We start from the raw sequence: 144179 nt of genomic DNA on the forward strand, positions 1-144179 counted from the left end.
GTTTCATGAGGGGGTCCCCAACTTATGTACGAAAAAAAAAATCGCCCACCGGCACACAACAGGGCTACACCACCACACAGAACAGGACAGGGTCTCGGTGGGAATTAAATCAAAATTATCTCCGCATAATAAATGATCCATTCAATGTTTGATTTGCGGAGAAGCTAGCCTATCATATATCAAGACGAGTTTTCATGTTTCAAAGATCCCATCAAATGTTTACCAGACTACTAGGCATATAAATAATTTCTAGCCTTCAGAACTTTCATAAATGTACCCAAGTACACATTGTCTAAACGTAACATAGCGCATGCGCATAATCTTAGTTGTGGAGTCTTTGAAATTCTGAAATATGAATATTTAAACGGTGTACGAGAGAGTAGCCAATCGCATGCAGCTGAAACTAGTCAACCGGATAATCGTATGCACCAAGAATTCTTGGTGTCAAACCACGTGACTTGTGCGTGTTTCCCCAGACGGAGTATCCAAAATCAAGTAGTATACGTATGAAACGCCATATGTGCCAAAATATTTATCTTTACTAATATTAAGACAAAACTCCGTCTGGAACCCAGACTATCTAAAGGTCAACATCGCCTTCTATCTATTTTCAAGACGTAAGGAGTGCAGGGTGTGACGTCATATGTGAGATGTGCTCCTTCAGATGTATTTACATAAATTGTTGCCAATACTTACTGTCCATCCTGCATCACTTCTCATGTCACAGTACACAGTAATTTGTGGTCCTCCATCACATAGCTGTATCACATATTGACCACTCACAGCAGAAGGATTATTTTGTAAAATGTTACTACACTCCCTCATAAAACACTCTAAAATTACAAAATTTGAAGATCACGTATTAGATATAACATTGAAATAAGCCTATACATTGAATGAAACGTCCATTTGGTTATAAGATTGATTTTATAGTAGGTAAATACAAGTGAAAGTACTTTAAGAATATTAAAGAGAACATTTCCTATAGGCAAATTCAACAGAAACAAAATGTCACTGCCAGCAGCCAATCAATAATAATAAAAGTGAACCTCCATATGAAAAATAAATTTATTTAATAATAAATTGTATACTTACTTGTTTTGGGAATCAGTGGCCAGGACATGAAGAAAAATGAAATATAAAATAATTAACATAATGACCGTATATAGATAGAATGCCGCTATTACAGTAATTTAATAACTACAGACTATAGTTTTGGAGAGAGAGAGAGAGAGAAGAGGAACAGCATTTGACAGTAGTTGAAATAGTGAACTTCCTATTGAGAGTGACCACACGATAATGTAGGTGCATCACATTGGCCAATTAGTGTAGATATGCTAGTTTAAAGTCACATCTAAAGACGTTATTTTTTATCATACGTCCACTACACAGTCATGCATCATGCCTGCGTAGAAATGTATTCTGATCACGAATGTATAAATTTATGACTTTTGAGCCCATTATTATTTATAATTTATTTAAACGTAATTGCTTTTTGTGCTGATAGTTTTTAATTTATTTACACGCAGATTACACCAATATAGTAGTCTCACCATGACAGTAAATCAAGAACTAAATAAAGTTTCTTCTTTCAAATAAATTTTTTCTTTTGGATGAACAAAATATTGGAATACTATACAGAGATCCAGATGAACGTTTTTACTACTTTTTGCTTAAAATCTAATAACGTATCACCCAATATACTTACAACAAATGATATCATGTGTAGTAGACTACACATAACAATATTCAAATTATGATTGACAATATTGCTATTTCACAGGTTTCTCATTAAAATTATAGATGAAACACTAACATGGGGGCATTCCAAAGTATATATATATTTTTAAAATTGTATAATTTTGCTATTGAAAAAAATGAAAAAATTAGTTTTTTTACATCAATTTAGTCTTTTATTTACAAATCAAAATATTATTCAACCTTTGAAACACTGTTGAAGTTTAGGTCAAGTGAAAATATTAAAATTCTTAAAATAATATAAAGTATTATTTATGAAATTAATTATTCAAAGAGTTATAAAGAGAAGCAATAATTTTTAAATGTTATCAAAGTAATTTATTTATTTAAAAAAAGTTATGTTTCGTATAAATAAATCTTCAAGCTATTAACACATTTAAGGCGAATCTTTAAAAATTGACATTGGCATTTGACGTCTGAATTTCCAAGTTGAAACTGAAATTTTCTTCTATCTTTTGTTTGTCTTAATAATTTTGCATCTGATTTATAAAGGTTCACAAAGAATGAAATCTACCAAGTGAAAAAAAAACTTGTTTAAATCTATTGCAATTTAATATCTTTAAGAACAGTTGAAAAGTAAGTTTTGAAAATACAGATTTTGGAATCATTATTTCAGTAAACACTAAAATGAGGAAAAAAACCCAACCAAAATTTCTCAGAAGTGACAATTATGAATTTTTAAATAAAAATTGAATATGAATATGAAATTAATAAAGGAACAATTTTAATAAAATATTTGAATATGAACAAACTCGCCATTTCTTGAAGTGCCCTTTTAAACTATACTAGGCTAGTCCTAGGAAAAATCCATACCAGCATTTATTTATCCTTTATGAATTTTAAATGGTAAAATAAATTGATACTTGACTCTCTTTTATATTGATAGAAATATTTTTCTATTTTATATATGGATTTAATTGATATTTGGATTTAAGTGATTCCTCTTAATATTTTAGTTCATTACTTTTACTAGATGGTACGCTCGCTTCGCTCGCGTACCATCTAGGTCGTGCCCACAGATGGTTCTCGAATACATAATAATTTCAGCGTTAAAGAACTGGCGATTTCAAATGTACGTACCGCAGGACAATAAACATGTCGTTTACAGGAACGAATAAATAGACACTATGATTTATGTACTCAACTAAAATTAGCACCCTGGGAATTACTTCCGAAAGAGAAACTTGTCACAAAATGAGACACATTGTTTAAGTCAAATTTAAACAAACTTAATTTGTGTTTTGTATGTAACATTAGGGTTGAGGGATAGGGAAGAGGATGGGTGCAAAGAAGAACAATTTTTAAATATATTCTTTATCCATTTAGTAACGAAATATTAATTGTTTTCATGTTGTACAAATAATATACCACTATACACAGTAAAACATTGCGATTTAATACTTTGTTGAAACTATCACCGTCGATTGAAATAGTATAGTACATGTATCGATACATCACTACGACGTGTATATGTTTATATAATTTAAAACAATTTGTGAAAACCACCTCTATTTGGGCAAAATCATAAATTCGATTTAATGGTCAATAAATATTAAATTATCTAACTCACCTTAATTAGTAGGCATAATGGTTTTCAATTGTTTCTTAGCAGCCAATTCATACTTAAGTTGGTTCCTACCCTACCCTCCAAAGTTGTTCTGCGTTTAGTTAGGGCATGTGATGTACCGTAGGCCCATCCTCTACTGGTTTTACAACGCTACTCATGCCAGTGAGGGAAGGGTGGTGATAGTGGTTATGTATATCCAACCTCTGCAGCACAGATTGATATGGAACGCCGTTTACGCAACATTTTGATGATATGAATTTTATGACGCGATATGTGAATGAAATGCATCGATATGAATTGAATGGCGCGAGATATGAATAAAATGTTTTGAATTGAATGCTTTGAATTGAATGTTTTGAATGAAATGTTTTGAATGAAATGTTTTGAATGAAATGTTTTGAATTGAATGTTTTGAATAAAATGTTTTGAATGAAATGTTTTGAACGAAATGTTTTGAATGAAATGTTTTGAATGAAATGTTTTGAATGAAATGTTTGAATTGAATTGAAAAGTCAAACTATTGGCGGCGTATGTCATTCCCGCTCGCGATTTTGTTTTAACCTCTTAGGCCTAGGCCTGGGTACCCTCATCTCCTTTCCACGCTGTCCTCAATATGGATCCTTTACAGAGAATCCTAACAGACCTGAAACATTGGAATACATATTTCCGAACCCAGGTCTGTTAGGATTCTCTGTAAAGGCAGCGTGGAAAGGAGATGAGGGTACCCACGCTTAGGCCTAAGAGGTTGAGAAAAAAATCGCGAGCGGGAATGACATACGCCATCAATAGTTTGACTTTTCAATTCAATTCAAACATTTCATTCAAAACATTTCATTTAAAACATTTCATTCAAAACATTTCATTCAAAACATTTCATTCAAAACATTGCATTCAAAACAATTTATTCAAAACATTTCATTCAAAACATTTCATTCAAAACATTCAATTCAAAGCATTCAATTCAAAACATTTCATTCATATATCGCACCATTCAATTCATATCGATGCATTTCATTCACATATCGCGTCATAAAATTCATATCATTGAAATGTTGCGTAAACGGCGTTCCATAGATTGAAATGGTTGGGTTGGTTGAAAAAAAAATGGATCGAATTTCTGTTATGAGTATACAGTACTTGCCTTTACGACGCCTGAGGGAATAGACACTTGTGGAACAGAGATTGGAATGTTCCATTCATCGCAAATCAATACATTTGTATAAACGTATATTAAATCTATCAAAATAGTATTTTTTTAAGAAAATCGGCCTGTCTTCAACATTATGATGCTGTACTCGAGCTGTTCAACCGGTTTTCAGCCATTAAAAACAATTATCGTAGGAGGAGATAGGAAAATGCGAAGCATCCTCGTATTATTGTCTGCGGGTATTTTTCAAGACGGACATCCATTAGACAGTGTATACCGCGATCGAAAAACACCCCTATTTGGGGCAAATCGTTGAACCTAAATTCGTTTTAATCGTCAATAACTAATTATCGAACTCAATTTAATTAGTAATCAGGGTTACATCTGGTGGTTAAAATCAGTACCGAAAGTACGAACCAACTTTATAAACCATCGAGTAAACATTCTAGAAATAACGCGCGATTTACCGAATGTTGCCCTTACGTAAATTTATATATAGATGTACTAAACACCTTCAGGAGCCAACAAAATTCAATAGGCGTTTCCCCAAAACCATGTTTTGTTGAATACTACGTACGTTGTTCATTCCATCAGTACACTAAATCAGAAAATTTAACTCACCCTTTCAATGTAACTAAACTCAGGCTTTTGAATTATGTTGTTTTCAATTGATGCTTCTTCCAGTATTTGCTTACTGATTTGACAAACATGATCTTTCTGGTTATAGTTGACCGACAAGCAGTATGATTTGTGGGAACATTCCAGCAAACAATTTACACGGCTTATATTCTTCAACTCATAACTCCAACCATCAAGAGCCTGCCCCTGGATAACTGTATAGAATGAATTGGTCGAAAGAACGACAATAGGCAGAAGATTAAGAACGACAACCAAAGTTGCAAACGTATGCATTGCGACGTTTTGGAAATACGTATTGACAAAATAAAATGTATGATGTGCCTTCAAATGCAACTTGTCGTACACCAATATTTGTGGTAATAAGGAACTACTGTACGTTTTCATCTTCTGATGTGCGTATTATAGATGTTCCATCCAAGTATAATACAATAGAACTTTGTCTGCACCAATCAAAAAGGTGTTAGTAATAATAAGGTATAATTACATAACAATGTATGAACAAACTTGATGCTTTTTTTCTAATAGCCTATCAAATTCCTGGTTATTTTTACATTGATGACCGAATAAATATTATTATTATTATGCATGGAGTTATAGTTTTTGAATTATTATTAAATAAATTAAAGAAATTATCATTAAATCATAACTTAAAGCAAAAGAGGACACATCCATCATACAGTTGACATAGAGTTCTGCGATGCTGACGTCACAACAGTAGGTGGCGCTGCGTGGTTGCTAGCCAACCAAAAAATGCGTTCAACCTGCCTGAGTGACTTCAAGGTCACCACATAAAATGTAAACATATAAAGGATTATTGTCCTTTACTGAATTTTCCTCTTTCAATCTTTATAATATTATATAGTATTATATGGTGATGCTATTAAATGACATAAAATGTAAACATATATAAAGGATTATTGTCAAGTTTACTGAATTTTCTTCTTTCAATCTTTATAATAGGATAGTATTATAATGGTGATGCTATTAAAATTCAAACATATTGTAATGTTTGTCTTCCACTTGTCTCTATTCTTAGATATTATTATTTAAAACACGCTCTCTGCACGTAGAATAATAGCATCTGCATAGTTTAGTATCTTGTTTGAAAATGAAGGTTAATGTAGTGAAATGATAAACATTATTACACTACAAATCAATATTTAGAGTAACCATGAGGTGACTTTGGTATTGACACAGAGGGACAGGTGTAAGCTCCTATTTTTCACGCTGCTGCTCTAGCCCGCTACGTCACACGAGATGACTCATTCATTAGATGAAATCAAGCAGCAGTAATAGTACTACACTTTGACATTTTTGTTAAAATGGAAACTCGACTATAATTTATAGGTACAGTACCTGCACCTGTTGAATCCAAAAAACGGCTGGGAAAAGAGTCTAATGACAAATCCCAAAGCATTTCTGGTATTTATGAGTCCCATGATATTACTATAATTCACTGTCAGATAATCATTGAATTATTATCAAAACAGTCCATTGAAGTTTTTGTTTGTAATAGGATACTTGAAGTATCTAGGCTTGATGAAGTGACCCCCAGACTTGACCTTAGCAATAACAATAAGCAAGCAGCGTTTTTTGTAAGAAATATTCTTGTTTACAACTGTAATTGGCTGAATCACGATTTAAAAGAATATGTGTGTTTTAATCATTGACAGTACCCAAATGACTACAATTTAATTGTTAAGTTTAAAGTATGGAACCTGCAAAGTAATATTTTCACCCGTATTTTCATTACAGTAAAGTGTTTGTACTGTTTTCTTAATTATCAGTACAATTAAATCAATTAGTGTATGTCCATGGCAAAAGTTGAAATGAACTATGGTGACCAATTAATACAGAAACAGGAAGTTCCTAAGTCCTGTGGGGCTATGTTTGTGTCCAGTTGTGACAGTTTTATCCTAAATTTCGTCAGTCTATCTTGAGATCTGATCGAGAAGCCTCAGAAAAAGGATATGTTTTACTTTACTTTTGTATTAGATTTGGTTAATTTTATGCTTAGGATTTAGATTTTTTTTTGGCTAAGCTCTTAGACTGAATTGAATTTATATTTTGTAGACTAAGTTTTATTTCTGTTTAACTATTATTTGCTTGTTAACAAATAATTGACGTCACCGTCATGCACAATAATGATTGATAGGCACACACCAGTTAAATTATATATTTACTGCCAAGAAAGGTGTAGTGTAGTGCAGGTTTATCAAGTATCAATTTATTTTGAGCCTTTGTATTTTTTAGTTAAGACTTTTTATGTTGTTATTCTTAGTTTAAGTATACTTTTGAGACTTCATTGCTCAAATGTATATATTTTTAATCTATACATTTAAAGGCACTCTTTAATTAACTTGCATAGTGTAAAGAAGCTGAATCTATAACTTTTTGTTATAATGACCTACAAAATGAGTTTGTCAGTCCTATCAAATATGTTGAAGTATTGCAAAATATTAACTTGATTTATTTTAGGCTGTATGTGGTATATACGAACATGAAATAAGACTTCGTATGAGGCCAGTGCCAAGAGAGCCACTGAGCTGGTAAGACATTAAGATATAATTATTAATTACAAGTTATATAAGTGTAATGTGGTCGTTTTCTAAAGAGAATTGGAAATCCTTTATTTTCACGAATAATTGTATTTTGATATTTAGGCCTATAGTTATGCATTGCTGCTCAAATTTAATTTAGTTTATTAAGTTTATTATATATCCTTAATTACATTTTTTTGCATGGAGTTTATTACCTTGTATTATATATTTTCAGTTTTTTCGTTTTGCTGTATTTCTTGTTATTCAAATAAAATCATATGAACCCAACAGTGCTTTGCCGTTTCTTTTTGTGACATCCGACCATGCCCTGTAATATCCCGTATTACTACAAAATGTATTGTAGATGGAGAAGCATTCTATATACTTAAGTTTAGAGTTTACAATTTTTTATTTTCTTTTTCTATTTATACGTTTATTAATATGGATGGTATTTCCGAAATAAAAAGAAATTGAATTGAATTGAATTGAATTAACATTAATTAATTTTCCATATGTTGTTTTCACATATCTACCACAGTATTATTTAATACACTGCACTCTCCTCACCTCTGCTGGCTTGATGACAACTTGAGCAAAAAAAACCAACCACCTGACATGTTTTAACTTCAGATGTTGACTTGTCCAATGGCATTGTCTAGTTAGGAATCAAAAATTAATATAGTACAATGTTGTATATATGATCTAGAAATGGATATACAGTATTATAGCATTATAAGATAAAGTTGTTCCTATTCATTCTTAAATCAATATTTGAGTGTCTACTGTATTTTGTTTTCATTAATTCTAAAAGCCAGCAAAACTTCTTTTATCTTGTTTAAAAATCTCAATTATTTCTGTTTTTACCTTTGAAATGTACTTACTTTAATTGTGTTAATTTGATTTTGATAATTTTAAGTTTAATTTTATATTTTCTTTTGTCCATTTATATACTGTATTTTGTTTATATTTATGTAGTTAAGAACTGAACCACTTTGGAAATCAGTACATTGTATTGAAAGTGTATTTCAGAATAAAGAAAGATTAAATAAATTAATTAAAATACAAAATTGAAGAGTCAAGGAATATAGTGTGCACTGGAACCTTTGAAGCATGCAGTCACAAATGAAAAAGAAAACAGAATCTTGTTAATATATTTAAATATACATACTGTTTACTGAGTACGGGCATACTGCTGCGTTGAGACACCGGTTCGAAGTTAAGCAACATTGGGCCCGGTTGCGTTCTGGATGGGAGACCGTCTAGAAATTGCTGCGGGTGCTGTATATACTGGAGAGTGATGGTGTAATGGTAATATCGGACTAGCATGTGATAGGCATAGGTTTGAGGTTATTTGTACCATACTAATTGCATCCTTAGGCAAGATGCTTTACTCTCATTGCCTCATCCTTCGGTAGGCGCTGCACTGCTGGCTGCCGTGGGTCCGTGGAGGGCCTAATCCGAATTTCCTCAGTTTCCAGTTAAGCTTGAGGACAAACCTTTACCTTTACCTTTTACTGTTTCTTCATTCTTGTTTTGTTTGTGTATTTAATATTTAAAATTATAGACGTTTATTGTGTTACTGTTTAATATTTTTTAATGTCCCCTAGTCGCTTATTTTCTATCATATTTTTGTACATTTATGCATTTCATTGTCGTCTGGGGAATTGTCTTCTTTTGTAAAGCTTCAAAAGCATCTTAGTAACAGTTCCGACTGGAGAACAACGACTTAGTTAAATATTCTTGCAGTCTTCTGTTGTTCAATTTTTGTAATATTTTGATTTGTGGTGAAAAGAATGTTTACGGTAATCTTAACAATGTCTGTTTTCTGGTGGTGTAATTAGAAAGAAGTAAATAATGATTGAAAATAAATTACATAAAATAAATAATTAAATATCCAAATAAATAACATTAAATGTTAACATCAAAAGGGTGGCTCAAGTTTATGCTTTGCAGGAGCGACGGGCATAAGGTAGAAACATGAGCAAGAATACTGTACTTACCACCCGTTAGATAATCATTTTTGAAATGGTGCATGTGAGGGCACATGCTGCTGACCACCTGCTGTCTTGACCTCTAAGTGACCTGATTGTGACGTAGGAAAATTGTTTGAGAATCAGTAAACACAGCATTCGGTATTTGCAAAGAAATTGGTCTAAAAACACATTTTTTAAGAAATAAAAGGTGCCCCAGCTCGAACAGCGCTATTATCGGACTTGCAGTTGAGGAGGAGATACCGGAACAAACTTTGGCTTAGTGCTATTATAATATGATGATCAACTAACAAAACATCTTAAACAGCCCTTTTGCTCGAGATTACATATCCAACCTTTCCAGAACTTGGAACCATCCCTCACCCTCAATTTCACTTAAAACCTAAAACCCACTAATAGTATATTTTTGAATATCTTTTTAAAAAAAGTGACCAATAATCAAATCTGATGTAATAATAAAACAATTAAAGCGTTAAATTTGACTGTTATAAGACAAAGTTTAATGTACCCTACCTAGTGAGTTTACTGGTAAAATTATTAAATAAAGAAGTTAAATTTAATTTTGTTCTTTTAGGCCTGAAGCTGTTCATTGTGGGTGTCTTCCATTGTGTCCTAACCAGCTGGTCAAATCTTATGAGTTCAGAGTTCTCAACTTGCTATAGGCCTAATTGATTTCAGTAGTTTGGATAAAAAAATTCTGTAGTAATTACACAATTTCAATAGTTGTCTACATGTTTCAGAGCATGTACAAAATGAGATTCAGAAAGACTATCACACTGTGATTGTGTTTTGATTGTGTCTTCCATTGTGTCCTAACCAGCTGGTCAAATCTTATGAGTTCAGAGTTCTCAACTTGCTATAGGCCTAATTGATTTCAGTAGTTTGGATACAAAAATTCTGTAGTAATTACACAATTTCAATAGTTGTCTACATGTTTCAGAGCATGTACAAAATGAGATTCAGAAAGAATATCACACTGTGATTGTGTTTTGACAAATTGTAATCTAGAAATGGAAATGGAAATCCAGAACAAGGGCTTTTCGTGGATCGATTGTGGGTCGATGATTTGTCCATCATAAATTTGTGTTTTATTAGGGGTTCTCATAATTGTAAGCCAAATCATAAATTAATATCTCCATTTCCATATATTAGATGGCAGCACTTAAATAAGTAATTCAATATTCAAATATTAAAGATGTACTGTATTGTCCCTTTGATTAATTCAAAAAAACTTTTGAAGTATCATAATAGTTATAAACTTTCACCCAAAATTTTACTAAATTTAACTAAAATACAGACGTTTTTTTGTTAAAAAAGTAACTTTGACTTCCAGTCAAAGTTTTCGATCAAAACATATCTCATAATGCAACACGCTTTTTTGGCTACTCTGTATGCATAATCATAAAACTTCCTCGCGATCTGTGCGAAACACATTCTCAACCGTGACGAGTTGTAAACAATCCTAATTAGCAGCATACTCGTGGTTTAAAATCTTTGTTTATTTTCTTGCTATAATTTTCCAGATGAAATGTAATCAAATTAATTTACCTGTTAATTACGTAAACTTGTTGTTTTTGGCTCAAATTTTTGACCTAAAGTGAATAACTTTAAGGTTTGAGACGTTTCTAGTATAAATTATATTTAGACATACATCACTTCCAACCCATAACACCTCAGTGACAGTTTTTAAAAAATATAGTTTAAAACATTTCCAGTAGAGTTTCAGCCATGTTGATAGGCCTATGACCCACCCCAAACTTAAAATTCAATTCAAATTGAGAGCCTACTACCATTAGCCCAAGCAAAAATCCCCACTATTCCCTTTACCGCAACTCCCCCCTACCCTCCTGACTTTGTGAATTTGTTTAATGTAGTTTAAAACCTTCACAGTACAATTGCAGTCATTTTGATACCCATATGTATGGTTACGTGCAGAAACAGAAATTTGTATAACGAAGAGAAAAACACAAAAAGTGGAAAAAAGGTTGGGAATTTTGACCCATAACTTGTATTCCAGATGGCGGATGATGCTCAAATACAGTTTACAGCCTTCCGGTACCATTACGGTCATTTAGATACCCCATATGTGTGCAGTAACAAAAATGTGTATAACTAACATACAAACATCAAAGTATCAAGCAGATTAATAAGTTAAATTCATACAAAAAGAATTGATCAAAGTTTTGTTTTTTTCTGAAAGTGATTTTTGACGCTAATACATTCAAAGTTGAATTTTGTAGTTGTTTATTTGCTCTTTAAAGTTTAATACTTTCACTTTACCTTGGAAAATACATTAGCATTCATCTTGTGTTTCTTTATGTCACTAATTTCCTTGATCAAAACCAATTGAATATATATATATAATATACATTCATTGTAAGTTTTTATTTAATTTTTAATCATTTCAAAACTAGATTCAATTTAAAAACTTCAGCAAATATCCATTGAAAATACTCCTAAATTAGATTAAAAATTACTAATTATTATTAATTAAAATATAGGAAATACTGATTTATGATTAGATATCAATTTGATTTTATTAATTAAAAACAATAATAATAATGTTACTATTGTATTAGCATAGTTTTAAATAATACAATTAATATTGTTTTTACAGAATGACTTATGATTATTTGGTATAATATTTAAAAATGATTAATAATAAAACATTAATTGTTACTAATATTATATAATTTAAAATACAAAATGAAAAATTCCGTTTAATAAATTTTAAACAAATAACAGTTGATATGGCAATATATTTGATTAATATGTTATAACATTTGGATTATTATAATAAAATAATTATTCAATGATAAAGCAAAATGATAATTTAAAAGAAACAAAGAAGAATCTAAATTATTAAATAATTACAGATTCTGATTTGTTATGGTGGTCTTATAACCATCATCACTGTTGTCTTAAAAGATCAAAATAGCGATCCCAGTTGATGCCATTGTAATGAGCTGTACCTGGTGTCAGACAAAGCCCATTCAGGTCTGAATCATGAACATTCTTTTATGGGGCTCTTTTAACCATCATCACTGTTGTCTTAAAAGATCAAAATAGCGATCCCAGTTGATGCCATTGAGCTGTACCTGGTGTAAGATAAAGCCCATTCAGGTCTGAATCATGAACATTCTCTTATGGGGCTCTTTTAACCATCATCACTGTTGTCTTAAACGATCAAAATAGCGATCCCAGTTGATGCCATAGAGCTGTACCTGGTGTAAGATAAAGCCCATTCAGGTCTGAATCATGAACATTCTTTTATGGGGCTCTTTTAACCATCATCACTGTCTTCTTGAGACTGTAGTACCTACTATGGAAATTCCACCAGCTGGTGCCTGTCAAACCCTCTGTACCTGGTGTAAGGTAAAGCCCATTCAGGTTTGAATGATGACAACTATTGTACCACCAAACACCTTTGTTATACTCAGCACAGTTAGTACCGATCCCGCTACCGCTTCTCTTATCATTGTCTCTATCAGACGTTGAAAATTGTTGACCATTGTGGCGTGATGTCAAAGGATCACCTAAACAAACAAAATCTTAAATCATCTTTAGTTTACTTCATACATCTTTAAATTAAAATTAATTTTTAAATATTTGTTTTTCTTTCTATTACAAATAAAATAAAAGATATTTGATATAAAAGGGAAAATAAAACACAAATTTATAAACTATTCTTATATATCATATATTCTTTATTTTATTTTTTTTTTGTCAGAGTTATTATACTTTAAAAGCAATGCATTTTAATATTGAAGAAAGCCAAAGTTATATGATAAGTAAAAAGTGCGATTAATAAAGTACTACTCCTCCCTTATTCGTTGTAGTATTGAGCTGGGATTTGGCATGAATATACAAATCCATAGAGCCGGATTTTGAATATCATTGGCTCCTTGTTTAGGGACCACTGACTATAAATCCTATTGAATTAGAACAGGTAATGAATGTGTTGAACGTTGCAACATTTAGTAAGGAATTTAATCGTTATTTTTATCCATATGTATTTTTTAAATAACAAAAAATATAATATAATGTACCACACAGTGATATATTTTCGACTAGTTAGCCGTTATTGAAGAGATAATAAATAGTGAGTTTTGACAAAAAGTTTTGCCGCGTTGATCGGTGGGCTAGGCCAGGCCGAGCTAATCGTAGTCGCTACTTTATTGTTGATTTTCTCAAAATGAAGATTTCCTAAGCTATAAATAGTGACTCGTATGTTTTCATTAATTTGTTTTTTTTTTTTTTTACTATTTATACAAATTTATATACTGTATTATTTTTATCAATTATTGCAAAATCTTACTTTTCAGCCTTTTGGCTGCCGTTGTATTATTGATTTCTTTTTTATGGATAAATATACATGAAGTGATTTAATAAACCAATTTTAATAAACAACGCCTCATTTTAAAGCTTATTAAACATAGTTTACAAATATAGCCTATAAATATCTTAAAATTTGTTTACACTACGCCGATTTTGTGATGCCATGCCTCAATTCTGTAGTTACTGGTAGTAATTATATTTTGTTCACTCTACGAACCTGTTTGTGCAATTATTTAGAATGCTTGTTTGGATATTAATCATACACATACTGTTGCATTGACTGCCTCATAAATGCCTACTACATTAATCATACACATACTGTTGCATTGACTGTCTCATAAATGCCTACTACATTAATCATACACATACTGTTGCATTGACTGCCTCATAAATGCCTACTACATTAATCATACACATACTGTTGCATTGACTGCCTCATAAATGCCTACTACATTAATCATACATATACTGTTGCATTGACTGCCTCATAAATGCCTACGACATTAATCATACACATACTGTTGCATTGACTGCCTCATAAATGCCTACTACATTAATCATACACATACTGTTGCATTGACTGCCTCATAAATGCCTACTACATTAATCTTACACATACTGTTGCATTGACTGCCTCATAAATGTCTACTACATTAATCATACACATACTGTTGCATTGACTGCCTCATAAATGCCTACTACATTAATCAAACACATACTGTTGCATTGACTGCCTCATAAATGCCTACTACATTAATCATACACATACTGTTGCATTGACTGCCTCATAAATGCCTACTACATTAATCATACACATACTGTTGCATTGACTGCCTCATAAATGCCTACTACATTAATCATACACATACTGTTGCATTGACTGCCTCATAAATGCCTACTACATTAATCATACACATACTGTTGCATTGACTGCCTCATAATTGCCTACTACATTAAAACAAACTAAAATCAGTAAATGTAGTAACTGCAGTAAATGCAGTTTAATAATTTTAACATGATCTATTGTTGTACTGTGTGTGCATTTGCACATTTAAATATAGTTAGATTCGTTTCAGGCCTGTAAGAAGGAATTGCGAAGTGGGAGGTCCATACCAAAAATGTACTTCATAGACAGTTTACAGAGTACTTTGCATTCAAGGTGATCACCTTTGGGCTTTACATTATATTTGAGACGCGACATCAATTGATAATCAAAAAGTATCAAATGATTATTATTTGTTGTTTAAACTTTTAAATATTGTGGTCTAATTATGACATAACTAGTGAAATTATGGGGCTATTTCACAAAGGCGTAGAATTATTTTTTCATGAGGTTCACGTCAATATCATTATTAGAATTGTTTTGTTCTACTTTTCAGATGTTTAGAAGCTTTTCTTTTAATGTTTGTCTAATTTCTTTAAGCTAAATTTAATGGAAAGACAACCTCAAATTATGCTAGAACGCTGCTGTGTCTTGTGACTTTAGCCCTGACTTTAGACCCTGACGCCACCGCTGCTTAGGTACAGTACATGTCTCATGTTCCTTCCCAGTAGTCAATTTCCTTATCATTTAGCTGTGTTTAATCAGTCGTAATTCTAACATTATTTTTATACTAACCTGCAGTTCCATTGCATCCACTGATTTTCAAAGTATAGTTAGAGTCCTCAGTACCAACACGAAAATGAGAATATTTTGCGATCTTCATTTCATCCAAGTGGTCAGTCATCTCTATTAGAAGCTCAAAACTGCCATCAAATGTTATACGGTGTATCTGTTCATTACCAAGCCAGAACTCTGAGTTCACATTTCCAAAACCATCTTTGTATTCTGCCCAACTACGGTAGAAATCGACCAATCCATCTTCTCTTCTTTGTAATATCTGGTAATGACCATAGATAGTACTTAATGAATAAGATAGTATTGTACTTCACTTAAGATGTGTAGAGGTATTAACGCCAGGTTAGTGATCTGGTCGGTCGTAAGTTCGAGTTCCACCACAGAATTACTTGTCGAAGTATTCTCAATGTACTTAAAGTACAAATTATGTCATACTGTAGTAGGGCAAAACATCTGACCAATTACTTAACACCCTGACGCAAAGCAACTCCACAGTAGTTACAAACAATTTAAGATATGATCATGATGCATGACAAATGTGTAATTATATACATGTGTTTGTGCACAATGCATGTTTCAAAGATTGCTTTGAAATGCAGGACCATCCTGCACAATGCGAGATGGTTGTTGACGTTGGCAAAAATGAATAAAGATATAAACAATAATAAAACCCATTTTACTGATGAAAATAAGAAAAAAGTATCTTATTGTAAGAACTTGACCAATAATAAAGAAGATGTATTTAGTATATTGTAATTTAGAATTTGATATACTTTTTTTTTCAGTTAGGTGTTAGCTCGTAGTGTTTAACTGCGAATAGTAAGCTGCAGCCTCTGTATTACATTTACTCACTCTAATATCTAAATTATTGTTTTTATACTTACAGTCCAACCGCCATCATCCTTCATGTCACAGTAGACAGTAACCTCTGGTCCTCCATTACTGGCTGTATCGCATATTGACCACTCATAGCAGAAGGATCATTTCGTAAAATGTCACCACAGTCCCTCATGAAACACTCTAACATTACAATTTTGTAAATGATAAAAAAAATCATAAAGTATGAAAACATTTGGTTAATAAAAGACCTGCTTTATTATACATTATCATTATTGTAATTATATCTATTAATCGAGTCAAATGCCTTTTTAAAGACAAGATATCTTCAATTAGTCTTATATTTTAGTGTATATTTCTTCCTTTAACAAAAACGCTTTGATCATAACTAATAATGGAATAACTTTTTTTAGTCTCGCTGCTAAGCATTTGGTTAGAATGTTATAGTCTATGTTTAAATGACTCCTAATAGGACGCCAATTATCTAGTGAGTGGCGGGGTAAATCTTTTCCCGCCACAGTAAAAAAAAAAAAAGTAAAAAGTATCATTGATGATGAAACACATCCTCTTCACAAACAATTTGCCCTCATGAATTCTGGCATAAGACTACATGCACTTAATACCAAAACAAAACGGTTTAGGTGCTCGTTTGTACCTAATGCTATACACTTATATAACTCCAGAGTACAAAGATAAAACGTAACCGCTTTTGTTTATTTTTATAGCTCACGCATGTATTTTTAATGCTTTTATATAAACTTTAAATCATCGTTAGTGCAATATAATAATAAATCATATAATATAATTAAATAATAATAATATTTATCTAATTTTAACAATTTTTAGCCTCTTAACTTTTTGTGTGTGTTTTGTAAATAGTATTTTATATTTATATTTTTGTATTTTGCCAGTTTTCAAATCACATTTCTGTTTTTTAAATGGACAATAAAGTATATATGACTATGACTATATGACTATGACTATGACTATGTGTATAGCGTTATGACACCTTTATTTTGAGATTTTGTTAATTCACTAAATTTGTATGATCATTAAATGCATTCACTACTAGTTGTCCTACGTTAACCCAGAATCTTTTATAAATTCAGGTGAGAGCCCATCATACCCAGAGCTTTTATTATTTTCAATCATTTTTAGTGCATTTAAACATTCCTCATAGATATACCTTCACATACATTTTTATCTAGTTTCGGTAAAGTAATGCCATCTAGAAATGATCCTAAATTTTCTGTAAGTGTGTCGTTTTCAGATCTATATAGTTCAGAAAAGAAACTGACCTGCATGTTTAAAATGTCAGAGTTTGAGTTTTTTTATACCTCTCATTTTTTCTAGATTCAACAAGTATTTTGATGACCTTTCACATTTTTCGCACCACTTTTCACGAGATCTTATATGAATGCCTCTAACTACGTGCTCGTAAAGCGTTTCATATTCCGATTTTACCTTGTTATATTGACGTTTAAGATTAATGTTTTGTGGTGATTTTATTAGTTCATCATACTGTTTGTATCTTCTTTTATAACTTACTTAAATTTAACTTATTTTATTTTTTCTTGGATTTTGTATATTCAATAAATAACTATATTCCTAAATACAGACCGGGTCATTCATCTAGTAGAAGAAATTTCGGGGTGAAAGATAATAATTAAGTACTAATTTTTGATTGAATTTTAACTTGAAATGTATTTTAGTTGTTTTTAGTTGTCTTTTTCAATGAATAATACAAAAGATGTTTTAATGTTTTATTGTTTAACTGCTTTTGGTTAAAAAGTGCTTTGCACTCCATCAGCAACCTTGTAGATGAGACAAATTGTGAACACTGGCTTAAAACCCAGTATCGATCCGGAAGAAACGAATCTCGGACGTCCCTATGGGGGCGATTCATCTGTAAATTGAGAGAATAAAAAAGTGGTTTAGTATGAGATTTTTTAGGTGCTCCCGAACAGATTCAGAGAGAATTAATTTTTGTGTTATCAGAACCTGTCCAGGGGCAGCATCCAGTAAATTTATCTACAGTTGTAGCCCAAGCAACATTGCAGTATGATAAATAGGGTAAAATAAGAGTATTATACAGGGAAAATAAGATGTTTAAAGGAAGTATGTACTTCAATTTACTTAAAGCCCCATTCCCTACGTTTTTTAGATCTAATTTAAGATCACAAACTATATTTAATGTAAAAATAATACTATATGGTCCTATTGCGATAACTTTTTTCGTCTTTAAACGGTTAAAAATGTGAAAAATAAATCGATTCTAATAATTATAGCGGCCCGCTATAAATCCCAAAATGCATTGCGCGCGGATTGATAAGTTTTGTTTTTCACCTGTAATTCGCCCACTTTTCGATCGATCGTGAAGCCAAAACAAATGGAAGACTCCTAACTTTTCAGCGAAAATACTGGGTTTTCCCCAATTTGTATCAACGGAGTCTGGCAAAAATAGAAAGACAATTAATGCAGCAACTATACAACGTCAGGCTAGGTATATAGCTAGCTTACGATGTTCGTACGTTATCGTTGTTTACCAGCTAGGCCTACAAAACTAAGCCTAAGACCGTCCACGAGAGGTCGATCGCCGCGAGCTACTTAGGTAGTGCATTGTTTCTCACTTTTTATCATAATTTACCATAAAACGTACATTTAAGACAAGGAATGACATGGTTTAATGTTTTTAAAGTGATATATATGTATTATTTTCCAAAAAACGTCCAAAATTGCAGGGAAGGGGTCTTTAAAATTCCAACGTTTCTCAAGATAATTTTAGTTAAATATGTTATGTGAGGTTTCCAATTTAGTTCAAGAGTCAAATCAATATTTGACTCTTGAGTGTCTATTTTGTTTTCATTAATTCTAAAAGCCAGCAAAACTTCTTTTATCTTGTTTAAAAATTTCAATTATTTCTGTTTTTACCTTTAAATGTACTTACTTTAATTGTGTTAATTTGATTTTGATAATTTTAGGTTTAATTTTATATTTTCTTTTGTCCATTTATATACTGTATTTTGTTTATATTTATGTAGTTAAGAACTGAACCACTTTGGAAATCAGTACATTGTATTGAAAGTGTATTTCAGAATAAAGAAAGATTAAATAAATAAATTAAAATACAAAATTGAAGAGTCAAGGAATATAGTGTGCAATGTAAAATGAACCTTTGAAGCTAGACTTGCCCCAAGTCTGTATTTATTGTCTTTTTTTTTTATTTATTTGTTTTTATTTCGACCGCGATTTTTGTCTGAAAATACAGACTTGTGAAACACGTATAGAAATCCATGACCTTCTCATCAAAATTAATGTCTCTAACAAGTAATATTGAATTATCTCAACTCGAATCTATTTTATTATATTATGGTGATGCTATTAAATGACATAAAATGTAAACATAAAAAGGATTATTGTCCTTTACTGAATTTTCCTCTTTCAAACTTTATAATATTATATAGTATTATATGGTGATGCTATTAAAATTCAAATATATTGTAATGTTTGTCTTCCACTTGTCTCTATTCTTAGATATTATTATTTAAAACACGTTCTCTGCATGTAAAATAATAGCATCTGCATAATTTAGTATCTTGTTTGAAAATGAAGGTTAACATCAATTAATTTTTCATATGTTGTTTTCACATAGCTACCACAGTATTACTTAATACACTGCACTCTCCTCACCTCTGCTGGCTTGATGATAACTTGAACAAAAAAAAACCAACCACATGTTTTAACTTCAGATGTTGACTTGTCCAATGGCATTGTCTAGTTAGGAATCAAAAAGTAATATAGTACAATGTTGTATATATGATCTAGAAAGGGATATACAGTATATATAGCTTTTTCAAGTTTTCAAGTTTAGTTTATTGTTTCACACAATACAATACAATACAATACAATATGAACAGAAACATAAATTAATAATAAATACAATTGTGTGAGGAGGACGCATTAAGCCAAGGCTTTAAGTTTGGTCCTCCAGATAAGTAATATATTTAATTATTTAATTTAAGTGAGAGAACAAAAACAAACTTCTTTCTTTCGTCAAATTGACAAATAAAATTAAACAAAAAGGCACAAAAAAGAAAAAAAAAACAGTCTTAAGGCATTTGTGAATTACTAATGTTCTAAATAGTTTGAAATAAGTGTTTGTTTGTATTTAAAAAAAAATGTATTTATGATGGTTATTGCTTTTAGATTGAGCGGTAAGTTGTTCCATATATACGGTCCATTGTAAATAAAAGATGTTCTTCTAAGTAATATGGTATGCTTTTCGTATAGATTTTTTGCAGTTGAAGATCTGGTGTTGTAAGAATGATTAAAATTTTGAAAATAGGAGTAAAATTGAGTTGGTAATTTATTATGATTTAGGCGGAACATGAATAAAGCTGTTTGGAGTTTATTTATATCAAATAAGTATTGAGAGAATAAAAAAGTGGTTTAGTATGAGATTTTGGAGGAACTGAACCACTTTGGAAATCAGTACATTGTATTGAAAGTGTATTTCAGAATAAAGAAAGATTAAATAAATAAATTAAAATACAAAATTAAAGAGTCAAGGAATATATTGTGCACTGTAACATGAACCTTTGAAGCATGCAGTCACAAATGAAAAAGAAAACAGAATCTTGTTAATATATTTAAATATACATACTGTTTACTGAGTACGGCCATACTGCGTTGAGACACTGGTTCGAAGTTAAGCAACGTTGGGCCCGGTTGCGTTCTGGATGGGAGACCGTCTAGAAATTGCTGCGGGTGCTGTATATACTGGAGAGTGATGGTGTAATGGTAATATCGGACTAGCATGTGATAGGCATGGGTTTGAGGTTATCTGTACCATACTAATTGCATCTTTAGGCAAGATGCTTTACTCTCATTGCCTCATCCTTCGGTAGGCGCTGCACTGCTGGCTGCCGTGGGTCCGTGGAGGGCCTAATCCGAATTTCCTCAGTTTCCAGTTAAGCTTGAGGACAAACCTTTACCTTTACCTTTTACTGTTTCTTCATTCTTGTTTTGTTTGTGTATTTAATATTTAAAATTATAGACGTTTATTGTGTTACTGTTTAATATTTTTTAATGTCCCCTAGTCGCTTATTTGCTATCATATTTTTGTACATTTATGCATTTCATTGTCGTCTGGGGAATTGTCTTCTTTTGTAAAGCTTCAAAAGCATCTTAGTAACAGTTCCGACTGGAGAACAACGACTTAGTTAAATATTCTTGCAGTCTTCTGTTGTTCAATTTTTGTAATATTTTGATTTGTGGTGAAAAGAATGTTTAAAATCTTTGTTTACTTTCTTGCGACAATTTTCCAGATGAAATGTAATCAAATTAATTTACCTGTTAATTACGTAAACTTGTTGTTTTTGGCTCAAATTTTTGACCTAAAGTGAATAACTTTAAGGTTTGAGACGTTTCTAATATAAATTATATTGAGCCATACATCACTTCCAACCCATAACCCCTCAGTGACAGTTTTTTTTAAATATAGTTTAAAACAGTTCCAGTAGAGTTTCAGCCATGTTGATAGGCCTACGACCCACCCCAAACTTAAAATTCAATTCAAATTGAGAGCCTACTACCCTTAGCCCAAGCAAAAATCCCCACTACTCCCTTTACCGCAACTCCCCCCTACCCTCCTGACTTTGTGAATTTTTTAAATGTAGTTTAAAACCTTCACAGTACAATTGCAGTCATTTTGATACCCATATGTATGGTTACGTGCAGAAACAGAAATTTGTATAACGAACAGAAAAACACAAAAAGTGGAAAAAAGGTTGGGAATTTTGACCCATAACTTGTATTCAAGATGGCGGATGATGTTCAATATAGTTTAGAACATTCCGGTACCATTACGGTCATTTTGATACCCCATATGTGTGCAGTAACAAAAATGTGTATAACTAACATACAAACATCAAAGTATCAAGCAGATTCATCTATAGTATATATAAATTTACGTAAGGGCAAAATTCGATAAATCTCGGTTTATTTATAGAATTTTTACTCGATGGTATATAAAGTTGGTTCATACTGTCAGTACTGATTTTAAACATCTGATGTAACCCTGTTTACTAATTAAATTGAGTTTGGTAATTAGTTATTGATGATTAAAACGAATTTAGGTTCAACGATTGGCCCCAAATAGGGGTGTTTTCCAATCGTGGTATACACTGTCTAATGAATGTCCATGGAAAAATACCCGAACACAATAATAGGAGGATGCTTCGCATTTTCCTATCTCCTCCTACGATACTTATTTTTAATAGCTAAAAACCGGTTGAACAGCTCGAGTACAGTATCATAATGTTGAAGACACGCCGATTTTTTTAAAAAAAAATACTATTTTGATAGATTTAATATACATTTATACAACTGTTTTGATCTGCTATAAATGGAACATTCCAATCTCTGTTCCACAAGCGTCTATTCCCTCAGGCGTCGTAAAGACAAGTACCGTACAGTCATAACAGAAATTCGATCCATTTTATCCAATCTGTGTGCTGCAGAGGTTGGATATAGGTTTTTTTTTACGGATAATGAGCTAGCCCGTGAGCTACCCTTTCCTCAGTCGCCGTCTATTAAATAATCATCTTTATTATTGCAGTTAAACCACCACCCACACCACCACCCTCCCTCTCACTGGCATGAGTAGCGTTGTAAAGCCAGTAGAGGACAGGCCTACAGTACAAAGGATCACATGCCTTAAACGCAGAACAACTTTGGTGGTTAGGAACCAACTTAAGTATGAATTGGCTCTAAGAAACAATTGAAAACCATTAGACCTACTAATTAAGTTTAGTTAGATAATTATTTATTGACGATTAAAGCAAATTTACGATTTTCCCAGAATATAGAGGTGTTTACTTTATTACTGACAGTTCCTTCTGAACGTTTATATTAATTAATAATGTAATTACAGTACAAAAAATATAAACGTCGTATTAGTGATGTATCGTTACATGTACTCTACTATTTCAATCGACTATACGGTGACAGTTTCAACAAAGTATTAACTAGCAATGTTTTACTGGGTTTAGTCATGGAGGTATAATACCTCCATGGTTTAGTGGTATATTATTTGTAAAACATGAAAACAATTAATATTTCGTTACTAAATGGATAAAGAATATATTTAAAAATTGTTCGTCTTTGCACCCATCCTCTTCCCCATCCCTCAACCCTCATGTTGCATACAAAACACAAATTCAGTTTGTTTCAAAACAATTGGTCTTATTTTGTGACAAGTTTCTCTTTCGGAAGTAATTCTCAGGGTGCTAATTTTAGTTGAGTACATAAATCACCGTGTCTATTTATTCGTTCCTGAAAACGACGTGTCCTGCATGCACATTTGAAGTCGCCAGTTTTTTAACGCTGAAATTACTATGTGTTCGAGAACCATCTGTGGGCACGACCTAGATGGTACCATCTAGTAAGTTAAATTCATACAAAAAGAATTGATCAAAGTTTTGTTTTTTGCTGAAAGTGATTTTTTGACGTTAAAAAATTCAAAGTTGAATTTTGTAGTAGTTTATTTGCTCTTTAATGTTTAATACTTTCACTTTACCTTGGAAAATACATTAGCTTTTATCTTGTGTTTCCTTATGTCACTAATTTCTTAGATCAAATCCAATATAATAAGATATATAATACTGTATGTAGGCCTACATTCATTGTAATTTTTTAATTTTTAATCATTTCAAAACAAGATTCAATTTAAAAACTACAGCAAATATCCATTGAAAATACTCCTAAAACTACTAGAATATAATTAATTAGAATATCATTAATTAAAATATAGAAAATACTGATTTATGATTAGATATCAATTTGATTTTATTATTTAAAAAGCAATAATAATAATGTTACTATTATGTATGTATTAGCATAGTTTTAAATAATACAATTAATATTGTTTATATTGTAAAAGAAACAAAGAAGAATTTAAATTATTAAATAATTACAGATTCTGATTTGCTATGGTGGTCTTATAACCATCATCACTGTTGTCTTAAAAGATCAAAATAGTGATCTCAGTTGATGCCATTGCAATGAGCTGTACCTGGTGTCAGACAAGCCCATTCAGGTATGAATCATGAACATTCTCTTATGGTGCTCTTTCAACCATCATCACTGTTGTCTTAAAAGATCAAAATAGCTATCCCAGTTGATGCCATTGTAATCAGCTGTACCTAGTGTGAGGCAAAGCCCATTCAGGTCTGAATCATGAACATTGATTTGATTTGATTTGATTTATTCAATATCGGCTCATTACAATTACAACAGAATACATAAAAAATATAATGAAACAAAAAGCCAGGATTGTCACAAGCGAACCCAATCACTGTTTAAAGACTTTCCTTTAACATAAATAAAATATAATATAAATATAAAATAACTGACGAGAAAAAAAAAATTAATAAAAATCTAAGACATGTAAAAAAAAATACAGCAGGGACCAGGTAAAATCAAAAGAAATAGTGTTGGCGAAGACTAGTCTCGAATTCTCGAAACCTGCCAAGGAGAGTAAGCTCACTTAATTCAGAGGGAAGACCATTCCAAAGTTTACAGAATCTAGGGGCCTGTTTCTGCTGCAACTGCTCAAAATACGGTATAAAAATACGGTATAAAATACGGTATTTTTTATACCGTATTTTTTATTACCCCGTTTCTGCTAACAATACTTCTTGGGTGGTCGTGTTAAATTTCATCTTTTTTACCCAAATTGCCATTAATTTATTTGATCGATAATTAAAAGTCGCAATAAAGGAAGTTTTACGTCTCACTTTCAACAGCCTAGCCCTTGTGATAGAGATGTTGTGAGAGTACAGAAAACATCGTAATGGGGACAATTAATTCGTTCCCTCCCCGAGTTATTGTATTTTGCAATGTTGTACTGCTTTCGCAGGCTCTTCAGCTTTGAGTTTACTTGCTTTGGAGACAAGTCTATTCCATACTCCTGCTTTATTTTTTTAGAAATGTCTTTATAAATGTGGTTGTCCCTTTTATTACCTTTTAGTTGGCCAGACATTTTAGCTTCCCCACACACATTTATTTAGTAAAACTGTGACGTCTTCGCTCCACATTTTCGCCGAATATATCTATACACGTGTGTAAAGCAGCTGACAGCGACAGAAAATAAAAATATAAATATATTATTCGTGACACTTGTGAATGCGGCATAGTTTGTTAATAGTTCAACCGTGGCGTACGGTCTAGTTTTTTTAATACTTTGTAATAATTTAGGTTATTGATAGATATAGACAGTATTAGTTTCAAGATTAATTTGATAATGAAAAAAATATTGAATTAGTGTATGAGAGGAATGACACTGACTACAAGCGATGATCGTAATAAGATGGTTATATCAAGATGTCATTAGGTAAAGTGTGACTGACTATCGACAGTCATCTAGATACAAAAGTCCTAGGTATAGGTGTAATAAGCATGGTGACGATTAAATTATACATTCACATAATATACAGCATCTAATTTATCACATGTGGAGCCTGTATCATGTAAGGTTAAGTTAAAGGTTAGGTTACTACACTAAATACACATGTGATCTATTACCAAATATTCCTATGATACTTTGGAAATAGATACAGTACCGAGAATCGGCTGGTATAGACCTACTAAGCCGAAAGAAAGTTTTCGTTAAATAACCATTTATGCTGTCTTTGATAAAAATAATATTTTTAAAATTCCAATAAATTTACGTCATGATAAATATAAAATCGTTGTATTATCGTCATTTGATTGGACGTGTGAAAATGATCATTTTCATAAAAGGAAGCATAGATGGTTATTCTATATTTCTGGAATAAAAATTGCTATTTATTTAATACTTTTTACATGAATTTTTTTCCATTTAGTTTCATCGCTTTTATCGATTCCAATTTCCATATTTTCAACGGTTATGGATTTCAACGGAAGACATTACTGTGTTGAAGAGTTCCACGAACAAGGGTTGTTAGCGCACTACATTTACGTTGTGTTCAGTACCTACATAATCCCGCTCTCCGTCCTCGTTGTCTGCAACGTCAACATGTTGCGTCAACTGTGGAAGACGCGGGAACAGCTCCGAGACACAACATTAAGCCTGCACTCGATACAACAACGAAAGAAAGTTACCAAGATGATACTGCTGGTTGTTGTCTTTTTCTTTATTTGTTGGTTACCGATACACGTGATAAATCTGTGGCAAAGACTCGGTAATAGTATCAACAATAACTTGGCCATTTCAAAGCTCAGGATTTTTGCTCTGACACTGGCGTACAGTAACTCGTGCGTAAACCCATTTGTGTACGCGTTCATGGGCGAGAATTTTCGCGCGTGTTTTAGAAGAGCATTCCCGATGTGTACAAAAGTGAACCGAGTGAGGAATAGTAGTATGTTATTAAACAACAATCGGACAAGAGAAACACAGGTACAAAAGGACACGGTTTAAGCTATAAGATCTTAATACCTTTCCATTTCACGGAATGAAATACATCGTTTTAGAAGCAGGTTGAATACAAAAACAGCGACGTTTCCGTTCCAAATAGAATAAGCGTTGAATGCAGAGATTTATTATGTCCTTCCGTAACCTGAGTACGGTACCATACTGAATAACGACAAGTCGATTTTAATACTTTTTAATATATATATATATATGTATATATTTAAAAAAATGGCAACTAATAATAATATCTTAAACTATCATCAATTTCTTTCTGACGAAGGAATAGTGTTTGCAGGCTCATAGGCCTAATTCTTGCTGATTCTTCATTTTCGCTTATTTTATTTTGCATTACCATTGCGATCCAATAGTGGCCGTATTATATTCACACAATTGAGATATTTCCCTAGTGTTTAATAAAATTATTATCACAATATCACTTTATAAAATTGTGTGTAACGTCTCTGTCTACGGGTGACATGTCAACCACAAAATCCCGTGATTACGTTTCTATAATATATTTTTCCTGACAACTATTAAAATGAACAAAGTGCACCTTTTATAACATTCTGATGACTAGCTGTTTGCAGTAGGCTCTACTTTTGAATGAGCGCACTTGAGTGGTGTTAAAGACTACAATACAGTATCTTTAACTTCAACATGTGCGTGCTCTAAGCGATCGCATTACACTGTTTGTGTCGGACAATTACTCCGCGAAAAATATGTACAGGCTGTACGCGCGCCCTCTCTGAGGAGGATACAGAAGGTATCAGGTCAAGTCAGGTAGGGCTGTTGGTCCCGGTCTGTCTGGGCCTACTTATAGAGGATAATTATAATAAAAGCAAAATTACCTTATTCTTTTAGTTAGGTGGCCTTGCAATAACTCTAGGCTAGCATAGGCCTACTTTACTTAAGTAAGTTGTATATAGGCCTACACTATTCTAAGAGGGGAAGTAGGCCCTACGGTCGCGTCTGAAATCGGTCGCGTTTGAAATCGGTCGCGATAAAATCAACTTCCGGTATTTTGTATGGCGCGCCGCTAGAGCTATATTTAATTGATATTTTTTAGGAACTAGATTATTTATGTGGATATTTTTTACTTGGTTAATAAATATTTATTATCAATCATTAAATTATTTTTTTTAAATATTTCACAGGTCTCGGAGAAGGACTGCGTCTTTTCAAAATGGCCATTTCTAAAACACGTTTAAATATTATATTAGGCATAATGTTATATTAGGCATATAATAATTTACCTCTATTTATATGTACTGTAATTAATATATTATTATATAGAGAATATACGTCTGTCGTGTCTTTTATTATGCAATGCAGCAAACAATTACGTAAAAGAGAACAATTTATTTAAAAACAATAATTTTTACAATATAGCCCGTAAAGCCAGCGTATCCATTTTTATACTTATGCATACTGTGCCAGATTATATCATATCCATGTCGTACTATTCGATCACCTTATTTTATTTCTATTTTATTTCTATCCGTTATGTAGGATAATATTAAGTGTATAATGATTATAGGTCTTTTGTTATTTAAACTTTGACCCTTGGCTTGTGTTATTTAATTAGTTGTTTTTTAAAAATTTTATTCATTGGACTTGATAATGACTCCATGATGTAGTCGAAACATCGTTCTTTTTTTAAGCGTTATTTTTCTATTATGTATTTATATTGATTATTGTTGAGGCAAATCACGTGTATATTTTTATTTCTAATGTTTCAAATAGTTTTTAGTAAAATGATCATTATATGCGGATGGTTAAAAGGCGAGTTACTGAAATAAACCCCCGAATAAGCCATATTGTGGAGATGCGCCTTCTATGATCGTGCAGCTGTTTCCCCTAACAATACATTTTATTTGGCTGACGGGGTTTCCCCATTTTTAAAAAACATGCACTTGTTAGTGTTAAATCATGGACAAAACACGTACGATCGTTGTCCATGGCGAGGTAAAGATGACGTCTATTACGAATAACCATACGTTTAAAACGTCTATAGGCCTCCTGCATGTGTTTTTGTGAAACGATCCAATGAGCTATAGTAGTAGAGCAGTTAATGACATGAGCTGTGCATTTTATTACCAAAGCATGAAACTTGGCACAAAGTTTCTTTGATGTATATAGATTCAAAATATCAGGGGGTGCCAAGTGTCCAACGTCCGGTATGGCGGCCATCTTGATTTCAAAATGGCCACCATAAAAACAAAAAATGTTCATATCTTGGCAACTATACACATTAGACACTTAATTCTGGTCTCAAATTGTTCACAAACTATATATTTCTATTTGCTCTAATGAAAAGTTTCGTCCAAAAATGACCGGAAATGACGTTTCTTACAGTTTGACCTTTGACCTCGTATTTGTATATCTCTGTAACTACTGGTCATTTTCAATCGATTTTGGTGTCATTTTGTTCAGAATAAATATATTTATATTTGTAATAATGAAACATTTTCACATAAAATGACCGGAAATACAACTTATGACCTTTGACATTAATTTATTGATTTTTAATTATGTGAATATACTGTATGTGGTTTTTGTTGGTCTAAAGTGGACCTAATTTTGAACTTTGACCTGATAGGCGTAATTATATTAAATGATTAATGGACTTAAATTGAATATAGTACATAAAATTGGTAAATATTGTGCTTGGTGGTACCATTAGTTCAATGATGTTGGCACCTTCTGATTCGCTAAAAGTTTTAATAGTTTGACAGAGGAAATAACATACATGTTATTGAATACCGTAAAACCTCGAAAAGGTGATAGTATGAGCTTCTTTTCGAGACAGACTGTATTTGAATGTCAAATGAATAGTATGATGATCGTGTTTATATCAATGTATTATTAATGACCTTACAAAGAACCCTTTCTATTTCAACAATTAAGCCACAGTTATTCTACAATTTATTGTTTTCCAAGTGGTAGGCCTATTTTGATTGCATGTTATTTTTGTATGCTTCCTCGGTTAATATGGTCCTAACCCTCCTTCTTTGTCTGTAGATGGTCTTATATCCCATTCTTTATCTGTGGATGGTCTTGTACCCTCTTCTGTGTCTGTTGATGGTATTATTACACCCCTTTCTTTGTGTGTGGATGGTCTTACACCCATTTTTTGTCTGTAGATGGTCTTAAACCCCTCCCCTCCTTTGTCTGTGGATGGTCCTACACCCCCTTCTTTGTCTGTGGATGGTCCTACACCCCCTTCTTTTTCTGTGGATGGTCCTACACCTCTTTCTTTGTCTGTGGGTAGTCTTATGCACCCTTCTTTGTCTGTGGAGGGTCTTACACCCCTTTCTTTGTCCGTGGACGGTCTTATACCCCTTTCTTTGTCTGTGGATGGTCTTATACCCCCTTCTGTGTCTGTTGATGGTATTACACCCCTTTCTTTGTCTGTTGATGGTATTAAACCCCTGTCTTTGTCTGTAGATGGTCTTATAATCCCTTCTTTGTATGTGGATGGTCTTACACCCCTTCTTTGTCTGTGGGTGGTCTTACATCCCTTTCTTTGTCTGTGGATGGTCCTATACCCCTTTCTTTGTCAGTGGTTGATGGTCTTACACCCCCTTCTTTGTCTGTGGGTGGTCTTACACCTCCTTCTTTGTCTGTGGACGGTCCTACACCCCCTTCTTTGTCTGTGGATGGTCTTACACCCCTTTCTTTTTCTGTGGATGATCTTATACCCCCTTCTGTGGATGATCTTATACCTCCTTCTTTGTCTGTTGATGGTATTACCTCTCCTTCTTTGTCTGTGGATGGTCCTACACCCCCTTCTTTGTCTGTGAATGGTCCTACACCTCTTCTTTGTCTGTGGATGGTCTTATACCCTCTTCTTTGTCTGTAAGTGGTCCTATACCTCTTTCTTTGTCAGTGGATGGTCTTGCACCCCCTTCTTTGTCTGTGGACGGTCCTACGCCCCCTTCTTTGTCTGTGGATGGTCCTATACCCCTTTTTTGTCAGTGGATGGTCTTATACCCCCTTCTTTGTCTGTGGACGGTCCTACACCCCTTCTTTGTCTGTAGATGGCCTTACACCCCTTTCTTTGTCTGTGGATGGTCTTATACCTCCTTCTTTGTGTGTGGATGGTCTTACACCCCCTTCTTTGTCTGTGGATGGTCTTACACTCCCTTCTTTGTCTGTGGATGGTCTTATACCCTCTTCTTTGTATGTGGATGGTCTTATACCCTCTTCTTTGTATGTCGATGGTCTTACAACCCCTTCTTTGTCTGTGGATGGTCTTACACTCCCTTCTTTGTCTGTGGATGGTCTTATACCCTCTTCTTTGTCTGTGGATGGTCTTATACCCTCTTCTTTGTCTGTGGATGGTCTTATACCCTCTTCTTTGTCTGTGGATGGTCTTACATCCCCTTCTTTGTCTGTGGATGGTCTTACATCCCCTTCTTTGTCTGTGGATGGTCTTACATCCCCTTCTTTGTCTGTGGATGGTCTTACAACCCCTTCTTTGTCTGATGGTCTTACACCCCCTTCTTTGTCTGGACCCACTACTTTGATTGATTAAATTAGACATTGTTTCTTGTATGATTAGGAAACCAAGACCTTTAAAGTGAAAGTCCACAGGTGGATGCCTAAACAGGTCTTGTACAGAACAGTATATTGTAGGTCCATGTCACTAATTTGAGGATTACTTTAATAATTATATTGAGATGTCTTTTACGAATTGATTTAGTTCGGATTTTGCTAAAAAATCAATGACTAGAGAAAATCGAGGAAAAGAATTTAGATGAAAGGTTTACAGCAAAGGTCCATTACCATAAAAACGGAATACATTTTTTTAGATGCAACGAAGAAACGATTGACACATCACAGTTTAGCAAACAAGTCGGCATAGATGAGCTCAGTGATCTGTCATACTTTATGCCTATCCTATCACATCAAAAGTTAAAAATTCAGAATAATAATTCTGTGTCATTTATTTCGGTAAAAAAATTAGGTGCATTTATACCAATTAAATCACATACAGTATGTTCACATAATTATATATGTCAAAGGTTATAAATTGTATTTCCAGTCATTTTATGTGAACATGTTTCATTACTACAAATATAAATGTCTCTATTTTGAACAAAATGACACCAAAATCGATTGAAAATAATCAGTAGTTACCGAGATATACAGATAAGAGGTCAAAGGTCAAACTGGAAGAAACGTTATTTCCGGTCATTTTTGGGCGAAACTTTTCATTAGAGCAAATAGAAATATGTGGTTTGTGAACAATTTAACACCAGAATCAAGTCTCTACTGTTTATAGATGCCAAGATATGAACACTTTTTGTTTTTATGGTGGCCATTTTGAAATCAAGATGGCCGCCATACCGGACGTTGGACACTTGGCACCCCCCGATATTTTGAATCTATATACATCAAAGAAACTTTGTGGAAAGTTTCATGCTTTGGTAATAAAGTGCACAACTTGGCTATTTTTATGGCGTTAACTGCTCTACTATAGATGCTCGACGCGATTATGAGATCATGTTCATTCATTCATTCATTCTTTATTTAGCCTCTAAAATCGAAATATTAAAACGTAGGTAACAAAATCAAGACACGTGGAAATCTAAGGAGGCAAGGATAAGCAAAAGCAATTAAAATCGCTGTAGCTCACAGGCTTGCTTATCCATAATAATTCCGAATAATACACTGTTTCTATAATTTGACAGTATGATTTATATATAATTTACGTATATACGTCGGCGATAGGCCTACTATAGATTTTAATTTGAATATCTTTTATTTCTTCATTTATAATAATCATCCGGCTCGATCCATACAAAATAGCGCGACCGATTTCAAACGCGACTGATTTCAAAAGGCACTCTTTTTCGGGCCTCCGTCCCTCGTAACCTAAATTAAAACAGCATTACATTGTGAGACTCGGGCACTACCCATTATTGACCATTCAGCCATCTAACCGGATTACAATGCATTGATATAAAACATTAGTACAATAGCCATAGAGGGCGCTATATAGGATCTACAGTACGACTAGGTGTAGAGAGGCAGACAGTTCGTATTTAGTAAAGGCCTACTTTATACCAGGGAGTTGTAACTCCCTGTCTATACTAGAGTGGTATAGGCTATCACAAGTTTATTAATATTTGTTATATGTTTTTAATCAGATTATTTTTTTATTTCTCTCATTTTTTTACAGCATAGTCAATGCATGGAGTAAAGGTCAATGGTTACACCATGCTATACATGACATCAAAATACATCTTTATTATAATTAATTGAGGATCTTTTGTTAGTTGACGTATTATGACACGAAAGTTGTAAAGATGTCAAGGGTATTGTTGATTGAGGCGTTCTATGCTGGCTCCCACTCTCAGTTGATCGACACTCTTGAGAAAGGCCTAGAAGGATGCGCTGTCAAATACACTTTGCCAGGGAAGAAGTGGCATTGGAGAGCACGGACATCAGCTCTATATTTTTCCGAAGTAATTTCACCTAGCCAAGAATACAGGTTAAGAGTTGTGCATTATATTTTGACAGCAAAGGTCATAATCTTTATTTTTTTATCAATACCCTTTCTGTTGTAATAACAGAGGTGCCAACTTCAAAAAGTAAAAATCGAGGAAACAATTTTGAAGATACCCAAACAATAAAGGTTACCATAAAAGTTGGAAAATATTCATCGGAATATAATAGAGGGCGCTATTAAAAACAATCATCAGCATTTGCATAATTAAAATATTTATTAAAATAGTATTGTATTTACCCTATATGCTATATGTAAAAGTACACCAGATATTCGCCTACCTGGGAAATTCTTTCCCACTTGGGGCAAATCCAATGTATATATATATATCCCGTATCAATAATATAGTACTTGCTTATAATAGCCGTCTATATTGTCACCATGGCAAAACTGCCCTGATTTCAGGTTTCTCCCAACCATCTGCGCATGCCCCAGACGTCCATATGTCATGCATACTAAATCAAGGCGCCCGTAGATGGTTGGTATGTTCAGGTCATTCATTCATTGGCCAGCCCCCTGGGGTCGATACTACAATATTAAACAATGGATATGCCAGAGGTTACCGGACTCTGCAAACTGGGAAGATTTGTTACTAAAATCCAGTTTTACCTATATTTAACAAACAAGCTACTAGTAGAGTAGTAGTAACCTAAATATTAAATCATTCATTTAGATGTTTTTTCCATGTAATAATAATAATCTGGAGAAATTGTCCTTATTAGCAGGAAGTAAGAGATGACTCAAAATATCGGGGAACTGTAATAAACAATATTATTATACAGATTATTACTTGACGAAGGTGTCCCACGCATTGATATTGTTGCACTGGACTATAGTCGTGCATTTGATTCCATTTCGCACTCTACAATGATTTCCAAACTGAAAAGAACCTATGGAATTGGTGGTTCCATGTTGCCTTGGTTGGAATCATTTTTAACTGAACGTAAGCAACAAGTTGTTTTTAACGGAAAGATGTCCGGCAAGAGTTGCGTAATATCAGGGGTTCCTCAGGGGTCTGTGCTTGGACCCCTGTTATTTAACATATATGTTAATGATCTACATATGCACCTACGTGCAAAACCATATCAATATACAGAGACGACACTTGCATTGCTAAATGTATAATGACGGAGGAAGATAGTTTATCTCTGCAACAGGACATTGACACGATCTCCTGGTGGTCAGCACTTAATTCACTTTCCATTAACCCTAATAAATGTCAAGTGCTGTCATTGTCCAGAAAACGAGATCCCGTTGTTCCATCTTGCATTCTAAATGGACATGAACTCATGAACGTTAATGACATTACGTTACTTGGTGTGGTAATATCCCATAATTTGTCATGGGCACATCAGGTAGATAATGTAACTTTGAAATGCAATAGGATGTTAGGTTTTATACGATCAATTGCCACAGGTTGTTCTACATCTGTTTTACTTAAACTTTATAAATGTCTTGTTCTTCCCCATATTCAATATTGCTCCCCTGTTTGGTATCCTTATCGTCAATGTCATATTAATAAGATAGAGAAAATTCAAAGAAGGGCAAGTCGATTTATCCTTCATCAACGAATCTTAGATCAGCCATATTCTGACCGATTAACTAGACTGAATTTGATGACAGCTGAATCAAATCGAGATTATTTTACCGTTATTTTTGTTACAAATATATTGTATAAATTACAGAATAGTTTTATTTTAAATATGTTGACTATCAATTGTAGGCATTTGGATGTTCTAACTTTTAAACATCTTGCATCCAAAACTGATAGGAAAGCATTGTATCCCAATCAGATTTATTCGTTTGTGGAATTCACTACCGGTCAATATTAAAGACGCCTTTGTATGCGGAAGTTGGGTACAATTTAAAAACATGTTAATGGACCACTTTAAAAACACTATGCCTCTTTAATGTATATAATTATGGTATTAATATTACATATTTACATTGTTTTATGTTTTAATGTATGCTTTGAGTGCTGGTGTGGCACGCCTTATGGCGACAGTGGTCCTTTGACCTCTTTTGCCACTCCTTGGCACACTCAAAGTTTATGTATTGTTTTAATGTTGCTAAAATTGATAAAATAAAATTATTAACTGTTCACTTTTCTTCCCTTAGAATTTTGTTTACCAGTTCAGTATTAAATTTAGCAGAGTTGGTAGCACTGCGACCTGATTTGTCTCGGCTGACCAAGATTGTTTACTTCCATGAAAACCAGCTGGTTTACCCTGTCCGAAAACAAAAAGACAGAGATTTTCAATATGGATATAATCAAATAATAACATGGTACTGTATATTTATTGTTAGTTTTTAAATTTATAATAGGGAATTGAGAAGGACAGCAGGGGTGGATCCACGATTTTGAAATATAGGGGTGGGGAGAGGGAGGCTCAGACACAAGCATTTGAGCGTTCGGTAAATACGACCCCTAGATAGTCAGAAATGGTACTCGCACACAAAATTTATGATAAAATGGCACCTCCCACTAATCTAGTTGGCCCGGGAAGGACGTTTGTATCATGCGCAGAAAACAGCAAAACGATCATACTTTTTCTGGCTGGTAAACACAGTGACGTAACATTTTTTGCATATGTTGCGCATGTTCTGTGTGTAGGTAACTGCTGATTGTTTGATCGTACTTTACACAGTGTTGTGTTTTAATGGTAATTTTAAAGTTGTCATCCTGAATACTTACATACTATTCCCCTTGATTTTCAGAAAAATCAATATATTGTTGACGTCCCAAATGCTTATTTTAATCTGCAGTTATCTTTATCTCTCTTTATTTTGAAAAGTATTTTGCTCAGTCCATAATTTATTCTTCTATCTATGCCCAGATGAGGTCAATATTTATATGCAAAGGAAAACTTTAAAATTTATTTAATGTTAATTTGCATTTTTCTTTTAGTTTAACTGCTGACATTGTTTTATTCAACTCAAAATACAACATGGAATCTTTCTTGTCATCAATTGGGACATTTTTAAAACTTATGCCTGACTTCCGTCCTAAAGGCCTCGCTGAAAAGATACGACCAAAATCAAAAGTGTTGTATTTTCCAATAGAATTTCCAATAATGAATGATCCAATAGCAGATGTTATGGAAGGACTGACGTTAGCGGAACAGGCCAGTTCATTACATGAAAGTCAGGAGGTGTTTGAAAAATCCAAAGACAGGGCTATTAAATCAGGTGTCACCGGAGAACAGACAGTTAGCTGCAGTTCAGTTTTATCACAATTGTCATCCCCATTAAAAATAGTATGGGCTCATAGATGGTACAGTCCTAGTGCATGTTTTGACTGCATCACTTATTTAGACTGCTATAATCATTTGAGTGCTATGCTTATTTAGTCTGCTATACTTATTGACACTGCTATACTTATTTACAGTGCTGTACTTATTTGACTGCTATACTTATTTGACTGCTATACTTATTTGACTGCTATACTTATTTACACTGCTGTACTTATTTACACTGCTATACTTATTTACACTGCTATACTTATTGACACTGCTGTACTTATTTACACTGCTATACTTATTTACACTGCTGTACTTATTTACATTGCTATACTTATTTACACTGCTATACTTATTGACACTGCTGTACTTATTTACACTGCTATACTTATTTACACTGCTGTACTTATTTGACTGCTATACTTATTTACTCTGCTGTACTTATTTACACTGCTATACTGTACTTATTTACACTGCTATACTTATTGACACTGCTGTACTTATTTACACTGCTATACTTATTGACACTGCTATACTTATTTACACTGCTATACTTATTTACACTGCTATACTTATTGACACTGCTGTACTTATTTACACTGCTATACTTATTTACACTGCTGTACTTATTTGACTGCTATACTTATTTACTCTGCTGTACTTATTTACACTGCTATACTTATTTACACTGCTATACTTATTGACACTGCTGTACTTATTTACACTGCTATACTTATTGACACTGCTATACTTATTTACACTGCTGTACTTATTTACACTGCTATACTTATTGACACTGCTGTACTTATTTACACTGCTGTACTTATTTACACTGCTGTACTTATTGACACTGCTGTACTTATTTACACTGCTATACTTATTTACACTGCTGTACTTATTTACACTGCTGTACTTATTTACACTGCTGTACTTATTTACACTGCTGTACTTATTGACACTGCTGTACTTATTTACACTGCTATACTTATTGACACTGCTATACTTATTTACACTGCTGTACTTATTTACACTGCTATACTTATTGACACTGCTATACTTATTGACACTGCTGTACTTATTTACACTGCTGTACTTATTTACACTGTCTGAATTTTTACTATTTTGTGCCTAGTTTACCTGGATTTTTTAGTAGTGGTACTTATTCACATTTTTTTCCTTTTGTAGGGAACACGACAAGAATCCTGACCTTTTTTTTAGAACACTTTATAAACTTCTAGATAGTGGGGAAGACTTCAGGATTTCTGTTCTTGGGGAACATTACTCAGAAATTCCAGGTAATTATAAAGTCAGTAGAGGGCAGTGTTAAAAAATATTGTCTGCGATTTAAAGGGGGATTCTGGGTTTAAAATTGCTTTTAAATATCGTTTATTTATTAAATAAAAAATACAGATATTATAACAATATAGACATGTCAGAATGAAGAAGTAATGACGAGAAATTAAAAAAATTAAATTTCATATACATTTTAGGGTAAATTCATGGAAAGTCTGTTTTTCAGCAGCTTAGGGAAGTCCATTAATATTCATGAGATATTCACAAAATCACGTCATCAGTGGATTCCAAACTTGCGACGTCAAGCTTGTACGTTGTGTTCTCTCTCCCCTGTCAAACGACGACCACCCGATCATTGTGAAATACATTTTTTTTAGATTTTCTAAGCTAGGCCTAAAGTGTAATAATAACAGTAGTAGCATATATTTATTTGACATTTAATGAAATACAAAATTTAGTACAGATTACGGAGTCATAAATTATACTATTTTTATACCTCGAATAGTACAGATCGTATATCGGCTTCACGTACTAGGCTAGGCCTGGATAAGCAAGCCTGCGAGCTACAGCGATTTTAATTGTTTTTGCTTATCCTTGCCTCCTTAGATTTTCACCTGTCTTGTTTTTGTTACCTTGTTTTAAATGTATTTCAATTTTAAAGGCTAAATAAAGAATGAATGAATGAATGAAGGCCTAGCCTAAATCATTTTATTCATGGGTGAGAGCCATTTCTGACTAGGGATTCCATGCCACGATGGCTACGTTAAAACATTGGGGCCATCATTCATGGGCCTAGCTAGCCTATTACTAAACGATTGGCCCATAAATAACAAAAGTCAGTGGATTCCAAACCCATCCTATCAACCAAACTCCTAAACAATCTAAACCTAAAACGTTCTACAAAAATCGGCTGTAAATATTGAGGCAAAACAAGGTCCGATCGCCGTCCGCACGTATGGTGTCCCGATCGTCTAATAAGTAGGCCTGAAATAGGCCTAGTTTACTCTCCAAAAAAGCGGATACTGCATCAAGCAAGTAGACCGGTAGTAGGAAGGAGACCTAGCCTATCCGGCCCAGTTAAAAATTGAGCTAGCTAGTGTAGTAGACCCTATGCGAATTGATACTACTAGGCCTTTTACTATAGGCTACACTTGTTAAAATTAGCAATACTGTACTTATGTTTACAAATATTCCAACTCTCTCATTCGAGCTATATTATCTATACCATTCCGGTAGGTCGAGTCGACCTTCAATCAAATACTGTACATCGTTCATGTTGTAATTTAGACGGGGTATACTCGACCCGACCAGTTTGGTATTGTATACTGTATCTGCTTATCACGTGACGATGCCAGGCATGGGCAGAGAGAGCACGTGTATCGTCGTCTCGCTCTCCTCGCTCAGCAGGAATGTATACGTTACGCTTCATTGATTTTGAAGGCTTTCCCTAAGTCAGTGCGAAAATCGGCAAACGTAAAGTGCAAACTTATCTAATTTTTCACTGTTTTGATGGATTTTCATAGAAAATTGACTTTATAAATGGGAAGACCGACTAAAATTACATCAGATAAGTATAATTTTACAAAAGTAATTGATATGGTTAATGATAACGAGTCGTCGGAAGATTGACCATTTCACGAATTTCCTATTCTGTAACCATATTGTGATTTTGCCGTAGCTGCACTTGTAATCTGGCCTCATTTCACAGCCTTCGTTCTGCTTCACTGGGCGCTTATATAAATTGAAACTTTTACCGTTCAAGAGACAAACAAATATATTTTACATTTTTTACTATTCATTTTAAACCCGGAACCCCTCTTTAAAAACATTAAATATCATTTATTTGTACTGCCACTGTTTAACATTCCTAAAGAAGCTAGAATAAATTATGGTATTGTTCAAATTCGATAAAATCAGTAGAGGGCAGTGTTAAAAAATATTGTCTGCGATTTAAAAATATTATAAAATATATCATTTATTTGTACTGCCACTGTTTAACATTCCCAAAGAAGCTAGAATAAATCATAGTATTGTTCAAATTTGATTGAATAGCGACTCTGTTTAGTACGGCGGAACAGCACTAGTCCCTGAATTACACATGTGCACTAGAGATCAGATTGATACGCCCTCATCTTTCAGTATTTTAATTCACAAAGTGGGATCTACCTGTTTTTATATAGATATTTTCACTGAGGCTTATGAGAGTCTGAAAGATAATATAGTTCATTGGGGTTATCAGCAGTCAAAAGAGGACTACTATCAAGTATTGATAGAGGGCGATGTTGCTGTATCAACGGCCAAGCACGAGTTTTACGGTGTTGCAATGTGAGTAGTTTTAATTATTGTTTAACAGTTCGATTAGGCCCTCTACAGACACAGAAGCCATGGTCCAGATGCCTATCATAAACGACAGGAGCTGAAATGGACCAGTACATTGGGGTAACCCCCTAAACTCTACCGTAAGATGTTTTTTTTTAATGTACACAAGGCCCATGGACTCCAGTTTTAAGTTTTTTCCAAGATGTCTTGTTGTAGCACCAGAATAATATTCAAGGAGAGCCTGGAACCTGTACTGATGTTATGGCTTTATTTTTTGGCGCCCCTAAACCAAAAGACAAGATCACCTAAAATTTAAGTATTTAAAGTTTACAATACTTGGTGTTGTATAATATGGAATAGCCACTCTCTAATTTCTTTGCGTTCACCATTATAGCTTTACTCCGATTATAAATTTTGAAATAGTTACTGGAAGCCTGATGTATATTTATTAGGCGTCATCTAAAAATTATTTCAGACCACAGAGACACGTCTGAAAACTTGCAACCCATCAGACGCGTCTGTCCAATGCTGAACCTCATTAACGATCTATTATGAATATTCATGAGCTACCCAATCGCGGCGAAGACGCGTCTGTGTGATTAAAACCCGTCTTCGCTGTTTAGTAGGTAAAACAATAGAAAACGCGTCTGAGTGATTAAAACCCGTCTGTATTGCTTGTATGGTGAAACAACATTGGTATCATTTCACAGAACCAACAAATCTGAGACTAGGCCTAGGTTATCCTAATTTGGACGGAAATTCGCCGATGAGACGACATCGGGCCTGTGGACCTCAGCTCATGCAGAGAGAAAGAAAGTCTAGGCTAGCCTAGTTTCGGCGGCCTACACACTAGCTAGGCCTATAAATTATTTAATGCTCCTACCTTGGGTTAGCGAATTATAAAAACAACGACGCCTAGGCTAGGATATGAAAAATAAATATATTTTCCATATTAAGATAAAACATGAGCAGTTTAGAGCTAGAGAGAGAGTATTATGTTTCATGTCATGTGACACAAAATCCAGGTACACGATCTTAATTACTGTTTTATCGTCGTCCAGACGGCAGCCGCCAGAGTATCGCCTTTCATGCCATGTGACCAAAAAAACTAGGTCTGTATTTATTACGGTCTTCTGTCGGCAGTCTTTTTGAGCGACCGACTGAAAACGTTCAGATTCTATATTTAGAATGAATAGTTTACGATCTTTTTTTCTCGGCATCGTTCTGGATGGACTGGACGTTCGCTATAATATGTTTATTAAGCCCCTTTCTCACAGATGTGCCTGCAATATACCGGTACAGTGCTGGCGTCGTGCCGGTATCGTTACCGGCATATACCCATTCTCATCGGACTATCGTGCCGGAAATATAACCGGTATATACCGGCTTTCTGTGAGAAAGGAGTCGGGCATATTCGGCCAATAAAAAGTCTCTGACAAAATAATTATTGAGGGCGTCCTTTATTGTTATTATTTTTGTCTAGCGATGATATGGCGGCGAATGTTAAGTTACAGATTATTATCTTCCTTTATAGCATATTTATGCAATACATGCTATGTACAGTATATTGTGCATATATTATACAGGTATAGCAATTAATTTGCCGTCATCGGCAATCTGTAAAACACCTTAGAAGGCTGTAGGCCTACAATTTACAAGGCGACGAAAGGTCAGGCACCAACAAACAAAGAGCTAATAATGGCCTAGCCTAGCGGCCTATATAGATTATGCTACAAATTTCTTCTTGTCCCCTTATTTTAAGCAGCTCTCTTATCTCATTATCCCTCCAGTTCCACATTATTATTGTTAATTGAATTGAATAGGCGCCAAAGTGATACACTTGACTGCGCAAGGTGTCAAAGCCTCGACGGGGAACCCCGGAATATAACGGCAATACGTTCTCACAGAATGCCCGTCTGGCATTGCGGGGAATATCCCTAGAATATTACTAGGTCTAAAGCAGGTCATGTCGATGCCGGCATGGTGCCGGCATGATGCCAAGACGACCCGTTCTCACAGAAAACCATACCGGCATGGTAATGGTATATTCCCGCAATATTCCTGGCACACAACTCTGTGAGAAAGGGGCTTTAGTTGGCCTGTTCGTTGAGGTTCACTTGTGTTGGATCGCGTGTCTCTACGTTTACATCGTGGGAAATTTATATTTATATTCGCCGTTGAGTAGGTAAAGACGCACGAAGGAAACGATTACGATTAAAAAATATTATATATTTACAACTTGGTCCTCCGCCAGTTAAATTTAACACATTAATTTCACACCTTCTTACTTCACTAATATCGTATAGGGTTGTTTATTTAGGTTACGAACTCCCTACAAAGTTCAGAACGTAGCTCATTGAGGTTACGAAGCCAAACAATGGAACCTACGAAGCCAACAACGTAGCCTACGAAGCTACTTCGTAGGTAAAGTTGCAGTATTTTCTTTCTGTACTGTAGGTCAATAGTTTTAGTAATTCCATGTTCCAAAAGTTAACTTTAACGTTTTTGCATGTGGTAAATTCACTCTTTAGCACAAGAAAAATAAAATCGCAAAAATAAAAGGTCGCGAATAAATAGAAACGAAAATTTGCGCTTTACAGTATACTCTGTCGGCGGTAAAAGGGTATACCTGTACTGATTTGTTTGTCTTATACTGCCGGTTGTAAATAATAATTTAATATCACGCTCTCAATGAATTCACTTGTATGTAGCGCGTTTAACACCAGTACACAGTATAACAATGTGCAGTCAGCCGTATATAGGGGCGGGGCCATAGTCGAACATGCATATTGGCGTCTAGACGCAGCCAAATCAGACGGGCTTTGAGACGCGTTTTTGGGTAAACAATAGAAAACGCGTCTGGACGCTGATTTGTGGTCTGAAATAATTTGTAGATGACGCCTTACGTCAGAATGTATAAACAAAATTTTCAAAAATTCTATCAACTAAAAGTTGAAGTAAATCACGTCTCTAGTCCATTCTCAGTTGCCACACTTGTGTTGTTTACTCTGAAATAACCGTTTAATAATCTCTTTGCTTTCTCATGTCCATTCTACAGTTATCACAGATTGACTAGTTTAGTCATACCCAGTATCGTTTTGGTTTTACAATTAATTGAGAATATACCTCATGCAAGTATTTAATTAGGCCCTGTTTCTGCTTCCAACTAAATACCGTATATTATACGGTATTTTTTGAATACCGTATATATACGGTATATTTTTGGCAGCAGAAACTGCGCTCATAAAAAATATACCGTATTTTTTATACCGTATTTTCCCCACAAAATTTGTGGATAAAATACGGTATTTACAAATTTATACCGTATTTTTTGTACCCGTTTCTGCTGCCAATAAAAAATACCGTATTTTTTTTTTACATGACAAAAGGTCAACATTTGTATTTTTATTTTCTGTCGCTGTCAGCTGTTTTACACACGTGTATATATAATATATTCGGCGAAAATGTGGAGCGAAGACGTCACAGTTTTACTAAATAAATTTGTGTGGGGAAGCTAAAATGTCTGGCCAACTAAAAGGTAATAAAAGGGACAACCACATTTATAAAGACATTTCTAAAAAACTAAAGCAGGAGTATGGAATAGACTTGTCTCCAAAGCAAGTAAACTCAAAGCTAAAGAGCCTGCGAAAGCAGTACAACATTGCAAAATACAATAACTCGGGGAGGGAACGAATTAATTGTCCCCATTACGATGTTTTCTGTGCTCTCACAACATCTCTTTCACTAGGGCTAGGCTGTTGAAAGTGAGACGTAAAACTTCCTTTATTGCAACTTTTAATTATCGATCAAATAAATGAATGGCAATTTGGGTAAAAAAGATGAAATTTAACACGACCACCCAAGAAGTATTGTTAGCAGAAACGGGGTACTAAAAAATACGGTATAAAAAATACCGTATTTTATACCGTATTTTTATACCGTATTTTGAGCAGTTGCAGCAGAAACAGGCCCTTAGAATTATTTCAGTTTGTTTTATTTTTGCTCAGTTACTTTTGTCATTGAAACGTAGTAACATTCAATAAATATACAACATGGCATATGTTGATATTTAAGGTGCTGCAAGGTCCTAAAGTATGAACTCCTAAAGATTGGTGTTCTCTTTATCACTGCCCTCTTGTAACCGTACTTTCTTTTGTTGCTATAGCAACTGATGCTTTTATTAGAACATTTAGGGGTTAAAGATGTATTGTCCCCCTGAAAAAATAATTCTTAACAACATTTTTATTGAATATGCCATTTTAATGTAACATAATAGTTATCGACTTTGACCAAAAATTGAATTGAAAAAAAATGTATTTATCTGAAAAAAACTGTAATTTAAAGCAAAAAATGGCCAAATTGGCTGCCAGCCAGTGGGTTTTTGGTTGAATTTAACCATTTATTTAATCAATTTGTAGGTGAAAACATTTTTTTTTCTATATGGAACTGATTAACTTTTTTAAAACCACAAAATAACATATTCAAAGTCTGATTTAATTAACCTTTTTTTTCATGTTTTTGGGGGACAATACATCTTTAATAGGTCAAACCCCTTTATGTTTTTTTTTGTTTTAGCTGAAAGTGATTTTTTACACTAATACATTCAAAGCTTTAGATTTAGATCTTAAATTTTGTTTGGTACTTTCACTTTACCTTGGAAAATACATCAACATTCATCTTGTGTTTGCTTATGTCACTAATTTCTTAGATCAAAACCAATATAATAAGATATATGTAGCTACATGTACATTTTTATTTCATTTTTAATCAATTCAAAACAAGATTCAATTTAAAAACTTTAGCAAACACCATTACAAATACTCCTAAAACTACTAGAATATAATTAATTAGAATATCATTAATTAAAATATAGGAAATACTGATTTATGATTAGATATCAATTTGATTTTATTAATTAAAAAGCAATAATAATAATTCAATTCAATTCAAATTCAATTACTTTCACCTTTACCTTGGAAAATACATAAACATTCATCTTGTGTTTGCTTATGTCACTAATTTCTATAAAAACCAATATAATAAGATATATAATATGTAGGCCTACATTCATTGTAAGTTTTTTTTTCATTTCAAAACGAGATTCAATTTAAGAACTTCAGCAAATATTAGATTAAAACACTACTAATTATTAATGAAAATATAGGAAATACTGATTTATGATTAGATATCAATTTGTTATTATTATATTAAAACAATAATAATGTTACTATTATGTATGTATTAGCATAGTTTTAAATAATAAAATAAGATTTTTTTACAGAATGAATTGATTAAATTATTTGGTATTACTATAATATTTAAAAATGATTAATAATAAAACATCCATTGTTACTAACTAATAAAAAATTCCCAAAAAAATAAATTACAGTTGATATGACAATATATTTTATTATTGATGTTATAAAATGTGGATTATTATAATAAATAATCATTTAATGATAAGGCAAAATTTTACTTAATAATTAGTAGTTTATTTTTTAATTAATTTATATCCAATATTACTTTGCAAAATTCCAAAATAAAAGATTGAATGAATGAATTATAAAGAATATAACCATTTAACACCAGATACCCTTTTAATTAAATTAGTAAAACTAAAATAAATACCAATATTATGATTTACTAAAGATTATAACACATCCAAGTCAGTAGTATCTTTTATTAATAATGGAATTTGATATTACTATGTAGTATTATATATGGGCATATATTTTTAACAATTCTGACAATACTATAATTATTATTTAATAAATTATCGTAATCATAAACTTATGTACTGTATGTGATTAAATTAAGACACTGTATATTCAAATTAATTTTATTTCGTCATTATGTTATTAAACCAAGGTTTTATTATTCATTTAAAATAATTAATATAACACAAAAAGTATAATAACCAAACATGATTTTTGATCTCACTGCATCTTTAATAAAATCAATATTTTTCCATTTTTTATATTTATGAGCCAAATTAAAGTCAAATTACTAAAGTTATAATTAAAATTTTCTTATGGTGCTCTTTTAACCATCATCACTGTCTTCTTGAGACTGTTGTATTTATGGAAATGATACCAGATGATGCCTGACCAATCAGCTGTACCTGGTGTAAGGTAAAGCCCATTCAGGTTTGATAGACCACAGGCATAGTACCACCAAGCACCTTTGTGTATCTCAGCACAGTTACCACTGTACTTATTATCATTGTCTGTATCATACGTTGTAAATTGGTCACCATTGTGGAATGCCAAAGAATCACCTAAACAAACAAAACATATCATCTTTAGTTTACTGGATACATGCAGTTTTTTTAATACAATTGTTTTATTTAAACATGTAAAAAATTAATATATGCTATGTAAAATGATGCATACCTAATGAGTGTTTTAATTAATTTATGTTTTTTTGAGATTCACATCCTGTTTTAGGGGATTTTTTATTTGTTTAAAATCAAAAAACTTTTAAAAAATAGTGTTCTTGTATTTTTTTATTCTATAAATTATACAATATGGTTGATTTATTTTACTATATTATAATTATAATTTGTTGCTCATTCAATGTTTGCTTATTATTTTACTTGTTTTCCTTTTAATGTATATGAACCATATTAATTCATATAATAATATTTATTCGATCATCAATGTAAAAATAACCAGGAATGAGAATAGGCTAAAGCCCAAACAGATTCTGCACTCACTCCATACAACATAAACAGTTAAGATAAAACCATATACAAGAAAAATACAAATAAACTATACTATATTACATACAACATGAAATTATGAAAATATGATAAAATTGACATTAATAAAACATTAATATTATTTTTATATTTTAACTGAAATATACTTTCAATACAAATGTACTGATTTAAAAAAAACAATGGAAGCGAAAACTAATTTCCAAAGTGTTTAGTAACTACAACATTTAAAATAATAACATTTTTAAATGTTAAATTGAAATGTTGTTGTTAAATGTTGGAGCTAATCCATTGAACATTTTGATATCATTTTTAGAATTGTTAGTTTGATTAATTAATTTTAGTTGGTTGTGTATATAGTAGCTTTTCTTTAATATTGGTCCAATTTCTTTCAGATTTGATATCATGTTGCCTTTTTATCTTTGGGTAGCATATTGTTAAGTTTAACCTAAATCAATTTCAAATTTCTGTTTTTCTTTTTCTATATTTTTCACATAATACATGATTTGTAAATAAAACAAGGCCATACATGGCTGCGGTCACGTGCTCAAATTTGAGTTAGTGTTTACCGACCAACCGAGTGAGCTGTAGAGTCGCGTTTGCACATGACTAAAAATTAATTAATTATTAAACACAACTGTTTTTATAGCTTATATTATTATACAGTACCAAAGGAAAACTTCATTATACCTGACCTACCGTAGTCAGTGCAGTGAACATTTCCGAACTTGATTTAATACTATTAGAACATTTTTTCCTCATTTTCTATTTCATTTGTGGTAAGTGTTCCATTTTTAATCATTTCGTTGGCAAGCTAACATCTTTTGTATCTCAAATCTATCTAAAATATGGTGTAGTACTTTAAAATTAAATTGGAACATTGGCCATGTATGAGTCATTATGTCCCAGTCAATATTCCAGTGACTATTTATAAATGCTGGTACATAACTAGATGCAACATGGGATTCTTGTGATGAAGACATATAAATGTGTGAACATTAAGGTATGCTAAATTTACTGTTCTGTAAGCTTGTTTAAACCGTTTAATCCCATTCAATGTTCTTATCATCTATATATAAATTTACGTAAGGGCAAAATTCGGTAAATCGCGCGTTATTTCTAGAATGTTTTCTCGATGGTAGATAAAGTTTATTCGTACTTTCGGTACTGATTTTAACCACCTGATGTAACCCTGTTTACTAATTAAATTGAGTTCGATAATTAGTTATTGACAATTAAAACGAATTTAGGTTCAACTATTTGCCCCAAATAGGGGTGTTTTTCGATCGTGGTATACACTGTCTAATGGATGTCCATCTTGAAAAATACCCGCAGACAATATTACGAGAATGCTTCGCATTTTCCTATCTCCTCCTACGATAATTGTTTTTAATGACTGAAAACCGGTTGAACAGTTCGAGTACAGCATCAAAATGTTGAAGACAGGCCGATTTTCTTTAAAAAATAGGCCTACTATTTTGATAGATTTAATATATGTTTATACAAGTGTATTGATTTGTGATGAATGGAACATTCCAATCTCTGTTCCACAAGTGTCTATTCCGTCAGGCGTCGTAAAGGCAAGTACTGTATACTCATAACAGAAACTTGATCCATTTTTTTTTTCAATATGTGCTGTAGAGGTTGGATATAGATTGTTTTTAAATGGAATGAGCTAGCGTTTTCAGTCGCTGTATTTTATGTACAAATCTTTATTATTGCAGTTAAACCACCCACATCATCACCCTTTCCTCACTGGCATGAGCGTTGTAAAGCCAGTAGAGGATAGGCCTACGGTGCATCACATGCCCTAAACGCAGAACAACTTTGGTGGGTAGGGTAGGAACCGACTTAAAGTATGAATTTGGCTCTAAGAAACAATTGAAAACCATTAGGCCTACTAATTAAGTTGAGTTAGATAATTTACTATTTATGATTTGCCCCGAATAGAGGGGGTTTTCGAACGAGCGTACCATCTAGTTTAAACTCAATTATAGGTAGTCATAATTGGTTTGAAAATTCAGTTTTTAATACTCTTAAAGTGATAAATGCAACAACAACAAAAGTGCACAGTGTGTATTTTTAATGCAAGGTACAAAGGTGAGGCCTATAAAGAAAAATAATACTTTTAATTCTTTGTTTACTTGAAATGTGTTTTTTAGTGTAAAAATTGATTGAATGTACTAACCTGCCGTTCCTGTGTATCCACTGATTTTCAAAGCATAGTTAGAGTCCTCAGTATCAACACGAAAGTGAGAATATCTTGCAAACTTCATGTCATCCAAGTGGTCAGTCATCTCTATTAGAAGCTCAAAACTGCCATCAGCTGTTAAACGGTTGATTTGTTCATTACCAAGCCAGAACTCTGTGTTCACATTTCCAAAACCCTCTTTGTATTCTGCCCAATTACGGTAGAAATCAACTGATCCATCTTGTCTTCTCTGTATCACCTGATAATGAAAGGATAGTAATCTATACTCTACAGTCTTACTAAAACAGTGATGTCAAGCCCATCAACTTGAGTAAATAGAAGTAAATGAATTAAGAATCTGACCAGTAATATTACGATTAAGGTACATCAATATTTTACAATTTTATTTTGATGTTCCTCATTTTCTACAATTTGATTACACTCATTTTACAATAATTATGCAAGTTTTTGAACATTTAGTGTGATTGTTCTTTTGTTGTGACCTCCAGACAACACTTCAACAAATCGCTCTGCGTGTGCGCAGGTATAGTTATGTGTGGGTCGAGAACCCTATTTCTGAAAAGTAACGTTAGTAAAAAATGTGGAAGAATCATTAATTTCTGTTGAACAAAATGATAAATCTAAAGTTATGTTTTTAATAAAGCCAAATACTGTATTATTAGGAATTGTTCATTGCAATAAGCTATTTATCCATATGCAAGTTTTAAACATTCCTAAACAACTGTTCGCTTAACTGTGTAAATGAGTAGAATGTTGATGTCATTCGTTAAAGTCTACATGCTCGTACAAAAGCTCCTTATTTCATTCATGCCATCATCTGTAAGTCAACATCGCCCTCTATCTATTTTCAAGATGTAAGGAGTGCAGAGTGCGACGTCATATGTGAATGGAATCCCCTTTCCGTTTATTAATTATGAGAGATGCTTGTACAATGGCTTGAATATCGTAAATTTGAAAGTCCTTGTACTTCTGGAACGGATTCTATCTGAAATCATACCATTGTTCTCTATTAATTGTTTTGCTGGTGTCTCTATGGCTGGCAGTTCTTACGGTAACGTATTGTGATGTGTGTTTTAATAATGAATTAGTAAGCTGTGGCAATGATGTTAGATTTACCTTTGATATCTTTAAATAAATTGTAAGTGTCTTTCAAGGATACAAGCAAAATTCAATTTTTTCAAGTAATAAGCTAGTGTGTTATAATGATGTTGGATTTGCTCCTTCAGATATCTTTACATAAATTGTTGCCTATACTTACTGTCCATCCTGCATCATGCCTCATGTCACAGTACACAGTAAACTCTGGTCTTCCATCACATGTATGGTGTATCACATATTCACCACTCACAGCAGAAGGATTATTTTGTAAAATCGTACTACAATCCCTCATAAAACACTCTAAAATTACAAAGTTTGAAGATCACATATTAGATATAACATTGAAATAAGCCTATACATTGAGTGAAACGTCCATTTTGTTATAAGATTAATTTTATAGTAGGTAAATACAAGTGAAAGTACTTTAAGAATATTAAAGAGAACATTTACTATAGGCAAATTCAACAGCAACAGTCACGACCAGCAGCCAATCACTAATAATAAATGTGAACCTCCATATAAGAAATAAATTTATTTAATAATAAATTGTATACTTACTCATTTTGGAATCAGTGGCCCGGACATGAAGAAAAATGAAATATAAAATAATTAACATACAGTAATGACAGTATATAGATATAGAATGCAGCTATTACAGTAATTTAATAATTACAAACTAGTTTTCTTGGTGAGAGAGAGAGAGAGGAACAGCATTTTACAGTAGTTGAAATAGTGAACTTCCCATGGAGAGTGACCACATGATAATGTAGGTGCATCACATTGGCCAATTAGTGTAGATATGCTAGTTTGAAGTCACAACCAAAAACATTATTTTTGATCATACGTCCACTGCACAGTCACGCATCATGCATGCGTAGAAATGTATTCTGATCGAGAATTGTTGGTTGGTTGGGTTTGGAAATAAAATAAAAAGATATTAAACATCTCACCATGACAGTAAATCAAGAACTAAATAAAGTTTCTTCTTTCAAATAATTTTTTCTTTTGGATGATCCAAAAGAATAAAATATTTGAATACTACAGTATCCAGAGATCCAGATGAACCTTTTTACTAAAGTTTCTTCTTTGCTCAAATCTAATATTACATATCACTCAATATACTTATACCATGTGTAGTAGACAACACATAATATTCAAATTATGATTGACAATATTGCTTTTTCACAGGTTTCCCATTCAAAATTATTTGGGCGTAATTATAGATGAAACACTAACATATGGGGCATTCCAAAGTATTTTTGTAATATGGACGTGACATTTTTGAGAATATAATTAGCCATATTTTAGAAATAAAAAAGAATACATAACATATATGGCCATGAATGTTAATTATGAAAGTCAAACAAATTTATAAGACTGTACAAAAAAATTATTAAAATTCTATGCGTCACAGACAGGCAATGTACATGACTTTTAAGAAGGTTTAGGTATTGTAATATTTCTCCTCATTTAAAAGAAATCTTAAAATTTATTTTGTATTATGATGTTGCCAGATAGTTGTTTTAGATATAACTGAATGTTAATTAACTCCAAATTTATTAATAAATATGATTTATATGTTGTTACAGACGGGATTTTTCCAACGTCGTGGACAGAACACTTTTGTCCAGGTTAAAAAAATTGTATAATTTTGATATTTACAAAAATAAAATTACATCAGTTTATTCTTTTATTACAAATCAAAATATTATTCAACCTTTGAAACACTGTTGAAAGTTTAGGTCAAGTGAAAATATTAAAATTCATAAAATAATATAAAATATTATTTATAAAATTAATTATTCAAAGAGTTATAAAGAGAAGCAATAATTGTTAAATTCATTTGTTTAATTCATTTATTTTAAAAAACATCATTAATTTAAAAGTTAGGTTTCGTATAAACAAATCTTCAAGCTATTAACACATTTAAGGCGATTCTTTAAAAATTGACGTTGGCATTTGACGTCTGAATTTCTTAGTGGATCCAAGTTGCACCTGAAATTTTCTTCTATCCTTGCTTGAATTTAATATTATTTCTATTTAGTATCTGATTTATAAAGGTTTATGGTTGCAAATTCACAAAGAATGAAATCTACAAAGTGAAAAAAAATACAAGTTTAAATCTATTGCAATTTAATATCCTTAAGAACAGTTGAAAATTAAGTTTTGAAAATACAGATTTTGCAATCATTACTTCAATAAACACTAAATGAGGAAAAAACCCAACCAAAATTTCTCAGAAGTGACAATTATAATTTTTTAAATGAAAATTATGTATGAATATGAAATTAATAAACAAATAATTGTAATAAAATATTTGATTATGAATAAACCCCCTTTTCTTGAAGTGCCCTTTCAAACTAGACTAGGCATAGCCGATATGACAATTTCTTGGCTATTCTGTATAGCCAGCAGGCAAATTGTACTTTTCTTACTACTAAGTCCTAGGAAAATTTGTCTAGTTTATAAATATTAGTATGTTAAAATATTAAAAATAGAAATATATTAATAACATTTAAATTTTGTCTTAACTAAAAGAAGACACATAGATTGTATTTACCTATGTATACAGTACCAGTAATAAATGTAATCTTTATGTTAAATTTACTTCAAATGATTTATATACAATTAAAAAGAAATATCATATCTATACACGTAACCATACATATGAGGTATCAAAGTGACTGCAATTGAACCTTTTTTTAAACTATAACATTTAAAAAATCCCCACCTGCACCTTTTTCCTGTCCTTGTTGTTTTTAATGAACTACAATATGGGTTACAGGTAAACAAGCTTTGCTCTTATGGTCATCCATACTAGCATTTGTTTTTTTATCCCTCATGATATTTAAATGGTAAAATAAATTAATACTTGACTCTCTTTTTTATATTGATAGAGATATTTTTTTATTTTATATATGGATTTAATTTATATTTGGATTTAAGTGATTCTTCATAATATTTTTGTTTATTACTTTTATATACTAAATAAATTTTGGGGAGGTCCAACCATGTTTACATTACTTCACTCTGTAAATTTAATTGCTATGGCGTTGCTTAATCTGTATACAATTTGTTTTAAATTCTAGCTATCAATTTAAAACAGAACCCGAGATACAATAGATCACCAAAGTAAGAAAACACCTTCAGGAGCCAAAACAATTCCTACTAATAGGCGTTTCCCCGAAACCAAGTTTTGTTGAATACACTACATAAGTTGTTCATTCCATCAGTACACTAAATCAGAAAATTTAACTCACCCTTTCGATGTAACAAAACTCTGGCTTTTGAATTACGTTGTTTTCAACTGATGCTTCTTCCAGTATTTGCTTACTGATTTGACAAACACGATCTTTCTGGTTATAGTTGACCGACAAGCAATCAGATTTGTGGGAACATTCCAGCAAACAATTTACACGGCTTATATTCTTCAACTCGTAACTCCAACCCTCAAGAGCCTGTCCCTGGATAACTGTATAGAATGAATTGGTCGAAAGAACGACAATAGGCAGGAGATTAAGAACGACAACCAAAGTTGCAAACGTATGCATTGCAACGTTTTGGAAATACGTATTGACAAAATAAACTGTATGATGTGCCTTCAAATGCAACTTGTCGTACACCTTATTTGTGGTAACAAGGAACTACTGTACGTTTTCATCTTCTGATGTGCGTATTATAGATGTTCCATCCAAGTATAATACAATAGAACTTTGTCTGCACCAATCAAAAACGTGTTAGTAATAATACTGTAACTATGTATGAACAAATTTCTAATAGCCTATCAAATCGAACCATCAAATTCATGGAGTTTTTGAATTATATATTAATATAAATTGAAATTACTATGTAGCTGGATTATAACATTCTATGATCAATGTTCTGTTGTTTTTTTTAACAAATTCAGTGTTTTGGTTCAAGTATCTCTATTTTTAAATCTTATTATGCCTCGAAGTCTAATTTAATTTATTTTCATTATTTAAAACACCTTCTCTGCATGTAGAATAATAGAAGCTGCATTATTGTAAATTTAGTATCGTGTTTGTTGACAGTTGACATAAATTAATTTTCCATATGTTGTTTTCACATTGCTACTAGGACATTACTTTTTAGTAATTGTTGTTGATGCAACGATATATAATAAACAACTACTAATATAATGTAAAATAGCTGTATAATTTATTTCCAAGTGAATAATATATTAAGATTCCAATCGATGAACAATAGATAAGATTGCAACAAGCTAGTAATGATGCGTAGCAGATATTAGGATGAATGTGTTTAAACTTTAGAAGCATGTGATTTAATAGTTTCACTAGTCACATTCTATTATGACCAATAGGAATTAAGAATGTCATTGGTGTGCTTGCCTTATGCATAAGGAGTGACCACATTCTTTCATGTAGACTAGTGGACTGTGGTTAATTAATATTTATTGCTTTACTAAGAAAAGTTGGTAACTATCTAATGAAAAAAACAAAACAAATTAAGTTAAGGAACAAACTGTACATATATCTTAGGGAGATGAATCTGCGTGCCAGACTTAGTAATTCTGACAGGGTCAGTAGCAATGCTCGTAATGTTATATGCTTATTTTGAATCGGCATTTATATATTATATATGCCATCTAGAACACTCTGTCAGAGATACAGATTAAATTTTTATATTATATAAGCTTATGTTTTGCGGCGTGCATGAGGTAGAAACATGAGCAAGAATACTTGCCACCCGTTTGATAATCATTTTTGAAATGGTGCATGTGAGTGCACATGCTGCTGACCACTTGCTGTCTTCACATCTAAATGACCTGATTGTGACGTAGTAAAATGGTTCGTGAATTACTAAACGCAGCATTCAGTATTTGCAAAGAAATTGGTTTAAACACAAATTTTTCATAAAAATGTGCCATTCTATAATGGCTTAAATGAATAAAGGAGAAATAAAAGGTGCCCAAGCTCAAACAGATTATCGGACTTGCAGTTTAGGAGGAGATACAGGAACAAACTTTGGCTTAGTGCTATTATAATATGATGATCAACGAACAAAACATCTTAAACAGTCCCTTTGCTCAAGATTACATATCCAACCTTTCCAGAACTTGGAACCATCCCTTACCTTCATATCACTTTCAACACCCACCAAAAATCATTTCCGTACCCCTGTGTTGAACTATAGTATATATTTGAATAGCTTTAAAAAAAAAGTGACCAATAAAGAAATCTGATGTAATAATAAAACTAGCGTTAAATTTGTCTGTTATAAGACAACATTTAATGTACCCTATCTAGTGAGTTTACTGGTGCAATTATTAAATAAAGAAATTAAATTTAATTTTGTTCTTTATTGTTCTTTTAGGCTTGAAGCTGTTCATTGTGGGTGTCTTCCTTTGTGTCCTAACCAGCTGGTTTATCCTGAAATATTTCCTAGTAAGTTTAGAGTTCTCAACTTGCTTTAATTGATTTCAGTAGTTTGGATACAAAAATTCTGTAGTAATTACAAAATAGTTGTCATGTTTGTTTCAGAGCATGTACAGAATGATATTCAGAAAGACCATCACACTGTGATTGTGTTTTGACAAATTGTAATCAAGAAATAAAATGGAAATCCAGAACAAGGGCTTTTCGTGGATTGTGGGTCGATGATTAGTCCATCATAATTTTGTGTTTTATTTTGGGTTTCTCATAATTTTAAGCCAAATCATAATTTTGCCTAGTATGTATTGCCATAGTATTTATCTCCATTTTCATACAAAAATTACATGGCAGCACTGAAATAAGTAATTAAATATTCCAATATTGAATTACCTTGACTCTTGGAATCTATTTTATTTTATATAACACCTAAATAAATTCCTGTCATTTGATTGGACGATTGTGGGTCACATGGCGTGCAATAGTACGCACTATTAAACGATCGTTTAATAGTACTTTTTGAAACATTTTTGTGTACGAAAAAAAAAACGTCTCGCGGATGAAAAAAAATCTAGTACACAAATTATCCTATGATATGGCTCTGTACTGTGAAATACAACAGCGCCACCTGTCGTCTGGTCTCAGTTTCATTTGTAAACACCACCGCGAGATATGCAACAGCAGCAGATATTTGTGTACGATTTATTTATTTATTTATTCATTTCCCAACCAACAGTGAGCTCATGGTTCACCACTTACAGGAGGGAACACAGACAAACACGTACATATACAAACAAACATTAAACTAAACTACTAACAATGTTACGAAACTTACGGAAATTATTACTAAAAATATCTAACTCAGGGTTTCTTAAAGTAAAAGAATTGTAAGTTTGACTTAATCTACTAATAAAACCATTTTTTAAAACATTTACTCTACTAAAAGGAATATGAAAAGTAGTATTTCTTCTAAGACGACGACTAGGGACTCTAAGATAAAAATTGCTAACTAAGTTACAGTCAAATAAAGAATTAATACATTTATACAAAAAAACAAGATCAAAAAAGGTTCTACGAGACTCAGAAGATCGGACATGGAAATGAAAGTCAGGATTCTGGTTGTGGCTGATGTAGCGTAAAAAACGGTTATGCAGACGCTGAATGCGCGTAGACTGAGTTTCCGAAATAGAATTAAAAATAACAGAACAGAAGTTGAGAATGGGATGGATAATTGAATAATAAAGGTGGATTTTGGTTTGCCTGTCAAAATGTTTACAATTACGCCACATCAGCCCAAGCAGTCTATTGCACTTGCCAACAAGATAATCAATATGAAAGGAAAAACAAAGGGAACTATCAATAAAAACACCAAGATCTTTTTGCGATTGCACCCTATTAATGGGATTGTCATTAATTAAATAATTATAAAATAAAATGTTCTTTTTCAAAGTAATAGTTAAAATATTGCACTTTACTGGATTGAGGGACATTCCCCATAAAGCAGCCCAATAACAAAGCTTGTCCAAATCCACCTGAAGCCTGTCAGCATCCTCAACACTACCAATAATTCTGTATAGCTTAACATCATCAGCAAACATAAGACATCTGGAGTGGGTGAAGAGTTTTGGGATATCATTGACAAAAAGATTGAAAAGGAGAGGACCAAGAATCGATCCCTGAGGGACACCGGACTGAATAGGAAGCCATTCAGAGGATATACCCTCAATGACCACTCTCTGGAACCTACCATTAAGATAACTACGAAACCAGGAGATAAAATCATTATGAAAACCAAAACGTTGTAATTTTAATAAGAGTAAATTATGAGGAACAAGATCAAACGCCTTAGAAAAGTCAGTGTAAATAATATCACATTGCTTCCTGTCATCAATGGCTTCGTAAACTGTGGTCAACAGGGTGGCAAGGTTTGTTTCACATGACCTACCAGTTACAAAGCCATGCTGACAGGAAGCAATGGCAGGAGAAACATGAGTCGAAATATGGTTAAAAACAATTTTTTCAAACAATTTAGAAATGGTAGGCAACAGAGAGATAGGTCTATAGTTAGAAATCAATTTCTTGGTCCCCCCCTTATGAATAGGAACAATATTGGAACGTTTCCAAACGGAAGGAAATTTACCGGTTTGAAGAGATTTATTAAAGAGGAAAGAAATGGGAATAGAAAGAGGACGAGAACAAACTTTAAGAACATGGTTACTGAGATTATCACATCCAGATGCCTTATGAGTCTGAATGGATGACAGTAACGAGTTAACAATTTCAGATTGAATTATTGGAGCATTGAGAATGCCGACAGAAGCCTCAGGCAGACGTTGGTGTTCATCAGTCACAGAAGGTCCAGATCTAAAAACTGAATGAAAATAACTGTTAAATAAAGCAGCCTTATCATTAGTTGTCTCCGCGACCTTGTGCCCATGCGACATAACCGACGGATAAGAAGACGATTTAGTTTTGGTCTTTATCCACGACCAGAAGCGTTTGGGATTTGCCTTAAGATTCCCAGAGAGTGATTGCATATAACTTTTATATTTAAGTTTCATAAGGACTTTAAATTCTTTTCTGGCAACGGAAAAAGCATGTTTTGATTCATGTGTATTAAGTCGTTTAGAAATACGAAAACATTTCTCTTTGTTTTTAAGAGCGACTCTAACTTCATTATCAAACCATGGCGGCATTTTTCTTTTAGGTCTAACAATAGGCACAAGATCACGGAGAGCAGCATCAACTAAATCATAAAAAAGAGAAACACTATCGTTAATATCATTGCACATATGGATTAAATCAAAAGGTATAACATTAAAAGCATTCAAAAGATCATCATTATTTACAGCCTTGAAACAATATAGTTGTCTTGAATCCCTAGAAAAGTGTTTTTGAATAGAAATTTTAAGAACAAATGAAATTGAAGAATGATCAGATTCAAAAATATTCTGACCAGCAGAAATATCCGAGATTAAATCAATTGAATTATTACACAAAATTAAATCTAAAACATTATTATTGCACGTTGGATTGACATTGCACTGAAACAAATTATGTCCATTAATAAAACAGTCAATAAAAAGTTCACCCAATGAGTTAGCAGGTGCAGTTCCATATCCATCATTGGTCCACGTGATTTCAGAAAGATTCAGATCTCCGATAAGAACAATATGATGCCTTGAATACATGGCTGATGCATCTTCAACTGATTGCGCTAGTTGCAACATGACATCTCTTCCGCTGTTGGGTGGCCTGTAAATAACAGCAACCAGCACTCGTTTTGTCTTGCTTAGCTTAATTTCAACCCAGAGGATTTCAATATTTGGTTTCTCAAGGTGCTCCAGACGTCGAGACTTATACTGATTAGAAGCTAGGAAAAGAACACCACCACCTCTTCTGCCATCGTTCCTGTCCCTTCTATGAATTGTAAAACCATCACAGTAAAGTTCGGAGTCAAGAACCGTTGAATTTAGCCAAGTCTCGGTAAATGCAACAAAGTCGAAGGTATTATTAATGAGGTGCACATTTAGTTCAGAATGATATGTGTCCATCTTGTTTTTAAGGCTTCTTATATTTTGGTAATAAAATGTTGGATTATTACTGTTATTACTTGTGTTTGTGTTATCTCTAGCCCTGTCCTTGTTTTCCTCTGCGGGGCCTGGATTTTGTTCAATATCACCGCATAAGGAAAGTTCCGGCTGAAAACTTGATGAACAATAATAACTTGAATAGTAAGGAACCCTAGCTCCACTGTATTTAATAGCATGTTTTCGTTTACCTTTAGGCTTTGTTAGATAGGCAAATGCTAAAATAGACCACCTAGGCCTAGTAAACAAGGTACTGAACTGAGCCCATTGCCTTAGTCGATCCAGGGCTACAGTGCACTCCACACCATGCGAGCACTCGCAACATAATGCAGAAGTTGAGCCTAGCAAATGGTCCAAATTTGCGTCCAAAGTATAACATATTTGTATAGAGGTATTGCACTGAAAACTAAACTGTGGGTTGCAGGTCCTACTTAAATTCGATAGACAAGGTTTAATAACACCAATAGTTGATGCAAAACACAAAAAGAGACAAATAGCAGTAAAGCTACGTTGAGCAGCCATCATTCATTACAGCACTTTAATATATTTGGACATTATGTACTAATTTCATTCAAAAAGGCATTTAAATTAGCTTTAGATCGTTTTTAGGATTTTGATTAATTAATGGGGACATCCCTACAAGACGTGGAATTGTTGGAAAAACCATAATTAGCTTAGATAAGTTCCAATTGTCTGTCGAAGTTTTGCCTTTCAGCCAAGCTAGTACTACTAGGCTACTAGGGTAGCCTAGGCCATGCTAGTATTAGGCTAGGCCTAGCCTAGGCGTTTTAGCCTTGCTAGGCCTAGGATTGTTTGGTCGTTTGTTGACATAATTAACACAAAAGTAGGTGTGTTTACGAAATCCATATAAATATAACATTTAATATAAAATTATTAAAAACCAAATGTTACTGTTTTTAATCAATGTGTGTGAATGAAATGTAGTAAGCTTTGGTTAGGGCTACCTTTTATTTGATTCAAATAACTAGAATTTATTTAGATGTTATATAAAACAAATAATGAATGTTTTGTATTCGTGTAATGGTACAAATAATGGCACTTGGTGAATGATGAAAGGTTATATCAACTCGGCGTTGCCTCGTTGATATAACCTTTCATCATTCACCTCGTGCCATTATTTGTACCATTACACTCATAAACATTCATTATTTGTATAATATTTTATGGTGATGCTATTATATGACATCAAATGTAAACATTAAAGTAGTATTGTTCTTTATCGAATTACCGCTTTCAATCTTTATTACATTATATAGTATTATATGGTGACGCTATTAAATAACATGAATTTAAACATATTGTAACGTTTTTCCTCCGCCTGTCTCTACTGTGTACTACGTACATTTCTCGGGTCCCTTTCTAGCCTGGTAGCAATCTCATTCGTTAGGCCTAGAGCCTGGCTAGCCTAGTTATTCATTATAGAATTAAAAGGTGATATACTCGGCTTATTGGAAGGAGTATGCTCTTTCTAATAAACGGACCACCGGAAGAGTCCCACACCCTAGTTTATTTTATGGACAGATAGGAAGTTTAATCTCGCTTGGCTAGCCTATCAGGTTCCCAGGTTCTCTCATTCCGTCTAGGTCTAACACTCACTAAGTAATTATTGCTAGATAAATAAGGACTATGTGATTATGACAGGTAGCGTTAGGTTCGACGACAGTGATATTCCGTCGGCTTCACATACAATGTAAATAGATAGATAAATGAGGAAAGTTAGTAGATTATATTCTCATGAGCCTTTATGACTCTTTTATTTATAAACTTGCCAACTACAGTATTGATTAACAAAGATACAAGAACAACGGGATGGATGGTCTCGCTCACTCAAAATCAAAACGAAGAGTGGTAGAGGTTTCTGGCTTTATTTGGCTTGCTACATTATAACAATAGGTAGAAAATAAATGATTTGGGCTGTACCAATTTCCGTTACATTATAAAGGAGTATTGTCCTATACCGAATTACTCTTACAATCTCTTATAGAGGACTGTTTATACAATACAGAACAACAGTTATTTAAACATCTACGACGATTCTGCAGAACACCAAATATTGTACGTAACTATGACAGAAGTACACTGAATGAAATCACTACAAAATGTGGCTGGACATCTCTCAAGCAACAATATCTAACACTGCTTTCAAGTCAAGAATCATAATGGTGTATCACAATTTTCAAGATGCATAATTGCCGTGAATGGTAAATTATTAACTTATATACTACTTTTCAATTGGTATGCACTTTTATTATCCTAGCAATTATACCTGTCTCAGTACAATTCCAACTAATTTGATATGTCTCATAACCCGGAGGCCAGTATCTCCCTGTATTCACCAACCTCCAACCCTCTTCAATCACATCCCTCACTTAGGGTTAAACAAAATAATAAATCCTTCCCAGTACAATTTTTAATTTGGGAAAAAAACAACTTAAGCTTCATAATGAGAGGCCAAGAGGATGATGCACAACTATGATAGGCCTATGGTTTAGATACTTTGCAAACTGTGTAAATGAATAGGTGTCGTATTGGCTAATGATTAAAATATCAATACAGCTACATATGATACAGCTGAAATACCTCTGCCCAAGGCTTCTTTCTCCTCTCCCTATCCCAGCCACAATCAACAAACCCTAACTCCTAGAACAGTTCAATCCCAATCATGTTGTGCTTCATTAGCCCCAAAACGCCAGTATCTCCGCCCCACTAGGTTTGAGACGTTTCTAGTATAAATTATATTGAGCCATACAGTATATCACTCCCAACCCATAACCCCTCAGTGGCAGTTTTTTAAAAATATAGTTTAAAACATTTCCAGTAGAGTTTCAGCCATGTTGATAGGCCTACGACCCACCCCAAACTCCCAACTTCTTTCCAGAAATACTTAAAATTCAATTCAAATTGATAGCCTACTACCCTTAGCCCAAGCAAAAATCCCCACCATTCCTTTTACCGCAACTCCCCCCTCCCCCTTCTGACTTTGGGAATTTTTTAAATGTAGTTTAAAACCTTCACAGTATAATTGCAGTCATTTTGATACCCATATGTATGGTTACGTGCAGAAACAGAAATTTGTATAACGAACAGAAAAACACAATAGTGGAAAAAAGGTTGGGAATTTTGACCCATAACTTGTATTCAAGATGGCGGATGATGTTCAAATATAGTTTAGAACCTTTCCTGTACCATTATGGTCATTTTGATACCCCATATGTGTACAGTAACAAAACAAAGTACAAGCAGATTCATAAGTTAAATTCATACAAAAAGAATTGATCAAAGTTTTGTTTTTTTGCTGAAAGTGATTTTTTGACGTTAATAAATTCAAAGTTGAATTTTGTAGTAGTTTATTTGCTTTTTAATGTTTAATACTTTCACTTTACCTTGGAAAATACATTAGCATTCATCTTGTGTTTCTTTATGTCACTAATTTCCTTGATCATAACCAATATAATAAGATATATAATATACATTCATTGTAAGTTTTTATTTAATTTTTAATCATTTCAAAATAAGATTCAATTTAAAAACTTCAGCAAATATCCATTGAAAATACTCCTAAAATTAGATTAAAAATTACTAATTATTATTAATTAAAATATAGGAAATACTGATTTATGATTAGATATCAATTTGATTTTATTAATTAAAAACAATAATAATAATGTTACTATTGTATTAGCATAGTTTTAAATAATACAATTAATATTGTTTTTACAGAATGACTTATTATGATTATTTGGTATAATATTTAAAAATGATTAATAATAAAACATTAATTGTTACTATTATATAATTTAAAATACAAAATGAAAAATTCCATTTAATAAATTTTAAACAAATCACAGTTGATATGCCAATATATTTGATTAATATGTTATAACATTTGGATTATTATAATAAAATAATTATTCAATGATAAAGCAAAATGATAATTTAAAAGAAACAAAGAAGAATCTAAATTATTAAATAATTACAGATTCTGATTTCAACCATCATCACTGTTGTCTTAAAAGATCAAAATAGTGATCTCAGTTGATGCCATTGTAATGAGCTGTACCTGGTGTCAGACAAGCCCATTCAGGTATGAATCATGAACATTCTCTTATGGGGCTCTTTTAACCATCATCACTGTTGTCTTAAAAGATCAAAATAGCGATCCCAGTTGATGCCATTGTAATCAGCTGTACCTGGTGTAAGACAAAGCCCATTCAGGTCTGAATCATGAACATTCTCTTATGGGGCTCTTTTAACCATCATCACTGTCTTCTTGAGACTGTGGTACCTTCTATGGAAATTCCACCAGCTGGTGCCTGTCAAACCCTCTGTACCTGGTGTAAGGTAAAGCCCATTCAGGTTTGAATGATGACAGTTATTGTACCACCAAGCACCTTTGTTATACTCAGCACAGTTAGTACCGATCCCGCTACCGCTTCTCTTATCATTGTCTCTATCATACGTTGAAAATTGTTGACCATTGTGGCGTGATGTCAAAGAATCACCTAAACAAACAAAATTTTAAATTAATTTTTAAATATTTGTTTTTCTTTCTGTTACAAATAAAATAAAAGATATTTGATATAAAAGGGAAAATAAAACACAAATTTATAAATAGTTTTAATTTGTTTTTAATTTTTTGTTATTAACTATTCTTATATATCATATATTCTTTATTTTATTTTTGTTTTGTCAGAGTTATTATACTTCAAAAGCAATGCATTTTAATAATGAAGAAAGCCAAAGTTATATGATAAGTAACAAGGCCAACAGCCATTAAGTCGCGTGCTACAATGCATAGTGATACCGGACAGACAGACCGACAGACAGACCGACAGACAGACAGACCGACCGACCGACATAGTGAACTATACTGACCGAAATTACTGAACAACATTAAAAATGTTGAAATGTTTAAAAACATTTATATTTTTTTAATTTACACGTGCGTAGCCTGTCACTTTCGACGTGCTCGTATAACGTAATTTCGAGTTGAAAAGTAAGTCAAGAAAACAGAAATCGGGCAAAAAGAATGCGCAATAACATTTAACGCGCAGTGCGCGCGCAAAAATATGCGCACTCATGGCAATTTTGTAAACGCTTAAAATTGCCTGAAATGTACTCTTATTTCATCGAAAATAAATTTTGAAAATTTTAAGCGCGCGTACGCATGCGTTACATGCGCTACGCACGTAATTGTATTGCCATATGATGATTTATGCCCTGAAATTTATGAGTACCAAATTTTATTTAATTGTGATTCATGGTTGTTAAGATATGATTACAAACGTGATTTCGTTAAATCGTGCGTAGATCGCGTAATTTTTATTGCGCACCGTGAAAACATAACCACATCGATTCCTGGCCATAAGGAATATTCTGTGAAAAATTGACTTAGCTAGATTAAACTGATATCAAGATAAGGTCAGAAAGCGATAAAACGCATAGTGATACCGGACCGACAGACAGACCAACCGACCGACATAACTATAGAGTCGCTTCCACGCGACTAAAAAGTGAGATTAATAAAGTACTACTCTTCCCTTATTCGTTGTAGTATTGAGCTGGGATTTGGCATGAATATACAAAGCCATAGAGCCGGATTTTGAATATCATTGGCTCCTTGTTTAGGGACCACTGACTAATCCTATTGAATTAGAACAGGTAATGAATGCGTTCAACGTTGCAACATTTAGTAAGGAATTTAATCGTTATTTTTATCCATAGGTTTTTTTTTAAATAACAAAAAATATAATATAATGTACCACACAGTTATATATTTTCGACTAGTTAGCCGTTATTGAAGAGATAATAGTGAGTTTTGACAAAAAGTCTTGCCGCGTTGATCGGTGGGCTAGGCCAGGCCGAGCTAATCGTAGTCGCTAATTTATTGTTGATTTTCTCAAAATGAAGATTTTCTGAGCTATAAATAGTGACTCGTATGTTTTCATTAATGTGTTATTTTTTTTTTTACTATTTATACAAATTTATATATTATTTTTATCAATTATTGCAAAATCTTACTTTTCAGCCTTTTGGCTGCCGTTGTATTATTGATTTCTTTTTTATGAATAAATATACATGAAGTGATTTAATAAACCAATTTTAATAAACAACGCCTCATTTTAAAGCTTATTAAACATAGTTTATAAATATAAAACATCTTAAAATGTGTTTACACTACGCCGATTTTGTGATGCCATGCCTCAATTCTGTAGTTACTGGTAGTAATTATATTTTGTTCACTCTACGAACCTGTTTGTGCAATTTTTTAGAATGCTTGTTTGGATATTAATCATACACATACTGTTGCAGCACTGACTGTCTCATAAATGCCTACTACATTAAAACAAACTAAAATCAGTAAATGTAGTAACTGCAGTAAATGCAGTTTAATAATTTTAACATGATCAATTGATAAGATAAGTTGTTGTACTGTGAGTGCATTTGCACATTTAAATATAGTTAGATTCGTTTCAGGCCTGTAAGAAGGAATTGCGAAGTGGGAGGGCCATACAAAAAATGTACTTCATAGACAGTTTACAGAGTACTTTGCATTCAAGGTGATCACCTTTGGGCTTTACATTATATTTTAGACGCGACATCAATTGATAATCAAAAATTATCGAATGATTATTATTTGTTGTTTAAACTTTTAAATGTTGTGGTCTAGGCCTAATTATGACATAACTAGTGAAATTATGGGGCTATTTCACAAAGGCGTAGAATTATATTTTCATGAGGTTCACGTCAATATCATTATTAGAATTGTTTTGTTCTACTTTTCAGATGTTTAGAAGCTTTTCTTTTAATGTTTGTCTAATTTCTTTAAGCTAAATTTGATGGAAAGACAGCCTCAAATTATGCTAGAACGCTGCTGTGTCTTGTGACTTTAGCCCTGACTTTAGACCCTGACGCCACCGCTGCTTAGGTACAGTACATGTCTCAAGTTCTTTCCCAGTAGTCAATTTCCTTATCATTTAGCTGTGTTTAATCAGTCATAATTCTAACATTATTTTTATTATCCTTTAAATGTGATAAATGCAAATCAAACCCTATATGTGTCCATAGATTATTTTCACTGCAAAGTACTAAGTGTGTATAAGGCCTTAAAAAAGGTTAATTCTTAGTATACTTAATGTGTTTTTAAATGTAAATATAGATTGAATATACTAACCTGCAGTTCCATTGTATCCACTGATTGTCAAAGTATAGTTAGAGTCCTCAGTACCAACACGAAAGTGAGAATATTTTGCGATCTTCATTTCATCCAAGTGGTCAGTCATCTCTATTAGAAGCTCAAAACTGCCATCAAATGTTATACGGTTGATCTGTTCATTACCAAGCCAGAACTCTGAGTTCACATTTCCAAAACCCTCTTTGTATTCTGCCCAACTACGGTAGAAATCGACCAATCCATCTTCTCTTCTTTGTAATACCTGGTAATGACCATAGATAGTACTTAATGAATAAGATAGTATTGTACTTCACTTAATAAGATGTAGAGGTATAAACGGCAGGTTAGTGATCTGGTCGGTTGTAGGTTCGAGTCCAACCCAAGAATTACTTGTCAAAGTATTCTCAATGTAAAAGTAAAGTACAAATTATGTCATAGTAGGGCAAAACATCTGACCAATTACTTAACACCCTGACGCAAGGCTCCACAGTAGTTACAAACAATTTTTAAATTAAAAAATAAGATATGATCATGATGCATGACAAATTTGTAATTATGCATGTGTTTGTGCACAATGCATGTTTCTAAGATCACTTTGAAATGCAGGACCATCGCGCACAATGCGAGAAGGTTGTTTACGATGGAATAAATGAATAAAGATAAAACAATAATGACAAAACGTGAAATGATGAAAATACGAAAAAAGTATCTTATTGTAAGAACTTGACCAATAATAAACAAGATGTATTTAGTTTATTGTAATTTAAAATTTGATATACTTATTTTGTTTACAGTTAGGTGTTAGCTCGTAGTGTTTAACTGCGAATAGTAAGCTGCAGCCTCTGTATTACATTACTGTACCCTCTCTAATAATATCTAAATTATTGTTTTTATACTTACCGTCCAACTGCCATCATCCTTCATGTCACAGTAGACAGTAATCTCTCGTCCTCCATCTCCTGGCTGTATCACATATTGACCACTCACAGCAGAAGGATCATTTCGTAAAATGTCACCACAGTCCCTCATACAACACTCTAACATTACAATTTGTAAAGATTTCGATCCAAGTCGGCCCTAAACCGTCTCGGCCAAAGTCAAGTCGGCCCCAAGTCAAGTTGGCCCCAAGTCAACTCGCCCCAGGTCAACTCGGCCTCAAGTCAACTCGGCCTCAAGTCAACTCGGCCTCACATCAACTCGGCCAAAAAATAATCGGTCAACTCGGCCCCGTTAAAGTATGGAACGCAAAAAGTGCAAAGGAAGGGGATTGATATTTCTTCACATTTTCGTGCGTCAAAATTCAATAAACATGTCCGATATGCGAGGACATTTATTAGGTGTAATAAGATTGCTTGGTTGAATCATTGAGGTATAAAATAATGGTAACTCCATGGTTGAATCACGCGTAGATATTTTCAGTGTATGCATTTGATTAGGCGACAACATCTGAAACCAATTCGTAGCCTCCCTCTGCGCCTTTGGCAGCTATTTCAATATCTAAAACTGCTACGTGTTTTCGCTGACCGGGGGATTCACCTTTTTTAAAAATGCAAATCATGAAAAAAAAACGATATGTACGATCATTTTTTCTATGGCCAAATGGTGGAACGTAGACCTACGTCTTCGATTTACTAAAATGCGGTACCTGCTCGTGTTTTTGTAACACGCGGGTACTTCTATTCATATCGGCAATGAGATCATTTTTTTATATGAGTATTTTTTTTATTTCTTCATTTTTTTTAAAGCGTGGATAGTAATTAATAATCATAATAATATTAAGCACTTTTTGCGTTCCATACTTTATTGTGACCGAGTTGACCGATTAGTTTTTGGCCGAGTTGACGTGAGGCCGAGTTGCCTTGAGGCCGACTTGACGTGGGGCCGACTTGACTTAGGCCGAGACAGTTTGGGGCCGATTTGACCTGCACCCTTTGTAAATGATAAAAAAAATATCATAAAGTATGAAAACATTCGGTTAATAGAAGACCTGCTTTATTATATAGATTGTAACGATAAAAAAAAAAGTATGAAAACAATAGAAAGTTACAACATTGCATCCCACAACCTTACTATTTTGATTTTAAAATGTGGGAGGTCTAAAATTGGGTGAAGCTTTGAAAAATTGGCTTTTATTTTATTATTATTATTTATTAAAATAAAATACAAGATTGTGACATTCTCTTTTGAGATATTGTCCGTCATTCCTGAACTCTCCTACACCTGGCATCACTGTACACAAACAAAGTGTGAAGACGCGATCATGGTAAAACAGCCTTTTAAACGTATTGTAATTCCTCCTTTTTCGTTGTATTTTACTTTGAAATCATCTTTTATACATGTGTTGAATATGAAGACTTGCTTTGCGAAGAAACTCTAATCTCTGTTTAAATGTGCATTACCCACGGGCATCAAAGCACAAATAGAGCCAACGTTAGGCTACAGAATTTGCATATACAGCTACAGCAATGGCCGGGTCTAGCATTTTTTAGATTCTCACGCAGCAGAAAAACAACGAACAGGAATACATTAAGAAGTTTGTGAGTAACCTGCTTGACATATACCAGTATGACAAAACAGAAATACTGGTGTTTATTTTTCTAGTCCAAGTAGTGGCAGAATTCCAGACCACCTGATTCGACTACGAGAGACGTAGTACAATGAGATCTTGTGCTATGTTTTCCTGAATATGAAGGAAGGAGCTTTACATAAGAAGGAAGTTAGCCCTTCTCGCAGAGGACATACCATCGGTTGTTCAATTATCAACAAGATTCCCGACTCCCGACTTAATAACGTTTTTAAACCCAGCGCATGTATGTTGAACGACTCGGCTGCAAACTGATGTACAATTGGCAAACAACAATACCGAGGACTTAATCGAGGGTTTGCGCTGTGTTAAAGAACCAAGTTTAACTCTTAACCAGAGCGATCTTAGAATAAAGACCAATGAGTGTCTACCTTCATTAGTTGCTATCGACAACATTCAATCCATTTTTCAAGCTGATACGTCTAATAACTTCATCAGCCCAAAAAGTCCATCAGTCATTATGGATTTAACAACTGAAACTTCCATTATGTCTACACCCGCAGAACTTTCTCCTAAATTGTTGTCTGGTGAGTTTGGCAACCAGGCAACAGACGATTTGATATCCCAAGCAATACCTGTGGTCGTATTCACCAATCTCACTTAGGCTAAGGGAAATACTTACCCTTAAAATTTTAGAATTCCCTTAACAAAGGAAAACACTTAAGGGGTATTCACAAATGAGTTAAGGGAATCACTTACCTAAGGAAAACACTTAATTTAAGGGTAAAACTTAAGGGTAAAAATAATCATAAATATTCATGAGTTGTCCCATTGTCCAATCACAGAGGATTTAATTGGACTCGCAATAGGTCTAGCCTAGATGCTACTAACAAACCAACATTCTGTGCAGGCTTAAACCTGTCTGTATTGAGGAATATGCATCCTAGGCTGGTTACTTGGAAGACCAACAGGGGGCCTAGCATCTCTACCTAGCCTAATAGACTGGGGGATGATTTATATTACAACGAAATGAGAAGCCATCTTCCACGAAAATAATGGCAGTCAAAATAAAAACAAATAAATGAATATAGGCCTAGACTAATTTGTATGGTAAGGATCAGCAAAAAAGGTCTAGATGCTACTCAAATCAAACCAAACATGAATCCCTAGGGTGTCACGAAACCTAAGACCACGAAAGCTAAGACCCAAGACCTAAGATTACAAATATTTATCTTTCGCACCTGCCTTGTATTTTAACTCCCAACATTTATTCTGAATACACACCTTAGAATTGGCACTTTCATGAAAGAGAATCACATAAAAAGTAACAAATACATTTTTAAATTGATGATTTTACAGACGTTTTTCTCGCACACAAAATGTTGACTAGCCTACAGTACAGTAGGCCTACCCCATGTTCAATGTTTTTGTTTATATGGAACGTCAAAAGAGCAAAAATTATATAGAGGGCTGAAAACTCTGTGGAGTCCATCTACAGTGTGGATGGAACAATGTAAAATTAAAATTGTAATGATAATAGTATAATCATGCAAGTACGAGGAAATAAATACTGGCAAATAAATTTTAATTAAAAAATCATGATAAGTTTTTCTGTTTTTATACTTGTACTATTATTGTTGCTCTTTTGGCGCTCCATAGAAACAAAAACATTGAGCATGGGGAGCTCGACGAGTTACATTACAGTATACAAAGAAACACATCTGTAAAATCATAAATTTAAAGGATTTATTTATTTGTTATTATGTGTTTCTCCTTTTGAAAGTACTTATAAGTCCTAATTTTAAAGTGTGGTGTTCAGGATAAAGTTAGTCAACAAATTTGGAGTTAAAATACAAGAAAGGCAGGTGCGTAAGAAAAACATCCTCTGAACCAACACAATGGAGTAAATATATACAAACAAACAACCCATCAAGTTTGTTTGTTGTAAAGAAAAAATATACATTTACTCAACGGGCGAAAATAATGTGAGTTTATCTATGTTTTGCGGTGGTATTAAATTATATTTATGGTAATAAATGAAACCTACTGTGTTTAAAATTATGTATGGATAAACAAGTATTGTTTTTAAGCTGTAGTATATCTTAGAATTGGTAATCTTAGGTCTTGGGTCTTAGCTTTCGTGATCTTAGGTCTTAGGGGGTCTTAGCTTTCGTGGTCTTAGGTTTCGTGACACCCTGAATCCCTAGGCTAGGCTGGTTACTGGGCACACCAACAGGGGGCCTAGCATCTCTACCTATGACTGGGGCTGTCTACAAGTAGGCATAGTACTCGCACATACAGAATCGTCAGCACAACCAAGGTACTGAATAGTTAAGGGAACTTTTAAGGGACCTCTGAGGTCCCTTAAAAGTTAAGGGGCCTCTGAGGTCCCTTAAAAGTTAAGGAGAAAATAGACCAAGTTAAGGGTTTCCCTTAACTTTAAACCCTTTGTGAATACCACTTAAGTGAAACCCTTAATATTTTCTTGATTTAAGGGAAATTCTTAGGATTTAAGGGAAATATCTCACTTAATGTGATTTTGGTGAATACGGCCACAGGCTCTGAACTTCCCAAATTTTCAACTCCAAATAAACCAAAGGAGGAAGTTAAAACACCACGCTTCCATCGCTTTTTCATACGTTTAGTGGAGGACTTCATCAATCTACTTCGAATGCAGCGTTAAGAAAACATATACATGACATCGGTATCCGCAGCGTCACTGATATAATTTCGCTGAAAAATCGCAATCATCCTTGCCTCATTCTGTGTTGTGTTGGACAATGAATCTGATACTCTGATCATCTCATCACCTGAATCGTGGCCAGACAGAGTTCGCGTGAGGAACTTTACACCTAGAAAGCCGAGGAATAACTTACATTGCTTCAAACATCATCCTACCTGATGAGGTTGTGAAAAAGTTAAACACAATATTTAAAAAATTTATTTGGAATTAGATCGGAGCGAATATGAATTAGGTGGGTTAAAAGTGTTCCACCTTGGCAACTATTTAGAATCTATTAGTTTATCGTGGATAATAAAATTGAGTTGTGTCTGTTGTGTCATCTGCAAAACAAGTAATTTTTAGCTCGTTCCTGTCGTGTAAATTTTGAGGTACTTTAATACACTTAATTTAGTCAGACTGTGTAATTTTGCAAGCAAGTGGTTCTACACCTAGTACAAAAAGAAAGCAGAGATTGGACAGCCTTGTCTTACTCCTCTTTCGACATTAAAGAATTTAAACACATGTCCGTTATTGATTAAAATGAAGGATTTTTCCAAAGTTTAGTCTTTTGAGAACATCTATTAATATCGCCTATTAATCGAGTCAAATGCCTTTTTAAAATCAACGCATAGCATTCTCGAGTTTCTTGAGATATCTTCAATTAGTCTTATATTTTAGTGTATATTTCTTCCTTTAACAAAACCGCTTTGATCATAACTAATAATAGAATAACTTCTCGTTGCTAAGCATTTGGTTAGAATTTTATAGTCTATCTTTAAATGACTGCTAATAGGACGCCAATTATCTCGTGAGTGGCGGGGTAAATCTTTCTCTTTGTGTATAGCATTTAAGAGATTGAGATTTTGTTAATTCACCAAATTTTTATGATCATTAAATGCATTCACTACATGTTATCCTACTTTAACCCAGAATCTTTTATAAATTCAGGTGAGAGCCCATCATACCCAGGGCTTTTATTATTTTCAATCATTTTTAGTGCATTTAAACATTCCTCATAGCTATACCTATATCTAGTTTCGGAAAAGTAATTCCATCTAGAAATGATTCTATATTTTCTGTAAGAGTGTCGTTTTCAGATCTATATAGTTCAGAAAAGAAACTGACCTGCATGTTTAAAATGTCAGAGTTGTTTGTGATTTCTCTGTTGAATTTGTTTGAGTTTTTTTATACCTTTTATTTTTTCTAGATTAAAAATATTTTGATGACCTTTCACCTTCTTCGCACCACTTTTCACGAGATCTTATTTGAATGCCTCTAACTACGTGCTCGTAAAGCGTTTCATATTCCAATTTTACCTTGTTATATTGACGTCAAAGGGACAATAAGTTTTGTATTTTTATTTTAACCGATTTTTGTTTGATTTACGCGAATCCGTGAATTTTTATACCAAATTCAATTTTAATTTCAATTTTTTTTAAGAGAGAGAAGAGAGAGAGTGAATGTGATAAGGTTACACTTCAGAGTCAATGGTTTTGGCTAACTCAATTTTTGCTTATATGTATAATAATGTTTTTTTTCTTTTATATAACTTTAATTTTGCATGCCACTATTATAACCATTTTTATATTTTAAATAGATTTAAAAAAAAAAAGGGAAACAGAAGGATGTAATGTAATGACATACATTTATAATTGAGAAATCAACCTTTGTATCAGAATTCAAATAAGTTCACAAACTTGGCCCAGAAAGTCCAGAGGAGAGTTTGTCCAGATGTTTTAAAAGTCCATTTAGCTCATAATTAAATCCCAAAAGTAAACAGTTTATTTGACCTCTCTAACTGTTCCCATTGTAAAACAATTAGATATTGACAGTTTTAAGCAAAGATTCGACAGGGCCAATTCATCATTGTAACCCCCCAGATAAGATCAATCACTCCCACCTAAACACCCCTGGATCAACTTAGGACCAATCATTAGCTCCATAAATGATGTAATTGACATACTGTATGCAAATGAACCGAAGCCAATATACCCCCAAGAGCCCAGACACACCTTTAGGCTATGGGGCATGCCCTTCTATCGTTTCATTTCGTGATCCCCTATCGGAGGGGAGAATAAAATTGCTATGACAATTATAACAAAAATATAGATAACCTTAAACTGGCCGGTCCCGCTTGTAAATTTTACGCGTCAACGAAATATGTTTGTTTTTATATGTATTTTATTGCGATGTAGAAGATTTGTGTAGGTCAGTACAGGTCGCACAATTGACCAATCAAAAAATTTGTCTTTTAACTCATGGAGCTGTGCAACAGTAACTGTCCAATCAGATTCCCTTACACAGCGGGATAGGCTACTAGACGATCGTAAACAAACATGTGTTGTTCTTCTGGAGCGCGGAGCAGGAAGATGTCATCTTCTGATGATCAAAAACGTTGTTATTGACACAATACATCTAATTCTCGGACAATATTAACATTCACAGAAACCAAATGGAAAACTTTTTTAATGTGTACAAAAAGTTGGTGCAATCTAAGCGGCAATCAAAAGGAGTTTTGTAGCCGCAAATCCTTTTGAAAATATTTAGAGGAGCTTACCAATACTTGTTACCAATTCCTGGCGACGCTGGATGTCATAAAATGATGCTATCAATATTTCACTGATTGTAGCAAACAAAGGCGAGCAGTAAAATATGAAATAGAGGATGTTAATTCATCCAACAATGAAGAAGGTAAATTCTATTTGTTTTAATGATAGGTCTAGCCTAGGCCCCTAGCTAGTAGGCCTAGTAATTAGTTCATATCATATCTGCCTTGCTAAAAAAAGCCTAGCTAGGTAGGTTGGCGGTGGGTAGTCTACAAAGTTTATTTTTTTAATATGTATTAAGCCTACGTAGAGTAGGCTAGGCCTAGTATATAATTTTTTTTAAATATCTGGGCCAACAAAAATGAACCCATAATTACAATATGAATTAGGCCTAGCTAGGGTGGCCCCAGTATTATTGTGTAGTGGACCTAGTTTGATGGTAGGCCTACCTCCATCTTGGGAAAAAACATTTGCATTTTATTATTCAATGTGGTAATGCATGCAAACCTTGGCTTGGTAGCCTCAGGCAAGGAGAGAATAGACCAACCTGATGCTTTATGTTGTTATTTGAGACATATTATTTGAATTATTGTACTGCAATATTAAATAGTGTATAGATGAACTGATTATATTATTATATTTATTACACAAACATTTAGAATCATAAATATTAATTAGTATTCTTTTTTTTTACTGAAGAATTTCAAGGATTAGAGTCAACAGAAGAGTCAACAGCAGAACCTGTTACTAAACGAAGGAGAGTTCTGCGATCACATGTAGCAATTACACAAACTGCATAAAAAATGCTGAACGAAGTCGAAGAGCAGCCATCGGCTCACAAACAATTAAAATACCAAAAGCCGAACAGCAAATTCCAGAACAGTTGAAAACATTTTTATCTGCATCTGCTAATCAAGTTCTTCTTTCAGATATGAAGCATGTGTGAAGCAGATCACCTCAAGGGAATAAATGTATTCATAACATCATCATTATTATGCCATTCTATTTCAGAATCAAATGGAAAAGTTTTAATCAAGAAGAGGCAGACACCAGAATGTTTCTGTATGCGAAGTATGCTGCACACCATGGTGGTAAAGATATTGTTACAATCAGCCCTGACACTGATGATGTTTTTATTATTGGATTGGCATTTTGCAAAAGTCTGCATGGCTCTCACCTATATTTCAATACTGGAAAAGATGCTAATCTCCGAACAATTCATCTGCAGGCTATTCAGGAACATATTGGAAATGATGTTTCAAATGCATTAATTAGACTACATTGCTTCACAGGATGCGATTCAGTCAGCGCTTTTTTTGGGAACGGTAAAGTGAAGGCAATGAAACTCGTAATGGAAAACTCTAATTTATGCATTCTTTTTATTGGGCAATTCTACCAGCGAACTTTCAGATGAATTACTTTGTGATCTAGAAACATTTGTATGTAGGCTGTATGGTCAGCAACCTGCTCTACACAGCATTCTCGAATTGTCATCCTGGTCATGTAAAAAGTCAAAATGCAATGAAGGGGTTGCAAATGAAAAATGCTGTGTATCCTTAGGATTCTCTTGTACAGAATTATGCTCCTGCAAAAACTGTAACAATCTTCTTCATACATCAGATGTTTGAAATTGATGGAGATGATAGCGATGATGAGGAAGAGGGAGATGAATTTGAGCAGGAAGAACTTTTTAGTGTAGTTTAAGTGTAATTTATGGTTTACAAATGTTCATTTTACTTGGTCTACATGATTTTAATGTAATAGGCCTATAATATGTGAATTTAGGTTAAACTATTTTGTAACTTAACTATTTTGTAACGTAACGGATGAACCATGAGAAAGTATAAATAAAGAACCCATGAGATGATAAGCAATATTAAGACACAGGAGTATTATAAGAAACTTTCTACTTTGATGTTTACAATACATTAATATGCCTATAATATGTAAATTTATATTAAACTATTTTGTAACTTAACTATTTTGTAACGTAACGGATGAACCATGAGAAAGTATAAAATAAAAACCCATGAGATGATAAGCGATATTAAGACACAGGAGTATTATAAGAAACTTTCTACTTTAATGTTTACATTTTTTTCTATAGTTTGGTGTACATGTAAATTTATATTAAACTGTTTTGTAACTTAACTACAGTATTTTGTAACGTAACGGATGAACCATGAGAAAGTATAAAATAAAGAACCCATGAGATGATAAGCAATATTAAGAAACAGGAGTATTATAAGAAACTTTGCTGTAATAATTTCATTTATTTGTTACTAATTGATTATAATTCTATGTTATACATCTACAATGAAAACAATAATGCAACATTTGATTTATTACTAATTGATTATAATTCTATGTTATGCATCCAATGAAAACAAAAAGTTGCAATTATATAGGAGAGATAATATTAATAAATATTTTGTGACAGCATAGTCATGAATTATAAAGATTGAAAATGCATCTTCTTTTCAGTGTGCTTAAATAAATATTAATTAAGGTTTACTAACAGATACATTTCTTACAAGGACTACAATATTAATGTCAAAATTATGATAAAAATATTGCATGTTAAATGTGAAAGAAAGATACAGTATAAGTTATTCCAATGGAACGATTGTATTTTATCCAGTAATAACACTAACAGAAAATATACAAAATAGAGGGCGCTATTTCTATGTATTTCTTTATGTTGAGAAATTCGATTTTTTTACACCTAAAATTACACTTATTGCGTAACTTTTGAAAGCGGGACCGGCTGAATTTGTGTTAATCTAATTATTAACTATAAACTGTGTGAATATCTTCCTCCCCCCCGTTAGGAGATCACGAAATTCGTTTTCTAGGCCTCTTTTTGGCTCATGCCCCATAGCCTACTTACAGCTACTTCACGGAGCACACACCTCACAGCCACTTCCTCAGAAGCAGACCTACACACCTCACATCTCACCAACAGCATCACCTAATCCCCTGTTCCTAATCCTTATACTTATAGTTGTATATTATATTGTATCAAGTATTATTGAATAAACAATATATGTGTTACTGCAGTCAAGCGAGTAAGAGTCTTCATTAGAAGTCAAAAACCTCATAACACTATATTACACTACGTGAACATTTTCATTAAACCAACGTTTGTTGCACAACTACATATGTACATGCATCTGCTGTCCAAGTTACAACATTACTGCTATCGCCGTTTTTGAGATCTGCGACCAACAAAAAATGAGCAGAAAAAATGAAATTTTTGACAATAACAATAGGCTATCACTCTACAGAGAGCGATAGCGTAATAAATACAAATACTACTTACTAATGTCCACTTCCACAGGGACAGAAAAATAATTATTTTTGCTTTCAATTACAGTTTTTCATGTAAATTTATTTTTTTTTAAATACGGTAAACAAACATTCTACAAAAGTTTGTCCACTTATTTTTAAAAGGACATCCATGACTTAAATAGTCTTCTCGTGGAAGACAGCTAGCCAACACAAATGGAATCCATTGAAAGATACGATCTTGGTAGAGCAAATACAATAGCCGGTGTAATTGCACATTGAGCCACTTAAAAAAATAGAAAGAACCCGGTCAAAGATCCCTCAAACCACACCTGAATGAAAGTTGAAGAAAGATTCCTCATTGTATTTACTATACAGTAACCACTGCGCAGATAGTAATGTTACATACCGCAATGAATCATAATTTTTTTACTATGATGACATCTTTAAATAATATATATATATATATATATATATATATATATATATATATATATATATATATATATATATATATATATATTTTTCTTTAAAATGTTCATATATTAAAGATATATATATATATATATATTCCAAAATTGTTTATATCTCTACCAAGCTACCTTCTTTGTTTTCCACTCTTATTCAGACTCCACCCTGGCTCCCTTTGTTATATTTCTTTTATTCATGTCCACCCAGGCAGCACTTGCCAGCTTTATACTATGACGTTATCCAAATTCCTTCACTTGCACTGATGAAGGGCTAGTGTTGCCCGAAAGCTCTGCTAACTTTTCTGGCTGTTTACTTTATCGTTTTGATTTAGCTTTTCGCTTTTTATTTTTGTATCTCCATTGAGATCCAGCCACTGATACCCACAGCATTGTCATTTTTCTCAGTAATTTGCCTTTGGATTTATATATATATATATATATATATATATATATATATCTTTAATATATGAACATTTTAAAGAAGGTTAATGTTAATTTTGTTATTTCGGTCTTGATTGTCGAAATTAATGTTTTAAAATTTAATATGCAATTAATTAATGATTTAATCAACATTTTTTTTCTTAATTTCATAATAAATCACAAATATGATACATACAGTTTATGAAAATGCAAAATAGGAGTTCTCGAACATTCGGACGACCTATGTTAATTTTAAAATTTAGCATCTTTTCACCATTTTCTTAACTTACACTTGCGTAGCCTGTCACTTTTGACGTGCTTGTATAACGTAGTTTTAAGTTGAAAATAAAATATGATGAAATTATTAAAGAAAGGTTGTAAAACAGAAATCGGGCAAAAAGAGTGCGTATGAACGCTTAACGCGCAGTGCGCGTGCAAAAATCTGAGCACTCATAGCAATTCTTTAACCGCTTAAAATTGCCTGAAACTTATTGTAATTACATCAAAAATAAATTTTAAGCACGCATACGCATGCGTTATATGCGCTACAATTGTCTCAATACACTTCTGAGCGTTTAGCTGGCTTTAACCATGTGGTTTTCTACCTCGAGCATAACCTTATTGGCTATATGGCAGTATTCAAGTAATTAAAATGTTGAATAGCATTTAATCCGATTTACATTTAGGTAAAACTTAGGGTTCCAAGCATCATACAATAAGAAGATCGTTACGAATGTTATGAGGTATCTATATATAAATTTACGTAAGGGAAAAATTCGGTAAATCGCGCCTTACTTCTAGAATGTTTACTCGATGGTATATAAAGTTGGTTCGTACTTTCGATACTGATTTTAACCACCTGATGTAACCCTGTTTACTAATTAAATGGAGTTCGATAATTAGTTATTGACGATTAAAACGAATTTAGGTTCAACGATTTGCCCCAAATAGGGGTGTTTTCCGATCGTGGTATACACTGTCCAATGCATGTATATCTTGAAAAATACCCGCATACAATAATACGAGGATGCTTCGCATTTTCCTATCTCCTCCTACGATAATTGTTTTTAATGGATGAAAACCGGTTGAACAGCTCGAGTACAGCATCATAATGTTGAAGACAGACCTATTTTCTTAAAAACATACTATTTTGATAGATTTAATATACATTTATACAAATGTATTGATTTCCGATGAATGGAACATTCCAATAATAAATCTTTGCTTTAACACAAGTACCACCAGCTGTAGGTAAATGTATTGGCCCTTGGGGAATTAACCTAAAACCTATATATAGATAAGTATTGCAATACTTGGACATTACTGTAAATACGTATTAACATTTGTGGTCGCCATTGAATTTACTGTGAGTGTGGGTACTGTTAGATGTATAACACAATCATGTACAAATAAACGTATTACTGTGAGTGTAGGCCCTACTGTTAATATATAGAACGTACAATATACAAATAAACTGTAGTACTGACAGTTGCTTCTCAACGTTTGTATTAATTAATAATTACAAAGAATATAAACGTTGTAGTGGTACGTGTATCGTTACATGTACTATGCTATTTCAATCGACTATGACAGTGACAGTTTTAACAAAGTATTAAGTTGCAAATGTGTTACTGTATCAAGTGGTATATTATTTATAGGCCTGTGAGTAGGCCCTACTGTTATATAAAACGTACAATATACAAATAAACTGTACTACTGACAGTTGCTTCTCAACGTTTGTATTAATTAATAATTACAAAGAATATAAACGTTGTAGTGGTACGTGTATCGTTACATGTACATGCTATTTCAATGGACTATAAGAGTGACAGTTTTAATAAAGTATTAAATCGCAAATGTGTTACTGTATCAAGTGGTATATTATTTATAGGCCTATCAAAGTGAAAAACATATTTTGTTACTGAGTAGATAAATAATATATTAAAACATTGTTCTTCTTTGTACCCATATCATCTTCCCCATCCCTCAAAACTAATGTTACACACAAAACACAAATTGGGTTTGTTTAAATGAGTCCAAATAACAAATTTGGACTCATTTTGTGACAAGTTTCTCTTTCGGAAGTAATTCCCAGTGTGCTAATTTCAGTTTAATACATAAATCATCGTGTCTATTTATTCGTTTCTGTAAACAATAATAACTATTATCGTCCTGCAGTACGTACATTAAAATTTATTGGCCCTTGGGGAATTAACCTAAAACCTATATCTATATATAAATTTACGTAAGGGCAAAATTCGGTAAATCGCGCGTTATTTCTAGAATGTTTACTCGATGGTATATAAAGTTGGTTATAATCTCGGTACTGATTTTAACCACCTGATGTAACCCTGTTTACTAATTAAATTTAGTTAGATAATTAGTTATTGACAATTAAAACGAATTTAGGTTCAACCATTTGCCCCAAATAGGGGTGTTTTCCGATCGTGGTATACACTGTCTAATGGATGTCCTCATGAAAAATACCTGTACACAATAATACGAGGATACTTCGTATTTTCCTATCTCCTCCTACGATAATTGTTTTTAATAGCTGAAAACCGGTTGAACAGCTCGAGTACAGCATCATAATGTTGAAGACAGGCCGATTTTCTTTAAAAAATACTATTTTGATAGATTTAATATACGTTTATACAAATGTATTGATTTGCAATGAATGGAACATTCCAAATTATTTGGTTTAACCATGCTTGCATACCTCCATGATTTAACACAAGTAGGTCAATTTATGGGCCCTTTGAGAATAAACATAAATAGTATTGTAAAGCTATACAATACTGTAAATAGGTATTAACCACTTTTGATAGCCATTTGAATCGCAAATTTCTTATTGTGTGTGTTGGTAGGCCTACTGTTTATTATAATATAAACAAATATACTAATAAACTTTATTACTGTGAGTGTGGGTAGCCCCTTCTTTTAGATTATAAACACATAATAATAGGCCTATAATACTTTATTACTGACAGTTGCTTCTCAACGTTTGTATTAATTAATAATTACAAAAAAATATAAACGTCGTGGTGGTGTATCGTTACATGTACTTTACTATTTCAATCGACTATGACAGTGACAATTTTAACAGTTATTAAATCGGAAATGTTTTACTCTATTTAGGTTTATATTATTTATAGGCCTATTAAAAAAAAACCCAACCCTCAATAATGTTAGATACAAAATACAAATTGGGTTTGTTTAAATGAGTCCAAATCAAACATTTGGACTCATTTTGTGAGAAGTTTCTCTTTTGGAAGTAATTCGCAGGGTGCTAATTTTGGTTGACTACAAAAATACATAAATAAATGTTTTATAGTCATGCGGTACGTAGGCCTACATTTTGAAATCGCCAGTTTTTTTACGCTGAAATTACTATGTATTCGAGAACCATATGTGGGCACGACCTAGATGGTACGCGAGCGAAGCGAGCGTACCATCTAGTATAGATAAGTATTGCAATACTTGGACATTACTGTAAATACGTATTAACATTTGTGGTCGCCATTGAATTTACTGTGAGTGTGGGTACTGTTAGATGTATAACACAATCATGTACAAATAAACGTATTACTGTGAGTGTAGGCTCTACTGTTATATAGAACGTACAATATACAAATAAACTGTAGTACTGACAGTTGCTTCTCAACGTTTGTATTAATTAATAATTACAAAGAATATAAACGTTGTAGTGGTACATGTATCGTTGCATGTACTATGCTATTTCAATCGACTATGACAGTGACAGTTTTAACAAAGTATTAAGTCGCAAATGTGTTACTGTATCAAGTGGTATATTATTTATAGGCCTGTGAGTAGGCCCTACTGTTATATAAAACGTACAATATACAAATAAACTGTACTACTGACAGTTGCTTCTCAACGTTTGTATTAATTAATAATTACAAAGAATATAAACGTTGTAGTGGTACGTGTATCGTTACATGTACATGCTATTTCAATGGACTATAACAGTGACAGTTTTAACAAAGTATTAAATCGCAAATGTGTTACTGTATCAAGTGGTATATTATTTATAGGCCTATCAAAGTGAAAAACATATTTCGTTACTGAGTAGATAAATAATATATTAAAACATTGTTCTTCTTTGTACCCATATCCTCTTCCCCATCCCTCAAAACTAATGTTACACACAAAACACAAATTGGGTTTGTTTAAATGAGTCCAAATAACAAATTTGGACTCATTTTGTGACAAGTTTCTCTTTCGGAAGTAATTCCCAGTGTGCTAATTTCAGTTTAATACATAAATCATCGTGTCTATTTATTCGTTTCTGTAAACAATAATAACTATTATCGTCCTGCAGTACGTACATTAAAAAAAGCATTTTTTTACGCTGAAATTACTGTGTACTCGAGAACCATCTGTGGGCACGACCTAGATGGTCCGCGAGCTTAGCGAGCGTACCACCTAGTTTTAAAAATTTATATTATATAATATAAAAAAAATTTAATTTCAAATATTATCATTATTATTACTTACTGGTTTTAGTAGAGTTCTTTCAAGTTCTGTCTGAATGTTTGTCTTTTCTTTAATTTAAATGTACAATTACTGTATACAATGAAGTATAATGATCTCTATTGTTATTTAGGATGTGGAAAAAGATAATTATGTTATTATCTAAGTGCTATTAATTTTATGATGCCGTTCATTTGTGTTGATTATTATATTACTAAAAATATTACTCTAATTGAGCTCGGGTGAGGTCTCTATTCATATCATTACATCTGCAGCTTTATCAGTATTATGAAAACCATTTTTGCCGGCATCCAGTTCTCTTACTAAATGTGGTACTTGGGCCGGTATTATTTCTTGCTCTCATTAATGCCGGCCCGATTGAAGATTCAAATAATTTGTCGACCCACTCTTGGTGAAGTTGTTCCCAGAAACTCTTTACCTATTACGTAGTCCCTTCTGGAAAATTTGAATGAATGGTGTTTGCTTAATTAAAAATGGCAAAAGATATACCAAATCCTTTAAAAATTATAGACAAATTTCCTTCCTTTACTAAATTATGCATTCCCAACTTTATGATTATTTGACAGCTAAGTTAAATATTCTGAATTAATATCATCAATATGATTTGCAAAGGTCACTCAACTGCTCATGCTGTCTTCTTAATAATACTTTTATTGAACATAGAGCAATATTAGCGTGAAAGCTCATATATATTGGTGTATATATCAAATAATTATTTGATTGAGAAATTTGTTTGATGTAATTAACCATTCTATTTTAAATAAGAAAATGCGAAAATTATGGTATTAAAGGCACTCCTTTAAGCATTTGCTTCTTGAGTTAGTTGGATGGCAGAAACAATTTGTCTCTATCCAATCATTTAAATCATCGACCGAGGATATCACTTGTGGGTGTCTCCTCCCCCCAATTTTATTTTTACGTTAATGACCTGACTAATGTCAGTGAGAAGTTTAAGTGATATCCTTCTATCCCTACTATTTTATTCATCTTCTTGTTGACATTTTATTTAATACTTTTAATTATGAATTGTCTAAATGTAATGACTGGTTTCTTTAAATTCTAAATTCTTATAATATTTAGAAGCTCATGATGCTCTTGATTGACTAATAGAAATTCCTATGAACTTACACCAATATCAAAGAGAAGCTTAGAAACTGAACGTTGATGAAGTCAATGATGATTTAAGCATTTCTGACAAACAGATTGCATCAGACCAAAATTGGTACCCACTTTTCATCATGCCTCTCCTCAAATGGTGGCAACTGTCAAGATCTTAGTTAGGCCAGATCCTTTTTATAATTTTTATCAACGACTAAAGGCCAACTCAAACAGCTGAATACCGACGAGACTTGAGATAGCGTCAGGCGCAGTATTTAGGTCGTCGCGATAACTTTAAACTTGTTTTATTTCTCCCACGTGGCCAAGTTATCATAAATTTCGTTAGGAGAGTAAACAGCACATGTTGAAAGCCGTATCCGGATATTCACCCCCTGGACATTTACCCCCCGGACAACTACCCCCCGGACAACCACCACCTGGACCACTACCCCCTTAGGACAACTACCCCTTTAGGACAACTACCCCCCGGACAAATACCCCCAGACAACTACCCCCTTAGGACAACAACCCCCTTAGGACAACTACCCCCTGGACAACTACCCCCCGGACAATTACTCCCTAGGAACAATTACCCCCCGGACAATTACCACCCAGAAAACTATCCCTTTAGAACACCCTAACCACCCAGACCATTCAACAACCTGACTCTGCAACAGTGTATAATAGGAATTAATAACTATATTTTAATTCGTTACTTTGACGAATTACTATTCATTATTGTAAACAAAAGTAAAAGATTGAACATAAATATAGCCTGGTATAAACTGAAGATTGTCACACATGATCATAGGATAGTCGAACGTATTATGTACTCCCTGTATTTACTGTAAAGACTGGGTTCGCTAATAATAATAATAATTTTTGCGTCAGGACAATGCTTCGATAACCACTGGTCTTAAAAGAATTAATTTTTGTCTCAAATTTGTCATATATGTATTTTTGTACACTTGAAGAATAATATCACTTTTGATATTTGACCTCAATGTTCACTCACCGAATAAACGTCGATCTTTAAATAAATTCCCCTCAAATAAACGGTGACCATGTCACTCCCATGAAACATCATATGGAATAATCGTCGTCTATTTCCATTAGATTATACCCCCTCCCATTGAATAAACAACTTTCTTCCAAAAATGTCCACCTAAAAACCACCTAAACAATAAACAGCCCAGGCCGTTTTTTCAATAAATACGGTACTTTAAATCTAGCACATCTAGGGTCTAGCGTGCTGTTAAACAGAATAATCGGTTAAAAACGGGTGTTTCGAAACTAGAGACCCGAGACCAGAGACCAGAGACCCGAGACCCAATACGAAAAGGGAGACCTAAATATACGAAAGGGAGACCCACGTACAAAAAGGGAGACCCCACTATACGAAAAGAGAGACCACATTATACGAAAAGGGAGACCCTAATATACGAAAAGGGAGACCCAAATATAGGTCTCCCTTTTCGTATTGGGTCTCGTGTCAGGTCTATGGTCTCGGGTCTCTAGTTTCGAAACACCCGTTAAAAACAGATGATTTCATTTTTACAGAAACCGGTCCTATATATTTGTCTACTTTTGGAAGGGGGGGAGGGGGTAGTTGACCTGACCGGGGGGTAGTTGACCAGGGGGTAGTTAGCTGGGGGGTAGTTATCCTAAGGGGGTAGTTGTCCTAAGGGGGTGGTTGTCCGGGGGATAGTTGTCCGGGGGTTGTTATCCTAAGGGGGTAGTTGTCCTAAGGGGGTAGTTGTCCGGGGGGTAGTTGTCCGGGGGTAGTTGTCCTAAGGGGGTAGTTGTCCGGGTGGTAAACATCCGGGGGGGGGGGGGGTAACTGTCTAGGGGGTAGGTGTCCTAGAACCATTGAAAGCAGTTATTTTTGTGTTTGAATTGTCGGGGAGTTGCATAGGATTTTATTTCCTTCGTTATGTGATAATGAATCCAATAATGTGGAAAAGTTGATTTTGAAGGAATTAATTATTTTGTACGAATTTCTGATTTTTTTCTCGACGGAAAAGGGATTCCCCTCACATACTGCTTGTGACGTCACACACTGCAATTCCTACCTCTTTATAATAGAGGGCGCTGTTGGCCTTAACTAAACCACCTGTTTGTTAAACAGATGTTGCCATGACGTATGCTATTGGGTATGTATTTTAAGACAACAAACATCACAAATGAAAGAACAATAATAATATTACAAACAACACATTAAGTTCTTAACTTAACTAATTCTTCTGGTAAAAACCTAAAGTTACTAAATCATTTAAAATGTTGTGTTAAGAAAAGAATCTCTTGCACTATTTGCTGTGTCAGTAGGTAAAGTAATTTCCAGTATAGATTATCTCTGAATATTTTATACAATTACTATTGTACATAGTTAAAGTCCTCCCTTTGGTGCTCTTTTAACCATCATCTGTGTAATCTTATGGCTGTATTTAGTTCCCTTGAAATGATGCCACAATATATACCTTTGTCATAATTGGCAGCTGCAATTGTACCTGGTGTAAGGTAAGGGCCATTCAGGGATAAGTGGTAACAATTTTTAAACCACCAACCAGCTTGGGAGTTTTTGGCACAGTTCTTACTAGACGTTCCATCATTGTCTCTGTCTTATGTTGAAAACGGTCTGTCCTTATGGTATGCCATAGAGTCACCTACCAAAAGAAAGATCAAGTTTGAGACATTTTTTAAGTTTAGGTTTTGTTTCGAACTTGGGTACGGTTTTTAGGTGTTGTTTCACACTCAGGTTTTTTAGACTCTGGTTTGAGTTTTTTTTCACACTCTGGTTGCAGCACACCCAGGTTTGAGTGAACGCTTAGTTTAAAGTAATATTTTAGTATTTTTATTTAATTATTTTGTTTTTATTTCCCTCAAAGCTTTTCCAATTCCTACCACTGAATACATCCCTGATAAAATTAATTTGTAATGCCTTCACCTGCATTTCCTGTGTACCCACTAATTCTGAGACCTTGCTTGTCTTGTTTGTTTCCATTTTGTGTTTAGTAGGACCGGTCACACGTACACACGATACAATTAATATCATTTGCGTTCATTTCATAGTGGGCTTCGTAGCTTCAATATTTAGTTCGTTCCGCCATTCTAGTAATGCATGCCATCAGATCTTGTGCAATGTGTTTAAAAGTGAGTTTTTTAGTTAGAACTGAACATTTAAAGTCGTTTTTGTACCTGATTTTTTATTTCCATTTTCTATAGGATAATAAATAAGCTCTTTCGCAATTTATATTTTTTTACATAACTACGATAAAGAACTTTCAAGGTCACTTCATTTTTAAAATTGAAAGAATGGATTTGCAGGCAGTATTTTATTTACATGTACCATGAAAAAAATTCCTCCCCTAAATTTAGCCTCAAATTATGCTAGAACGCTGCTGCGTCCGGGGACTTTAGTCCTGACTTTAGATCCTGTCACCACCAGTGCTTGGGTACAGTACATGTCTCAAGTTCTTTCCCAGCAGTCAATGTCCTTATCATTTAACCAGTCGTATTTCTAACATTATTTTTATTATCCTTTAAATGTGATAATTGCAAAGGAAACCCTACAGTATGTGGGTATTCATTGATTATTTTCACTACAAGGTACAAAGGGTGTATAATAAGGCCTTAAAAAAGTAAATTCTTTGTTTACTTGAAATATGTTTTTAGTGTAAAAATGGATTGAAGATATACTAACCTAGTTAGTTAGTATTAGGCTAGGCTCAGCCTAGGCGTTTTAGCCTTGCTAGGCCTAGGATTGTTTGGTCGTTTGTTGACATAATTAACACTAAAATAGGTGTGTTTATAAAATCCATATAAATATAACATTTAATATAATATTATTAAAAAACAAATGAAATGTAGGCCTTGGCTAGGACTACTATTTATTTGATTCAAATGACAGGAAGCTATTTAGATGTAAAACAAATAATGATTGTTTTATATTCGTGTAATGGTACAAATAATGGCATTTGATGAATGATAAAATGTTAAATATCAACTCGGCTTATTGTATGATGCTTTAAAACCTAAGTTTTACCTAAATGTAAATTGGATTAAATTGAACTATTCAACATTTTAATTACTTGAATTCTGCCATATAGCCAATAATTGCTCTAGGCAGTAAAATAGCTCGCATTTAAATTTCTAAATGCTCCAGCATGTCAGTTAATACATTTTATATTAAGTGTTTTGAGACGATTATTTACATGTGGAAAATATTTGTCAAAGCAAATGGCTGGCCGGAGAAATTAACTTTGTTTTACAAGGGTAGCTCTAACAGCTGTACTTGCTGCAGTACAGGTGTCTTACAGAGGCCCTCTTAAAAACAATACAAAATGCCTACTACATTCAAGCATCAAATTACAAGCAGATTCATAAAAGTTAAAATTCACACAAAAACAATTTAGAAAAGTTTAAATTCATTGAAGTATAACAATTTAAAATATAAAAATAGATTTAATTTGTCACTATGACGAATTATAGGTTATATGCATTGATTTAAATAAAGATAATTGATTTTTAAAAGATATATTAATTGATTGATTTTGTCAAAACCATATACCATAAGCCATATAGTATACACTTGAATAAAACAATCCGATCAAAGATCCCTCCGCTTATGTCATAAACCACCCTTACAGTACATAATAATAAACACATTACTTTTTCACTAGGTTTCATTATAAATCATGCTTATTATAATTTATACACTGAATAAACAATACAAATATAAAAAAAAAATTGTCTTTCATTTCGTTTCCCAACGTGAGACTTGATCTCGGGACCTCGACTGCTATAGACGAGATCACATGAGACCACCGAGCCATGTACACCTGAATAAAAGTTGAAGGAAGATTCCTCCGTGTATTTAGTATGCAGTAACTACTTAGGCGCAGATAGATTATGACATACCGCAATGAATCATAAGTTTTTACAATGATGGTATCTTTAAAAATAAAAAAAAAATGCACTGTCAAAGTATATATTTCCAACGTTAATATATGAAAATTTTAAAAAAAAATGTTAATGTTGTTAAGTTTGTTATTTCGGTCGAAGAAAATGTCATAGTTTGTTTGATTGTCAAAATTTTTATTTTTTAATTTAATATGCAATTAATGATGATGTAATCAACTTTTTTTCTCTTATTCTCTTATTTTCATAAATCATACATGTGATAAATACACTTTAAGAAAATGAATTGCAAAATAGGGGTTCCCGAGCATTTTGACGATCTATTTAGCATATTTTCACCATTTTTTTTACACCTGTCACTTTCGACATGCTCGTATAACATGGTTTCAAGTTTTTTGATTGCGCATCGTAAAAAGATAATCACATCGATTCCTGACCATAGGGAATATTCTCTGAAAAAATGACGTACCTAGATGAAATTGATCCAAAGATAATTGATGAACAAAATAGTGCTAAGGAAAGAATAAATAAATACAGATTCTGACAGAATCAATAAGGTTATATGCATGAAAATGCATATAACCTAGAAATATGAAATTCTTCATAAAAATAAAATTTTGCATAAATGAGTCAATTTTGGTGAATTTCCAAACAATTAAAATGATCGTGAAAGAATTTCATTTAGCTTCGATTTTGTATAGATGACAAATTTCGTTTTTGTAAAAGCACAAGTTAACGGAGTACTTACTCGAACGTTTCGATCTCTATCAGAGATCCTTCTCAACTGACTGCGGAGTGTTAATGCAGCTTGGTCATTCTTGACGTCATCTGTTGATGACGTCGTACGCCTCCAGATCTTAAGAGAAAAATTGGTGGTAAATCTGTCTAGTAAGTTGGTTAGTGAGGACGAAATATCAGCATTACAAAGGGGATTGAACTATTCGGCGAGCCCACGATCCATGCCCATTGACGATCTCATAGTAGCGGCTGAAAAAGCGGCTGATCTCGTCCCCCTGGAAGAACAAGATACCGTTCGCAGTAAAATTGTAGCTATTGTAAAATCTACCACTCTACCACCTTCAAATTTAACCCCCAAAGAACGACAGGCCATAAACAACTTGAAGAAAGATAAATATATTCTTATTCTCCCAGCGAATAAAGGTAGATCTACTGTCATCCTAAATACTAATGATTACAAAGATAAAGTGGGAACCATGGTGAGCGACACTAATGTTTACGAACTGCTAAAACGTAATCCAACACAAAACTATAAACGAAAAGTGGTCAACATCATAGGCAGGTTGTTCAAAGAAAAGAAAATCAACTACAGAGAGAAAGAATGGCTGTTTCCCACGGCTGAAATTGTACCTAGGTTGTATTGTCTTCCGAAGATAGATAAACCAAATTGGCCATTAAGACCTATAGTAGATAACATCAACACCGTTTTTTACACCGTTGCACAATTCCTCACCAAAATCCTGGGTCCGCTTGTCGGAAACACAGAACATCATGTAACTTACTCAGGAGAGTTGGCGAGTGAACTAAAAGAAATAATAGTCAAACCAAGTGAAACAATTGTCTCGTTTGACGTAGTATCTCTGTTTACAAAAACACCAGTAGAAGAGGCCCTCAAAGTTGTCGAAAATCGCCTAACAACAGATCCGACACTTCTGGATAGAACTAAACTACATGTGACAGACATAATGGAGCTCCTCGGTTTAATTGTGAACAAAACCTATTTCTCGTTCAATGGTAACATTTATAGGCAAATACAAGGCATTGCTATGGGAAGCCCAATAAGTCCTATATTGGCGAACTTGTATCTAGAGTGGCTCGAACATCAAGCCATAAACACGGCACCCACTAACATCAAGCCTGTGTATTGGAAACGATACGTTGATGATGTATTAGCTATCGTCCCCATAGGTACAGTACATACATTTAACACACATCTTAATAACATCAATATAACTGACAATATCAAGTTCACCACAGAATCGATGACAAACAACACAATACCTTTCCTGGACATGCTCATCACTCTCAATGACAATGGAACAGTTACCACCTCAGTCTATCGGAAGCCCACTCACACAGACCAATATTTACATTTCAACTCACATCATCCACTCGAACACAAACTGGGGCTTATAAACACACGTGTGGACAGAGCTGAGAAGGTAGTGGGAGATATGGATTTGAGGAAAGTTGAGATGGATAACATCAAGAAAGCGTTACACAACTGCCAGTATCCAGAGTGGTCCTTCCAGAGAGTTATGGAAAACCGAAAAAGAAAAAAGAACAAAGGACACGAACCACAGAAAGAAAAGATCAAGATGCGAGGTAGCATAGGAATCCCCTATGTAAAAGGAATTGCAGAAAGAATACGACACACTCTCTCCTATCACAATGTCGGAACCTATTTCCTACCCCAAAATAAAATCAAGAATAGCCTCGTCCACCCAAAAGATAAAATCGAGAAGATGGATACATGTGGAGTAATCTACGAAGTCACCTGCCGCAACTGTCCACAAGTTTACATTGGGGAAACAGGGAGGGCATTACAAACACGAATTAATGATCACAAAAAAGATGTTACAACAAACACGGGGGGAGTAATGACTAGGGCCTCCAGAACATCCACATCTTCGATCATACACAAATCTGCCATTACAGAACATGTCATAAAACACAATCATGTACCGAACTGGGAGGCTACCATCTTAACCAAAGAGCCTAAACGCAAAGACAGACAGATTAGAGAATCATTACATATAAGGAGAAATAAAGAGAAGACCATGAACCGGGACACTGGAGCCCACGAACTCTCGCATTTGTACAATGATTTGATAGAAACATCACCTGGCCGAGCCCCGCACAACCTCCAACATACAACCGGAGGCGTACGACGTCATCAACAGATGACGTCAAGAATGAGCAAGCTGCATTAACACTCCGCAGTCAGTTGAGAAGGATCTCTGATAGAGATCGAAACGTTCGAGTAAGTACTCCGTTAACTTGTGCTTTTACAAAAACGAAATTTGTCATCTATAATTAAAATGATGTTTCTGGTGTTCTCTTAATCACCGCCCTCTTGTAACTGTTGCCAACTGATGTTGTATTAGAACATCTAGGTGTTAGGTTAAACCCATTTAGGTTTGAAAGTGTATAGGAAAGTTTTGTTTTAGTGATTTTTTACATTTATACATTGAAAGCTTTAGATTTAAATCTTAAATTGTATAGTAGTTTATTTGCTTTTTTAATGTTTATATACTTTCGCCTTTACCTTGGAAAATACATAAACATTCATCTTGTGTTTGCTTATGTCACAAATTTCTTTGATCAAAACCAATATTATAAATATAATATGTAGGCCTACATTCATTGTAAGTATTTATTTCATTTTTAATCATTTCAAAACAAGATTTAACACTTAAAACTACAGCAAATATCTACTTAAAATATAGGAAATACTGATTTATGATTAGATATCAATTTGATTTTATTAATTAAAAACAATGAATATAATAATGTCATTATTATGTATTAGCATAGTTTTAAATAATAAAATAAATATTTTTTTTACAGAATGACATGAATATATTATTTGGTATAATATTTAAAAATGATTAATAATAAAACATTCATTGTTTACTATTATATAATTTAAAATACAAAATTAAAAATTCCCTATAATAAATTTTTAAACAAATCACAGTTGATATGACAATATATTTGATTATTAAGGTTATAACATTTGAATTATTATAATAAAATAATTATTTAATGATAAGGTAAAATGATATTTAAAAGAAACAAAGAGGAATCTAAATTATTCAATAATTACAGATTCTGATTTGTTATGGTGCTCTTTTAACCATCATCACTGTTGTCTTAAAAGATCAAAATAGCGATTCCAGTTGATGCCATTGTAATCAGCTGTACCTAGTGTGAGACAAAGCCCATTCATCATGAAAATTCTCTTATGGTGCTCTTTTAATCATCATCACTGTCTTCTTGAGACTCTCATATTTATTATTGAAATGATACCAGTTGATACCTGCATTTGTACCTGGTGTAAGGTAAAGCCCATTCAGGTTTGAATAATGACAGGATTTGTACCACCAACCACTTTTCCTGTCCGTAGCACAGTTAATATCCATTCTCTTATCATTGTCTTTATCATACGTTGTAAATTGTTGACCATTGTGGTATGCCAAAGAATCACCTAAACAAACAAGATATTAGATCATCTTTAGTTTACTTCATATATCTTTAAATTTTTAAATATTTGTATATTTGTATCACTATCCGATCAAAGTTTCCTCTGTGTATAATGTCATAAACCACATTTGTTACATAATAATAAAGACATAAGTTACTTTATATCTAGATTTCATTATAAATCATGTGTATAATCTATACACTAAGAAATAAAATTGAATAAACAATACGGATAATAAAAAAATCTCATTTCGTTTCGTTTCCCAAGGTGAGACTCGATCTCGGTACCTTGAATGCCATAGACACAGCCCAAACCACCGAGCCATACACAACTGACTAAAAGTTGTAGAATAATTCCTCCGTGTATTTACTATGCAGTAACCACTTTAGTGCAGTTAGATTATTACATACCGCAATTAATTATAATTTTTTACTATGATGATATATTTAAAAATTTAAAAAAATGATGCACTGTCAAACTATAAACTTTTAACTTTAATATATGAACATTTTATGGAAGAAAGTTAATGTTAGGTTTGTTATTTCGGCCTAAGAAAATGTCATAATTATTTGATTGGTATTTAAAATGCAATTAATGATGACTTTATCAACTTTTGTTCTCTTAATTTCATAATAAAGCATACATATGATACATACACTTCAAGAAATTGAAGTAAAAAATAGGTGTTCCCGAGCATTCTGACGATCTATATTATTTTTAAAATAAAGGATATTTTCACCATTTTGTTAACTTAGACGTGCGTAGCCTGTCACTTTTGGTTATTTTATGTTGGCCATGAGTTTTATTTTTAACTTACAAAATATGGTTAGGCTCATCTATTCAAGTAGCGAGCTATTACAACTACGTGATCAAAACAAAGCACACCTGGACAAAGCGTACCTGAGTAATGCCTCCGTTGGAAAGTACATTGACTGGCCTAAAGAAATCAAACGCCGCAAACGAGGTAAAGCAGGAGGTCTTAGAAAGCGAATTCGACGGAGAAGATCCAGACCGTACATCCCGTCACTGATAATCGGTGATGTACAATCGCTGGATAGCCAACAAGGGCTGAAATGAATGAGCTCAGATCAAATGTGCAGCACCTAAATGAATTTAGGAATGTAAGTTTAATTTCATTTACTGATACATGGCTAACTGACCAACACAATGATAGTCATACTGAGCTAAGTGGTTTTTATATGGTACGTGGGGATAGAGACTCGCTGGCAACTGGTAAATCGAAAGGCGGTGGTCTGTGTTTATACGTTAATAAGGGATATTGCCATCCAAATAACGTATCGGTAAAATGCCATGTATGTACTCCAAACTCAGAAATCATGGTGACTAACATTCGCCCATACTACATACCACAAGTGTTCTCACACGTCATCGTAATGATATCGAACCAAAATCACCTGATGCTTTGATCATCATAAATGGAGATTTCAATCACTGTACTACTATCAGCACGTCGCATGTAATACTAGACTGAACAATAAACTAGACCTTTGCTATTCTAATCTAAAGAACGCTTACATGTCTACAAAGTTGCCAGGATTGGGAGACCATGATCTGGTTATGTTACGACCAAGATACACCCCGCTCCACAAGACGAATAAACCAAAACAAATCACCGTAAAGAGATGGACAAACGACGCGATGCTGCAACTGCAAGGTGCACTAGAAGCAACTGATTGGGACTGTTTTAAAAACTGTTGTAACTCCATACATGATTTGACACAAATCGTAAGCGACTATATCTGTTTCTGTAGCGAACTAGTTATCCCTACAAAAATAATTAATAAATAATAGGTCTAGCTACAGTAATGCTAGGAATATAGTAGATGAAATGAAGGTAAAGGTTCCTACTTTGAAGGAATCAGATGATATTGATATATATTTTAGAACATTTGAACACTTGGCAGAAGCCACAGGTTGGGATAAGAATACGTGGTCCGCTAGGTTAGCACCTGAACTGTCTGGTAAAGCTAGGACAGCATATGCATCCTTAACCGTAAAAGAATGTGTAGATTATGATACCTTAAAGGAGGCAGTCTTAGAAAAGTATGATGTGTCCGCACAGACCTACTACAGATTTAAATTTAGAAATTCAAACAGAGTTAAAGATATGCCCATCAGGGAATGGCTGAATGAGCTCTCCCATTATTTAAAATGTTGGATGAAATGTGCTAATGTAAAAGAAGATGATGCTGCAGGCATTATTGAAATGATTATAATGGAACAGGCACTTGATAAAATGCCTGAAGATCTGAGGCTTTATCTTAGAGATAAACAAGTAAATAAGAGCTATGATATGGCTATGATAGCCGATGATTATATAGCTAATAGAGGTGGCCGTGGCTATTGGAATGCCGTAAATTCTGAAAATAAGCCTACGTATTATAAGGGCCAAGAAAATAGTAAACCTAAGAATAGTACGACTCAGAATAACCCTGGAGCTAGGCAGCAAGGATACAATAGGTATCGCGGAAGGGGAGGCAAATTCCATAACTATGGTAGAAATTTCCAACAGAGAGAACCTTCGAATGAATGGATTAATGGCCTATGTTTTAATTGTAAGGAGAAGGGACATAAAATAGGGGATTGTCCTAAGATGGTAGCAAAAGGAAAGACTAGTGACACTAAGAAGGGCCCGAATGTGAAAGATGGCTTAAGATGTGAAGGAATAAAATCAGATAGACCCCAAGTAGTTATGGATAGTGTAGAAAATAAAATGGAGAAGTGTACAATACCAGGAAAATTAGAAGGACAGGATATAACTATTCTTAGAGACTCGGGATGTACCCAGTCAGCTGTTAAGGAAAGTCTAGTGCCTAACAAATGTTACATGCCAGGAAAATGGGTTACGTTAAGAGGTATAGGAGGCGATATTACCGTCCCCTTAGCTGAGGTAGCTATAGAAAGTAAGATAGTGACAGGAAAAGTGATTGTAGCCGTAATCGAACGATTACAGAGGGACATGTTATTGGGTCATGATTTGGACCAGAATTGTGGGGAAACAATGGCTAAAGAAATGTTCGTCCTAACTAGGGAGCAAGCCAGAATAGAAAATGATGTTAGAATACAAGACGAAATGATATTGTTAGGGAAAGATAGTAACTTTAAGCCGATAGAAGAGCCGCCTAAAGAAACTAATGTACAATTGTTGAAAACAGTAGTAAATGACAACAAAGTAAATAAAACTAAGTGTTTAGATGATATGAATGGTACAGAAATGAATAATTTGTTTGACAAAAATGAGGATAAAGCTAAGATAAAACAGTCAAACGTAAAACTTATGAACAACAGCACAAGCTGAACCTAACTAAACAAGAACTGATCAAATTGCAAACTAATGATGACTCACTCAAAGGAGTGTTTGACAGGGTAGTCCCTATAGAAGAAATAGGTCAGAATAGGGTATGTTTCTTTATGAGACAAGGTATATTGATGAGAAATTGGAGTAGTATTAAAGATAAGAATAACCAAGTGGAACAGATTGTATTACCCACTCAGTGTAGACAGGGTGTATTACACTTAGGTCATAATGTGCCATTTGCAGATCACATGGGTGTTGAGAAAACTAAAAGTAGGATCCTGAACCAATTCTATTGGCCAGGTATATTTAAAGATGTTGTAGTCTATTGTAAAGTCTGTAAGGAATGCCAAAAGGTAGATAAGGGTAAAAGTAAAAGGAAACATACTTTGATACCATTACCGATTATAAGTACACCATTTAAACGTATAGCGATAGACATTGTTGTTGTCTTATCTAGAACAAGCCGTAATAACAAATATATGCTTACTATAATTGACTATGCTACGAGATATCCGGATGCTATCCCGTTACCCAATGTTAGAGCTGAAACAGTAGCCAGGGCTCTAATAGAAGTCTTTACTAGAGTAGGATTACCCGAAGAGATTGTACATGATCAAGGAACTAATTTCATGTCTTCAATTATGCAATCTATATGTAGTATGTTGGGGATTAATCAATTAAAGACTACAGTGTACCACCCCCAAAGCAATGGGCTTGTTGAAAGATTTCACGGTACATTGAAAAATATGATAAGGAAACTTACAGTTAAGCAAAGAAAAAATTGGGATAACTACATACCCCCCTTTCTGTTTGCATACAGAGAAGTTCCTAGTAAAGCGACGGGCCATTCACCTTTTAAATTGCTTTATGGTAGAGAGGTGAGGGGACCCTTGAGTTTACTCAAAAGTAATTGGGTAGAAGATGAAGAAACATCTACTGATGCTATCAAATACATGTTAGACATAAGAGAAAAAATGGAGGAATTAATGAAAGATGCTAATGTAAACAAACTTGAACAACAAGAAATTATGTCCCACAATTATAACAAGAATGCTATTGATAGAGAATTTGTAGAAGGGGACAAAGTGTAAATGGCAGTAAATGGCAAGGCCCCTTCACTGTTACAAAAAAGGTCAATGATGTAAATTATGAAATATACATAGGAGGTAGAAGAAAAGAAAAACAAATTCTACATGTTAATATGTTAAAGAGATGGTATGATAAAGTAGAAATAAGTAAAGATGGTTATTATGTAGTAACAAATGTTCAATCGATAGAAGAAGTAGACTTAAATGAAACAGTCCATGGCAATGAGTTAGATAGTGAAATAGACATAGGATTGTCTTATCATCAATCACAAACATGGAGAGATGTTAACGTTAGTAGTAATTTAAATGATACACAAACTAAACAATTAACAGAATTGTTAAAGTACCAACAGAATGTATTCTCGGATGTACCAGGTAGAACTCACTTAGTGACACATGAAATTAAGACTAGTGGTGAAATGCCTATAAGGCATAGGGCATATAGAACGCCCCAAGCATTAAAGGGTAAATTGAAAGAGGAATTAGATAGTATGTTGGCTATGGGTATAATAGAACCTACAGTTAGTGCCTATGCTGCACCTATTATTGCCCTGAAGAAAGGCCAGAACCAAATTAGAATGGTGACAGAATTTAGATCACTAAATAAGACTACACAATTTGACCCTTATGTTATGCCTCGCATAGACGAAATGTTGGATGAGGTATCATCCGCAATATACATAACTACGTTAGATCTAACTAAAGGATTTTACCAGGTGCCTCTGGATCCTAAGACCAAAGACAAATCAGCATTTATTACACAATTTGGACAGTATTGTTACAATGTACTTCCATTTGGTATGCAAAATAGCTCTAGTACTTTCCAAAGATTAATGGATAAGGTATTACAAGGTACTGAGGGATATGCTAAGGCATATATAGATGACATATGTATTTATAGTCAAACTTGGAAAGATCATATTTTTCATTTGAATGATGTATTAGAAAGATTAAGTAGTGCTGGATTGACAGCAAAGCCTTTGAAATGTAAAATTGCCTATGCACAGGTAGAATTTCTGGGGCATAAGATTGGTAATGGAGAAATTAGACCCATGATTGATAAGGTTGAGGCTGTGGAAAAGTTCCCAGACCTTTGTCTAAGAAACAAGTCCGATCATTTCTCGGATTAACTGGCTATTACAGAAAATTTGTACAGAACTATGCCGATATTGCTAAGCCATTGATTGATTTAACTTTAAAGAGTAAAAGTAATACCGTTAAGTGGAATGAACAATGTGAAAATGCCTTTGTAACCTTAAAGAAACGACTTACTGATGATAATGTATTAAAAGCCCCAAATTTTGATAAGATGTTTATATTGCAAACCGATGCCTCAAATTATGGTATAGGTGCAGTGCTGAGCCAAATAGATGGTGAGGGTAATGATTATTCCATTGTGTATTTAAGTAGAAAGTTATCTGTACATGAGCAGAGATATTCTGTGCCAGAAAAAGAGTGCCTCTCTATTGTTTGGGCTATCAATAAACTTAAGTATTATCTGTATGGTTGTGAATTTCAAGTTCATACTGACCACCAGGCATTGAGATGGATGGACTCAATGAAGGGTGCCAATGTTAGACTTATGAGGATATAAATTTAAAAGAAAGGATCATTAAATGGAAATGCAGATGGATTAAGCCGTGCATAATAATATTATAGAGGTGTTATTTGTAGATAGTTTATAGTAAAATGGTTTTAAATGTTAAATTTTTGGAAAGATTGACACAATCTTTTTCCCAAAAAGGGGAATGTCATATTATTTATGTTCTGATTCCCTGTGTTTAGATAAGGATGCTTTAGACCAGGTCCGCCAAATATTATTAGCCAATCAAAATTGTATAATTTTTGGAGGGAATATGTTATCCTCCTCTGAAGCCTAAAATTTGCATGTCCAGTATAAAAGTGGAATGTAATAGATATTAGGGGGGAGAAGAGAGAATAAGATCAAAGTGGATAAACGGAAAGATGATAAAGAAAATATTAAGGCTTGACTGGTAGTGGTAGAAAGATGTATTAATCGAGTTACAAGGAATAAAAGTTCTAGTTGACTTAAATATACTTTTTGTATGAGTTATCATTCAGTGACAGCAGTGTACGTCGCGTGGAAATATATACGCCTGAGAAAGCTCGGAACCAACTAAAATATATTCACTACACAACTGATAAGCTGTCAGAGTTAGCCAAGGACCGTTGTGGCTGGAGAAAGCTTGTAGTCGCTTGCTCCGCAGCCGACTGATGATGATGATGCGCACGCGCTCGTAAAAAAATGCGCACGCGTGGGAATTTTTAAAATGTTCAAAATGACATGAAACGCGTAGAAAGTTGATTAGAAGTTGATTTTTTGCATTTTGAAATTTTAATTTTGGCGTAACTTTCTGTGAAACATGCCATTTTTAATCCATAGAAAGTTTCCCCTTCATATGAATTAAATTTTCACCAAGTGTCAATACAAAATGACTTTTGGTTTTTAATATATGATCAATCATTGAAATTCATAAAATCGCGCGTAACTTACGCTGCGCAACTCGGACGGGACCGAAAACCTTATTACGACATCTTCAGATAGAGGTCAATCTTCTGATAAAGTTATACAATGTTATGTTGAGAAGATTTAGAGATACACGCACAACAAAATTCTGGGAAAGAAAGAAGAATAAGAAAGAAAAACTAGATTTGAACTCGTCACAACGGACGAGTTAGGTTATCCGCAGAGCAAACGCCACGTGCACGTCATACGTTAGAATATTGCGCAGAGAAAAACGCTTATGCCATTGAAAAAATGTTAGCGCGCTCTCTATTTTGTGTCACGTCTAAGTATAAACAGTTTAAACTATATATTGTATACGTACTACATACAGTGAAGAATAGGTGAAAATAAGTGACCAAAGTTATTGACGCCTTTGGACATGATGACGTCACAAAAAAATTTAAAAATGGTAAATCATGCGAAAGATAATTGATTGACCTAGACAATATAAAACATGGGGGGAAATGAAATACGGATAAGTGGAGATGCGCTCTATTAAATGTGATGAGCTATGACGAAAGAGACAAAAATCCTCTATTTTATTATCGAGTGGCCATACGATGACGTCACAATATCTGGATAGCCATATCGATGCATGATTCGATATCTACAACTCATCGACTTTCAGAATATGTAATAAACAATAAAATTCACCGTATAGTTTAGAATCTATTTTTGATCAAAAACGCGCGCAAATTATCCAATTCCAGGTGCTCGTATGACGTGATTTTAAGGCGAAATTGTTAAAAAATTTGTAAAATTACTAGAAAAGGCTGGAAAAACATAAATCACGCGAAAAAAGTATGTTTTTAACGCTATGTGCGCACGCGCTCGTAAAAATATATACTCAAATAAATAATAAACCCAGTTTTTATGCTTCATAGAATTTAATATTACTGTATTTAATTTTTTAAATTAAATGTATTGTTTTTAACATATATTTGCACTGTTTTTGCTATAAAAGTTGGGTTTTAATAATTAATATAAGTATCTGCCCTTGTTTGTTTGTAATATTCTGAGCCTCGTTTGGTCTTGTTTGTTTCCATTTGGTTCCATTTAGTGTGACCGGTCACATACACAATACAATTAAAATCATTTGCGTTCATTCCGTAGCGCCCTTCGTAGCTTTTTTTTTGTTTGTTCCGCCAGTTTTGTCACACATGCCTTGTGCAATGTGTTCAAAAAGTGGGTTTTTTTAGATTGTTTAGTTAGAACTGAACAATTGTAAGTCATTGTCGGTTTTGTACCTGATTTTGAATTCTATTTTCTATAGGATAATAAAAAAGCTCTTTCGCTATTTATATTTTATTACATAACTATGATAAAGAACTTTAAAGGTCAGTTCATTTTTAAAATTAAAAGAATGGATTTGCACGCAGTATTTTATTTACATTCACCCAAGAAAGCGGCCTCCCCTAAATTTTAATAAAATTACGCTAGAACTGTTGCTTCCGTGAACTTTAGATCCTGACGCCACCGCTGCTTAGGTACAGTACATGTCTCAAATTCTGTCCCAGCAGTTTAAATGCGATATTAAAATAAAATTCTACAGTATGTGGGTATTCATTGATTATTTTTACTACAAGGTACTAAGTGTCTATAAGGCCTACAAAAAATGTTAATTCTTTGTATACTTTAAATGTGTTTTTTAGTGTAAAAATTGATTAAAGATATACTAACCTGCCGTTCCTGTGTATCCACTAATTGTCAAAACATAGTTAGAGTCCTCAGTACCAACATGGAAGTGAGAATATCTTGCAAACTTTGTTACATCCAAGTGGTCCGTCATCTCTACTAAGAGCTCAAAACTGCCATGGGAAGTTATACGGTTGATCTGTTCATTACCAAGCCAGAACTCTGTGTTCAAATTTCCAAAACCCTCTTTGTATTGCGACCAATTACGGTTGAAATTAACTGGTCCATCTTCTCTTCTCTGTATCACCTGATAATGAAAGGATAGTAATCTATACTCTATTTTCTAAAACACTGATTTCAAGTTCATCAACTGGAGTAAATAGAAATAAATGAATTAAGAACCTGAATATTAATATTACTATGAGGTTACGTCAATATTTAACAATTTAATTTTGATGTTCCTCGATTTGATTTGATTATACTTATTTTACAATAATTATGCAAGTTTTTGAACATTTAGTGTGATTGTTCTTGTATTATGTTTAGATCATCATAGTTTTGTTGGTTTTACATGTGACCTCCAGGCAACGCTTTACTCACTCGATCTGCATGTGCGTAGGTATAGTTTTTTAGATTGATTTTTTCATTAATTTCTGTTGAACAAAATGGTAAATCTAAAGTTATGTTTTTAATAAAGCCGAATATTATTAAGAATTGTTCATTTGCAATAGGCTATTTATCCACCAATATGCAAGTTTTAAACATGCCTAACAACTGTTCACTTAACTATGTTGTGCAAATGAGTAGAATGCTGACGTCATTCGTTAAAGTTCCCTATTTTATTCTTGCCATCATCTAAAGGTCAACATCGCCTTCTATCTATTTTCAAGACGTAAGGAGTGCAGGGTGTGACGTCATATGTGAGATGTGCTCCTTCAGATGTATTTACATAAATTGTTGCCAATACTTACTGTCCATCCTGCATCACTTCTCATGTCACAGTACACAGTAATTTGTGGTCCTCCATCACATAGCTGTATCACATATTGACCACTCACAGCAGAAGGATTATTTTGTAAAATGTTACTACACTCCCTCATAAAACACTCTAAAATTACAAAATTTGAAGATCACATATTAGATATAACATTGAAATAAGCCTATACATTGAATGAAACGTCCATTTGGTTATAAGATTGATTTTATAGTAGGTCAATACAACAGAAAGTACTTTAAGAATATTAAAGAGAACATTTCCTACAGGCAAATTCAACAGAAACAAAATGTCACTGCCAGCAGCCAATCACTAATAATAAAAGTGAACCTCCATATGAAAAATAAATTTATTTAATAATAAATTGTATACTTACTTGTTTTGGGAATCAGTGGCCAGGACATGAAGAAAAATGAAATATAAAATAATTAACATAATGACCGTATATAGATAGAATGCCGCTATTACAGTAATTTAATAACTACAGACTATAGTTTTGGAGAGAGAGAGAGAAGAGGAGCAGCATTTGACAGTAGTTGAAATAGTGAACTTCCTATTGAGAGTGACCACACGATAATGTAGGTGCATCACATTGGCCAATTGGTGTAGATATGCTAGTTTAAGGTCACATCCAAAAACATTATTTTTTATCATACGTTCACTACACAGTCATGCATCATGCCTGCGTAGAAATGTATTCTGATCAAGAATGTATAAATTTCTGACTTTTGAGCCCATTATTATTTATAATTTATTTAAACGATATGGATTTTTGTGCTGATAGTTTTTAATTTATTTACGCAGATTACACCAATATAGTAGTCTCACCATGACAGTAAATCAAGAACTAAATAAAGTTTCTTCTTTCAAATAACAAAATATTTGAATACTATACAGAGATCCAGATGAACGTTTTTACTACTTTTTGCTTAAATCTAATAACGTATCACCCAATATACTTACAACAAATGATATCATGTGTAGTAGACAACACATAACAATATTCAAATTATGATTGACAATATTGCTATTTCACAGGTTTCTCATTAAAATTATAGATGAAACACTAACATGGGGGCATTCCAAAGTATATATATTTTTTTGAAATTGTATAATTTTGCTATTGAAAAAAATGAAAAAATTAGTTTTTTTACATCAATTTAGTCTTTTATTTACAAATCAAAATATTATTCAACCTTTGAAACACTGTTGAAGTTTAGGTCAAGTGAAACTATTAAAATTCATAAAATTATATAAAATATTATTTATAAAATTAATTATTCAAAGAGAGAGAAGCAATAATTGTTAAATGTTATCAAAGTAATTTATTTATTTAAAAAAAATTATGTTTAAAAGTTATGTTTCGTATAAATAAATCTTCAAGCTATTAACACATTTAAGGCGAATTTAAAAAAATTTACATTGGCATTTGACGTCTGAATTTCTTAGTGGATCCAAGTTGAAAATGAAATTTTCTTCTATCCTTGCTTGAATTTAATATTATTTCTATGAAATTCAATCTATTTTTTTTGTCTTAATTATTTTGCATTTGATTTATAAAGGTTCACAAAGAATGAAATCTACCAAGTGAAAAAAAAACTAGTTTAAATCTATTGCAATTTAATATCTTTAAGAACAGTTGAAAAATACAGATTTTGGAATCATTATTTCAGTAAACACTAAAATGAGGAAAAAAACCCAACCAAAATTTCTCAGAAGTGAAAATTATGAATTTTTAAATAAAAATTATGTATGAATATGAATATGAAATTAATAAAGGAACAATTTTAATAAAACATTTGAATATGAACAAACTCGCCATTTCTTGAAGTGCCCTTTTAAACTATAGTAGGCTTTATAGTCCTAGGAAAAACCCATACCAGCATTTGTTATTTATCCTCTATGAATGTTAAATGGTAAAATAAATTGATACTTGACTCTCTTTTATATTGATAGAAATATATTTCTATTTTATATATGGATTTAATTGATATTTGGATTTAAGTGATTCCTCTTAATATTTTAGTTCATTACTTTTATGTACTAAACACCTTCAGGAGTCAACAAAATTCAATAGGCGTTTTCCCAAAACCATGTTTTGTTGAATATTACGTACGTTGTTCATTCCATCAGTACACTAAATCAGAAAATGTAACTCACCCTTTCGATGTAACTAAACTCAGGCTTTTGAATTATGTTGTTTTCAATTGATGCTTCTTCCAGTATTTGCTTACTGATTTGACAAACATGATCTTTCTGGTTATAGTTGACCGACAAGCAGTATGATTTGTCGGAACATTCCAGCAAACAATTTACACGGCTTATATTCTTCAACTCATAACTCCAACCATCAAGAGCCTGCCCCTGGATAACTGTATAGAATGAATTGGTCGAAAGAACGACAATAGGCAGAAGATTAAGAACGACAACCAAAGTTGCAAACGTATGCATTGCGACGTTTTTGGAAATACGTATTGACAAAAATAAAATGTATGATGTACCTTCAAATGCAACTTGTCGTACACCAATATTTGTGGTAATAAGGAACTACTGTACGTTTTCATCTTCTGATGTGCGTATTATAGATGTTCCATCCAAGTATAATACAATAGAACTTTGTCTGCACCAATCAAAAAGGTGTTAGTAATAATAAGGTGTAATTACATAACAATGTATGAACAAACTTGATGCTTTTTTTCTAATAGCCTATCAAATTGAACCATCAAATGCATGTAGTTATAGTTTTTTAATTATTATTAAATAAATTAAAGAAATTATCATTAAATCATAACTTAAAGCAAAAGAGGACACATCCATCATTTTATCAGTTGACATAGAGTTTTGCGATGCTGACGTCACAACAGTAGGTGGCGCTGCGTGGTTGCTAGCCAACCAAAAAATGCGTTCAACCTGCCTGAGTGACTCCAAGGTCACCACATAAAATGTAAACATATAGAGGTTTATTGTTCTTTACTGAATTTTCCTCTTTCAATCTTTATAATATTATATAGTATTATATGGTGATGCTATTAAATGAGATAAAATGTAAACATATAAAGGATTATTGTCAAGTTTACTGAATTTTCTTCGTTCAATCTTTATAATAGGATAGTATTATATGGTGATGCTATTAAAATTCAAACATATTGTAATGTTTGTCTTCCACTTGTCTCTATTCTTAGATATTATTATTTAAAACACGCTCTCTGCATGTAGAATAATAGCATCTGCATAATTTAGTATCTTGTTTGAAAATGAAGGTTAATGTAGTGAAATGATAAACATTATTACACTACAAATCAATATTTAGAGTAACCATGAGGTGACTTTGGTATTGACACAGAGGGACAGGTGTAAGCTCCTATTTTTCACGCTGCTGCTCTAGCCCGCTACGTCACACGAGATGACTCATTCATTAGATGAAATCAAGCAGCAGTAATAGTACTACACTTTGACATTTTTGTTAAAATGGAAACTTGACTATAATTTATAGGTACCACCTGTTGAATCCAAAAAACGGCTGGGAAAAGAGTCTAATGACAAATCCCAAAGCATTTCTGGTATTTATGAGTCCCATGATATTACTATAATTCACTGTCAGATAATCATTGAATTATTATCAAAACAGTCCATTGAAGTTTTTGTTTGTAATAGGATACTTGAAGTATCTAGGCTTGATGAAGTGACCCCCAGACTTGACCTTAGCAATAACAATAAGCAAGCAGCGTTTTTTGTAAGAAATATTCTTGTTTAAAACTGTAATTGGCTGAATCACGATTTAAAAGAATATGTGTGTTTTAATCATTGACAGTACCCAAATGACTACAATTTAATTGTTAAGTTCAAAGTATGGAACCCGCAAAGTAATATTTTCACCCGTATTACAGTAAAGGGTTTGTACTGTTTTCTTAATTATCAGTAGGCCTACAATTAAATCAATTAGTGTATGTCAATGGCAAAAGTTGAAATGAACTATGGTGACCAATTAATACAGAAACAGGAAGTTCCTAAGTCCTGTGGGGCTATGTTTGTGTCCAGTTGTGACAGTTTTATCCTAAATTTCGTCAGTCTATCTTGAGATCTGATCGAGAAGCCTCAGAAAAAGGGTATGTTTTACTTTACTTTTGTATTAGATTTTGTTAATTTTATGCTTAGGATTTAGATTTTTTTTTGGCTAAGCTCTTAGACTGAATTGAATTTATATTTTGTAGACTAAGTTATATTTCTTTTTAACTATTATTTGCTTGTTAACAAATAATTGACGTCACTGTCATGCACAATAATGATTGATAGGCACATGCCAGTTAAATTATATATTTACTGCCAAGAAAGGTGTAGTGTAGTGCAGGTTTATCAAGTATCAATTTATTTTGAGCCTTTGTATTTTTAGTTAAGACTTTTTATGTTGTTATTCTTAGTTTAAGTATACTTTTGAGACTTCATTGCTCAAATGTATTTATTTTTAATCTATACATTTAAAGGCACTCTTTAATTAACTTGCATAGTGTAAAGAAGCTGAATCTATAACTTTTTGTTTGTTATAATGACCAACAAAATGAGTTTGTCAGTCCTATCAAATATGTTGAAGTATTGCAAAATATTCACTTGATTTATTTTAGGCTGTATGTGGTATATACGAACATGAAATAAGACTTCGTATGAGGCCAGTGCCAAGAGAGCCACTGAGCTGGTAAGACATTAAGATATAATTGTTAATTACAAGTTATATTAGTGTAATGTGGTCGTTTTCTAAAGAGAATTGGAAATCCTTTATTTTCACGAATAATTGTATTTTGATATTTATAGTTATGCATTGCTGCTCAAATTTAATTTAGTTTATTAAGTTTATTATATATCCTTAATGTAATATAATGTTGCGTTGAGGTACTAATGAAGACTCTTACTCGCTTGACTGTCGTAACACATTGTTTATTCAGTATAATACTTCAGTACAATATACAACTATAAGTATAGATAAGGAACGGAGGATCAATGATGCTGTCGGTGAGGTGTGAAGTGTGTAAGTCTGCTTCTGAAGAAGTGGCTGTGAGGTGTGTGCTCCGTGAAGTGGCTGTAAGGTGTGTGCTCCGTGAGGTGGCTGTAAGGTGTGTCTGGGCCCTTCTGAAACTTGGGAGTATATTGGCCCTCGGTTCATTTACATATGTCACTACGTAATCTGTGAGGGTAACGATTGGTCCTAAGTTGGTCCAGGGGTGTTTAAGTGGGAATGATTGATCTTATCTGGGGAGGTTATAATGATGAATTGGCCCTGTCGAATCTCTGCTTAAAACTGTCAATATCTAATTGTTTTACGATGGGAACAGTCACAAAATTAAGCTAAGTGTTTTCTTTAGGGATTCTATTATAAACTAAATGGTCAATAAAACATCTGGACAAACTCTCCTCTGGACTTTCTGGGTCAAGTTTGTGAACCTATTTGAATTCCGATACAAAGGTCGATTTCTTAAATATAAAAGTATATCGTTATATTACATTTTTTGTATGGAGTTTAATACCTTGTATTATATATTTTCAGTTTTGTCGTTTTGCTGTATTTCTTGTTATTCAAATAAAATCATATGAACCCAACAGTGCTTTGCCGTTTCTTTTTCTGACATCCGACCATGCCCTGTAATATCCCGTATTACTACAAAATGTATTGTAGATGGAGAAGCATTCTATATACTTAAGTTTAGAGTTTACGATTTTTTATTTTCTTTTTCTATTTATACGTTTATTAATATGGATGATATTTCCGAAATAAAAAGAAATTGAATTGAATTGAATTGAATTAACATGAATTAATTTTTCATATGTTGTTTTCACATAGCTACCACAGTATTATTTAATACACTGCACTCTCCTCACCTCTGCTGGCTTGATGACAACTTGAGCAAAAAAAAACCAACCACCTGACATGTTTTAACTTCAGATGTTGACTTTTCCAATGGCATTGTCTAGTTAGGAATCAAAAAGTAATATAGTACAATGTTGTATATATGATCTAGAAATGGATATACAGTATATATAGCATTATAAGATAAAGTTGTTCCTATTCATTCTTAAATCAATATTTGAGTGTCTACTGTATTTTGTTTTCATTAATTCTAAAAGCCAGCAAAACTTCTTTTATCTTGTTTAAAAATCTCAATTATTTCTGTGTTTACCTTTGAAATGTACTTACTTTAATTGTGTTAACTAGATGGTACGCTCGCTTCGCTCGAGTACCATCTAGGTCGTGCCCACAGATGGTTCTCGAATACATAATAATTTCAGCGTTAAAGAACTGGCGATTTCAAATGTACGTACCGCAGGACAATAATACATGTCGTTTACAGGAACGAATAAATAGACACTGTGATTTATGTACTCAACTAAAATTAGCACCCTGGGAATTACTTCCGAAAGAGAAACTTGTCACAAAATGAGACACATTGTCAAGTCAAATTTAAACAAACTTAATTTGTGTTTTGTATGTAACATTAGGGTTGAGGGATGGGGAAGAGGATGGGTGCAAAGAAGAACAATTTTTAAATATATTCTTTATCCATTTAGTAACGAAATATTAATTGTTTTCATGTTTTACAAATAATATACCACTATACACAGTAAAACATTTAATACTTTGTTGAAACTATCACCGTCGATTGAAATAGTATAGTACATGTAACGATACATCACTACGACGTGTATATGTTTATATAATTTAAAACAATTTGTGAAAACCACCTCTATTCGGGCAAAATCATAAATTCGATTTAATGGTCAATAAATATTAAATTATCTAACTCAACTTAATTAGTAGGCATAATGGTTTTCAATTGTTTCTTAGAGCCAATTCATACTTAAGTTGGTTCCTACCCTACCCTCCAAAGTTGTTCTGCGTTTAGTTAGGGCATGTGATGTACCGTAGGCATGTGATGCCCCTGTATTGAACTAATAGTATATTTTTGAATATCTTTTAAAAAAAAGTGACCAATAATCAAATCTGATGTAATAATAAAACAATTAAAGCGTTAAATTTGACTGTTATAAGACAAAGTTTAATGTACCCTACCTAGTGAGTTTACTGGTAAAATTATTAAATAAAGAAGTTAAATTTAATTTTGATCTTCATTGTTCTTTTAGGCTTGAAGCTGTTCATTGTGGGTGTCTTCCATTGTGTCCTAACCAGCTGGTTTATCCTGAGATATTTCCAAGTAAGTTCAAATCTTATGAGTTCAGAGTTCTCAACTTGCTATAATGGATTTCATTAGTTTGGATAAAAAAAATTCTGTAGTAATTACACAATTTCAATAGTTGTGTACATGTTTCAGAGCATGTACAAAATGAGATTCAGAAAGGCTATCACACTGTGATTGTGTTTTGACAAATTGTAATTCAGAAATGGAAATGGAAATCCAGAACAAGGGCTTTTCGTGGATTTTGGTTCGATGATTTGTCCGTCATAATTTTGTGTTTTATTAGGGGTTTCTCATAATTTTAAGCCAAATCATAAATTTGCCTAATATGTATTTCCATAATATGTATTTCCATAGTATTTATCGCCATTTCCATATATTATATGGCAGCACTGAAATAAGTAATTCAATATTCCAATAATAAAGATGTATTGTCCCTTTGACTAATTCAAACAAAATTTTGAAGTATCATAATAGTTATTAACTTTCACCAAAAATGTGTCCAAAAAAATTAATTTAACTGAAATACAGACTTTTTTTGTTAAAAAAATAACTTTGACTTCCAGTCAAAGTTTGGCTACTCTGTATGCATAATCATAAAACTTCCTCGCGATCTGTGTGAAAACACCTTCTCAACCGTGACGAGTTGTAAACAATCCTAATTAGCAGCATACTCGTGGTTTAAAATCTTTGTTTACTTTCTCGCGACGATTTTTCAGATGAAATCAAATTAATTAACCTGTTAATTACGTAAACTTGTTGTTTTTGGCTCGAATTTTTGACATCTACTTCTAGTAAGATAACCTGTGGCGTCCCGCAAGGGACTAAGCTTGGTCCCGTGTTATTCTTGGTGCTCATTAATGATGCATGTGTCGGAAGCTGCAGAAGGTGGAAATACGTAGATGACCTCACCCTGTTAGTTAGTAAAGGAGCAAGGCCTGCAATGCAAGAGATGCTTAATGATGTTAATGATTGGTGTAGAAAGAATAATATGATCCCAAAGCCCTCTAAGTGCCATACTGTTAACTTTTTGAAAGACATCAGCGTTGACGCTGCGTCTCCCATTTTTAATCTAGATGGCTCCAACCTTGATGTAGTAGAACATATGAGATTGCTTGGCGTCATAATTCAAAGTAATTTGAAGTGGGACCTCAACACCCAAGATATTGTCTCACGGGCATCAAGAAGACTCTTTGCTCTATGTATTTTTAAAAAAGTCAGTGTTGTTCTTGATGACCTAATCACTGTGTACACTTCCTACATTAGGCCCATCTTGGAATACGCTTGCCAGGTATGGCATGGTGCTATTACCAAGAAAATGGCCAACAGCATTGAGACCATTCAGAAAAGAGCATGTCGAATAATGTTAGGTGCTACCTACATTTCCTATGACAATGCCCTAGAGGTTACAGGGTTACCTTCTCTCGAGGCAAGGAGAGACACTCTTATGTTGTCCTTTGGCAGGGGGTTACTCAAGTCCAACTGTTTTCGAGACATGCTACCTCCTTGCCAAGGGCAGAAGAGAAGAGAACCCTTAGGTCTAATACAACTAGTACCGGAAGTCTCCTTCCCCCCAAGTGTAAAACTGAAACCAAAGGTCTGCCATACATACGATTGTTAAGTTTATTAATGCTAACTGATATGGGTTGATTTCCATGATTATTTCTTACTTTCTCGATGCCGTTTTGACTTTTTATATAATAATTTTAATAATGTATACTAATAATAATCTTAAATAATAATAATAATAATGACGTACTTAATTTTATGAACGAATAATATTGTATTTTGTGTTTTATAATATATAGTTATTTTTCTATACTGTTTATAATTGTGCCTCTTTTACTTGTAATTATATGTATATTGATTGTAAACAAACGTTATCAGCCAATGGCTGGTGTTTTTGTATGTGTTTTTAAACCTAAATAAATAAATAAATTATGACAGGTAGCGTTAGGTTCGACGACAGTGATATTCCGTCGGCTTCACATACAATGTAAATAGATAGATAAATGAGGAAAGTAAGTAGATTAAATTCTCATGAGCCTTTATGACTCTTTTATTCATAAACTTGCCAACTACAGTATTGATTAATAACAAAGATACAAGAACTACGGGATTTTAAAGTCAATTTACGTCTCACTCACTCAAAATCAAAACGAATACAGAACAACAGTTATTTAAACATCTACGACGATTCTGCAGAACACCAAATATTGTACGTAACTATGACAGAAGTACACTGAATGAAATCACTGCAAAATGTAGCTGGACATCTCTCAAGCAACAATATCTAACACTGCTTTCAAGTCAAGAATCATAATGGTGTATCACAATTTTTCAAGATGCATAATTGGCGTGAATGGTAAATCAATAACTTATGTACTACTTTTAAATTGGTATTCACTTTTATTATACCTGCCTTAGTACAATTCCAACTAATTTGATACATCTCATAACCCCGGACACCAGTATCTCCCTGTATTCACCAACCTCCACCCCTCTTCAATCACATCCCTCACTCGGGTGGAAAAAAAATCCTTCCCAGAAACCAAACTATAGCTTCATAATAAGAGGCCAAGAGGATTATGCACAACCATGATAGGCCTATGGTTTAGATACTTTGCAAACTGTGTAAATTAATAGGTGTCGTATTGGCTAATGATTAAAATATCAAGACAGCTACGTATGATACTGCTGAATTACCTTAGCCCAAGGCTTTTTTACTCCTCTCCCTATCCCAGCCACAATCAACAAACCCTAACTCCTTTCTAGAACAGTTCAATCCCAATCATGTTGTCCTTCATTAGCCCCAAAACGCCAGTATCTCCACCCCACTAGGTTTGAGACGTTTCTAGTATAAATTATATTGAGCCATACAGTATATCACTCCCAACCCATAACCCCGCAGTGGAAGTTTTTTTTAAATATAGTTTAAAACATTTCCAGTAGAGTTTCAGCCATGTTGATAGGCCTACGACCCACCCCAAACTCCCAACCCAAACTCCCAACTCCTTTCCAGAAATACTCCCAACTCCTTTCCAGAAATACTTTTTCAAATTGATAGCCTACTACTCTTAGCCCAAGCAAAAATCCCCACCATTCCTTTTACCGCAACTCCCCCTCCCCCTCCTGACTTTGGGAATTTTTTAAATGTAGTTTAAAACCTTCACAGACAATTGCAGTAATTTTGATAGCCATAAGTATGGTTACGTGCAGAAACAGAAATTTGTATAACGAACAGAAAAACACAAAAAGTGGAAAAAAAGTTTGGAATTTTGACCCATAACATGTATTCAAGATGGCGGATGATGTTCAATATAGTTTAGAACCTTCCCTGTACCATTACGGTCATTTTGATACCCCATATGTGTGCAGTAACAAAAATGTGTATAACTAACATACAAACATCAAAGTACAAGCAGATTCATAAGTTAAATTCATACAAAAAGAATTGATCAAATTTTTGTTTTTTCTGAAAGTGATTTTTGACGCTAATACATTCAAAGTTGAATTTTGTAGTTGTTTATTTGCTTTTTAATATTTATATACTTTTACCTTTACCTTGGAAAATACATTAGCATTCATCTTGTGTTTCCTTATGTCACTAATTTCTTAGATCAAAACCAATATAATAAGATATATAATATGTAGGCCTACATTTATTGTAAGTTTTTATTTAATTTTTAATCATTTCAAAACAAGATTCAATTTAAAAACTACTGCAAATATCCATTGAAAATACTCCTAAAATTAGATTAAGATTTATGATTAGATATCAATTTGATTTTATTAATTAAAAACAACAATAATAATAATGTTACTATTATGCATTTATTAGCATAGTTTTAAAATATTAATTAAATTCTTAATAAAATTAATAATTTTTTTACATTATATTATTTGGTATAATATTTAAAAATGATTAATAACAACAAATTCATTGTTACTATATTATATACTTTAAAATTCAAAATAAAAAATTCCATATAATAAATTTTAAACAAATCACAGTTGATATGACATTGACAATATATTGATTATTAATGTTATAACATTTGGATTATTATAATAAAATAATTATTTAATGATAAGGCAAAATGATATTCAAAAGAAACAAAGAAGAATCTAAATTATTCAATAATTACAGATTCTGATTTGTTATGGTGCTCTTTTAACCATCATCCCTTCAAAAGCATTCCAGTTGATGCCTTTAGAATCATGTGTATCTGGTGTAAGGTAAATCCCATTCAGGTCTGAATCATGAACATTCTCTTATGGTGCTCTTTTAACCATCATCACTGTCTTCTTGAGACTGTTGTTATTATTATCGAAATGATACCAGCTGATGCCTTTATTACCAACTGTACCTGGTGTAAGGTAAAGGCCATTCAGGTTTGAATGATGACAGTTATTGTACCACCAAGCACCTTTGTTATACTCAGCACAGTTACTACCACTATTCTTATCATTGTCTCTATCATACGTTGTAAATTGGTGACCATTGCTGTGTTCCAAAGAATCACCTAAACAAACAAGATAATATTAGATCATCTTTAGTTTACTTCATAAATCTTAAATTAACATTCATTTTTAAATATTTGTTTTTCTTTGTGTTATAAAATAAAAGATATTTGATATACCAAAAGGGAAAATAATAATATACAGTATACCCTAAAATTCGTAATATATTTTATAATTGATTTCATTTATCTGTAAATTGTATGCCATAAATTAAATCATAGCACAATTATATAAATAGTTTTTTTTATATGTACTGTATATATATTTTTTATTAACTATTCTTATATCATAGTTGCTTTATTTTAATATTTTATATATTTTGTTTTGTCATAGTTAATTTTACTTTAAAAGCAATGCATTTAATAATGAAGAAGAAAGAAGAAAACACAAGTTATATGAAACTGTACTAGATTCACACTATGATTTTTAATTTCAATTTCTTTAACTTTATTTTGTGTACTTTTAAATCAGAGTGGTCCTTAGTTGTTATAACTGGCTCCTTTTTGAGGGACCACTGTCTAAAAAATAACTTTAATGTGCGAGTGGGCTATGTTATTGTAAGGTACAAGGAGGATTTTTACAACAAAAATTATTTTGGGTAGAGAATTCTATAATTCTGTAGTTACTGGCAGTAATTATATTTTGTTATATCTAACCTGTTTGTGCAATTATTTAGCAAGCTTGTTTGGATATTAATCATACATATACTGTTGCATTGACTGCCTCATAAATGCCTACTACATTAATCATACACATACTGTTGCATTGACTGCCTCATAAATTCCTACTACATTAATCATACACATACTGTTGCATTGACTGCCTCATAAATGTCTACTACATTAAAACAAAAATCAGTAAATGTAGTTACTGCAGTAAATGCAGTATAATAATTTTAACATGATCTATTGATAAGATAAGTTGTTGTACTGTGGGTATGTGAACATTTTAATAGATTCGTTTCAGGCCTGTAAGAAGGAATTGCGAAGTGGGAGGTCCATCCAAAAATGTACTTTATAGACAGTTTACATTCAAGATGATCACCTTTGGGCTTTACATTATATTTGAGAAGCGACATCAATTGATAATCAAAAAGTATCAAATGATTATCATTTGTTGTTTAAACTTTTAAATATTGTGGTCTAATTATGACATGACTGGCTAAAACATGGGGCTATATGTCACAAAGGCGTAGAAGTTTTTTTTGCATGAGATTCACTTCAATATCATTATTAGAATTGTTTTGTTCCATTTTCAGATGTTTTTAGAAGCTTTTCTTTTAATGTTTGTCCAATTTCTTTAGCTTTAGTATGTTGCGTATACCGTTATTTTTAGTCCTACTGTATGGGCCTTGGCTATGATCCCGGATGTTTATAATATGGTGCCTTGTCAAGAAAAGCGGTCATCTATTTGACCTTTGTAATACAAAAAAATCAATATTTTAAAAAATTAATTTAAACGATCACAAAAGATCTGAAATATCTAAAGGTAACTTTACAGGTTTGATGGTCCTTGACATACAAAAGGCCTTTGATACAGTCAACCATCAGATATTATTGCAAAAACTGGTTCATATGGGCATTGATAAAGAAGAAAGATTGCAAACAAATGACATCAGTAAATGGCGTTCAGTCCCAACCATGTACTATATCTAGCGGAGTTCCCCAAGGTAGCATTTTAGGACCTCTTTTTTATGTTATATGCTGAAGATACAATATTGAAGTCCAAATCTGGCATCATGTAACAACTGGCTTATACTGTAAACAACAAACTATCATTACATCTTGATAAAACTGAGTCAATATTTTTTGGTACTAAAAGAAAACTTAAGAATGTTCTTGATTTTGCTGTTATTTTTAAAACTAAGTTGATATGTAAGAAGAATATGATCTCATATCTTGGTTGTTTGCTTGATGAAGACCTGTCTGGAGAATCTATGGTTCAAAAAGTTCTTGGTAAGAATAATTCAGGACTTAAATTTTTGTATAGACATTCTGCATGTCTAAATTTCTTTTCTCGCAACATTCTATGCTCTGCACTCATTACCTGTCACTTTGATTATGCATGTTGCTCCTGGTTTCCAGCTGTTTCTAAAAAACTTAAACAAAGACTTCAAAACAGTCAAAATAAAGTTGCTAGGTCTATAAAATAAATATATAAATAATCGAGCACATATTGGTAAAGACGAACTGAACCAAATCGGTCAATTATTTTTAGAGGATAGAATTTGCCAACTCAAACTAAATCATGTTCATAAGATTTTTTATGGAAAATCTGTACCTTATTTGACTGAAAAGTTTAAAAGAGTTTCATCTAACCACCTTTATAGGACTAGAAGTAGTGTCAATGGTTTCAGTTCCTAAATCTGATAGTCAAATATCTCAAACTTTTTATTATACAGGCAAAAAATATCCACAAACGGTTTCAGATTTTCACCAACTGTAAGTTAATCTTTGAGAAAATTCTTTCCGATTTTTTCACACTCGATCCCAGGCCAACAATCGAACGGGCCCACCGAGATGGTAAAAGTATGAACGGTAAGCCAAGGCATATCATTGCCCGTTTTCTCTCATACGCTTCTAAGATTGAAGTTATGAAACAACGAAGTTCTGCGCTAGATAGCCAGAAATTTTATATCATAGATGATCTTACTGCTGCCGATCTACTGGAAAAAAAGAAATGGAGATCACAAGTAAAAGAGATGTACAATAAAGGTACCAAGCTTCGTTTTACGGCTGGAAAATGGCGAACTTCAACTGGCATTCCGGTAAACTTTTCGAAATTCCATTGAAATAGTTCCGGTAAACTTTTCGAAATTCCATTGCCATACTAGTGATCGGAATGTTGTTGTAAACACTTGGACTGACTAAGAATCTTTTATCCATTATTTTCCTTACATCTGCATACTTTGCTTAATTTGTACAAGCCACTTGATTGATTTTACATAATAATTTTACAATAGCGTTTTCAGGAGTCTGTTCTCACATAATTGCATTGTCATAAGATGTTTAAATCACTTAAAACCATTTATTCACCTTTGTTTTATTGTTACCCCCCAATTCTTAACTTGTTTCTTTATATTTACGTTCTTGTACTTTTCTGTTTTTACGTAACATTACCAGGCATCTTTTATTACATACTATTGAATAAACTGATCACTACTTCCCAAAGCAGACCTAGTATTGATTTATGTAAGCTCCCTACGTATTTACCTGCTAATAAACCCCCTAATGTAAAAGAATGGGAAATGTACAATCAATTAAGAAAAGTTAAAGTAAAAAAGTCCCCGGGCCCTGATAATGTGCCTAACAGATTAATAAGAGATTTTGCATGCGAACTAAGCATCCCTATGACTAATATCTTAAATGCCTCCCTCAGTGAGGGTCATGTCCCAACTATGTGGAAAGATGCTATTGTTACTCCGGTTCCCAAAGAAAATGGTTGTACTAGGGTTGACAAATTTCGACCAATCTCACTTACATGTATCCTAGCTAAGGTAGCTGAGGGCTTCATTAAAAAATGGCTCTTAACAGATATCGAGAAAAATCTTGATAACAACCAATATGGTTGCCGTAAACACTTTTCTACAACCCATAATTTGGTTGATCTACTAAATGTGTTCTATGAAGGTAGTAACATTCCCAAATCTGTTGGTCAGTTAGTTTTAACTGACTTTAGTAAAGCATTCGATTGTGTTGACCACACAATAGCAGTTTCTAAATTAGTAACACTTGGTTGTAGACAACAAGTACGCTATAAATCCACCTTATCAATGAGTGTTAATCTAACATGTGGCGTCCCTCAAGGTACGCTCCTTGGGCCTATGATCTTTCTTGCTCTAATTAATGATGCCATGCAAGACTCGCCATGTAAAACTTTGAAATATGTAGATGATTTGTGCATAGGACAGATAGTAAAAAAGGATGTAATTTCCTCAATTCAGAATGATGTTGCTTTACTGAATGTATGGTCTAATGAAAACAAACTAAAACTTAACCCAACTAAATGTAAAACTATGTATTTTAACTTTCAAAGAAATCAATATGAACATGAACCCCTTTTCATTGGTAATGCTACAATTGAAATCGTTAATGAAACTAAGTTACTAGGTTTATGGATACAAGCTAACCTCAATTGGGACCGTAACGTTAAAGAAATTGTATCCAAAGCCAGCAGACGTCTGCATATATTATGTAGATTAAGAAAGTTCAATCTTCCGAAATTTGATCTTGTAGATGTATTTAAGAGTTACATAAGACCAAGTGTTGAATATGCTGTCCCAGTATGGCATTCTAGTCTCACTAAGAAACAAAGTGATATGATAGAATCTGTCCAAAAAAGGGCTTGCAGAATAATATTGTGTAATGACTACATATGTTATGACCAAGCACTCAATGATCTTTCTTTATACACTTTATCTGATAGAAGGCGTAATCTATGCTATAAGTTTGCTCTGAATTGTTCAAAAAGTATTCATTTTGGAAAATGGTTTCCAGTGAAGAATGTAAGTAACATGAAACTACAGTAAGACGTGTAAAGTATCAACAACCCAAATGCAGAGTTGAAAGATATAGAAAAAGTGCAATACCATACCTTATCTCGCTTCTAAATGAATAATCAGTATATATCACCCAGTACAGCTTTGCGATTCTTATTGATGCTTTTAGGTGTTTTTTTCTTTTCTATTTTAATATTTTAAGCTAAACTTTTTGAATGTTCCTGTATTGTATTTCTTGTGTAAATTGCCTCCTTTTTTATATTTTTTTATCATTGGTTTTGTACTTTTATACAAATTTTAATATTGAACAAATGTAAATGTCTTTGTAATTCAGCTAAGGCTGCGATAATGATATTGAAATAAATGAAATGAAAAAAAAAAAAAATTATGTACCGAATTTAGCAAGCTTGTTTGGATATTAATCATACACATACTGTTGCCTCGACTGCCTCATAAATGCCTACTACATTAATCATACATATACTGCTGCCTCGACTGCCTCATAAATGCCTACTACATTAATCATACACATACTGTTGCATTGACTGCCTCATAAATGCCTACATTAATCATACACATACTGTTGTATTGACTGCCTCATAAATGCCTACTACATTAATCATACACATACTGTTGCATTGACTGCCTCATAAATGCCTACTACATTAATCATACACATACTGTTGCATTGACTGCCTCATAAATGCCTACTACATTAATCATACACATACTGTTGCATTAACTGCCTCATAAATGCCTACTACATTAATCATACACATACTGTTGCATTAACTGCCTCATAAATGCCTACTACATTAATCATACACATACTGTTACATTAACTGCCCCATAAATGCCTACTACAACATTAATCATAAACATACTGTTGCATTGACTGCCTCATAAATGTCTACTACATTAAAACAAACTAAAATCAGTAAATGTAGTTACTGCAGTAAATGCAGTATAATAATTTTAAAATTATACCTATTGAATGTCCTTTGACCTTGTGAGTTGTTGCATTACAGAATAGAAGTTGTTGTTGTACTGTGAGTGCATTTGAACATGTTAGATTTGTTTCAGGCCCGTAAGAACCAATTTTGAAGTGGGAGGTCATCCAAAAATTTACGTTATAGAGTGTTTAGAGAGTACTTTGCATTCACCTTTGGGCTTTACATTATGTGAGACGTGGATAATAAAAAAATATCAAATGATTAGTATTTGTTGTTTAAACTTTTAAATATTGTGGTCTAATTATGACATGACTGGTGAAAACATGGGGCTATTTCACAGAGGCGTAGAATTATTTTGCATGAGATTCACGTCAATATCATTATTAGAATTGTTTTGTTCTACTTTTCAGATGTTTTTAGAGGCTTTTCTTTAAACATTTGTCCAATTTCTTTAAGCTTTAGTATGTTGCATATACCGTTATTTTTAGTCCTACTGTATGGGCCTTGGCTATGATACCGGATTTTATAATATAATGGCTTGTCAAGAAAAGCGGTAATCTATTTGGCCTTTGTAATACAAAAAATAGCTATATATTAAGCTAAATTAGGCCTAAGACTAAAATATCAACAAACGAAAAGTTATTCACGAAAAATGTTGTACCTGAAAACGTTATTTGCAGTATTAATTTGAAATCAGTTTCTTTTATTTCTAACCTAAATAATTTCCAAATATTTTGGTCAAATTCAATTTCCGTTCTTTTATTTGATATTTTTTACATGATTTGCAAATAGAAATAAAATTTATTGCAAAATCAAAAATACAGAGATATGTGGTCAAGGACCACTTCATTAAATTTTGGAGGCAATCCGGACCACGCTCTTAATTCTGGACCACTTTTTAGTATTATTTTCAAATCTTCAGATGTTAAAAGATAAGACAGAATTTTCAAAAGCCGGCAAGCAGTCTAAAAGTAACAAGTAAACTGGAATTGGATTGTCCAAAAACCTCATTTTTGTACAAGAGGCAAGAGTTATAATTTGTGATTTGTAATTTTAAAACATAATTTTATTTAATGTACAGTTTTTTTGATACGAGTAGTTTTAAAAAACCTATTTTTTTACAAATGTATTGAATGCACTAACCTGCAGTTCCTGTTTATCCACTGATTGTCAACTTATAGTTAGAGTCCTCAGGACCAATGCCAAAGTGAGAATATCTTGCAAACTTCATTTTGTCTAAGTGGTCCCTCATCTCTACTAAGAGCTCAAAACCTCCGTCAGATGTTATACGATTGATTTGTTCGTTACCAAGCCAGAACTCTGTGTTCACATTTCCAAAACCCTCTTTGTATTCTAACCAATTACGGTAGAAATCAACTGATCCATCTTGTCTTCTCTGTATAACCTGATAATGAAATGATCTATACTCTAAAGACTTACTAAAACATTGATGGCAAGCCCATCAACTGGAGTAAATGGAAATAAATGAATTAAGAACCTGACCACTAATATTACGATGAAGGTACCATGTGTAAACTTGTGTATTTAACATTAATATAATGAACGCCGAACACTTGGACAGTAATCCGTGGATTAGCTTACCACTTGCGTGAACCACGCCAGTCTTGTGCCGTACATGTGAACGTACCCTTAGCAGGGAGTTGTACTCCCTGCCCTTAGTAAGCTCTGCCAAGGCTTTTGGAATTGCACTTGCTGATATCTTTGAATAGGTTGGCCTATACTTACCGTCCAACCTCCATCTTTTCTCATGTCACAGTATACAATTAACCGTGGACCTCCATCAATTTGCCGTATCACATATTCACCACTCACAGCATAAGGATAATGTTGTAAAATGTCACCACAGTCCCTCATAAAACACTCTAAAATTGCACAGTTGGCATTGGCATTACACGATCACATTTTGTTTTGAATACGCAATATTTCAACATAAATTGTGAAGGTTTTATTCAGTGATGTAGCCACAAGAAATAAAGTGGTGCGGTTGTTGCAAGAAAAAGGAACACTCCCATGTGCAGCCCATGGTTGTCAAAGGCCTGTGGTGAAAAAGTGGTCAGTTTGAAACCGTACCTACCTGCCCTGTTATTTCAAAGTATTTTTTAACAAAAAGGTTGTTAATAATGTTAGCATACAATTCATTTTTTTAAAAGAGGATTTAATTTAAGTTTTTTCAACTTGTTTGCATTGTCGTGAGATGTTTTCCAAGTGATTGTACTAACGTTCTTGTGACCAATGAATCATTCATTCATAGAAAGTACTGATGTAGAAGTCGGCGACTCTACAATGGACCAGAGACCTGAGTTGTATATTTTTTTTGTCTCCATTTTTCGTTTAAATACTTTACTTACTTGGAGGAATTGGTAGACACACGTCATCCTGACATGAGTGAAAGGTAGCCAGTACAGCTAACATACAGCAGATCATGAATGCTTTAGAATACGTTTTACGCCGTGGTTAGGATTCCGGTACCGGAACTCAACTTCCCACCGTTATGGAATCCGACACGCTATTGCGCATGCCCAGAGCGAAGTAATTATAGCTTGCACTAGTGCCACAGACCACGCACCACATTACCCGAGAGTCGGAGTGTTAACTAGGGATGTACTGTGTAGCCAAAGATAGTGTCACTATCTTTGTTGTGGCCTAGTTAGTCGTCGCGCAGGGGAGAGAGCGATGGATGAAACTTGGCCTAGGCCATACATGAATTAATAATTACGCCACGCGTTAAAATAATTATTATGATATGCGTATTTCAAGAAATGTACGAAAATGAATAGCGTAGCGTTGCGAAACCGACTTCTTCCGAACAGTTTTTTTTTCACATCCGCCCGGCGGCTGCTGTCAACAAATCAACTTGTATACGATTGCATGATGTTATGTACAGTATATAAGTGCGTTATATAAAATCTTTTATTTTGTACTTGAAAAATCATAAAAATTAAAACTAGTCATGTAATTATAATTCATAATTATATAAAGTTTATATATGAATTAAGCAACGACTTTTTTAATTACGAAATAAATAGGCCCAATGGTCACATCTAGCTGGTAGGCCTACTAGTATTAGTAGGCATGTAGGCCGGCTAGTTCGCCATGGCGCAGCTATTAAAATGATCGATCGCTGTAAAGCTTGGTTCCCACTAGAACGTAACGCAAGTGTTTTAACCAATGACAAGCGAAGTTATAGACAGTTAGCAATCACAAGCGAATAAGCCATCGCTTGTGATTGGTCAATTCACTTGCGTTACGTCCTTGTGTCGATAGTGGGAACCACGCTTTAGTCTGTAGACAAAAATAGAGTCGCTGATTACCTCGCTCTGGGCATGCGCAATAGCGTGTCGGATTCCCTAACGCTGGGCAGTTGAGTTCCGGTGCCGGAATCCTAACCACGGCGTTCATTTTATGTTACATTTCTTGAAAGCTCACTAAATACAATTGACAGGTTATTTTCATTTAACTAGATTAGAAAAGTATGCAGTCAAACGACAAGTATTATGTTGTATTTTCACCTGATCTACCTTGCAGTGTATTAGAAATCGCCAAGTTTCTAGCCATAGGCAAGTTACTATCACATGTCTAATAGAGTGTTGTTTTGTCTCATATTTGATCAATTGATAATTTTCAAAATAAAATCCATTTTACATACTTGTTTATTTGCCATAATAAATACTATTTTTAAAGTTCATTAATTTTTACAATTATGAAAGTATTAACATTTCAATTGATACTTTGGAAAAAAAAGTGACCAATAAAGAAATTAAATCTAATAATAGCAATAGCATATTTCTAGGTAACTTTGATTGTTATATTCTATAGGCATTCTCACCTTTAAATGGCTGACCAGTAAAAATATTAAAAATAGAAGTTTAATTTTATATTGTTCTTTGTTGTTGTTCTTTTAGGCTTGAAGCTTCTTGGATAAGGACTATAAACCATAGGTCCAGTGTACACAACTTGCTCGTGTGCACTTTAAAGAACCTAGTACATCTTTCGAGACGAGTAGGGGGTTACCCCGGTGTATTAGTACATCACAGCCACTGATTACCAACTGGGCCCTCTGGGAGACCAGTCTTTGACTGAAGAGGTTAGCCAGTATAAATATATATTTCAATCAAGCCTACATATCACATGTTAAATGTTTAAAAAATAAGCATTATTATACTGTAATTGTGGGTGTCTTCCATTGTGTCCTAACCAGCTGGTTTATACTGAGATATTTCAAAGTAAGTTATAATAAGTTCTAAACTTACTTATATAATAATTTTAGTAGTATTTTTTTTTTTTCAAAAGTCAATTTGTGCTGTATTTTGACAATTGTACGGCCATGGAAAACCCTTTTTGTGAAGTAACTTATGTCATTTGAAGTGTACAGAGGTCATAATTGATTTGTCTCTAGTTTTTTTCCAAGCATAGTTTATTCCATTTCCTTGTGACAATGTGGCAGCACTAAAAAAATAATTCAATATTCCAATATTCTCTTTTATTATATTATATGGTGATGATATTGTTCAACAAAGTGCTTATTTTGTATCCCATTCCATTCCATCATTGTATTGTATTTGTATATGTTTTGTTTTATTTTGGAATAAAAATGTTTATGATTGATTGATTGAAAATAAATGATTATTGTCCCATACCGAATTACCTCTTTCAATCTCTTTTAGAAGACTGTTTATACAATACAGAACAACAGTTATTTAAACAGCTACAACGATTCTGCAGAACACCAAATATTGTACGTAACTATGACAGAAGTACACTGAATGAAATCACTGCAAAATGTAGCTGAACATCTCTCAAGCAACAATATCTATCAGTGCTTTCAAGTCAAGAATCATAATGGTGTATCACAATTTTCAAGATACGTAATTGGCTTGAATGGTAAATGAACTTATAATATTTATAATAAGAATTTAGTTGAAATGCGCTGATACTGCGATATGAATGTTTATATTAACATTTTGATTACTTGAATACTGCCATATAGCCAATGACTGCTCTACTAGGCAAAAAAACATGTTAAATGGCTTTAAAATAGCTCGCATTTTAATTTCTAAATGCTCCAGCATGTCAGTTGTGGAAAAATATCCAGTCATCAAAGTGTTGGTAAATGGCTCTTTGGAGAAATTAACAATAAACAAAATGATCGGTCCGGTTGGCGAAAGATCCAACTTCAAGAATAGATCTCTGAAAGGTCATATATTTCATTGGGATCATCCATAATCAAATGAGGATTACTATCAAGTATAGATAGAAGGCAATGTTGTTGTATCAATGCCAATCTTTTTTTATTTATTTTACAGTGTGTTGTAATGTGTTTTGAATAGTTTGATTATTTCATTAGGTTTTTGAATCCTTAATTGAGAAAATATGGGTCGCGATTTATTATCAATTATACACTGATCTAAGATGTGAATGTTCTCAGTTTTGTAGAATCTACAAAACTGATACTTTAAATCTACAGATTTTCTCTGTGTTGAAGCGAGTAGCGCACCGACACAATTGGGAATCAACGACGGGGCAATGGCCGCTTTTGACACATCGTTAATATACAAGTGAGGAATCCTATGACATGGATTTACCTACCAACTGGTTCTACGGATTCTGTAGTTTGCAAAAGAGTATGTAACTTAACTGAAAAACAGTGAACTTTGATGTACCGGCAGTGGGAACTTTACAATGAACATTGAGTAGAAGAAAGTCCAGCCCAAATGATGTTATACTCATAGTATTATTCAGGTCCTAGCCAGGGGAAAATTTATGGTTCGGGAGAACCCCTTGACGTTAGCATTGAACGCAATTTAAGCTATCCTTAGTCGCTTGTGTTTACCTGTGAAAAAAGTATGCTACAATCAAAATGTTATTTGCAAGTGTGCTATTATTATCATTTTCGGCCAACTAGTGGTGCCATTTATCATGATTTTACGTGCAAGATTACCATTTCCGGTCATCTAGGATTGTCATTTAACAAAATTCGCTTTGCTACAGGCCCCACTACATGAAAAATGAAAGTTTTTCTTAAATTTACTTTCACCTTGACCTTGAAAAATACATCAACATTCATCTTGTGTTGCTTATGTCAGTAATTTCTTTGATCAAAATCAATATATTAAGATATATAATATGTAGCCCTACATTCATTGTAAGTTTTTATTTCATTTTTAATCATTTCAAAACAAGATTCAACACATCATTTAACAACTGCAGTGAATATATATTATTTAAAATACTCCTAAAATTTGATTAAACTACTAATTATCATTAATGAAAATATAAGAAATACTGATTTATGATTAGATATCAATTTGATTTTATTGATAATTAAAAGCAATGAATAATAGTAATGTTATTTTTGAATAAATTGAAATAATAATAAAATCGATAATTTTATAAAATAAATTTAAACAAATCACATTTTTGGAAATATTATTTGACTATTAATTTTATAACATTTTGAATAAATAACTAGCTTTTATTATAATAAATTAATAATTTAATGATAAAGCAAAATGATATTTAAAAGAAACAAAGAGGAATCTTTGTTATTCCTATTACTATTATTATTCATAAGTCAAATTATTCAATAATTACAGATTCTAATTTCTTTTATGCTGCTCTCTTAACTATCATAACTGTTGTTTTATTTTTAATATTTTGATAGCAAGTCCGGCCTAGGCAGGCAGGAATTCAACGTGAATATGGAACCAATAGATAGATAGAAAGTTTCAATTTTTTCTCAAGTTCTTGAGTGCAGATCAATTGTCAAAAAAAAAGTGAAAATTATTATGTGCAAAAGGAAATGTCTCTAAAAAAATGTTCAGCTCTAATAAGCAAATAAGTTTAGCGGTAGGATTGCAACAATTAGGCCTATTCACAGAGTGAAGCATTACATTTGTTGATACAAACAATTTCCTAGGCAGAATTAATAGCAACAAAATATACCCATCAATGATGATGTGAATATCCATATAAAAAATACTGTTTTTATTTAATAAAGGAGTTTGCAAAGTTGTATACTTACGCTTTTTGACCAGGACCTAAAGGAAAATGAAATAAAGTATAGTAGTAGTTCAACATTTATTTATTTCTATCAATGGTACAATGATAAGAAATCATATAAAAACATTGTAATATTAAACAATAGGCCTACAACAATATCATATCTTGCAAGAAGAAATTACTTGAAGGAAATGTAATGAAATTGTTAGCCCCATCAGTTTGAAGTCACGCCCACTATGTAGTTGCATATCAACGCAAGATTAGACGTAATTATGGTCCTTGTATGTAAAAATGTAAAACTTTTACCAATACATTATTCATTTTATTGCCAATATATTCAGTTTTTCTGTGATTCTTAATACATTATTTTTATTTACTAAATTATTTACTAAATAAAGTTAGCTGTTTCAGGTCAATCTATAAACATAAAACACGCTATCAATTTAATGTATTGAACCCGAGATAAAATAACAAGCTGAACAAACAATTCTGAAAATTTGTAAACTTTAAACTCAATTTTATAATTACATTAGATAGCACAATCAAACTAAATCGTACCAATTAGTCAATTAAAAAAAATTGGATCTAAATTTGACTGGTAACAGATTTACAAACTTTTGAAGGCCTAATAGAAACACCTGTACATGCATCTATTGAACTAATTTTTGTTTTTGTTGAAACATATTAAAACACATTAAAGTTGTTCATTTCATGAGTACTCAATTAATCAGTTGATGCTCAGAACATCACTCACCTGATTAATGTGATTCAAATGAGACGCTTGAATGTTGTTGTTTTCAACTGATGTTTCTTCCAGTATTTTTTTACTGATTTGACAAACACGATATTTCTGGTTATAGTTGACCGACAAGCAATATAATTTCTCGGAACATTCCAGCAAACAATTTACACGGCTTATATTCTTCAACTCGTAACTCCAACCATCAAGAGCCTGGCCTCGTATAACTGTATAAAATGAATTGGTCGAAAGAACACTGACGACAAAGGGCAGAAGAAAGACAATCAAAATAGTATGCATTGCGACGTTTTAGAAATGTGTTTCTGTACAGTTTTGGTGTCAATGAATTTCTTAGTTTATACTAATATGAACTGTTCCATCATCCAACCACTTCAATAGACAACTCAGTGCACCAATCAAAACGGTGATAGTAATATATGATTTACATAATAATGTATGAACAAAAATTAAGAATATAGAAGATACATTCATTGCATTTTTAAAAATAAATTTGGTGATATTGAGCTTCATGTGTCTAGGTAGGCTTCAACTTCATCGTTATGAGTTCTCACAATCATCATGTAGATTATTATGGAAATAATTCAGCAACAATGTCGTGTGAATGAAATATTGTCCCTGTAGTGAAATATACTTAATACATTCATTCATTTTAAAGTACTGTATATGCATTTAATTTACCATTTAATGTGTACCTCTGTTGTAATAAAATCACAGCCATGCTTTAAAGCTAACATAATTAAAACAATAATGAAAATATTAACAATCATATATCAACAAAACGATTTTTACAGAATGATCCACAAAGATATTCGGGAGTTATCCATGTTGAACACCCTTTAATGACCTAATATATGTACGTTATCCATTACATTTGTTGTCGTTCTCCAGCTCTGTAATTTTGATTCCAATATTTACAGTTACATTTTCTATGGTTACATCGTTATTGTACAAATCTAATTATTTTATTAATAAAAACGATAAATAAAACGATTAATAATAATAATGTTAATTTTATATATGTATGAGCATAATATTTTGATAAATTATTGTAAACACAGTTGTGAACATATTATTAGATATCCTCGTGTATAATCCCACCCCTACTGATTTTACAAACAGGCATATCTCCGGGTATAGTCCCAGTATTGACTTTTGGCCACTTCAGATGAGTTTTTACAATAAATGCTTAACAGTTATTTTTTTTCATAAAGTGGTTTACCCGGGTATAGTCTCATGCCCAAAGTCGGCCCAACTTCGTGTTTTAGCGGCATGAAATTATACCAGAGGATATATGGTAATAATAAAAACATGTTCATTGTTAAAAGTATCTATATATAAATTATGGTTAATTCTGACATAGGCGAGCACAATGCAAAAACTTCGGTACAAATCTCCGCCTTGGATACCTACCTTATCTATCTGAGATGTACCGCGAAACGTAGATTTGATAACATTAGTGTTCACGGCGACGCTATTGTTCCATATTTCTATCTTAGGAAGATATTATAAAGAGTTTTTTAACACAATTTATGATTTCAACATTAGATTTTCATCTCAATTTCAATTCTTCCCGGTCAAAGTAATTTCCGGGTTTAAGATAAGTTCACCTGGCAACAACCTGGTATCAAATATTTTCTCTCTTTTATACACAAGGGAGCAGTTAAAATAATAGATTTGACCCTAAAGGTGACTGGAGACAGGCACTTTCCATCAATCAATACAGTGTCCCTTAAGTTGGCCATTAGTCATTTCCATTTCAGTTTTTTGTTTATTTTAAAACATACCGCGCGTGTGTGAAGGTACAGTAGTTAAATAATAGGAATTATACTGCAAATTAATAAATATCAAATTAAATATACGCCATAAAGAATCAGAATATATTGTGGGGAATAGTATTATAAAATTACATAGGGAGATTTGATGATAAGACATTTTTCGAGTGAAATCCCGATAGCTGAGCTTTATTGAGTAAGCTTGCAGGAATAACTGTAGGCTATCTTCCTGTGTCCCGTTAGGACCGAGATGTCTGCCCATGTTGCAAGCCGTAATGTCTTCTTTCTTGGGCCCACTCTGTCACGGCAGTTAGTTTCAAAAGATGATTAAATTAAATAATGTATTAATAATTATTAGGATGGTATTCATTTGAATAAACGCCTCTCCAATAAAACATCACTTTGAATAATAACCCCCCCCCCCAACCCAACTATCTAATAAACGTCCATCCACATATTTATAACAACACAATTATACTATTTGTAGTAGAATTCACCGCACTGTTATTTACAATTTACCAAGCATTTGTTATTCTTTTTTAGCACTTTTCATATCTATTAGAGGATTTCATTTGATTATAAATGTTACCATATTATTAAAACTACAAAATTTAACATATATCCCTCGAATATGCACCTCCCTCAAATGACCTCCGCCTCCCCAAAGGGCCCTACCAAACAAAAAAAACTATACTTTAAAATGTTATTAATTATCTAAAACACTGTGAAACAAAGTAGTTTAGATTTACGAATGTCAAGCATTTTCAATAATGGTAACCGACAGAAAAACGTATAAGGAGAACATTATCATTCCGAGAACCATCGTCTACACCTCCTAGAGGGGGAGCGAGCGAAGCGAGCTCACCCTCTAGTTATAACAATTAAAATAATAGTAAATCAATACAAAAATAAATCACAGTTTATTTGATGGGACAATGTTTGATTTAGAACATTTGGATTAAGTAACTAGCCTTTATTATAATTTAATGATAAGGCTATAATGTATAATAGATCTGAGAAACAAAATAGAAATCTATCCTTATTCCCTTTATTCATAAGTCAAATTATTTATTTATTTATTTATTTATTTACCAGATTTCTATAGCGCCCTTTTCATGAAAACTCATGCTCAAAGGCGCTTCACATCATAAAGACAAACATCATAAGCAATAATTATAAAAGTAACCTCAAATTATACGAAATAAGATTTCTTAAACTAAGTTATAAATATTCTTACTGTACATTAATTAAAATCGCATAAAATAGAAAAATAAAATGAACGATATACAAAATAGGTCGGAATTTCTTAAACTACGATTACAAAAATACAATTTATTTACATATTAATTATTATTTAATTTATTTATTTATTTATTTATTTATTTATTTTTTTAAATTTTAATTTAATTTAATTAAATTGATTAAAAATTAAAAATATTATTGCACAATAATTGACCAAACAAATTGCAGTAGAAAAATACAAGATTACAAAAATAGGCATCAATATACTATATTCAAATTGAAATCAATCATTGTTGTAGTATGACACAAATAAGTGTGTTTTAAGTTCCCCCTTAAAAATGTTCAAGGAAGAAGCACTGCGGAGCTGGTATGGAAGAGCATTCCATAGAGTCGGCGCGGCCTTCATGAAACACCTTTCACCATACGATTTGTTTTTAACTCTAGGAACACATAAAGTAAAAGAATCCTGTGATCGTAATGGCCTATTTGGTTGATAAAGACAAACATCATAAGCAATAATTACAAAAGTAACCTCAAATTATACGAAATGAGATTTCTTAAACTAAGTTATAAATATTCTTACTGTACATTAATTAAAATCGCATAAAATAGAAAAATAAAATGAACGATATACAAAATAGGTCAGAATTTCTTAAACTACGATTACAAAAATACATTTTATTTATTACATAATTAAAACAATAATGAAAATATTAACAATCATATATCAACAAAACGATTTTTACAGAATGATCCACAAAGATATTCGGGAGTTATCCATGTTGAACACCCTTTAATGACCTAATATACGTTATCCATTACATTTGTTGTCGTTCTCCAGCTCTGTAATTTTGATTCCAATATTTACAGTTACATTTTCTATGGTTACATCGTTATTGTACAAATCTAATTAATTTTCAAAGAAAAATAAAGAATTTATCATGTCATGTATAATAATAATAATAAATCAACCACCTTCTGAAAATGATTAATACGGCGCTTTATTAAAAGTGTTCATTGTATCATTAACTCATAAGATTATTGTTGAATATGTATTATAGTTATGTATTCTGAGATCGTACAAGGTCGCAAAATATAATACTGTATTTGGGTGTATTATGCTGTGAAAAGTACTGCAATTGTGTAATTCTAATCAAAATTAGTTTAATTATTGAAAACATACCTTTTGCATAGAATAATAGCATTTGTAAATTTAGTGTCTTTGAGAAATTAAATTGGATGGTGTTGCAATAATTCATTTTTCATAATTATGTTGTTTGCATACATCTTTAAAACACACTTTTTAAATTAAATACTATAGATATTACTACTTTTTATATATATTTAACTGCAAAGTAAATAATACAAATTCATGTTTGGAGACCAAAAAGAAGTTCTAACCATGAAAAGTATAAAGTATTTGCGATAATTTGTAGAAAGTTTCGAAATAACCCATAAAAAATCACCCAGCACTTAGTACAGTAGGTAATTCAGATCTTTCTTTCTTCTGTTCGATTTTACTGTATGCAATTTCATTGACGGATTTGAGGATTAATAAATGGGGAAGGTGTGCTTAAAAATTGTGAACTTAAAGGATTAACTTAATAATAGTATACTTTTCCATTGCAGTTTCCCAAATTTAGAAGGGGTCTAGACAGGTGAGGAACAATTTAAAAAATAAGAAAATGTCAGTTTAACTCTGGACGTATGCAATATTTGGTGGTGGGAAGTGCAAACGAGTCTCCACAACATCAAGCACACTTGTTGGAGCTGAGGTATGAAAATTGTGAAAATATAAACCTGGAATTGCTCCCTATAAACGTATGGATACTATACAAATTGCAGAAAACAATTCAAACCGCGCAGTTTACTTCAGCTGGTTGCGTTTCTGTTCCTTTTAAAATAACAAACTGATGGTCTATCGAAAATCTTGTACATCTTTGTACACACTGCGCAAGATCATTCCGCAACATAAAGGGATTGCTTCTGAATGTTCGACTGACACACACACACACAGATACCAACCTAGCTAGTCTTCATCAGACACGGTGGATAGCAAAAGAAGAACGTATTCCAGATCGTGCATAATAGCATACAGTATTTTGATCCGATGATGTGCTTTCAGTTTTAAATAAAATATTGATAATTCTGTGTTATTCTGTGAGGAATACGTAGAAGTGTGATTTCAGGGCTAGATCATGTGGTTGGATGAAATATGATTTTTTTAAATAACGGTTGGGCATACAGTAGGTATAGGGGCAGTGCTGGAAGTGGCTATTAGCAGGCAACTGTATAAAGGTGTAATGTAATATTTTCTATTGACATGGTTGACCATTTGTCTAGCCAACCAAGAATTCAGGTTAAGAGCTGTGAATTATCAAATAAATAGTTAAACTTTTGTGATAATTTTGTATTTGGCCATTTTATTTCTGTTACACATATTTGTTTTATGTACATTTAACCATATATTATTTGAGCTTAAAAAATCAATCACTAATGTAACAGTTTCTTTAAGCACTAACAAAACAAACTTCATTAACCACTAATGTAACACTAATATAAATTTAACCACTAACGTACAGTAGAAAATGTTGAGATATGTTTGGACTTAAATATTCTGTATTTTTTTGCGGAAAAATTCTTTTAAGTTGGAAATCTTTTTTGTTCAAGTTCAATTTTAATCCTGTGTGTTTTTTACAAACCTATGTTTAAATTTGTGCAAATACATCTCTTTACTTAGCTATCAGTCTCCACCTTTCGTAAAGCGACCGACTTTAAAAAACAGCCATCTCGTAAGTAACCACCTCCTTAAAACGACCATATATCGATATGATGCCAGTGTTATTATAATTATGTACCTGGTGTAAGATAAAGGCTATTCAGGTTTGAACGATAACAGTTATTGTACCACCAAGCACCTTTGTATTGCTCAGCACAGTTACTACTGCATTTCTTATCATTGCCTCTGTTGTATGTTGTAAATTGTTTACCATTGTGAATTGATGCCAAAGAATCACCTAAACTAAGCGGCAATCTCTCTCTATGGTCTATTACGAGAGGTGGTGGTCCTTTGGAAGAGGTGGTCGCTTACGAGTTGGTTGATCATGATAAGCTTTCCCTAATGAGAGGATATGGTCGCTTACGAGAAGTGGTCCTTTAAAAGAGGTGGTCACTTACGAGAGGTAGTGGTCGTTAAGAGAAGTTGTTCCTTAGGAGAGGTCACTAACGAGAGGTGATGAACGTTTAAGAGAGGTGGTCACTTATCAGAGGTGGTCGATTATGAGAAGCTTTCTCTTAGAGAGAAACGTTGTCAGTATATTAGCCAAAAAAGTCAAAGATTTTAGTTAAGTTTAATTTAGTTAAATGTAAAATTATTTTTCCAGTTAAAGAGAGCTGATAAACTCAGTTCCTAGATTTCCAACTTTCAAAACAAAAAATATGTTGAGTTTTTAAAAGATTTCTTAACATTTTGTCCTGTTGTTACGTTAGTGGTTACATTTTCTGGTTAACATTCAACTTGTTGCAAAACAAAGATTAAAAACATCACTTAAACATTAAAAATAATTGGATTTGAAAACTACTAATTATCACTAATGAAAATATAGGAAATATTATTATTATTTTTATTAAATATCAATTTAATTTTATTAATAAAAACGATAAATAAAACGATTAATAATAATAATGTTAATTTTATATATGTATGAGCATAACATTTTTATGTGATAAATTATTGTAAACACAGTTGATATAAACTTGTACGTATTATTTGATATCCTCCTGTATAATCCCACCACTACTTTATGTGTAATTTTACAAACAGGCATATCCCCGGGTATAGTCCCAGTATTGACTTTTGGCCACTTCAGATGAGTTTTTACAATAAATGCTTACCGTTTTTTTTTTAGCGGGATGAAATTATAACAGAGGATACGGTAATAATAAAACATGTTCATTGTTAAAAGTATTATAACAATTGAAATAATAGTAAATCCATACAATTAAATACATCACAGTCGTTTTGATGGGACAATATTTGATTTAGAACATTTGGATTAAGTAACTAGCCTTTATTATAATTTAATGATAAGGCCATATGTATAATAGCTATAAGAAACAAAATTGGAATCTATCCTTATTCCTATTATTCATAAGTCAAATTATCTAATAATAATTACTACCTGTGCCATCATCAGGTCTGAATCATGACAACTCTCTTATGGTACTCTTTTAATCATCATCACTGTCTTCTTGAGACTGTAGTGATTAGTATGGAAATCATACCAGATGATGCCTGTCGCATTATCGGTACCTGGTTTAAGGTAAAGCCCATTCAGATTTGAACGATAGCAGTTATTGTACCACCAAGCACCTTTGTATTGCTCAGCACAGTTATAACTTCTCTTATCATTGTCTCTGTTGTATGTTGTAAATTGTTTATCATTGTGAATTGATGCCAAAGAATCACCTAAACAAACAAAATCTTCAGTTTACTTCATTAATATTGAATTTATTTGTTTTTAAAATAAAAAATAATAATAATAAAAACAATATTACCTACAAACCCAACTTTTTTCTCCTCAAAATATCAGTATCAATAAAACACCTGAAATGTGTTTATAACATCATGAAGGTATGATTTTATTTGATTAGGTAAAGAAATCTATAATTGTGTAATAAAAATATTCTACTGCAGTTACGAGATATATGTGCATGTTATCAGACCTCGTGCAATGATTTCGTTCGTCGGCTTTTGTACCTGATTTTGAATCCCATTTTCTCACTTTCTTACTAGATAAGCTCTTTCACTCTGTTTATATTTATTATAACCACGATAAATATTGGCATCCAGATCTTGTTGGCCGATTGCTACGTTCTGAAGAACTCAAATGGCCGATTGCTACATTATATATATATATATATATATATATATATATATATATATATATATATGATTTATATATATATATATATATATATATATATTGAACTTTAAAGGTCAATTAATTTTTAAAAATGGATTTGCACACAGTAAAGTATTTTATTTACATGTACCATAAAAATGACAAAAGTCGCCTCCCCTAAATTTAATTAAAACAGCACCACCGCTACTTGGTTACAGTACATGTATCAAGTTCTGTCCTTATGATATAACTGTGTTTAAGCAGTCGTAATTCTAAAATTGCTTTTTATTATATATACTTTAGACCTAAATGTGACAAATGCAACAGAAACCCTACAGTATGTTAGTAGTGCATGACTATTTTTACTGCTAGATACAAAGGCCTACAAAAAAGTTAATTCTATGTTTAATTGAAATGTGCTATTTTAGAGTGTAAAAATTGACAGAAAGATATACTAACCTGCCGTTCCTGTGTATCCACTGATTGTCAAATTATAGTTATACTCTTCAGTACCAACTCGAACGTGAGAGTAGTTTGCGATCTTCGTTTCATCCAAGTGATCAGTCATTTCTACTAATAGCTCAAAATCTCCATCAGATGTTATACGGTGGATCTTTTCGTTACCAAGCCAGAACTCTGTGTTCACGTTTCCAAAACCCTCTTTGTATTCTGCCCAATTACGATAGAAATCAACTGATCCATCTTGTCTTCTCTGTATCACCTGAATGATAATAATGATAAAAGTAATAGTGTAACACTCTGACCATCAGGTCAACAACCCTTTTACACTATTTCTCCCTACTCCATCTATTAACATTCCTAGTGGTTTCTTCCTATCCCTAGTCACTATCCTATAACCCACATCCTTAATCAATTACTGTTTTCTCATCATCAAGGAATGTTCCCTTTACTAAATAGTCCCCTCCCGTTACATGCATATTAATTAGGACCGTTCCTTAAATATGAATATACTGGTAAGAGAAGAGAGAAGGAAAAGAAGAGCTTGATAGAATAAAACATTTATAAATAGAGAGAAAATGTATTTGAGATAGCCAGAACAGACTGTATTATATTTAGTATTGAAATAAAACTATATCTGGACAAAACCATATTTACTGTTTGTACATTTCTGTGACTGTGTGAAATCCTGCCGCTGATACTATATGATATAGTAACGGATACACTAAAATACCACCGTTACAACTGGTTCCCACACAATTTGAACCCACAGAAGCCAATAAAACAAAAAGAAAAAAGAAGAAAAAACAAGAAGATAAAACATGGATCAGATTTGGAGTTTGCAGAGTTTGTGGAGCTGCAGATGCTGATGGATGAATGAACCCAGACAAAGAAGAGCAAAAGAAGAAAAAACGAAGATTATTGGATGAAACAATTGCAGGACCAGCCCCAGGAATAGAAAACGGAAGACAGAAGAGACAACGCCGAGGACAAGGAAGAAGATCATTAACTGTTTTTTGCGACCTTTTGTTTCACTTTCTTTTGACATTTTAATACTATTTTTGAACGCTTTATATAAATTTATAACATTTGTTTAATACTTTGGATGGCCTGGCTGATTTATTTTTAAACATTATTTTGGACGTTAACCTATAGTATATTCAGCTTGGATTGAACACAATATTAACGATGTGGTAAGTGATCCATCATTTCTAGTTCTTTTCTATAACCTCCTCTTTCTTCGGGTGATATATTATTATTATAGATATAATCATATTGTAACATGTTTTTACGTTCGGGAAATTCGGCTGTTAATACTCCAATTTCAACACACAGTCTTATACCTGGTAAAGATACTAGCCCGATTACCCCATCACCCACCTCATTAACACAACTGGATTTAGCCCTTTCTGGCAACACTTCAACATAATTTTCAGCCTGTAACGTCCCACTGCTGGGCAACGTTTCTCTGCTAAATCATGACATTATTTTCAATAATAAATGATTTCTGTCCACGCTGAACCCTGGCAGTACTTACAGTAATGATGATGCACCGTTTTCGTTTTTTGGAATGAAGTAATAATTAAGGATATCTTAGAATATTGCCTACACTTCTTACCGTCCAATTGCCACTTTCCCTAATGTCACAGTACACAGCAAACTCTGGTCCTCCATCACATGGCTGCATCACATATTCACCACTCACAGCAGAAGGATAACATTGTAAAATGTCTCCACAGCCCCTCATAAAACACTCTAAAATGTACAAAGTTTGATGTGTTTAACACATCAAACTATATTTTAGTAATTTTATTAATACATTTAGGCCTACTCAATTTTGTATTTAAACTTTGTACTTTCAGAGAAAAGGATTAGTAAGGCAGGATACGAATCATTGGGACCGAAGAAGACCAGTAAGACAGGATACGAAATATCGGGATCGAAGAGGACCAGTAAGACAGGATACGAATCATCGGGACCGAAGAGGACCAGTAAGGCAGGATACGAATCATCGAGACCGAAGAGGATCGGTAAGGCAGGATACGAATCATCAAAACCGAAGAGGATCAGTAAGACAGGATACGAATCATCGGGACCGAAGAGAACCAGTAAGGCAGGATACGAATTATCGGGACCGAAGAGAACCAGTAAGGCAGGATACGAATCATCGGGACCGAAGAGGATCAGTAAGGCAGGATACGAATCATCGGAACCGATGAGGACCAGTAAGGCGGGATACGAATCATCGGGACCGAAGAGGACCAGTAAGGCAGGATACGAATCATCGGGACCGAGGAGGACCAGTAAGGCAGGATACGAAATATCGGGATCGAAGAGGATCGGTAAGGCAGGATACGAATCATCGGGACCGAAGAGGACTAGTAAGGCAGGATACGAATCATCGGGACCGAAGAGGACCAGTAAGGCGGGATACGAATCATCGGGACCGAAGAGGACCAGTAAGGCAGGATACGAATCATCGGGACCGAAGAGGATCAGAAGGCGGGATACGAATCATCGGGACCGAAGAGGACCAGTAAGGCAGGATACGAATCATCGGAAGAGGACCAGTAAGGCAGGATACGAATCATCGAGACCGAAGAGGACCAGTAAGGTGGGATACGAATCATCGGAAGAGGACCATTAAGGGAGGATACGAATCATCGGAAGAGGACCAGTAAGGCAGGATACGAATCATCGGAAGAGGACCAGTAAGGCAGGATACGAATCATCGAGACCGAAGAGAACCAGTAAGGGAGGATACGAATCATCGAGACCGAAGAGAACCAGTAAGGCAGGATACGAATCATCGGGACCGAAGAGGACCAGTAAGACAGGATACGAATCATCGGGACCGAAGAGGACCAGTAAGGCAGGATACGAATCATCGAGACCGAAGAGGACCAGTAAGGCAGGATACGAATCATCGGAAGAGGACCATCAAGGGAGGATACGAATCATCGGGACCGAAGAGGACCAGTAAGACAGGATACGAATCATCGGGACCGAAGAGGACCAGTAAGACAGGATACGAATCATCGAGACGGAAGAGGACCATTGAGGGAGGATACGAATCATCGGAAGAGGACCATTAAGGCAGGATACGAATCATCGGAAGAGGACCATTAAGGGAGGATACGAATCATCGGAAGAGGACCATTAAGGGAGGATACGAATCATCGGAAGAGGACCATCAAGGGAGGATACGAATCATCGGAAGAGGACCATCAAGGGATCAGATTCGAATCATCGGAAGAGGACCATCAAGGGAGGATACGAATCATCGGAAGAGGACCATTAAGGGAGGATACGAATCATCGGAAGAGGACCATCAAGGGAGGATACGAATCATCGGAAGAGGACCATCAAGGGAGGATACGAATCATCGGAAGAGGACCATCAAGGGAGGATACGAATCATCGGAAGAGGACCATCAAGGGAGGATACGAATCATCGGAAGAGGACCATTAAGGGAGGATACGAATCATCGGAAAAGGACCATTAAGGGAGTGTTTAATTGCAGGAATGGCTCAAAGATTTTAAGACATATTGTACACATTATTATTTAGATCTAGATGTAAAGTTTGATGCCATATTAAGTCATTTGGGGGATCGGCTAAGGAAACTAGGTACATTACCAAATGTCCATATTGGGTACAAGTAAAAATTCCAGAAAAGCCATTCAAGTATTACAAACTTTTTTACCGTTCTGGGGGACAATTACATCTTTAAGCGTGAGGTTAGCACTCGTAAAAAAGAAAAGCATTACATTCAGTTGGTAAATTAACTTCTTTAAACATGACTGACAAATTAATAAATAACATTTTGAATTAAACTAAATATATACAGTAGAATGGACAGAAAAGGAGAAAGAAATACTATAAAAAAAATCAAACAAAGAAGAAACTTCGTCCGTTTATGTATTGAATTGGAAAAGTTGTGTATTGAGGGCGCTGCGTTGTCATTCTGTAATTAAACATACAGGTGATTGTGTGTGATATAATGCCGTGCGTAAGCAGAGCGGGTCTTTTGTTCGTTACAGTTGTTATTTTTCATTTGCAGTTGTTAGCATATATGTAAGTTATCGTATTATATACTGTATTTAGCAACTGAATTACATGTAATTTACTTGGTTATAATAACATTACAGTTCTTGTTCATATCGTAGGCCTATGTAGGCCTATAAGCAATTTACCAAACTAATAATCATGCTGTGCTTAGCAATAAATGAGTCTTACATTTACAATATTTATCTTAGTTTTGATATGTTTCGAATGATTTTCGGGCGACTATTATATGTAGTCAATGTGCTCGATCAGAAGTAATGGGTCCACACATGTGTTTAGGGCAAGTTGCCGTGTCACGAACATCAAAGAAATTAGAAACCCTGTCTAATGAGGAAAATGTTAAAAGATACTAACATCAAAACAAAGGTAAAATGTGTAAAATATAGTCTGATATCGGGTAATAAATACATAGTTTTAAGTATTATAATAGGATACAGTTTTCCTTCTGTAGTTAAATTAATTAAATTAACTAAAACTAAACTTTAGTACTGTGCTTATTCCGGGGGTAGGGGAGTTACTCCCTGTACAAACAACTCTAATTTTTCAGAACCATCGTCGTACAGCCGTCGCTAATCAAACAATTCTTCATCTATACACACACACACACCAGGAAAGAGGGTTCAAACCATCCGTTAAAATGATTTACCATATAACAAGGATTTGACCATGTAAACAATGTTTTTGTTTGGCTGTTAATGGATTCATTTTAACTCAACAGCCAAAACGAAAACATTGTTTATTGAACAGGTTTATACACGCTAGCACACATCTCATAGACCTTCCCAGACGTGCTTTGGGGGTTGAGGATGCATGATCCTAAATTTGTCCTTTTTAGGTCATATGCATACATATTATTTTCAAAAGCAATATATATTTCTATTTCTATATTTCTTTTCACATTTACTTTAAATAGGTTAAAATAATGAGTGTAATTGATGCGTCAAAACTATGACCTCTTCTGATTCCAACACATATAGACCTATTAACATTGCTTAACATTAAATCGTTGAAAATTGAACTTGTTCACAATCTTAATATAAATGTGACAAGGTGACAATTTCTTTGTTACAAAAATGATACGTAGGTTAATCTATTTTGTGTATTTTAAACTCTTCTATGAAGAAATTTCAACTGGAAATTCTTTAATAAACAAATTATTGTACAACTATGCCATTCGACTTGTAATATTTTGGGCTTTCTTCCAATTTTTGCATACCTATACGTATACCAATTTCCATTTCCTTTTCCATCGTCTATTGTAGCAAACGGTAACAAAATATCACTACCAATCAACATTGGTATAAACCTCCATATAAAGAATCAATTTATTTAATATAGAAGTTTGCAAAAATTTATACTTACTCCTTTCAATGTAACAAAATTTAGGCGTTTGAATTATGTTTTCAACTGATGCTTTTTCCAGTTTTTTCTGACTGATTTGACAAACACTATCTTTCTGGTTATAGTTAACAGACAGGCAATCGGATTGCTTGGAACATTCCAGCAAACAATTTAGTTTATGTATATTCTTCAACTCGTATAGTAACTCCAACCTTCAAGAGCATGCCCTTGGAGAATAACAGTATAATTATATGTATTGATCGAATCATCACTGATGACAAATGACAGAAGTAAGACAATTAAAGTTAGCATTTCGACGTTTTTAGAATTATGTAGTGACGAATGAAACGGTTATTGTGCCAATACAATCTACAATTCGTCTTAAAATACTCGATGATACTGTATGAGTTACCTAATGTGGTACGAACTATATTTTTATCTTTTACATATTCCATTATCCAATCACTTTACATACAACCCAGTGTGCACCAATCAAAATGGTGATAGTAAGATATGATTTACATAAACAAAGTTAAACATGAGGATATAGTAGGGAGGCCAATGTGAGCTTTTTCATCATTGGGGACATTTTCTGTTAATAGCAGGCAACCATGTGGAATATGTTCCTTATGGGATGAAAAAAAAAATAGGGGTGGATGCCGCTCTCAAATTTCAAGTTAAAGGTCATTTTTAAGGTTATAAGGTCAAATATGGTAAAATCGGGATTTAAGGTGTTTTCAACAACTTATAAGCAAATTAAAACATATTTAACAATAATTGACATCATGTCGATGATGATCAAGTTTTTCAATATATCAACTTAAAAGTTTAAAGGTCATTTTCAATGTTATAAGGTCAAATTATGGTAAATTCATGTTTTTTAGCTGGTTCAACAATGTACAAGCAATATGAAACAAATGTAACAATTATTAGATCATTATTGACGTATTATAGAAGATGGTTAAGTTTAAAGGTCATTTTCAAGGTCATAAGGTCAAATAGAACACAGACCTGTTAATTATTATCAGTATTAATAATTTAAATAAATATTAATAAATAACTAATTTTCATGAGGATAACCTGCTGGGGCTGATGGGTAGTGATGTGTCAAAATTACCAGAATTGTCCTGGGGAGATTTTAAACTTGACATTTCATGGGGAGTCATGGAATATAAAAATAACCGGAATTTAAGATTTTTAAGAATTTTAAAAGAATCACAGAGGGGTTGTGGGTTGGAAGAGACCATGGAATATCAACATGAGCGGAATTTGTACTTGGAATGTTTTAAACTACTGGTGTAGGATTGGGAGAGGTAGCCGCACTGGGGTGGGTATTTCTTCTATTACATAATATAATTGCATGCATATTAGCCAGCTGGGTATTCAACAATCACACATGCATATTTACGGCAACAAATATATCTGGCTCTTTCATTTCATTTTGACCATAATATTGATTTACAAATTCCATTTACAAGGAGTGGATGCGTTACGAATGATTTCCAGTATGACTGCTTCCCATAACCATCAAATGATGATGTCTTGACACCTGTAAAGGTACGAAAGCTGTTTTGATTATCCGTAATATTTTTTCGGCCACTTTTTTGTTCAGTATACCAGATATCGTCCTTTAGTATGTTTGCTATAAGACTTAAAAAGTGCACATTATTACACATCAACTGTCATGTATAAGCACATAAGCTTCTTCGTGATTGATATAGCAGATCATTTCTCCTTGTTTACCTTGCATCTTGAAAATCTACCCACTGTTACCAACTCGTATTATTCTTGAACTGTTCTCTATGTATTCATTATCTAGGTAACTAAAATGCCTGACAGCCATGTTTACTGAATCCTTAAACTAGTAATGAATGATTATCATGTTTTTAAGTTCCAGCTTCTGGAACATCTGTGAGTATGTCAACGCCATTCACCATTAAATTATGTATGAAGTCAGATTTGACTAAAGAAATTGAAATTGAACTATGATCAGGCTCTACTTTATGATATTGACCAACTCCAATGGTTGGTCAGCAGATTTTCTGTCAGCTTTTTTTCGTAAATTTTGTTTTGATATGCACTATTAGAAATGGTTGCCTTATAGAAATCAGCAAAGGTTTAGAGCGATGCTTTCTCAGTGGCTTATAAAATTCTACTGTTTTTCTCTTTCTTTAAATGTAAGCTCTTCCACATCATCCGTCAGGTTGAAAAGATATTGTGTATGTACCATGTCATGCAGAACCTATCACTGAATGAATTGTTTCTTGTTGTACCATAGGCCTATAATTCTATAGGCCTAACAAACTTCTCAATATTACGTTATATATAGATAGTAATAATATTATAGTAAAATATGAATATTTTGGCACATATGGCGTTTCATACCTATAATAATTTAACTATTTTCCCGACTAAAATCGAAACGCTGACTGGTGGACAACATAAAAAAAGACAAATTAACAACAGACTGGGGAAAGTCTAAAAAAAATTTGTTGTAATTAAAAGATGTTTTATCTGAATTATGTTAAAACAAAATTTTGAGAAAATGACACTTTTGTATTTAATTTCCTATATTTTTATGTGTAGAATAAAATGCTTATCTTATAATTACTATAATATAAAACATTAGTTGATCTTTGTTGATGATTTTCCATGAATAAAGTAAAAATCCCATATTTTGACCTTGTTTG

At 33.1% G+C, this 144179-nt stretch overlaps 6 protein-coding genes, 1 long non-coding RNA gene and 2 pseudogenes across 10 annotated transcripts; 2 read left to right on the forward strand and 7 right to left on the reverse strand.

The window, feature by feature from the left end:
• Positions 1-12912: 12912 nt before the first annotated feature.
• Positions 12913-16506, reverse strand: LOC140041198 (angiopoietin-related protein 2 pseudogene; annotated as a pseudogene).
• An 8968-nt stretch (positions 16507-25474) lies between these two features.
• On the reverse strand, positions 25475-27868 carry LOC140056195 (uncharacterized). Its single transcript, XR_011846735.1, has 2 exons — positions 27740-27868; positions 25475-25569 (listed from the first exon to the last, which is right to left on the reverse strand). It is a non-coding gene; the product is annotated as an uncharacterized lncRNA (long non-coding RNA).
• On the forward strand, positions 27642-73130 carry LOC140056160 (tRNA-queuosine alpha-mannosyltransferase-like). 4 transcript variants are annotated; one of them, XM_072101449.1, is made up of 9 exons: positions 27642-27671; positions 33079-33390; positions 35524-35691; positions 36314-36679; positions 37830-37939; positions 40118-40262; positions 55640-55710; positions 61291-61507; positions 72934-73130. In XM_072101449.1, exons 2-8 carry the CDS (start codon positions 33206-33208, stop codon positions 61464-61466), a joined length of 1221 nt encoding a protein of 406 aa, XP_071957550.1. In that variant the 5' UTR covers positions 27642-27671; positions 33079-33205; the 3' UTR covers positions 61467-61507; positions 72934-73130. The 4 variants fall into 4 exon arrangements, with proteins under 4 accessions (XP_071957550.1, XP_071957559.1, XP_071957566.1 ...); XM_072101458.1 differs by lacking the exons at positions 61291-61507; positions 72934-73130 and adding an exon at positions 55789-56043; XM_072101465.1 differs by lacking the exons at positions 61291-61507; positions 72934-73130 and adding an exon at positions 55807-56043.
• LOC140056188 (angiopoietin-related protein 2-like) lies at positions 45966-49541 on the reverse strand. The gene is made up of 2 exons (XM_072101484.1): positions 49163-49541; positions 45966-46533 (listed from the first exon to the last, which is right to left on the reverse strand). The coding sequence occupies exons 1-2, from the start codon at positions 49269-49271 to the stop codon at positions 46286-46288; spliced, it is 357 nt and encodes a 118-aa protein (XP_071957585.1). The 5' UTR covers positions 49272-49541; the 3' UTR covers positions 45966-46285.
• LOC140041212 (fibrinogen-like protein A) lies at positions 63435-67524 on the reverse strand. Its single transcript, XM_072087624.1, has 4 exons — positions 67381-67524; positions 66481-66742; positions 63638-63808; positions 63435-63496 (listed from the first exon to the last, which is right to left on the reverse strand). The coding sequence occupies exons 1-4, from the start codon at positions 67522-67524 to the stop codon at positions 63435-63437; spliced, it is 639 nt and encodes a 212-aa protein (XP_071943725.1).
• A 16809-nt stretch (positions 73131-89939) lies between the features above and the next one.
• Positions 89940-92464, forward strand: LOC140041228 (uncharacterized). The gene is made up of 2 exons (XM_072087625.1): positions 89940-90906; positions 92448-92464. The coding sequence occupies exons 1-2, from the start codon at positions 89940-89942 to the stop codon at positions 92462-92464; spliced, it is 984 nt and encodes a 327-aa protein (XP_071943726.1).
• Positions 92465-92863: 399 nt separating this feature from the next.
• On the reverse strand, positions 92864-105219 carry LOC140041244 (fibrinogen-like protein A). Its single transcript, XM_072087626.1, has 5 exons — positions 105003-105219; positions 102746-102882; positions 101820-102081; positions 93041-93208; positions 92864-92925 (listed from the first exon to the last, which is right to left on the reverse strand). Exons 1-5 carry the CDS (start codon positions 105217-105219, stop codon positions 92864-92866), a joined length of 846 nt encoding a protein of 281 aa, XP_071943727.1.
• Positions 105220-114224: 9005 nt separating this feature from the next.
• Positions 114225-121799, reverse strand: LOC140041260 (angiopoietin-related protein 2 pseudogene; annotated as a pseudogene).
• Positions 121800-134935: 13136 nt separating this feature from the next.
• Positions 134936-143332, reverse strand: LOC140041277 (fibrinogen-like protein 1). Its single transcript, XM_072087628.1, has 4 exons — positions 143263-143332; positions 137700-137836; positions 136082-136343; positions 134936-135186 (listed from the first exon to the last, which is right to left on the reverse strand). The coding sequence occupies exons 1-4, from the start codon at positions 143330-143332 to the stop codon at positions 134936-134938; spliced, it is 720 nt and encodes a 239-aa protein (XP_071943729.1).
• Positions 143333-144179: the final 847 nt, after the last annotated feature.

The sequence above is a fragment of the Antedon mediterranea genome, chromosome 1, assembly GCF_964355755.1.
Source record: "Antedon mediterranea chromosome 1, ecAntMedi1.1, whole genome shotgun sequence".
NCBI lineage: Eukaryota > Metazoa > Echinodermata > Crinoidea > Comatulida > Antedonidae > Antedon > Antedon mediterranea.

Coding starts and splice junctions, on each gene's coding strand:
- LOC140056160 (XM_072101449.1), top strand. CDS start 33,206: ATGTCAAGGGTATTGTTGATTGAGGCGTTCTATGCTGGCTCCCACTCT. Junction 37,940..40,117: donor ACATTACTCAGAAATTCCAG/GTAATTATAAAG, acceptor GTTTTTATATAG/ATATTTTCACTGAGGCTTAT. Junction 55,711..61,290: donor TTATCCTGAAATATTTCCTA/GTAAGTTTAGAG, acceptor AATCTCTTATAG/AGGACTGTTTATACAATACA.
- LOC140056188 (XM_072101484.1), bottom strand. CDS start 49,271: ATGACTGACCACTTGGATGACATGAAGTTTGCAAGATATTCTCACTTT. Junction 46,534..49,162: donor TGGATACACAGGAACGGCAG/GTTAGTACATTC, acceptor TTGTTTGTTTAG/GTGATTCTTTGGCATTCCAC.
- LOC140041212 (XM_072087624.1), bottom strand. CDS start 67,524: ATGTTAGAGTGTTGTATGAGGGACTGTGGTGACATTTTACGAAATGAT. Junction 66,743..67,380: donor AGGATGATGGCAGTTGGACG/GTAAGTATAAAA, acceptor GGTCATTACCAG/GTATTACAAAGAAGAGAAGA. Junction 63,809..66,480: donor TGGATACAATGGAACTGCAG/GTTAGTATATTC, acceptor TTGTTTGTTTAG/GTGATTCTTTGACATCACGC.
- LOC140041228 (XM_072087625.1), top strand. CDS start 89,940: ATGCCCATTGACGATCTCATAGTAGCGGCTGAAAAAGCGGCTGATCTC.
- LOC140041244 (XM_072087626.1), bottom strand. CDS start 105,219: ATGCATACGTTTGCAACTTTGGTTGTCGTTCTTAATCTTCTGCCTATT. Junction 102,883..105,002: donor AGATCATGTTTGTCAAATCA/GTAAGCAAATAC, acceptor TTGTAATTTTAG/AGTGTTTTATGAGGGAGTGT. Junction 93,209..101,819: donor TGGATACACAGGAACGGCAG/GTTAGTATATCT, acceptor TTGTTTGTTTAG/GTGATTCTTTGGCATACCAC.
- LOC140041277 (XM_072087628.1), bottom strand. CDS start 143,332: ATGGCTGTCAGGCATTTTAGTTACCTAGATAATGAATACATAGAGAAC. Junction 137,837..143,262: donor TTCAAGAATAATACGAGTTG/GTAACAGTGGGT, acceptor TGTACATTTTAG/AGTGTTTTATGAGGGGCTGT. Junction 135,187..136,081: donor TGGATACACAGGAACGGCAG/GTTAGTATATCT, acceptor TTGTTTGTTTAG/GTGATTCTTTGGCATCAATT.